Raw genomic sequence first — 142029 nt, forward strand, 5'->3', positions numbered from 1 at the left:
CCAGCAGCCCTCCTTCTCACACAGCCACAATCCCCAGTGGTTTCCACAGCCAGAAGTTATGGGGACTTCTCTTCCTGGCACTGGAATCTTTGGCTGGTGGGCCTGGTGTAGGGTTGGGACCCCTCACTCTTCAGGAAGGACCTCTGTAGTTCAGCTCTCCCTCCCAATTTTAAACTGCCACACATGGTGTGGGACCAGTTCATTCTGCATGTCCATGCTTCCTACCAATCTCATCTTGGTTTCTTCTTTATATCCTATCTATAGGACTTTTTTTCAGCTTGATTTCAGCCAGTTCTCAATGATGGTTGTTCTATAGTTTAGTTGTAATTTTGATGTAGTTGTGGGAGTATGCGAGTACCGTGTTTACCTATCCATCTTAACTGGGAGTCATCCAGATAGTATAAGCATCAGTACTCCAACACCTGATCTGACCCTGTTGGGGTCTTGGGCCAAAGTTCACCAAGTCATGAGGTCCACTAGATCATCAGTCGTCAACCTTTCGGACCTCACGGTCCACCAGTGGTCCATGGCCCACCGGTTGGTGACCGCTGCTCCAAAGGTTTCTTTAAACCAGCGGTCGCCAACCCTTCAGACTTCACAGACCACCAGTGGACCACCGGTTGGCAACCACTGCACTAGATGAACCTGCACACATCCTACAACTCTGCAGGCAGTGATGTTCTATCTATGCACTAGCAGCCTTCCCAAGGAGGAAGCTTTGGGTGTGTGGCCAGAGAGCCCTGGAGTGGAACCTCAGCAATACTTGTACTTGTTAACCTTGGATGAGCTGCTGTACTTCTCAGAGCCTCAGTTTCTTCATCTAGACAATGGGGCAAGAACAGCACATTCAAAAGTTTATTGAAGGGACAAACTAATGGGATCAGTGCAGAGCTAGATATTGAACAGATATTGCTAGATATTGAACAGATATTGCTAGATATTGAACAGATATTGCTAGATATTGGCAGTATGTAGTGATTTAGCACTTGGCCTCTAGAAAAAAGAACACCCAGGTTCCAAAAATAGCCCTGCCACTGACAAGCTGACTGAGTTCACAAATTTCCCAATATCACCCAGCCTTGGTCTCCTCAGCTGTGAAATGGGCCAATATTGTAATTCCATCCTGTGGTCACTCTGGAGATTAATAAAATGAAGCAAGAGAAGGAGTGGCAAAGTCCCTGGAGCAGAATGAGTGCTTATCAATGGCAACTCTTATTTTGCAAACCCAGGTGATGGCTTTGTTATTAAGCATTTGGGTGGATAACAGAAGGCCAAGGTTAGGGCCAAAGAATCAATCCCATGACCCTGGAGCTGAGTTATGACAGCAAGCCACACAGGGCTTAAACCCACAACCTCGGGTTTGGGAGCAGACGAACCTCCCTTCCCCCACAGGCCACCAAGCCTGTTTCCCTCTGCAGAGACCTGGCAGCCACGTGCACCAGTTCTCAATTCATTCCAGTATCATTCCCCCTACTATCTCCCTGGGGGCTGATTGATAGTGACAGGCAACAACCTATAGCTGTGTGACAGAATGTTTACTACCAGCCCTCTAGAAAATGATTACTTTGAGGTAATTTTGAACCTCCAGACTATGATGCAGTGTTTCATATATTAAACTGCAGCAAACGGTGTGTAACAGTCTTACAAGAAGACCTTGTATTTCACAGCTTACTGGGAAGGAGCACACAGGGACAATTGGTTTCAAGGGAAGACCAGCACAGAGGATTCAAGCTCTTTGCTGAATCCAGTCTTATTGAAGAAACAGAGAATTAAGCTTTGAGTCTACATGGCAATGCCCATTTTATACCCTGGGATTGCCCTGGGAGAGACCCTGCAGCCAATGCCACTGAGACCCCAGATACCATAATTCATATTACCTAGGCTGCAGGACCCAGCCATAGCTGCCTCTAAAAACTGGATGAATTTCTTTCTTTCTCTCCCATAGTCATTATCTAAACTTCTTTACAAATCTCTTTCATCTGAATGTTTCTTAAAGTTTAGACATATAAACCAATGGAACAAACTAGTCTAGACTATATATATATATATATATATATATATATATATATATATAGTCTCTCTCTCTCTCTCTCTCTATATATATATATATAGTCTCTCTCTCTCTCTCTCTCTCTCTCTCTCTCTCTCTCTATATATATATATATATATATATATATATATATATATATATATATATATATATATAATCACCTGACCTATATCAAAAGTTTACTGGAAGCAGAAGGGAAAGGATTTGTTTTCAAATACTGGTGCTTGGTCAATTTGATATCCATATGGAAAAAAGATTCCTCTTGAACCCTACCTCACACCATATACAAAAATCAATTCCAGATAGATTGTTCAGCTAAATATGAAAGGTAAACGAATAAAACATTTAGGCAGAATATGGAGGAATGTCTTCATGACCTTGGGGTAGGCAAAGATTTTTTAAGTGGGTCAAAAAAGTGCTAACTAAAGGGAAATACTTATAAATTGGACTATAACTAAAATCATTGATAGTAATAAAAAAAATACTATAAGGGAATGAAAACCAACCAGTATAAGTCACATATTTGCAAATTCAAAAAGGAATTTTATCCAAAATATAAAAAGAACTCCTACAAATTAGTAATAAGACAGATAACACAAAAGAAAAATTTGCAAAAGACATTAACAGGAAGTTCACAAAAGACATTGTCCAAATGGCCAGTAAATACATGAAAAGAAAGAATCTTTGACATCAGAGAATGCACAGTAAATCTACAGTGTAATATCTCTCACTGTTACCATAATAGGCTAAAAATTAAAAAGACAAAAAAACACCAACTGTTGGAGCAATTGGAATTCTCATATGTTATTGGTGGCAGTATAAATGAGTATAAGCACTTTATAAAATGGTTTCACAGTTTGCTAAAGCCAACTATGTCTATTATCTTTGATTCATCAATTCTACTTAAACACAAATACATATATATGTTCACCAATAAATATGTATAAGAATATTCATAGCAGTTCTACATATATTAATTAGTTAAAAACTGGAAGCAACCCAATGCTCATCAACAGTTGAATGAATCAAGTAACTATGTTATAGTCACACACTCTAATACACTAAAATGAGAATGAATGAACTACAACTACATACAGCAACATGGATGAAAGTCACAAAATGTTGAATGAAAGAAGCCAGATGCAAAAGAATACATACTTTATATATTCTTTATGTAATTCCACTTTGTTATATTTATGTTCCATTTGTATTTCTATTAATTCTAGTTATATATAAGTATATATAATACAACTTTATATAATTGTGTTTATATAAAAGTGTAAAAATTAGCAAACCTAGCTCGTGCTTTAGAAGTCAAGATATCTGGGGAATAGTGACTGAAAGGGGGCTCAGTGGGATCTTCAGAGGAGCTGGTAATGTTTTCTGTTATAGTTTAGGTACAGTTACAAGAATATGTTCAGTTTGTAAATATTTAACAAGCAGTATATTTATGCTTTCTGTGATTTTCTATATATGTGTTATTCTACATCCAATGATGTAGAACACTAGAATGATGCTGATTGGCAAAAAAACAAAACAAAACAAAAACATAAAAAAATACCTACTAGAGGCGGGTGGGGGAAGGGAGAAGAGCTTCCATTCTTAAGTGCCAAGACCTGTGCTGAGTGCCTTTGCACACGTCTCATCTTTCAAGCCTCACCTCAGCACATGAGTTGAGTTCTGTACCATCCCACGATGCAAGTATTGCTGAGGAAACTGAGGCACGGATAGGGGCCAGAACACATACCCAGCTCTCCATGGCTCTAACCCATGCTCCCAGCCTCCATGGGTAGCTCGTAGGGTGTGGAGGCTGCTTACCATGTGGGAGCAGCTGTTATTCTAGGACCCTCTATCTTGGTGACCTCCCAGCAGAAATGTGGAGGCCACAGCTGGCGAGAGAAGGCTGGGCTTCAGCCGTGCACACGTTGCCCTCCTGCTCAGCATCTGTGCCTTTAAATTGGCATGGCCCGCTTCACAGCAAGGGAAACGTTTACAGTGTTAACAAGGCAAACTGTTCATTAAGGCAGCAGTACCTTCAGGGGCACTTAATTTGGGGTAGGCACCAACGCGGATAAAGAAGACATTCAAACCATTGAAATTGTGCAGATTCAACACCCAACTGGCTGCCAGGCAGGATTTAATAAAGATGACTTGTGCTATCTAATTATGGCTTCCCCATGCTTTATAAACAAGCCTTTGCTGCCTCAGAAGGCTTCGGAGTCTGCACTTTGGGTGCTAATAACAAGAAAGGCAGGCCATGTGAGGCAATGAGGGAGTGGTGAAGAGGCAGGCTGCCCTGGTTCCAATCCTGGCTCCGCCACTTCCTAGCTATGATAAGTTACTCAGCCTTTCTGAGTCTCCGTGTCCTCATCTAAAAAATAAAGACAGTGGGTTTTTGAGATTATTAAGTTAGAATGTGTGTGTGATGCTGGGTCCCTACTTTATTTTTATGATGCATTTTGTTTTAATTATTGAATCTTTTCAGCAATTCTGTTACTGCTTTTAGGGTTGTTGTTGTTTTTAGGGGAGAAAACTGAGCCCTGGGACTTGAAGTTCATTCAAGGTCACGCTGCTTGTAAATGATAGGACAGGGTCCAAACCCAGAGTCCAGTCTAAGTCCAGAGCCTATTTGCTTAGCTGAGAAATTATGAATCATTTGATGCGTGTAAATCACAGAACCCAGTTCAGGGCACGCAGTCTGTGCTCACTCGATTCCAGAAGCCTCTCTGAGCCAGGCTTGGACATCTGGACTCTTTCCTGTAGGTAATAGGGATTTTTTTCCCAGAGGAATTGGGTCAAAGGTCTACATGGTCATGTGTATGATTTGGGGAGATAATTCTCTCACCCATTCATGTTCAGAACAAGGTTGAGGCAAGTGAGGTGCCCACCTCAGGCACACAATTTAAGTGTAAAAAAAAAACCCAGTAATCAACACAAATAAAAACAAGTCGATATTACTGATATTTCCTTTTGCCTCAGGCTCCAGTGTGGCTCAGCAAAGCACTATTAAATACAGCAAATCCTGTATTTATTTAAAAGTGTTTTTTTTTCACCGAAGGTTTTTTTGCAGTAATTAAAAAATATATATGGCATTAAAATATGATTGTTCTTGTCCAGCCAATATGGCTCAGTGGTTGAACTATGAACCAGGAGGTCACAGTTTGATTCCCTGTCAGGATTTCAGGCTCGATCCCCAGTAGGGGGCGTACAATCGATGATTCTCATCATTGATGTTTCTCTCTCTCTCTCTCCTCCCTTCCTCTCTGAAATCAATAAAAATATGTGATTATTCTTTATTGCTGAGTTTTTCGGTGCCCCCTTAACTCTGTGCCCAGGTGTTGGCCCTTCTGCCATGACATTTATTCATATTTCTTCAGGACAAAACCTTGTCCGAGTCTCTGGTTTTGCAGTTGTGAAATGGAAATTATTGCCTGTCTCTCAGAGTTGCAGTGAGTGCTAGCAGAGATCCTGCAGGTAAAAGCCTTGCTCTGTGAGTGATGAATCATGTGACTCGTGGGGGATGTTGTCTGTTCTCATGCAGCAAGATCACCCCACAATGCCCTTGACAGATACAGGTGGCATTCAGGATTTTCCTTCTAAATCTGAATCCTTGGCCACGCTGTTCTCCATCGTATTCTCTCCTCCACTACCTTCTGACCCACTGCCTGTCCAGTAAAGACAATCATAGGGTGGTTTATTCCTAAAAACATTCCAGGGCCATAAAATCCTCCAAGAATTCACTATAAAATGGTCTTTTGGCAAAATCTATTCTGAACCAGGTACTGGAACACAAACACTGCTCCTTCCTCTGCTCTTGAGAACCATGCATTGTCTTTGGAGGCCTGGAGAGGGCTAAAATATTCTTTCTCTCAGGGGAAATGAGACTCAGCCTCGCACACTGCATTTGGGACTGTTTCCAACCCCAAAGCCAGGACATTTGCTATTCTGATCGTATAAGCCCGAGTCGGGTACACATGCTGGGCTTCTGAATCTATTTACAAGGAAATCAGCATAATGTACAGTTAATATTCAGAATGTGATTAATCTAGAAGCCCCACTCCATATTCCAATTACATCCACTGCCCCCCTGTGTGGGCTGGGTTTTGCTTAAATGCATGTGGAGTCAGTTGGAGCACCAGATTTATGAAGGCTGCCAAAAGTCTGGCGCTCCAACGGTAATAAGTTGTATTCCTATTATGTAGTAAGCAATAAAAAATCTTATATTTATTCTGTTGGATTTTGAGAAACTCTTGCAAAGATTCTAGGCTGCTGGAACACAGTGACATATTTCACAAACAAATGTCCCCACTTCGGTTTGGCTGTTTAGAGGAGCTGAAGCCACCTTAAAAACCCTGTACCCAGTTCTTGAGGAGGTCAACCAGTGTCTTACCACGGCTGATAGCTTCTTATTACCCTAAGCTGCATACCCGGTTCTGTCCTGCTGGACAGGCATAGGCTGTGTGACATTGGGCAAGACCCTCAGACCTCTCTGAGTTTCTTTTTCTGCATCTGGAAAATGGGAACAGCAATAGCAACCTCAAAGGTTTGTTGCAAGAATTAGATGAGCCCTGGCTGGTGTGGCTCAGTTGGTTGGACATCATCCTGTGCACCAAAAGATCGCCGCTTCAATTCCCAGTCAGGGGACATGCCTGGGTTGTGGGCTCGATTCCTGGGGTGGGCGGTGGGGGAAGTTGAAGCAGGCAGCTGACCGATGTTACGCTCTCACATCCATGTTTTGCTCACACGTGCGCGCGCTCGCTTGCTCTCTCTCTCTCTCTAAAAATCAATTTTTAAAATATATTTAAAAGACAAAAAAGAAATGAAATAATGAGCCTGCATGTGTCTAGGCCAGTACCTGGCACATAGTAAGCATGTGACAGATAATTTTTTAAAATATTTTTTAAAGAGGAAATGGATTTTAAAATGAAAAAATGGATCAAAGTTTATTTTTTCAAGTTATGCAGGCATTATTAGAACAGCGTGTCCTCAAAATGTGGTAACAGTACCATTGAGGGAATGTAGGGGATGATTTTTGATGCTACATGGATAGTGATTTTTTAAAGTTGTGCACTTATTTTAATGTGTCTTAATGAGAAAAACAAAAATATCAACCCCTTGATTTCATGAACAGTATTGCTTGGGCCACAGCTATAGAGAGCTGACTATTAGAACAAATCTTTTTAAAAAATAATGTTCTAACTAAAAATAGGGTAGAAATTTTGAAAGTAATACTAAAATAATTGGAGTTTGGGAAGCATTGTTCTAGAAAGAGAAAAATAGTGACATAGATAAAATTCAGGAACTGTGAAGGGTAAGATTGAGTCATCCAGGGTTATTCAGAATTTTCAACTGGTTTCCACTGCCCATCCCCACCCCACCCCCACCCCCCACCTGCAGGAAAAGACATCTGTAAGCAAGGCACTGAAAACAGCACCATTAGAGAGAGAAATGCGAATGTTCTCAAATTATTTCTTAAGGAAATAATTTGCTAACTTGGGTGTTTCACCAAGAGCTCAGATTTGTTTCCAGCATCCCTGCTAACTGATGGCCACCCAGCACCAACGCACTGCAGTGGTGGAGAACTGCAGATCTCCAGAACCATGACATGGTTGGATTTAAAGCACCCTGGGTGTTGAGAATATTAACCCTGTGTGGAAAAGAGAGAGAGAGAGAGAGAGAGAGAGAGAGAGAGAGAGAGAGAGAGATGGCTCCAGCTCTTTCCATCAGCATACCAACAGCTAGAGAGCTGCTAAGGCCATTGTCATCTGCTACCTTAATTACGAGTTCCTCCTCCCTGAAAGAGAAAGCCATTTCAGGCTGGAAACTGCAGAAAGACAAGCTTCTGAGGCAGCAAGCATGGGGTTTGGTTGGTTGGGATGCATCTATTTTTCCAGAAATGTCTGAAGTTTTCTCATGCACATGGAAAGAGGAGAAGCTCTTCTCCTTCGGCAAACGCTGAGAAGCAGAAGGCTTTTCAGAGTACCAGTGGCTGGGGTTCTCACTCAGAAACTGTTGGTAAGATTCAAGGGTCTGTGGACAACCTGAAATGATAGGCAAAGCCGTGTGTGTCTGTGTGTCTGTGTGTCTGTGTGCGTGCACATGCACTTGAACATTTCTCTGGGACAAAGGCCATGGCTTTTATTAGATTGCCAGTGAACTGGTTCAGGTTTTATCAGCTGTTTGGAGCTTCAATGATGTGGAATCTTAATACAAAAAAGTCAAGAGGCAGGAAAAGGTTCACCAGTTGAAAGGGGAAAAGGTGGTTTGGGGTGAGGCTGGAATAGAGAAGGAGGTTTAAGAAATACTTGTGCGCTCTGGCCAGCGTGGCTCAGTTGGTTGGGTGTTGTCCCATGCACCGAAAGGTTGTAGGTTCATTTCCTGGTCAGGGCATATACCCGAGTTTTGGGCTCGATCCCTGGTAGGGGGTCTGTAGGAGGCGGCCGGATTCGCTTTCGCTTTGATGTTTCTCTCTCTCCTTTTCCATTCCTCTCTCTTTAAAAATCAATAGAAAATATTTTACAAAAAAGGAAATATTTGGGTGGACTATGAATCCCCTTCACAGTATTGGTAAATTATAATAAATGAACGTGAGTCATTTTGAAATTCTTCCTGGGGTGGTTAGACTGTACTTTTGATCTCCACAGCTCTCTAGACCGAGCCATATGGATCCCTGCATTATAGCATTACATCGGCACTTCTCTCCAGATCTCATCTCTTCTACCAGATGCAAATCCTCTAGGAAGGTAGGAACTCTGGCTAATTACACATCATATCCTCCTCCGCCTCCCTAGTTGGTGCTTGGTGAACACTTGCTGGGGTAATGACTGCCTGTCTTCAGGAGCCACTGGTCAAAAAAGCATGAGTTGCAGCAAGACAGATGTGGACTCAAATTGGTATCTCAGCACATAGTAATACGGTTTTCTTGGGCAAGTTACTTAGCTACTCCCATCTCAGTTTACCATCTGAAAAATGGGTGTGAACATCCTTGTTTATATGGATCTTGGATGATTAAATGAATTGGGAATTTCATGTGCTTAAAACTGTTCCTCGCATATACAGGGCATGCAGCCAATCATGGTTATTGCTCCAAAAGCCCATTTGTTTGAAAGACTGACCCTACTTAATTGTTTAAAAATCATTTAGGGTCACCATCACAAATCTCAAATGGCCACTATCTTTAATATTATTTCATCAAATAAAGATTTGATGAGAGCCTTCTACATGCATTCTGAGCGGCCGCAATGATGCATTGCTTGCTTTCATAGGTCTCATGGAGGTGAAGGGAGTCGTTGGTGCACTTTACAGGCTCAGTGGATGTTATTTCCAAGAGGAAGAGGTAGATGCCATGAGCACTCACCTAGGCAGAGAAGGCTTTCCAGATGAAAAGACATGAGAGAAGAGGATCTACAAAGAGTTGGAGAGTTAGCTAGAGAAAGAGGACTGTAGGTGAGAGGTACCACGTGAGAAACCCTGGGGCGAGGAAGAGCTTGGTGAATTCAAGGAACCGGCAAGACAGGAGTGGGATGAAACAAGGAATTCTTCGGGATGTCCCGGGCTAGGGTCTCACACGGCAGCATCTCCTATCTGTTCTGCACATTACCCTTCTCTTTTCCATTCTCCCCACAGCAATCAGAGAGATTATTGAAAAATATAACTTGGATCCTGCTGCTCCTCTTTATGGCTCCCTGCGGCCACCAGGATAAAATCCAAGTTCCTTTTCTTACCCCAAAATGCTCTGCTGACCTCATCTATGACCTCATGCCACGCCAGGCTTCCCTGTGTTTCACCATGCATCTTTTTTCTTCCTCATCTGGGCCCTGCTCATTCCTACCCCAGGGCCTTTGCACCTGCTCTTCCATGTGCCTGGTATGCTTTTCCTCCAGGTCCTGGCCTGGCTGCCCCCCTCTCTCTATTCATATCTCAGCTCTGCTGTCTCCTCAGACAGGTCTTCTCTGGTTTGTCTATGAACCAGATACCCCTGTTGTTGTGCGCCACATCACCTATGCTTCATCCAGGTACTTACTTCCTTGGTTTTCCTGCTTATTTCTTTTATATTTATATTATAATTCAAGCTCCGTGGGAGCAGAGACTGTGTTGGATTCATCACTGAGGTTCTTGAACCTCACCGTGAATGCGTCACCTGTGGCAGAGTCTCAGGTAACTGTCACCTCCCATGCCTTTTCCCTGCATTGCTTCTCCCAACAAACTCACTTCTCCTTTCATACTAGCCATACTGGGGACTCACCCTGGATATAATCACACTTCAACAGCTGTGCACCTACACAGTGCTGGGTCCTACTGTTGAGCACCCAACATAATGAGTAAAAGCACGGGCTCCAGGGGCAGCCTGTATTGGATTTAAATCTAGGCTCTGTCTGAACTTGGGCAGAGCTGTTCACCTCTCTAAGCCTCAGCCTTTTCCTCAAGAAAATGGGGCCCATAACAGTACCTGTTCTACAAAGGGATAGGGAGGAAAAGATGAGATGACTCCAAGTGCTCTGCACAGATGGACAAAGTTAAGGGGCAAGCAAGGCAGGCAGTGGGTGCCAAAGCACCCTTGAACTAGGGAACCCACAGGTAGACTGCCAGGCTCCCTAAAGGCCTGAATGACTGAGCTGCTCTGGTGGTGATAGCTAGTTAATTGGTAGACCACACTCCCACAGAGTCAATCTCTTTCTTTAAAAGGAAGAGATCATATATCCAGAGATGTAATTTTTTCAATCCAGGGGTTCAATGGTAAGAAACAGAGCAGAGGCATCAAGTCAGGTGGATATTGCTCAGTAAGCAATCGCCATCACATTTTCACGATGGAAACACTTGGCTGTCTGAATCAGACCTTATCGTAACACGTGGAGTAGTATTTCTTCTCCCAACTCTGCAGTCACTGCGTTTCTCCAGCAGCATCAGGGCATCGTGGTGTTTGCCCCAGTTGCCATGGAAAACTTGATTTCAAATCCAGAAAATCCCCGACTAATTGTAAGGTCCAGGAATTAGAGATTCTGATTAATTGAATTTTCCAGGCAATTGAGTGCTAATCAGAAAATCACTTGCATTTTAACTGCTCTGGCTGGCTATATTTCAGTAAGCTTGCTCTTACTCTGAACTCTGGCTCTGTCACTGAGGAGCTTTGTAGCCTTGGGCAAGTTACTTAATGTCTTAGTTCTCTATTAGCACATCACAAATTACCTCAAATTTAGAGGCTTAAAATAACACACAGTATCTCCCAGTTTCTATGGGTTCAGTAGTCCAGGCAGAGCTTAGCTGGTCTTCTCAATGCTACATCAAGGTGACTGTGGACTCTTTTCTGGAGCTCTGGGCCCTTTCCCCGCTCACATGGCTGTTGGCAGAATTCAGTTCCTCGAAGTTCTGACTGGGGCTCCCATTGTCTTGGTGGTTGTCAACTGAGGCTGCTCCCAGGGGTCCTCTGCGACTCTTTGCTATGTGACCCTCTCACAACCTGTTTAACTTCCCTGACATTAACTTGGTTAGTGTTCACCATGACCCTCTGAAGTAGATGCAATTATTATTCCTGCTGAACAGATGAGGAAACTGAGGCTAAATGAGGTGTTGTGGTTGGTACAAGGATATCTAGCAAGTGGCAGAGGCCAGATCAAAGTCAAGTTGGTCTGGCTTCAAAGCCTATGTGTGGCCTTCTGTTGTCCATGTCTTATTAAAAGTTGGTTGAGTTTTATTTTGGAGTATATTTCTTACAGACTGGATAGAGAGGTTCTTAGGAAAAGGAGCCACATCTTCATTATATGTGTCCCAGGTCCATAATCTAAGTTCTGGCACATTATGGGTAGCTAGAAATGTTTGTTAAATGGATGGATAAGAGTTGGTGAGTGGCAGGTTTGTGGATGGCTGGATGAATGGATGAATGGATGGAAGGATGGGTGACTGGGTAGAAGATGATGGATGGATGTTAGGAGGGATGGTGTAGGTGGTTAATAGTTAAGTGAATGGATGGATAGATGGATGGATAGGTTGGATGGAATAGATGGATGACTGGGATGGTGGATTGGATGGGTGGTGAGTGAATGGATGATGGATAGACAGATGGACAACTGTGGTTAGTGAATGAATGTGGTGGATGGGTATGTTTGAACGGGTATGGGTGTGTGGAAAATAAATGGATGGAGAATAGGTTGGGTATTAGCTGTCATATAGAGTGGGTGGTGGGTGGAGGGATGAGTGTGTAGCTGGGTTGGTGGTGAATGGGGGTGGGCGTGCCATAGGTGGGCAGAAACAGACAATAACTTCTCTCCCATCTAATAGTCATATCTTCCTATACATTTTCTACTTTTCCTCTGCAATTGTCTTATATTGTATATATCATTTATCTACAAGATTCAGGCTGGTCTAAATTCATCATTGAATTGATCCCCATAAAAGTATATTCAGATTTACGAATTCATAAATTGCAGGATATCACAGGGTTTGGCAGAAACGTGTATCTCTAGAATGGAGTGAGCTGAATGGCTACTTAATGGGTGGACAGCACCACACCCCCTAGGATAAATCCCTGCCCAGTGCAGCCCAGAGCCCTGGGTGCTGAGGGCTGCTTCACTCCTACCTGCCTGCAAATGAAAGGAACTTTGCTTTTTCAAGAGCTGATGCAATCTCGCTGACAGAAGAACTGTGTGGAGCCCTCCCAGTACCAGGGGTGGGTAACCAGATCCTGTGGCATCAACTAGAGCATTCTGTGCCACCCCACTCCATTCCAGAGTCATGTTCTGTTCCCTGATATCATTTAGGAAGCATGCAGTAACAATAATAGTGTAATGAGGATAGAGGTGAGCCATCTATTCCCTTTACTGGGGTCACAGCTCCTATCAGGTAGCCCAACCCAGTAACCGCACCTCCCCGGGCCCTCCTAATCAAGAGGTGGGCATTAGTCACTTTACCACGTTACAAACAACCTCGAAATCTCAGTGACGATAGGAGCAAATACTTGGTTCTGCTCACAGGTCTCTGGGTCACTTTGGGCACTGTTGGGCTCAGATGATCTTGATCCAGGCTGCCAGCTGGGTTCAGATCTGCTCCATGAGTTTCCTCCTTCTGAGGTGAACAGATTCCTGTAGCACATTCTTCTCATGGCAAATGACAGAAACAAGCACATTTCTAGCCTCAGCTCACATCACTTTCTGCTTCACATTCTGTTGACCTAAGCAAGTCACATGGTCAAGCCCTAACCCATGCCTGGGGGTGTTCATTCTTTCTATTGTACTAGGAGGCACTACAGGATCACATGGCTCAGGAAGAGAAATGCTGAAACAATCATCTGGGCTATTCCAGGATGGTGATGGCTCCTCTTGGCGTAGCCCTGGCATCCTGTGTTGGCTTTCCAATGCCCCCGTCACACATTTGTAAATAGTGCATGTATGTCCAATTTTAACAGCTATTTTATTATTTAAGTATGTTTTAGTGTCATTATTTTTTCTTATTAAACTCTCCTCAAATTACCCAGTTTGAGGGTATCATCTGTTTCTTGAAGAACACATTTAATTCATTGTGCATTTGAGTCCATGCTCCCTGAGAGCCTCCTTCGTGCCCAGCTTGGGAGGGATAAAAATCAGATGAACTAAAATAATGCCCTTCTTGCTGAGCTTACACTCTCCGTGCATGGGGGTAATTTGTCTTTATGTGCATTATCTAATATAATGATCAGCTATCTTTGGTAGGGGCTTCTATTATTAGTTCAATATAAAGAAATTAAGGCTCAAAGTAGTCAAGCGACTTAATCCAAAGTAACTTTGAGTGTTTGGAGGTGAAAGAAGCAGGATTCGACCTCAGGTCCACCTGACTGCACAGCCTCTTAATGACTTGACTTGATAGCTTCATGTTGTAGTAAAACAAGTGTTTTGCAAATATAGGCTCATTTCATCATCATCTGAGCAATAGGTTCAGTTTATTGCCCATGTTATAGATGAGACAACTAAGTATGAGGGAATGGAGTCCAATTTCCCATAGTACCGTACGTAGGAAATTGCACAGTGGAAATACAAATCCAGTTCTACCCATCTCCAAAACTTGTTTCTTTCTAACATACCTCACTGCCAATCCAATCTACTCTCTAAACAAGACTGTCCTGAGCTGTTCCCAGTGGAAATTCTGGCCAGCTCTGACCACAGCCCACTAAACAGAGGTCAGCCCCCTCTACTTTCTACTTCGTCTCTCCCCTAATAACCTGGCCCCTCTCCAGGCCCCTGCAATTTTTCCACTCCCATGTCAGCTGCTTTTCAGAGCCATCTGTCAACCATGCTTTACAGCCCATTCGATGAAGAGCAAATCTGTATTGATTTCAGAATAACTCAAGCTGTAAATTATAGGTCATGATTGGCTTGGTCACCCTGAGATGATAATCTATCGACTGTACCAGGGGTCTAAATCTAATTATTACCCCCAGGAAACCCAAAGGCAGGGTGGCCCCAATGCCTTTGTAAAAAGGAACTATTAGTTCGTCCAAGAACTACCTGCAAAAATTCATACCGCATCATTTAGAGCTGGCTCTGGTCTTTGACAGGTCAAAGTCTAGTGGCTTACTTTGACCACCAAATTAAGTATGAGAACTGACCTTGAACCATTTGTGTTAATAGTAGTAATACTAACAATGACACAACAATAACTAATAGCCACTGACCACTTTGCATGCACTATTTCATTCTAAAGCCTCACAGTAGGCCTGCTCTACTAAATAGCTGTATGATTCCGGGCAAGTTACTTAGCTCCTCTGACCTGTTTTCTCATCTAAAAAAATGAGGGATAATAGCAACACCATCCTTATCATGTTGAGGGAAAGGTTAAATAAACTCATTTATATAAATTGTTAAGCTCGGGAGTTAAGTGTATGCTTACCCTTGTTATTCATGAAGAAATAGAAGCCCAGAGATATTAAGAGACTTGCCCAAGGTCACATAGCTAGCACAGGGTTTTGTCTGGATCATGAGCCACTGTTTTTAAAATACTTTGTTCCCAGCATTAGAAAATGGAACTAATAGCTTGTTTCTCTTGAAAAAACTGGCAGCACTGGGCCTGCATTTCTTTCTGCCACACTTCCCTGCTAACCAAAGCTATTCTCTCAGGTCAGTGCCAAAGCCACAGTTTCTTGAGCAAACCCCCCCCCCCCCCCGCCCATTCTGGGTTTTTGAGGTTGTCTGTCATGTGCTGGCTCAAATGCCTGCATCAGATTATGCTGACCAGCAGCTGTTCCGGTTACTTGGGGATCTGTTCCTGGTTAACCCCAGTCCCCACCATTCCCTGTTGCCCTGCACTTGACCCACTTCTCTCACTCACCATGCCTGTGTGTCCCCTGTGGGCACCTGAGATTGTGGGGTAGATGAACACACTCAAGTCTCATATCAAATCCCTGAGGGGTATACTGTTATCATTCCCAGTTTATCGACGCAGAAACAAGTTCCAGGAGACAGTGACTTGCCCAAGGTCACAGAGCCAGCAAGTGTCAGAACAAGGTTTCAGACACAAGCCTACCTACTCCCAGAGCCAACCTTCTTTATCTTTTGCGGAGGTTCCTTCCCAGGCTCGCCAGCTAAATGAACATCTGCAAGCAGAGACAAGAAAGGAAAATCCGCGTCAATCTCTCACGCTGAGAAGAAATGTAAAAAGAGAGAGCGCTCAAGTCCGCTTTCAGATCTCACAGACTCTCCTGCAATGACTTTTCGGAGAACAAAGGGCTGTTTCCAAAGGCTGATGGCTCAGACAGTGCAAGACCCTTATCAGCGAGAGCACAGAGCTTAACATCTGTCCCTGTTCTGTGGCCATCGTCAAAAGGCTTCCACATTCAGTTTGCTGTTTCTTTTTCATTCTTCAGACCTCACAGGAAAGCAAGAGGCAGGGAGGGCTATGGCTGACATGTGCCCCACACCCAGTGGGTGGCAGTGCCAAGGCCCCACTGTCTGTCAGCCCCAGAGAAGAGAGAGCTCCCCCCACCCCAGATAAAGCATCCAGGGAGAAAGATTTCATTTTCTCTCCTCTAGGAGCTGACAGCTTGGACAGTAGCTTGCAAGGAACAAACTTTATTCTCAGGAAGACAGGCCCAAGCTTTAAATGATCTCATGAATATTTATCGTTTTTCTCCCTGCTTCCGCCTCGGCCTCACTGCCTGCGGATGCCTCATAGCTCTGCAGAAGCAGCTTGTCCGCACTCTGGGATGCCACCAGGGGGCGATGTTGTCTACTGAATGATGACGATGATATATCTGCATTAGCTCTGTAGTGTATGGAGTGTGCTAAGGGCTTTAGATAGTTTAACTCTTTTCATCCTCACAATGACCCCAAGAAGGAGGGAGTGAGGAGCAGAGAGGTGAAGTTGCTTACCCAAGGTCACACAGCTAGAAAGTATTGGTGACAAGAGTCAAATCCATACACCAGTGGCAGTTTTCTGTATCATAATTTAGCCAGTGTAAAGACCAACTGTCCCTGCCTGGGAAGGCTATGATTAATTACTTCCTGAAGTGTGTCTTTTATTATTATTTATGTGTTAAGATGGTCTTCTTTTATGAAATTATAGGACAATGGATTTGTATATGTTATTGTTTGCCCTTAATCAAAATTTAAGATTTTTGCTATCTTGTTTCTGTCCCTGCCCTGCCTCCCCCCACCCCACCCCCATACACATCAATATTGCTCCAGGCCCCCAAAATCCAAGATCTAGGACCACATCTCCTGATGACAAAGCTCCTGATCCAACAAGAATTGCTTTGGTAATTTTATAGCCCTAGTAATGATTTTCCCCTTTCCAAAAAAATCTCAAATGTATACTGAACAATTATTATTCATCATTTATTCTAATAACAAGTATTTATTGGACATCTACTAGGGCTAGTGGTAGTGCTGGAAATACAGTGTCATTTGAAAGAGGCATCGTCATTCTCTTAAGGAGCCTGTGGTGGAGATGAGAATGAATCAGATACATGCACACACGCACATGTGAGTTTACGAGCTATGAAGGAGAGGTACTTAGGTGCTGCGAGAGAGTGGCTGTAATGTGAACTGCGATGTCGGGGCACTCATGAGCTGTGTTAGGCTGCCAGGGACTTTAGCACTGAAAGTCTCAAGTCAGGGGCCTCCTCCGTCGCAGGCAAACTGGGACTGTTGGTCATCCTAATTTCCAGACCAGGTCTCATCACTTGGGGTACCCCCATGCCTTGATCTGTTTATCATTTTATTAGGATGTGCCAGGCCGACCTAATGAGCTGAACTTGAGATTTCGCCTTTATTAAACTTCCCGCGTGTGCCCCTGCATCCCAGGTATGCACTCTTGACTGGGAATCGAACCTGCGACCCCTCGGTGCACAGTCCAACGCCCTAACCACTGAGCACACGCCAGGGCTGGATATTTGTTTTCATTTCCAACAATGAGAATTTAGCTGCAGTTATCTCCAGTGCTGGGCATATAACCTGCAGTGGTTTGTTCACTAATTCAGCAGCATTAACTGAGGTCGTGCTCTGTGCCAAGCCCTGCGCTAGGTGCGGGGGACACATGAGCGCTGCCCTCAAGGTTCCCAGGGGATGGACACAGGACAGACGCCCACAGAATGGGTCTGTCCTATACATTGTGTATTCTCCAAGCTTCACATGGTGCGCAGCACACAGTAGGAGCTCATTAATTAGCCACTGCTCTGGGCAACAAGACCATATCATGTCTCTGGCATTTGGACTTTGTCGAATAACAGCCTGTTCCGTCTGTGCTGTGTGACTCTGGGCATGTCACATCACCTCTCTGAGACTCAATTTCCTCTTGTGTAGAATGGGAACTCATATCACAGGCTCCTGTGGGAGCTAATCTATGAAAAGAGCCTGGCACATGCTGAGTACTCGACAAAGTACAGTTATTGGGGTTAATATTGTCACCACAATGTCAGTGGACCCTGGTAAGCACTCGGGTCTGCATCAGCTGGAAAACGAGCACTGACCACATCCCGGTGTGTCTGGTCCACAGTGAGGCCTCGGAAGCAGGAACGGTGGTTGTCTTAGGCGGGTGGAGAGCAGCATCTAGTGGAGGAGAAACAAAAGTGACAGTGTCACAGGGACATTTGGACGAGAACGTTTTAAAGGCTGGGACAAAAGTTGGCAGAGAAGCCAGGAAGATGACTCACATGTGCTGGTGTCCCTAGCGGGCAGGGGGGCGGACAATGTCCCCGTTCTCTGACTTCTACCAAATATTTGAGATAGAAGTAATGTCAGTCTTAAACATGTACCCGAGAACAAAGAGAGGGGACGCACCCAGCTGCTTTCTCTGGATCAGGAGAGTCTCGATACCACCCCAGCAGCAGGCAGGGAATTGCAGGTCAGCTCTTCTGAACATTAGTGGCAAAACCTGATACCAATTTTTAGCAATCTAGGCTCAGATTTTAGAGAGAAAGGACACTGGGGTTTCCTGGAGGGGTTTGCATGGGTTGATGTGGACAGGATCACGGTGAGAAGGGACAGTGCCATAGGGCAGGTAGAATGAACATTTGGTGACAGAGGCTAGGAGGGTCTGGTGTTCCTCAGGGAGCGTCCTGGGGTGGGGTCTACAGGCTGTGGGTCACATTTGTGAGTCACAGTCTTAGGTAGTGGGTATGGAGGGGTCCCTCTAAGGCAGCAGTTCTCAACCTGTGGGTTGCGACCCCTTTGGGTATCGAACGACCCTTTCACAGGGGTCGCCTAAATACATCCTGCATATCAGATATTTACATTACGATTCATAACAGTAGCAAAATTACAGTTATGAAGTAGCAACGAAAATAATTTTATGGTTGGGGGTCACCACAACATGAGGAACTATTAAAGGGTCGCGGCATTAGGAAGGTTGAGAACCACTGCCGTAGACGTACATTGTGCTTGACTGATTACCATGGAGGGTGTGTCCTGCTCGGAAGAAAAGCCAGTCCCTCTACTTGAGCTATGGATTCTGACCTCAACTTCAGGGATTTTGTTCTTCTTTCTTGTACATTCTGTGTTATATTTCTTCCTCTGTATTGGGTGATTTCCACCAGGATAAATACATATTTTCTCTAATTTTTTAAAATCCTCCTCCATCTACTATACCATCTCCTTTCTCCTTTTTTGTAGCAAATATTGCTACATTTTTTTCAGCGCCTTCCACCTGGACTTCAATTCCCACCATTCCACAATTTGCTCTTGGGGATAAAGTCCATGCTGTGAGACCCAATAGACTCTTTACCTTGTATCTTTCCCACCCACCCAGCTTTATTGTGGTACAACTGGTGTACAAAAATGTGTACATAATTAATGTATACAATTTGGTGAGCTTGGACACACGTATACACTCTTATCTATCCCCTCCTGTGTCAAGCATCCCCTGCCCCTCACCATATCCGTCTTCTTCCCTCCTTTTACCGGGAGACTGAGATGTTCCCTCTGCTCCTCTCGGTTGTTCAGACTCAGCCACTTGGCTTTGCTCTTGCAGCGGCTGGAGTTTAGGCTGGATTTGACCAGGTGGCTGGGTCTGCATTTGGAAGCAGAAATAAAGAGTAGCTTATCTCTCTGTTTAGTCATCATCTACAAGTTGTTGTATACCTGCCACGTGCCAGACACTGTCGGGGCCTAAAGCAAAGGAACTTCCCTTAAAAATCTCACATTCCAGTGACATCAAATAAAAACAACAAATAATGTCTATAGCCATAGTGTGGCCATTGCTGGGGAAATGCAGAAAAAAATAGCAAAATAACGATAATTGAGAGTTACTAGGAAGGTGGGGTGTGATGGGGGCTGGTTGCATTAATTAATGGCAGACAGGTGAGAATCAAAAGGAGTCTTGGTAAGAATCAAAGATTTGAAGGAAGTCAGTGAGTTAACAAGGTTACATGAGCTATAGATTGAGGAAAGACAGCAAATTCTTCAGGTAGAAATGTCCAAGGAAGAATAAGGTGGCCAGGGCGGCTGGAGCAAAGCAGACCGAGGGGGAGAGAAGCAGGAGAAATCAGAGAGGTAGTGGGTGGGGGAGGGCATCTGAGGGAATTTTCTCTGACTGCGAAAACGGAAACCCTCATGGGGTGGTGGGAACAGGAGCCACATGAACCAATTTACCTGGTTCTGTGTTGAGAACCCATTGAGGGAAAGACCCGGGCAAAAGCCAGACCAGTAAGGCGACCACTTTCCAGCAGGGGGAGCTGGTGGCTTGGACCAGAGGTAGTAAAGAGGTAATGAGAACTTGTCAGATACTGGCTAGTCTTGAAAGGCAGAGGCAACAGTATCTCCTGGTTGTTTCTGTGAAGGGTTTGAGGTAAAAAGAGGGGTCTGGGGTGAATCGAAAGATTTTTGCCTGGGAAACTGGAAGGATGGGACTTCTTCAAATGAAGTGCGACATGAGTAGGAGGGCAAGTCAGGAGTGTGAGACGTCCGTGGGGTATTAGGCCGAGCAGGAAAGGATCTGGCCGGAGATATCTGGGTGTAAGGGGAGATATTTTCTTTAGGTAGAAGCAGAGCTAGTACCTTAGGGTCTCAGGAGGGAGATGTGGGAGGGGAAGATGTTGCATTTTGTTCTGATGTTCTATTTGTCTCATTGAGAATTCGGATGGAGGAGGAGGAAGGAAGGTTGAGGCTTGAGTGAAGACAAGAAGGAGAGGTGCATGAGGTTCAGAGGAAATGAATGGACCTGGATGGTGCCATGTGAGTGCTGGTCAGCAGGGGACCCACTGGAGGTCATAAAAGCAAGACCCTCAGCACAGCTGTGGGTTCTGCTGCACGAATACCAAGTGGATACAGGATAAGAGAATCCAGAAATGCACACACAGCAGGGATAACAAATTTAAACCATATTGAAACTTCTGTCCAGCTCAGGCTGTTCAGGTACTCTAACGAAGGGTAGGTGCTGTGCCCACTCCAATTCCAACCCTGCAGGCCCAGCCTCTTCGGGCACCATGTCCATTCTGGATCAAATTAGGCCGATGTTGAGCTGCACCTGGCAGGGTCTCAGACTTGGTGGGTCTGGGGATGGGAGTGGGGCCCCTCTGCCCGATCTCCTTTTTGAGAGAAGAAGAAAGAGAGAGAGGGTGAGAGCAAAACATCAGTCAGCTGCCTCCCACATGTGCCCCTACTGGAGATCGAACCACAGCCTGGGCATGTGCCTGGACAAGAATCAAACCTGCTACCTCCTGGTGTACAGGAGGATGCCACAACCAGCTGAGCCACACCAGCCAGGGTGTCTGCCCGATCTCTTGCCACCCCCACCCCTTGTCTCGACCATCAACCATCCTCAGATGAACCTGCCAGGTGACCTTACTGACATGCACTTGGAAATTCAGAAATGTATGCCCTTACCACTTAATACTTCAACCAAATCCCTGCTATTGCCAGTATAGCTAAATTTTAGCTGCTGTAACTGTCCTTAAATTCAAGCCAAGGCTCATCTGTAATCCTCTCGGCAGATTCCTGCAAGTGGATTCACAGTGATTTGTAAGCTTTCAAATATTTGGGGCCATATTTTTTTTAATGGTATTTGTCAGATCAGTTTTTTGTTGACTGCTTACAGAGAAGAAGACAGATATGGTGAGATGCAGGGAAGCTTGGTATAGGAGGGGATAGATAAAAGTGTATACGTGTGTCCAAGCTCACTGGGTTTCTTTGGCCTTGCACTTAAATTTTTTTTAAATCACAAGTTCTTTCTTTTAACATTTTTATAATTGCCTTGTTTGACATTTAAATCTTTGCTGCACACAGTGAATACCCACTTTAATTAAGAGAGAGATCGTTATCTGACACTTTTTCTTGAGCAATCCTGACCTTAGCCACTGCTTTGAAATGGCAGTATTAGCTCATAGAAACCAGCATGCACCTTCAGCTCTAATGCTAAATGCCATTCTGCACTGTCCATGGTGCTCCGGGAACAGCAATGTTCAATTTGCTACATCTTGAAAAAAATTCTAAGGACTAGAAAAAACTAAACCTGCTAAGCACTGGAAAATTCCTGGCTGTTTTTTTTGTTTGTTTGTTTTTTTTTTAATGAACTTTAGAATCATTGCATTGAGTTCCAGGATATTACAAATTCTGTTGTCCGTTAATTTGGGGTTGTATTGAATTTAGACATTAATTTAGTTCCTCCAACTTGCAGAGCTGCACTAGGGATTTCCTGGAAAACCCTTGTGCTCATAAGTGTTTCCAAAGAAGATGCCTGTAAGCGTCCGGGTTACTGCTGAGGGTTAGCTGTAGCAACCGGCCCTGGCTGCCTTCTGGGTAGTGGCCATGCCTATCGTGTGTTCTGGTTTGTTTGGTGGAGGGTAACCCAGGAGGGAGGGTGTGAGAAGAGAAGAGGATCAGAGGAGAAAACCTGGGAGTGTTGGGTTGGATAAGTCCTATTGCTCTTTGCTCAAATGTCACCTTCTCACTGGGGCCTCTCTCAGCCACCCTACCTCAAAATACAAACCCCACCCATCTGGGCCGGTCCTGTCCCCCTCATCTAGTCTGTTTTTTCCCAGAATCTTCCAACATACTATGTCATTTACTTACTGAGTTTGTTGTCTACCTCCTAAGCTCCACAGGGAGGAGGTGCTTTTTGTCTGTCTTGTTCACTTCAGCACCCCAGCACGGTATCCTGGCACAAGAAGTATTGGTTGACCTGAGTTGTACTCTGGGTGGATGTAGTCAGAAACCTGGTGGAACAAGCCCATAGCCTGCACAGTGGAGACCCTGGCTAACAGCTGCGCCCCCCAGGGGACAGGCTCCTGGGAGGACCCCCCCCCCCCAGTGACCTGCATGTGGTGGGGGGAGTGGGCCACTTAAGGCCCGGCCTCTCCTGGACGGAGTCAGTGTATCCTGTGACACTGTCAGCAATAACAGTGTAACCATATTAATAACATTAATAATAATGGTAAAAATGGCAGCTGCAGGAACATTTTCTAAGCGCTGGCCTGTTCCCCTGCGTCTGTATTAAGTGTTTTACGTTCCTCATTTCAGTCCCATATGTTCCCATGAAGTAGTCACATTCTCCCCGTTTTAAAGATGAGAAGACTGAGATGCAGAGAGAGTGCCCGCCATCTCCGGCCGCTTTCTAGAGCCCGGCACCCAGCAGACATTGAATAAAGGTGCGGTCCTTCCCTGCCCCACCGAAGGGGGACGCTGGCGTTGGGCAGGAAGGTGGGGGTTCGTGGGGAGGGGCAGGAGTGAGCATGTGCATCTGGCAGGGAGGATCTGCGCGCTGGGAGCCAGGGGGCCAGGCGGTGTGTTTCCGGGGGGCGGGGCCGCGCGCTTGACGGGTCCTGACGTCTTGGGGCGCCTGGTCCCGCCCCAACGCAGCCGCAGCCTGGGAGCTCAGCGCCCGGGAGCCGCCGCCGCCGCCGCCGCCGCCGCCACTGCAGGCGCCCGGGACTCGGAACGTCGCGCGCCCAGCCATGGCTTCGGGCCCTGCGGGTGAGGGGGCGCGGGGTGTGGGGCACAGGATGGCGGGAGGGCAGCCCCAGGCCCCGGTCCCAGCTTTCTGCTGACCGGCTGTCTTGTCCCACAGGGGCGGAGACCCGGCAAAGGCTGCTGCGCACGGTCAAGAAGGAGGTAGGTGGTGAGGTGGGGGAGGGTGGGGGCGCCACCTAGAGGGAGGGGACCTTCGTAGCCCCCCTCCCAGGTAAGAGTCTCAAAAGTGGGGTTGCCACTGGCAGAAGGGGGCGGCTGCCTTAGTTGTGGGCTCACCTGGGTGGGTACTTAACCTCCCTGAGGACTGGAGGCTGCTGAATTTGGGGGTGGGGCTTCAGGTATGGGGGGTGCCCTGGATGTTTTTCTGCTACGTGCAGGGGTGGATGCCGCGGGAGGGCACTCCCACGGTGGGGCACTCCTGCATTTGTCTGGGTAGACCCCCCTCATGGAAGAGCCAGTGGGTGGGTCTCACTACAATGAGACAAGCACCTGCGGGGATAGGGCGGGGGGGGGGGCGGGGGGTGTCTGGATGGGGCTACAGGAGGACCACGCTTTAGGAAAGGGGGAAGATAACCCTGTGGGAAAATAAAGTTTCCCCCCACATCCCCATGCCCCCCTCCGAATTCTCAGTCGCTCTGCCCCCCTCCCTCTCTCCCTGGTCTGCAGGGAGCCCAATCTAGCCTTTGGAGTTAGTAGCCCATGTTCCCCTGCAGAGGGGAGAATCTATAGTGAGGGGTGTCTGGGGAAGCATTAAGATACCTGGACTGTGTGTGTGTGTGTGTGTGTGTGTGTACATGCCTGTGTGGATAAGGATATGTAGCTGTGTGTGTATCTATGAGAATATCTGTGTATTGTGTGTACATGTATATGTGTTTGTGTGTTTGTATTTTTAGTATGATGTGTATCTGTGTGATGCAAGCATCTGTGTGAATGAGTGAGGCTGTGACTATGTATGCATATCTGTGTGTGTATCCACGTGTGTGTGATGTATGATGCATGAGTCTGTGTGTGAGTGAGTGAGGCTGTGACTGTGTGTATGCCCTCCTCATGTCACTCACATCCCTCCGCCTGGGACCCCATTGCTGCTGAGCCGGCATCACTGGTGTATCTTGAGTCCTTAGCCTGTAGACCGTGGGGGCTGCCCTGATCCCTCTGTCTCTGTGTTTGGGGTGTCAGCATCTCGTGTCCTCATTGAGCACCGAGAAGCCCCTCCCTGCTTGATGGCAGCCAGCCAGCACGGCAGCCTCCAGGTTTCGACCTGTTGCTCCCTCCCTCCTCTAGGAGCATCGGGGTCTGTGTGTGATGTGTGGTGTGTGGTGTGGTGTGTGTGTGTGTGTGTGTGTGTGTGTGTGTGTGTGGTGCCCATGTTGTCTCAAGAAGCAGCCCCAGGGCTGGTTGCACATCCTGGCCTCTCTGAATAAGGAGACACACGGGAGACATGGAACCCTCAGAAAGGCCCAGAACTTTTCAGCGCAGCCCTCGTAGAGACCCTGTGGGGACCCGAAGAAAGCTCTGTCCAGAACCTCTTTCCAGCAAAACCTACAACCCACACATGATGATGACTATTTCAGGGGAGGGTGTGTATCCCCCCCTCCCCCAAAGCCTTCAGGTTAAAAACCTCCAATATTTTTGTTCATTGTTTAACCAAACCAGATGTTTTCACTGGAATGGCTGTGTTTTTAAGGAAATGGTTGGCTGATTCCATTGGGAGGGGGCTGCAGGCAGAGGAGTATGTCAGCCAGGCACCTGGGGCCCTGGTCTCAGCTCTGCCCCTGGCTCCCTTGGTGCTCTTGACAAGTCCCCTTCCCTCGCAAGGACTCCGTTTCCACACCTGGAGAAGGGAGCATTGGTCCGTTGACCTTGGAGATGCCATCATATCAGGCTAGTTTGGGTTATTGGCCAAGCTGAAGGGAACACTTTGTCCCTGGTGGGCAGTGGTCTGAGCCCGCATCCTCTCTCCCGGGAGGGGCTGGGTTTGGGGCACGGAATGAGCTTTCTGCCTGGCTCCCGGCCAAGATCATCTCCTGATCAGAGACTGGCATCCCACTTGGACCTGAGAGGGGCAGGGGCAGAACCGAGCAAGTTTGGACAAAGGGCCTAAGTACCTATTGACCCAGGATCTGCAATCAGGAGGCAGGACCTAAGTCCCAAGTTGGTGGCTGTTTCTAAATTCTGCATTTCTTGGGGCGCATCATTTTAGTAACCAGAGCTCCCATTCACCCTGTGTGCACAGTAACTTTGTGAAATGAGTGAGGTTGTCCCGTCTTTCAGACAAGGAAACAGGCTTGGAGAAGGAGGGTGAGTTGCTCAGAGCACACAGCTAAGAAGGGACAGAGTTGAGGACGCACCCCAGGTCTGTCTGAGCCAGGCTCTCGGCCCTTATGTTGCAAACGTGCCCTTCCACAGCTGCACAGCGCCATCATTTCAGCTTGTGTGTGAGGCACAGTTTCCATTGTACAGATGAGGAAACTGGCCCAGAAGGAGTAAGTGATGCTTCAAGGGTACAGCCGAGTAAAGAGAAACAAGTTCAAGTCTTCTGTTCTGTGAGCCCCTCTGTTTGGCATGGGTGCCCCTAAGGGCATGGTGACAGGTTTGTTCCCCCAAAAGCAGACCTCTCTCCTTTCCTTGCATGTCCCCCTAATGCCAGAGAGCCAGTCTCCAGTGGGATGCCTCAAAATCCGGGGGTCGGGTCAGCTGTTGCTTCTCCTCTGGGTTCAGAGGAGCCACATCCCTGCTGTCAGGGTCTGCCTGGAGGCTCCCCACATCCTTCCTGTGGAAGAGGCGGCTTCACAATCAGTTTCTGTAGGTAGGCCTGGCTGGTCTGCAAGCTCTGCCTGAGCTGCTGAAGCCACAAAGGCCAGCAGGGGTTGTGGGGCTGGAAGCTCTGTCCAGTGCTAACTCAGGGAGCCACTGCGGAAGCAGGCCGAGGAGGAGCCTTGGGATCCGCCAGAGCTGGGTTCGGATGCCGGTGCCGAGGGGCACCTGTGTGCCAGAGGCAGGGCTGGACTCTGTGGATGGGGCAGTGAACAAGATAGGCCCTGCCCTCTTGGGGCTGACTTTCTAGTACAGGAGACAGCCCCCAACAGACGTTCTGAGTGTAATTAAAAAGGTAATTATAGGCTGTGCACCAGTCTGCAGGAGAGGTACTTTGCAGCACAAGAACATAACAGAGAAGTAACTGCATGCATTGCATATCTTAAATCGCCTTATGCGTAAGATATGTGAAGGATATGTGCATTTATTGTTATTGATTTTTTTTTTTGAAAGAGAGAGGGAAAGGGGGAGAAAGAGAGAAAGAAAGAAACGTTGATTGGTTGTTCCGCTTATTTACGCATTCATTGGTTGCTGCTTGCCTGTGTCCCGACTGAAGATCGAACCTGCACCTTGGCGTAGGGGGCTGACACTCAAACCAACTGAGCTCCCCCGCAGGGTGATGAGCAAGCCTTTCAGGTGAAGGTAGGAAGTGAGAGGAGACCGAAGAAAACCATTCCTGGCAGAGGGAACTGCATCTGCGTTTGGAGGGAGCACTGTGGACATGGGTAATGGGAGGACTCAGAGTAGGGGGAGTTCCAAGAGAAAGGGGAACAGTGTGGCCAGAGCACTTGGTCCTGTCCTAAAAGCAAGAGGGAGGGAGTGGGGAGGACTTGGGGAACATGGAAAGAAGAGGGAGAAGCTGACACTGATGGCTTGGAAATTGCAGCCTTGGATGAGCATCCCTCTTTACATTCACAAGTGTCTGGGCTTCAGCTTATTCATACTGGAGATGAAAATTACTCAACCATCAGGATAAACAATGTGAAAACACCCACCACATTAGCCTGCGCTTTACCAGGGCAGGCATCCATCTCCCCGATGCCACCAAGGGAAAGCTGGAGACAGGGTTGACCCAGCATGATTTCCTCCAGTTACTAGTAAACCCAACCGGCTCTATCCTAGCTCCTTTCTCTCCCCACCTCCACCACTTAATTTTGTTTTGGTTTCCAGAGAGAGCAGGCACTGGCTTCCCGTTGCCATGACGACTGCCATTAAAGGAGCTAGCCACGTGACTCAGAGTTGATAAAGGAAGCAAAGTGACTAACTGCCTTGTTTTCCTGCCTCCAGGCTGGGACTAGGAGGCCACTTAATTGGAGGAGAGAAGGCAGGGGCTTGCTGGCCGGAGGGCAGACCCCAGGAAGGAGACAGGAGGAGCCTTCAACACAAGGGCTGAGCTGGGCTTGTTTGGGGAGCTGATCCTCCGATGCCCTGGAAGGCCATAGGATGGGGGAGGTGGGCTGGACTTTCTAAGAACGTAGGAGGAAAGTGAGAGAAACCACTGATGTTACTACTGGGGTGCCATGGTGATTCCACTTCAACCCAGTGGTTCATAATGAAGGTTCTTAATTTTTACCCCCCCAGGTAGGGTTACCAGATGACATATAGGTAGGTCACACAATTAAATTGAATTTCAGATAATGAATAATTTTTAGTATAAGTATGTATTGCTGGATCTGGCAGCCTTACCCAGAGGACATCTGGCAATGTGTAGAAACATGGTTGTCACACCTGGGGTTGCTACTAGCAGGTGATAGGAGAGGTCAGGGATGCTGCTCCACTTCCTGTAATAGCAGGATGGCCCCACCCCAAAGGATCCAGCCCACAGTGGCACTGCTGTTGAAATTGAGAAGCCTCTGTGCTGGGCACTGTCCCGAAGGCTCCCCAAGTGTCTCCTTCTTCACTTTTGGGACAGGCAGTCCACAGAGAGGCCAGGATTCAAATCCCACTGTGTCAGGACCTGGAGGATGGCTTCATGACTCGGATTCACCGAGAGCAGTGCTAAGGAGCCATGAGCTTAAGCAGAGTCCCTGGAAACGGCTTGGGTTTAGGTGTGTGCAGGGGAAGGAGATGAGGCCGGAAGATTCCATTAGTTCTAGCTTGTGCAGGGCTGTGAATGCCAGGCTGCATTGTCTGCTCCATTAGACAGTGGAGAGCTATAGAGGACTGATGAGCAAGGAGGGTCTTGTGTAGAATTATACTTAAGGAATTTTCAGCTGATGGCAGGGACCAGGATGGACCCTTTCTGTTAGTTCTTAGATGAAAATTTCTTCTCTTCTTTTCTCCTTTACTTTCCCTCCTCTCTTCCTCCCCTCCTCCTTTCTCTCCCACTTTCCTTTTCTTCCACAAATATTTAGTGACTATCTACTGTGTGCCAGACACTGTTCTAGGATCTACAGATTGGGAAGTGAGCAAAGCAACATCCCTGTGCACATGCTCTCATGAAGCACACAGTCCAGTTGGGGGTCAGAGAGAGAAGCAATCTATATATATATATATATATATATATATATATATATATATATATATATATATATATATGCCTAAGTGACTTATGACCGAATGACCAGAACGACCGGTCGCTATGACATGCACTGACCACCAGGGGACAGACGCTCAATGCAGGAGCTACCCCCTGGTGGTCAGTGCACCCCCACAGTGGGAGCGCTGCTCAGCCAGAAGCCAGGCTTACGGCTGGCTGGCGAGTGCAGCTGCAGTGGCCAGAGCCTCTCCCGCCTCCATGGTAGTGCTACCGAGCAAGTGGCAGCGGCAGGTGCAGTGGGGCAAGCAGCAGTGGAGCTGTGCCCAGCCCGGCTGAGGCTCCTCCCCGGCCTCCTGCTGCTTCGGCAGTCTGACGTCCCCCGAGGGGTTCCGGATTGCGAGAGGGCACAGGCCAGGCTGAGGGACCCCACCCGTGCACGAATCCATGCACCAGGCCTCTAGTAAATATATGTTAGGAGTGACAAGCACTATGAGGAAATAAAGCTGGGAAGGGCTGGAGAGTGGTGAGAAGGGCTCACCAGAGGAGGGTCAGGGATGGCCTCTCTGATGGGGTGACATGAGCAGAAGGAAAGGAGGGAGCCACGCTGACGACTGCAGGAAGAGTGTTCCTAACAGAGGGAACAGCATGTGCAAAGGCCTTGAGTCAGAAATAGCAAGGGGGCCAATGCGGCTGGAGGGAAGTAAAAATGGAGGAGGAGGAGGAAGAGCTGAGGCCAGAGAAGGAGCAGGAGGCTAATCATCCCTCAGAAGCTTTGGCTTTTATTCTGAGCGAATGGGAGCCATGAGAGGGTTTGAGCAAGAGGGGAACATGAACTCACCTATGCTGTAGGCTGCTCAGGCTGCTGGGCAAGCAATCATTGTGGGTAACAAATGGGGGTGACACAAAGTCATTAGGCTAGAGAGGAAACTTCTGTCTTGTTCTCTGAGCTTCCAGTCTTGGGCAGGAAATCACAGCTCTCCCTTGACTCCCCTGCTGGACCAAGTAGGGGTTCCAGAAATGCTTGCAGAAGGAATCTAGACATCTGGATGGGATATTTTGGGGCTCTCTGCTGCTGGCAGGGTTGACTCAAACCATTTCTGTGTGTCACGCTTTCAGGCTTAAGACGGCAGAACTTCTCTTTATGAATAATGCAACCATATCTGTCGGTGCATTTTGGTATTTTTTTTCCAGGTCTCGGACAATGCAGCTTCCAGGAGCTTCTGATAGTGATGGCTTGGGCTTTAGCCCCCTGGCTCAGTGTGAAAGCAGGTTCTGTCTCCCGTGCACTCTGGCTGGGTCTCCACTGCAGTAACCTCGCGAGGGGCTCCGGGAGAGGGTGGTAGCATTTGTTGCTGGTTGGCAGGTAGGAAGGACACTTTTGCCATCACCATGGGGAGTGAGGGCACCCGAGTCTTTGTCCCAACTCTGCTCCTACTACCTGTGGCCTCCTAGCAGATCCCCTCTCCCTGTCTCATTCTCCTGCTTTCTAAGTGGACAGGGTTGGACAAGATCCAGGACTCTAAGAACCTCGAGTCATCTAATTTGGCTGACATCACTCTCTGAGAGCCAAGTCTTTCTGATATTTTCTGTCTTCTGAATTTGCCAAGTCCGTATTTAAGACTTATTAAAACTCAATAGCTGATAAGACTTTTTGGGAGCCTTTACTTCACTTAAGGAAACCAAGGACTCCAGCCATTCTAATGGGATAAGGTTTTTTAAAAAACATCATTTACTGAGCATTTTATACGAGTGACCTCATTTAATTATTTCAACACCCCTTGAGGTGGGTAAACACTCTCCCTTGTAGATAAGGAAATTGAGACACAGAGATGGCAAATACTTGGCCTAAGGGAACGGAGATCAACAATGGCACAGCTTGGGGGTCTGGTTCCAGAACCCTGCTTTTCATCACTCTGGAGCCAAAAATCAGTGACCCACATGTGGTTATGAGCTGTCTGAGAGTGGAGCCAGGGAAAGGGCCACCCTTTGAGTTCAGGTCTTGGCCATGCATCAGTAGCTGCGTGAATCTCTGGCTTCAGTTTCCTGGTGCATCTGGAGTGGGGGCATCACCTACCACACAGTAGTGCGGTGTCCATCCCTGCCTGCCAGGCATTCAACAGAATTTGTGCTTGGCTCACCCAGTTAGGAGCCAGATAGGCTCAGTTCCATAAGGACATTTTGCCACCCTTTCTGGTCCCACCTGAAGTTGCAGGTGCTCTCAGCATGGGATCTTGTTCTCCCTGGGTAAACCCTGGGCTGGGGGTGCCGTGGCCACAGGAGCAGTGCTGTAGACTGGGAAGGTGTATTTATGGGACCCAAAGGTTCGAGCCCTTGAGTAGGAATCAGGAGGACTGAGTCTTCACTGGCTGTATGGCCATCCGGGGTGGACAGCTGGATCCTCCCTCTGGGTCCAGTTGCTCATTGGCCCCTTGAGGTCAGAAACCCCCATGAGCCTGCTGGCCCTGCCACTTAGCCACTAGGAGCCCCTGGGTGAGGCGGCTGAGAGGGCTGAACTCCAGTGGGGATCAGCATATTTTTCTTTCTTTTGATAATACAAGAAGATAGGAGATGGGCTATGGCCGGGTAGCTCAGTTGGTTAGAGCATCGTCCCCATAGGCAAGATTGCGGGTTTGATCCCTGGTCAGGGGACGTACAAGAATTAGCCAATGACTGCATAAATAGGGGAACAGCAAATCTACTAGTATGTTTCTCTCCTCTCGAGCACGCATTGTGTTGTGTGTATACATATATTTGATGAATATATTTTGTGCCTTTTCTTTGCAAAATCTTGAAGCAATTCAGATTGTGGGTGTTTACAAAGGACAGGAACAGGTCCTTTTGCAGTAAGGTTCCGTTTAAAAATCAGAGACTTGAAGTCCTAAGAGTTCAAGAGACTTGGTGATGCTTGAGCACTGCGTGAATTCTTCTTTAATTACTTAGTAAATTATGTTTAATTAGTGATTTAGAATTATAGCAACTACCATTTCTTAAACAATGCTTTACTTTATCTCATTCAGCCCACAAAGCAGTCTTCCTATAGAGTAGGTACAAATAGAAACCCCTCTTTACTGACGAGGTTAAGAAGCCAGACCAAGGTTACATAGCTGAGAAGCAGCAGAACAGGGTAGTTTAGTGAGCTCCATTCATTTCAAGTTGGATAATAACTTGCTCACAAAACTAGCTGGAACAATAAGTAAACATATCGACACAAAGTGAAAAGGAAAAAGAGACACTAAAAATAGGAGTTTGGGGAGGTTTGGATGAGTCCAGCTTCAGGTACAGCTTTATCCAGGTTTTCCAGTGGTGCCATGAGGACCCCCATCTCTCCATCTCTCCGTGCTTCCTTTCTCTGTGTTGGCTTTAGGTTCTGCCCCTCTCTGTGGGGAGGTAGAATGTTTCCCAGCAGCTCTCAGGGCACAATCTGCCCACTTGGCATCACAACAGAAAGAGAGCTGCCCCTTCCCCATGGTTCAGGCAAAAGTCTTAGTTCTCGTTGGACCAGTTTGGCTCAAGTGCTTCTTTGGTGCCAATCACTGTGGGATGGAGTGCTCTGATTGGTCCAGTCTGAGAGGTGAAGTGTGGAGTCAGATCTCTGAGAGCAAAGGGGTCCCAGAGGACAGTCAAGGTGAAAGGACCAGACGGAGATGGAAACCAGGCAGAGAAGTCACAAATGTCCATCTCAAAGGAGCGAGGATCCCTGCCTTTGGAGCACAGCCTCTAACAGTGGACGTATCCACTCTTGTGCTCTGTGCCTGGCTGTGATCCCAGGTGCTGCCTGGGTACCTGTGTGCCAGGTGTCTGCCGGATGAGGGTGAGAGATTTCTACTCGGGGGGTATACAGAGACCTGAAATTGTATCAACACTTTGTACTTGGTGTGTGGAGCGGGTATCCTCAGCTATCATCAGTGCCTCTAAGTGGTCCACGGCCCAAATATCCAAATACGGTTCAGAACCACCCTCTAATATGCCAGGATACATAGGTCTGCACAATACAGTGCCATGCTCAGAATGAAATGGTGCCTCCTAATGTCTAACCCAGTGAGCCTCCAATGTAACAACCCCTAGTGATAATCATCATTAGCATTTACTGGGTCCCTACTATGTTCCAGACCTGCACTGTCCAATGTGAGCCACAAGTCACATGTGCCTACTTATATTTAAATTATGTATAATTAAACTAATAATACTTACTGTCCTGGGTGGGGGCTCAGTTGGTTAGAATCTCATCCCGTATATCACAAAGGTTGCGGGTTCGATTCCTGTCAAGGCACATACCTAGGTTTCAGGTTCAGTCCACGGTTGGGGTGCCTGTGGGAGGCAACCGATCTATGTTTCTCACATCATTGTTTCTCTCTCCCTTCCTTTCCCTCTAAAAATCAATAAAAACATGTCCTCAGGTGAGTATTAAAAAACAAAAACAAAAAACTTTGCCAGTCCATTAGCTATGTTTCAAGTACTCAGAAGCCACGTGTGGCTAGTGATACTTACTGTTGGACAAGGCAAGGTTAGAGCATTTCCAGAGGTTCAGTCGTGTCCTAGACTTTGTGCTAAATGCTTTACGTCCATTAACATATTTAATACTAAAGCCTCAGAGGGGTAGATCCTATTTATTATCCCATATTCCAGGGAGTAAAGCAAAGCTCAGGGAAAGTGAAGTCAGGTCACATAGCTGGTAGGCGGAGCCAGGATGCTAATCCAGTCTTTAGAGAAGATTCAACTGCTTTTCCTCCTAAGCCTGCGTAGAGGTGGCTGGTCTGTTTTCTGGTTCACGCTGTGTGTGTTTTAAGCAACCATCTGTGAATCTCATTTCTTACTTTCCTATAGCTGCCCGGCCCCCGAAGTCTGGGCAGCCTTCCAGAGACTCTGGGTGCGCTTGAGAGTCTGTGTGTGTATTTCTCGTGCATGAGGCCTGTGGGTCTGGAAGTGGGGCGCGTTGCCAGGGGAGCTGCCACACGCAGTGGGCAGCGTACCCAGGAGAAAGCTGTCTGGTCTCCAGGATGTGGGCTGGGAACGTGACACACGGCGCTGTTTTCTCTGGGAGTGGGGGGTGGCCTGGCATTGTCTTCAAGCCCCATCATCTTCAGCAGTGACTGCGCGCGTAGGAGTGTTGGCCAGAAGGTCCTTCGCCAAGGTGCCCCCAGGCGAATGCTCCAGGATCAGGCACTGGGGGAACCCCTTTGTCAGGGGCTGTCTGAGGCTCCTGTGCAGGGCGGGGATGGGAGGCCCGTTTATGGGAACCCCATTCTCAGCCCCAGAATACCCCTCTATCCAGGTTGTGACAGGCTGGCCAGTCTGTGTACTGTTAGGGCACAGTGCTGGCGCCTGTTTATAGCGCACCAGTAAATGATTAACTGGGGCCAGGGTGGCAGCAGCTGAGTGGGTGGCATTCTTGTCTCGGCCAGCCCTCCAGCCACAGTTAGGCCAGGTTAGAGGGAGGAGCTGGAGGGAGGAGCTTCCTAACACTCCGGAGATCCACATGCCACTGCTTTATCCTTGCTGGCCCCTCCCCTCTTGCTCACTCCCATCACAGGGGTGCAACTGCAGAGGACAGTCCTGTGGCTTTGCTTTCGGTATCTGAGGATGTCAGGGCAGGATGGAGGGTTGGGCAGGAGGGTGAGGCAAGGCTGTCCAGGGCCTGAGTGAGAGAGTCCAGAGAAGGAAGCTCTGAGCCATTGGCCAGTGGTTGCCGAGCTCCTGCCAGATGCCCTCGGGCTCCTCTCTGTGAAGGCCCCAAAGGCCCTGGCAGGCCATGAGCGGGAGTGTGGAGGTGCCCATCTGGAAGGAGGCGCTTAGCCTGTCTGCTGAAAGGTCGCGATCCCTGCTGACACCCTCCATTAGTGGCAGAGCGAGGAAAGGACATTTTTTTTCTTTCATTTTTTTAGAGTAGTTTTAGGTTCACATTAAAAATAGAGTGGTAAGGCCCTAACCGGTTTCGCTCAGGGGATAGAGCGTCAGCCTGCGGACTGAAGGGTCCCAGGTTCGATTCCGGTCAAGGGCATGTACCTTGGTTGCAGGCATGTACCCAGTAGGGAATGTGCAGGAGGCAGCTGATCGATGTTTCTCTCTCATCGATGTTTCTAACTCGCTATCCCTCTCCCTTCCTCTCTTTGAAAAATCAATAAAATATATTAAAAAAAAATAGAGCGGTAAGTACAGAGATTTCTCATATACCCCCTATGCCTACACGCACAGCCTCCCCTACTACCAACATCCTGCACCAGAGTGGGTCATTGTAAACCACAGTCCACGGGTACATTTGGGTTCACTCTCAGTGGTGCCCATTCAGTGGGTTTTGGCAAATTCAGAATGGCATGCGTCCACCACTGTAATACCATACAGAATAGTTTCCCTGCACTTAAATCCTGTGTTCTGCCTGTTCATCCCTCCTTCCCTGCCAACCCCTGGCAACGCTGGTCTTCCAGCTGTCTCCACAGTTGTGCCTTTTCCAGAATGTCATCTACTTGGAACCACACAGTGTGTAGCCTATTTAGATTGGCTTCTTTCACTCTGTAATAAGCATTTCAGGTCGGACAGGTTTTTGTTTGTTTGTTTGTTTGTTTGTTTGTTTGTTTGTTTTTACCACGATTCTCCTTTTGGGAACAGACATGTGACAGAGAAGGAGCTAGGAGGCGCCGTGTGTCCTGGGAGAGATGAGAAATGATGCCTGGGGCAGAGGTGGAGGCTGGCAGGTGCTGCTGGACCCTGGTTGTGAGAGCAGGGAGTTGACTGTGAATGTGACACTTGGCTGACGTGGGCTAAGGGAGCAGGTGCATTGGACATCTGGCTGCTTGGGTCCCCACTTTGACCTGGGACAGTGGAGGAGGCGACCTTGATTCAAATCCCAGCTTCAACACAGCCAGATGATCTCTGCCCCTCCCAGATCAGCTGCCTCAGTGGGAAAATGGGACACCTGTATTGCATGGTTGTTTTGATTCTTTAGGCTAGTGTAAAGCTCCTACTCAGCATGTGGAAAGCACTTGTAGGTGAACCTACTATCTGCCAGGTTCTGTGCAGGGCAGACCGTCATGGGTTTGAATCTCCATCCTGCCTTTTGCAGGCCACGGGCTCTTGGGCAAGTCATTTAACCTCACCAAGACTCTGTTTCCTTGCCTGTAAGACGGGAAGGGTAACTGTACCCATCTCACCTAATTACCCTGAGGATTGGGTGAAATAATGCCCCTAAGCTCGGTGCCAGCACACAGTGAAAAAACTTTATAAATAAATGCTGGTTGTCATTACATAAAACTTACTGTGTGGCTGCTATTGTAGTTAATGCTTTTGATGCATTATCTTACACCTATGAGGCAAGTACTAATGTCACCCATTTTACTGATGGGAATGCTGAGGCTCAGAGAAGGGATCTGATTTGTGCAAGATCACGAGTGCAAGAGCTGGGATTTAAATTCTGGAAGTTTGACTCCAGAACCCAATACTCATAGCCATAAAGGGGGGTGGGGGTGGCGATAATGTCAACTTCAGAGGTTTAAGGACGGAATAAAATGAAGGGCACCAGGTCCTAGAGGATTGGGTGGTTTTTCCAGAGCTGGAGATAGAGGTGGGAATGGATGGGAATATCAGGTGGATGGGACTGTGCCAGCAAAGGCCGGGGGGCGGGGGGGTGGAATCTCTGGGTCACACAGGCGGAATGGCACGTGCAGCCAGAGATCAGCATGTGGGAAGGGGAAGGGAGAGGATTTGGCAGGATAGGGAGATTGGGCCACACCATGAAAACAGTCACAGCTTGCAGGGTGGCACCATCCTCCCCCAGCCCCTGCATCGTGTCTGTTGGTGTCTAGGCTTGGGAGCTTCCTAAAATATTCCTATTTCCCCCACCCACCATCAGCCCTGCTCCTGCCCCTCCTGCCTCTCACCTCCTGCATGCCTCGCCCATAACAAATCAAAAAATAAACAGCCGCCAGCTCTTTCCACGCCACATTGTCCGTACACCTGTTCCTTCCTCTGAGCTCCAAGGCGGCTCTGTGGGGGCAGCTGCAGAGGGAGAGCTTTTCCCTCTGCTTTGAAGTTGGAGAAACCGAGGCCCCAGAGAGTTCCTTTCTGCTTGTACTTCAGATCTGGACTGTCACCTCCTTCAGGAAGCCCTCCTGACCTCCCTACCCACCCAATTTCCCATTGATACTTGTTTAATAGAACCAAGAACACTTTTTAATATATTTATTGATTTTATGTGAGAGGAAAAGAGGGAGGGAGGGGGAGAGGGAGGGAGGGAGGGAGAGAGAGAGAGAGAGAGAGAGAGAGAGAGAGAGAGAGAGAGAGAGAGAAGGGAGGGAGGGAAGGAAGGAAGGAAGGAAGGAAGGAAGGAAGGAAGGAAGGAAGGAAACATCCATTTGTTGTTCTACTTATTTATGCATTCATTGGTTGATTCTTGTATGTGCCATGACCGGAGATGGAACCTGCAACCTTGGTGTATGGGGACGATGCCCTTACCAGGGCCAGGCCTGTGCATTTGTTCTCAGGAGCTGGGGAGCCTGCAGAGGGGCACAGCCACCCTCAACTCACCCCTCTAGCCCTAGTGGTTGTCAAGGGGCCTTTGAGTCACCCCCCTCTGTTCCCCACAGGCTGAGACTTATTTTTAAAGCCACCCCAAGGCCCCCCAGGCATCCTAATTTAACCATTCTCTCCACCCCTGAGTTTCTTACAAATGTAAGAGTCAGGTTGCCTGGGGGCCTCCCTCTCATAGGCCAATGCTGGTTCAGCATTACCCACCCACCTGCACTGCCAGGCACCCACCACCTGAGTCAGGGCTGAGGCAGCGGGCCTCTGAGGAGCAGGTGGCAGCTCGATGATGTTTATTTAAGTCTGCTGTGTGCCGCAGGCCCTGTGCCGGGTGCTTTAAACCAGGGGGCCCTGTGGGCCAAATCCAGCCTGTTTATGTACTGCTCCTGAGCCAAGAACAGTTCTGACTTTCTCAAAGGGTTGTAAAATCAAAAGAGACGATGCGACTTAGACGGTTATGATTGGAAACAGTTTTGCAGATTGAGCAAATAAAATTTCAGAATGCCTGGTTAAATTTGAATTTCTGAAAAACAACACATCTTTTCGTGTGTGTTCCATATTTGGTACATATACTAAAAAAAAAAAAGAAAATTCTTTTTTTTATCTGAAATTTGGATTTCGCTGGGCACCCTGCATTTTATCCGGCAGCCCTAGCTCAAAGCCTGAAATAGTTGCTGTCTGCCTCTTTACAGAAAAAGTTTGCCGACCTCAGGCTTACACATAGCAAACAAGATCAGGGGTCAGAAGGCCTTAGGACACTGCCTGGAGCCGAGGTCCATAAGCACTGGCTGCTGGAACTAGTGTTATTAATCAGAGCGATCACCAAACAGATAGCGAGCACTCTCTGCATGCCAGGCACTGTCCTAGGGGCTCAAGATCTACGTGGGACAGACAGACACTAGATGGATAAACCCCCAGATGTGTGGGAAAGTCAGGCCGAGCGTAAAGCCAGACACTCTATTTTAGGCAGGGTGGTCTGAGCCCTCATCCTTTTTTGAGCTCTGTGCATGTTTTGTTTTACGTTTTTAAAGCAGGAATTTATATTTAGAAACTCTCAAGAGACTTTAAAACAGCCCAAAGGCGTCCAAGTTTAATAGAAGATCATCCGGAGGCAATGTCTGTTGGTTTCTCCATTACTAAGGCATCTATTTGATCCTTGTTAATGAAACACCCCGATGATTCTTCTAGTTGGGTCCTGGTGATTTCCTCTGACGGCTGCTGTCTTTCATAAGTGGCCATCAGCTCACAAACAGTGAAAAACGTAATCACGAAACATCTGCAGATCCAACTCCAATATCCTGTCTGCATTCTTCTTTGAAACCAGGTCCAGTGATTATCAGTTTGAGTAGTGGAGACCTTGGTGAGTGTCATCTGCAAAGACTGGTATCATCTGCAGCTCTTTCTGACAGAAACCAGAAAACACCCTTCGAGACTAAACACCCAGAGCTCTGCACACGTTTTTTATGAAATTCTCACATAGCAGCCCTGAGAGGTGGTGTGGGTTTCATCCCCATTTCACAGATGAGGAAACTTGAGGCCTGAAGTCACCCAGCCAATGGCTTAACTGGAGTTTGAACTGGGCCTGGAGGCTCTCAAGCTCATGTTCTTACTCAGTGCACTAGTGCCTCCCTAGATGGTGCCAACCTGTGCTGGGTCCTTTGAGGCCCTCGGCCTGCATTTTCCACAATCCTTTTGATAGCCCTGAACACAGGGCCATGTTATTTCCTTCCGGAGCTTAGAGAGCATGAACACAGCAGGGTGGAGAGGAGTAGCAAGTTAGTTTGGGACCTGGCAGGGTTCAAGGTGGGCAGCATGAGGGTACCTGGGTGTGGGCAGGTGGCAGATATGAGGAGGGGAGTAGACAGGGCCAGCCTGGGAGCCCCAGGAGCCTTCCTTCCTGCTTTGCATATTGGCCAGGATTTCCCTGCCTGGCTCCCTCCTGAGATTAATCCTCCTTTTATGTTGTTTAAATATTTGCAGGAAGAGGGAGGGATGGGGGGGAGGGCGGGGCTGGTTTCCAAAGGTTTGCAGGGTGGGACTGGAGATGGGGTGGGCAAGTGCTCTGAGGTCTGACGTGGAGGGGCGGGGCCAGGCCAGGCCCGCAGGCCAGTGAGGCCTTGATTTGGAACATCCATTGTGGGCCAGGGTGTGGACTGAGTAGTTACTGTAGACTCTGGAGTCCCTGCAGTTTGTAGAATTCCTACCCGGTGCCTGGTGCAGGTACTGTCTCCATGATCTCCTTCAAGCCTCTCGTTACCCCTGTGAGGTAGGAGTGCTGTTGTCTCCATTTTGCAGATGGGGAACCTGGTCCAGCATCATGTGGATAGTGAATGGCCCAGGGTTTGAGCTCAGGTCAGTGACTCCACATTCCGGGCTCTTGCCCCTTTCAGCTGCCTCCTGACATCTTGTCCTTAACATGGCTCGGTGTTCAGGGCTAATCTAGATCCAAACGGATCTGTTCATTGAGAGCCCCATAGTGAAGCAGCTGTTGGCCGACTCCTGAGAATGGGTGCCAGAGAAGGATAAAAGCTCCTTGACCATTTTGACCTTTGGTGTCCCCTCAGCCCCCACAGGAAGTGGTTGGCAGAGTCAGATCCTGACTCCCGGGTCCGTGCTTCTTTTGGTCCCTAAGTTCGGAGAGACTGGAATCCCTTCTCACAGGTTTCTCACCACCTTGGGATTTCAGAGGGCCTGACCCAGTACAGGGCGGGGGCCGGTGGCAGAGCTCGAGGTCGGGCCCTCAGACAGATCTGGGTTCAGATCCCAAGTGGGCCCCTTCCTGGCTGTTTGTCCTTCGGGCAAACTGCATAAACTCTCTGAGCCTCAGTTTATCTATCTTTTAAATGGGGGAAAATAATGCTTTTGTGAGGATTAAATAAAATGTTCTATACAAAGCACCTGGTGCATAGGAGGCACTCAGTAAACGTTCTCTCTGAGTAACAAAAGCATTGGTTCTGAATGGCCTCCAGACGAACAAAGACCCAGGATCTGAATCCTGCCTCCTCTGCGTGACCTTTTGTTGGGTGATCTAATCTTTCTGTGTCTCCGTTTCCCCATCTGTAAAATGGGAATAATTTGGGAAACTACCTCATAAAGGTTGTGCCTACAGTCAGTCCCTGGAGCATAGTGAATGCTCAGAAAACAAACAAAATGAAACCTGAACTTCAGTGTCATAAAACTCCCAACTGTTTGCTAGCCCAGCCTGCCTTTTCACATGTAACAGCACATTTGATCCTCATCACAGCCCCACAGGATGGTAGGTCCGCTTGACAGAAGAGGAAACAGGCACCAGCAGGGTGCAGAACTGGGCTGGGCTCACCTAGAACTGAGGGCCCTAGCTGGGATGTCAATGGAGGTCTGTGTCACTCCCACAGCATTGCCTCTGTGCTTCCTGCATGGGGCGTGGTTTCTGGGCCAAAGCTTAGAAAACCACACAGGTTGCCAGGAGCCAGGATGCCACATTGCTTTCGCCCCCATCTCCAAAGACCACCTCCAGGTCCTTCAAAAATGCTGACCAAGCTCAAGCCCATGGCTGGGAGGCTGAGGGGGAAAGGTGGTTGAGCTGAATTTCGGAGGTTCTGTGGCTGCCTGGCCCGCTCCCCTTGCTCACAGGCCTGTGTGGTGTGTCCCCTGGGATGGGAAGCAGCATCTTTGGTCCTGCAGTGAGGCAGCGCAGTCTTCTGTGAGACTCAGTGACCTGGGGAAGGCTCCCATCCGCATTGTCTTTGTAATCTCCTCTCCTGGCCTCAGGCTCAGCTTGTTATTAACTAGGACGAGGTTGTAACCCGCGGCTGGCAGCCAGCGGGGCGGTGGGGGGAGTCCTCACTTGCTGGAACCCTAGGTGCTGCAGTCCCACCTGCACCACCCACTGCCTGAGATCCATCCCCAGGACGGGAGGCCTGGGGCCAGACAGCCACGGGCTCCTCCCTGGAGCACTTACCGGCTGTGTGGCTGAGAGAGGGGTTGCCCTTCCTGAGATTCAGGATCCACAACTGTAAACAGACAGCCCGCTCTGCTCGGCAGTGTGGACTGGACACAGCGTGTGTAGTCAAGGTGCCAATACGAAGCAGATGGTTCCCCCAAACGGAGTAGATTAAGGTGACTTTAATGAAGGGGCTGTTGACTGAGGCGAGGGGTGCCGGGAGACAAGGAAGGGGGCAGCACCCTGCAACTGTTAATGGGGGCAAAGAGGACCCGAAACCAGCCCTTCCCCTTGCCTAATGGGTGGGGTGCGAGGGAGAAGCCAGGAGAGGGGGGCTGGCTGTGTGGGAGGGTCCCTGGACTGCTCCGGCTCTTCCTTAAGGATTGTGGGATATCATTTAGATCCTCCCGCTCCTCTTCCTTCCCCACTTTCCCCCTCCTCCTCCTTCCCCTCCAGTCTTCTACTGCAGTCCGAGTGCTTGAGAATCACCTGGAAGGTTTGATAAACACGCTGGAGTCTGATTCAGTGGGTCTGGGTGAGCTAGAGCAATTGTATTTGAACCCGTTCCCAGCTGGTGCTGGGCTGCTGGATCCTGCATCTCTCTAAGCTTGTCCTGCCTTGGGCCTCATGGAGGGGCTTCCCGTCCAGTGAAAGCTGCCCTATCAGGACCGGATCCCTGTCTGGCACATCAGAGGTGCTTGAGAAGGATTTGTTGAGTGACTGAATCTGGTAGGGAAAGCATGTAGCCTGGGAGTCAGACGCAGGCTGGAATTCTGTCTCCACTCTGGGCCGGCTCCCCTTCTGTGGGTGAGTTGCTTCCCTTCCCCAAGCCTCTGTTTCCCCAAATCAGATCACAGATCCAGCTGGCATGTGACGACTAGGGATTTGAAACCAGGTCTGCCAGCTTCCAGGGCTGAACTTTTACACAACACCCTCCTGATTCTTTTATATACCTGTTTCATTCATTCGTTCGTTCATTTACCCACTCATTTAGAAAACATTTATTGAGCACTTACTGTGTGCACCAGGCCCCATGGGCACAGCAGCGAACAGGGCAGACGAGTCCCTGCCCTCAGGCATGTATATTCTAGAAGAGGGAGGCAGACAGTAACAACACTTGGGATGGCAATAGTGTGAGCATTCTTTCTAGAATGAGATGGATGGAGGCAGGAGGGCTGCCTCAGATGATGTGGTCAGGGAAGGAGATGACATCTTGTGTGACACCTGAGAAGAAGCCTGCCATGCAGGGAGCCTGAAAGAATGATGCAGTAAAATATGAAGGGTGCAGCTATCACAGGCCACAGGCCTTGGACCTACAGAAGACACGGTGCATAGGGTGTAGAAGGAAAGCCGTTATCAAAATTCTCCAGACAGCCTGGGAAGGCCCCGGGGGTGTCTGCACCCCAGGTCGCATTGGGGTCTCCCCTCCAGCTGCCTCTGCCTTCCAGGTGAAGCAGATCATGGAGGAAGCCGTCACACGGAAGTTTGTCCACGAAGACAGCAGCCACATCATCTCCTTCTGTGGTGAGTCTGGGGCCCGTGGCCTTGAACAGTGGCTTCTTCCTCTGTGGGCTGCCTTGGGGATGGCATGTTTGAGCAAGGATTCTCACATCACTTTTTTTTTTTTTTTGCTTTGTAACTTTGAAGGTATTTTTGGATTCCTTCATTAGGGAATTGGGAAATACAGAAAAGTTTAGAGAGCAAATTAAGCGTGACCTCTGGACCCCATGAAGAGGGAATCATGGTTACCATTGGAGGCCTGGCTTCCCCTGCTGTGGGCTCAGTTCACCCTGACCCTGTCCCATGCGACAGGGGTCTTGCATCTGAGGAATGGACTCATGTCCTTTCCTCACTCTGCCTATGGCTGGTGCCAAGTAAAAGGAGAGGACGGATGGGGACTTTTAAAAAACGGAATGAAGAGCTGTGGACTCATCCTGAGGTCCTGAGGGATCCTGTCTAGCTGGCTCAGCAAAGGAGCCAGGACCAGCGCTCAGAGCGTGACTCACTGCTCTCCTTGAACCAGCTCCGCTCACAAGGTTCCCGAAATAACCTCACTGCCAGGTTCTTACTGTGCATTCCAAATGGCTAGAGGGACACGTGTTGTGCGTGTCCCTGAAGTCAGGATTCAGCTCATAATCAGTGTGTACATACAAGCAGACATGTTTCTTTTTTTTCTCCCCAAAAAGCTATTTCATGATTGGAGTGTCTCGTAATGAAGGACATACTGTAATTTCCCTCTCCTGGTCTTAGCTCCATGAAGCGTCTGTTCAAATGACTGGGGACGCCACCAGGGCCCTGTGATAATGTTATCATGTCAGCTGTTCCTGGAGTCTCAATAGTGATGATGATGATGATGTGGTTCCTTAACACAGATGACACTCGACAGTTCTGTGGTCCAGCCTCCCCTCCCCCATTAACAGGAGGAATAGGTAACAGTCGGAAAGCACTCATAGGTCCCCGGCTCTGTACTAAGTGCTTTCATGCATTTTTCCCACCTCATCCGAACAGCAACCTTATGAGGTTAATGCTCATACTGTCCCCATTTTACAGCTGAGGAAATAGACTCAGGAAGGGGAAGTCATTGCCTAAGTCACGCAGCTGGGGAGGGGCTGGGAAAGGATGTGAGAGAAGTGGTCTGACCTTGAGCTGTGAGTGTGGGTTAACCTCTAAGCTCTCCTCTCTTTTGAGGGGGTTGAAGGTGGAGAGGCATACATGCTGTTCCCTGGGATGTTGTCACAAACCTGCGATTCTGGGGGGGCCCTGCTTTCCCAGGTGCCTGTGTGACTGAGCTGGGTGCTGGGGAGCATGGGCAGGGCAGAGCCTGCTGACCGTTGTCTCTGCAGCGGCTGTGGAGGCCTGCGTCTTGCATGGGCTGCGGCGGCGGGCGGCTGGCTTCCTGCGCAGCAACAAGATCGCGGCTCTCTTCATGAAGGTGGGCAAGAGCTTCCCGCCAGCTGACGAGCTGAGCCGCAAGGTCCAGGACCTGGAGCAGCTGATAGAGAACGCGTGAGTGCAGAGCATGGTGTACAGGCTGGGGGAGTCCCCCAGACAGTCCGCGCTCCTCCCCGGGCTCTGTGAGAGCTCCGGCCTCCCAGCACTCCCTCCGCTCTCCTTTCTGCTCCTCTGACCCGTCAGACTCTTTTCCACCCCAGGGCCTTTGCTTATGCTGTGTCCTCCACCTGGTTCTCATCCCTCCCTCATCTTCCATGGCTGGTTCCTTGTCAGAGTCAGGCCATCCCGTAGCTAAGGGTAAATTCCAACCCTCATCCCATTTCTCTTTCATATCATCTTGTTTATTTGCTTCCCAATTGTCATCACCATCTGTAATTATTCATTCATTTGTTTGTTTACTATTTACTTGATTATTGTCTGTCTCCCCTTTTTGCCTGAACTCCATGAAGACAGGAGACTACATCTGTGTTATTCCCCATTATGTCCCCATCGTCTGGGAGAGCCTAGCACCTGGTAAATGCCCAAGAAACAGGTGTTGAACGAGTAAGTGCCTCCTGTGAGCTAAGCCCTCTTCTAAATGCAGCAAGGCCAACGTTTAATAGAACCAGTGTGGCCTTGTTCACATGGGCCTCTGGATAAAACTCACGTTGAGGCAACCACTAAAGGGGAGAGGTGGCTTCACGCGCTCTCATTGGTGGCTGGTTGTATGTGTTGGGGTGGGGAGAGGGAGGCTCATGGTCTGAGTGATTGTACGTAAGTGCCTCCTGCCAGTGTCACTCCCAAAGTTCCAACCTGGAGCCTGGTCAGGGATGGCAAATAAGTTGCAACTCCAGTGGCTCCTGGTGGCTGCCCGAGGACCGTGTTATGAAAGATTCTGCAGCTGTGACCGGGCTTTCTGGGAAAGAGTGCATGGATTGATTAGCCATGTCTGTTACGGGCAAGGGAAGGGAGAGAGATATATGCATGCCATGTGTTTGCCATCTCTGCCACGGTGGTCACTCCACTTCACTGGATGAGAAGTGGCCCTTTTCTTGACCTTCAGGTCCTGCCTGCCTAGGGCTACTGGCCAGAACTGCATGATGGGCAGGGCTCTAGATCTGGCATTGCCAGCTCCCATTTGGTATCTGAATCCCCAGCTATTTGGTCTTCAGGAGCCTCCAGTCCACCTGCTAAATCCCCAGATGCTGTTGATAAATTTCTTAAAGGGATGGATTTCCATGGGCCTTCCATAATACTGGGAGTGACTTGTTAATGGAGGAATTCAAGATGCCCGTAGCAGGTGGTAAAGGAGCGCCATCATTCATTCATGCAGTCATGAATAGCTATACTGAGCCCCTCCTACCTGCCAGGCACTGTGCTAGGCCCTGACATGCAGAGGAGCCGTTCTTACCCCGGGGTAGACTCTCAGGAAGTATTGTATTTAAAAAATAATTGCAGCCGAAACCGGTTTGGCTCAGTGGATGGAGCGTCGGCCTGCGGACTGAAGGGTCCCGGGTTCGATTCCGGTCAAGGGCATGTACCTGGGTTGCGGGCACATCCCCAGTGGGAGATGTGCAGGAGGCAGCTGATCGATGTTTCTCTCTCATCGATGTTTCTAACTCTCTATCTCTCTCCCTTCCTCTCTGTAAAAAATCAATAAAATATATTTAAAAAAAATAATAATTGCATCACTTAGTTCATGCCCTCATGGTCACAGTGTGGAGGGGAAGACAGAAGAGTGAGCAGGAAGTTATGCTTCAGAGTCATAAGGGCACAGAGGAGAGCCCTTCCCCAAGTTCTGGCTGGTCTGAGAGGGCTTCTGCAAGCGGGGACGTCCTCACTGAGACCTAAAGAGTGAGAAGGGGTGAGCCTGGAATGGGATAGGGAGGGAAAGCAGGAACAAACAGCTCATGGAAAGTCCTCAGATGAGAGCCTGGCAGCCTCAGAGATCTGCAGATTTCTCTGTCTAGCTAGATCATGGGGTCAGAAAGGAGAGTAGTCAGGGGATGGATGGAGAGGTGATCAGGAGAAAGGTCACCAAGCGCCCTGTCATGTTAAGCTTGCGTTTCAAGGGCAGTCAGGAGCCACTGAAGGATCTATAATCCAAGACTCTCCTTGACCAGCGCTCCTTTCTAGGAGAGAGAGAGAGAGAGAGAGAGAGAGAGAGAGAGAGAGAGAGAGAGAGAGAGAGAGAGAGGAGAGAGAGAGAGATTGAGAGAGAGAAATATCAGTATGATACTCTAGCTTACTCATCAACAGTGTATGAACTTGTCTCTTTACCACCTCTTCACTCTCACTGGGTATTATTTTTTTTCAACTCTTTACCCATTTGCCAAGAGCAATATGGTTTTAGTTGCCATTTCTTTATTTCCTAGATAGGTTGACCATTTTCCCATTTGCATATGGATCCTCTTGGATTTTCCTTTTTGGTGAATATCTTTTCTCCTTCCTTACTGGTCTCAAAGGCGAAACCAGATCCAGGGCCTCCAGGAGAATGTGCGGAAGCTGCCGAAGCTACCCAACCTGTCCCCACTTGCCATCAAGCACCTGTGGATCCGCACGGCCTTGTTTGAGAAGGTCCTGGACAAAATTGTGCATTACCTTGTGGAAAACAGCAGGTGAGCTGGAAAGACCAGACCCCTGGGTGCACTCTGCCTCCATCTGCTGGCAGTCTTGGAAATTGCATCCCTTGCACAAAGCCACTTTTTTTTTGCCCCCTTGATGTGCACTTGATTTAAAGGTACTAAATACAGGTCATCTGGACATTTGAATCTGAACCGGCCTAGATTAGAATCTTGGGAATATTCAGGTGTTTAGTAGCAATGCGGGGTCTTCGCATTTGGAATGGGTTATAGGATCTTGAGATTTTGGTGATCTGTCTTCTCCAGCGAGTTAAGCCCACAGTCTACTCGCCGCCAACCATATGGCTGTAGGGAAATCACTTAGCTGCTCTGTGCCTGTTTTCTCTTTTGGTAAGTGGGATAGAGATTGCTGCCACTTCGAAGAAGAGATGAGAAAGGGAGTTAGTCATTTTGGAAGTGAATAATGACTCTTTCTACATCTTCTCTCCTGGCTCAGAATTACCTGATGTAAAGGTTTTATAGTATGAGTCCTCTTGGCAAGCATTTATCCCTGTATTCATGTATTCATCCAAATAAGTATTTAGTGATCATCTACTATGTGCCAGGCACTAACCTAGATGTTGGGGATACATTGCTTTTACCTGTCCTATTATGCCAAGAGCAGTGGGGGAGCCCTGAAGAATCTATAGTTTGAGATTCCTCGTGGCCAGTACTCCTTTCCAGCCAGAGGGAGAGAGAGAACTATCTAATAATCTCCCCATCTTTTGGGATATGAAAGTGCCTGTTTAACTTAACTACATCTTCACACACAGTGGATATTGGGTAATAAAAGAATATATTTTATTCTTTGCCTGTTTGCTGGGAAAATATGTATGAAAGTACAGAGCAAGGTCCTTTCCCTCATGAAGCTGACATTGTAACAAGGGAAACAGTCAAGTAGTAATTTAATAATATGTGGTGAGTGTTCCAAGACAAGAGGATGGTGTTTCACCTCCTCCCGGTGCTTATGGAAAGTGTCCTGGAAGGTATGATAGTTAAGCTTCCATTTGAAGGGTGTGTGGGCATTAACCAGGTGAAAGGGGTGGGGAAGAGTGTTCCCAGAAGAGGGAACAGCAGGCACAGAGGCCTTGAGGCAGGAGAGGAACTGAAAGAAATCCAGGCTCTGGGGCTGCAGTTAATCTCTTCACCTTCTTGTAAATTGTAACACGTCTCTGTCCCCTGCCCTGTCCCCAGGGCCTCTGAGGTTACTGCCTGTGGTGTGTGACCTTGTGTTTTCCTACTGAATATGTCAGTCAAAAAGAATGAGTAATTATTTGAGCATCAATGCTAACCTGCTGTTGCTTCATTAAACTTTGTATTTTGAATTTTAGATTCACCCAGAAGTTGCAACATTAGTACAGGGAGTTCTTGCCTCCCCCCAATGATAGCATTCTACACAACCAGACTACAAGACCCAAAACAAGAAGTTGCCATTGGTACAACATTGTTAACTAAACTACAAGCTTTATTTGGATTTCACCAGTTTTTACATATACTCATGTTTTTGCTATGTAGTTCTCTGAAATGTTAAAACATGTGTTGTTTCCTATAAACATCACCACACTCAGGAAGAAGAACTATCCGACAGAAACCCGTCACCTTAAAGAAACTTTTTCCGGTACCTTTACTGTCACACCTTGCTCCCGGGCCTCCCTGATGTCTTTTCAGGCACCATTTCCAAGGTCGCATAACTGCCAGTTTTTGGAAGGGACACGGAATGGTAGAATGGAAAATGTCTCGAAGCATTATCTTTATATCTGACACTAAACTGTATAAACTTGATGTTGAGCATGCCTGGGACATGTCAGGTATGCCTCAACCAATATTCTGGTTGGTAGAAGATTTCTTTGGGGTAAAATGACAATGATGCTGCAGCAATTTAGTGAGAAATTCCTGGTGTCAGCGTTGGTGCTGTTGCTGTATATGCAGGTCAACATTTCATCCTCGCAACAGCCTGGATAGATGCGTCTGTCATTCTTTCCATTTTGCATCGAAGCTCAGAGAGGGTAATCCGCTGCCCAGGGGCACACAGCGCGGGAGAGAGTAGCCAAGTGGGGCTCCCCCTTGGTCTATCTGACTCCAGATCCTTAGCCCTTCATCCCCGACTATAGGATGGAAAGAGCCAATCCACCTGGGTGTGGCCTCCAGCAAGTCACTTACCCAACCTGGGACTGAGATCCGTCAGGAGGTCAGAACAAGGTCCTTTCCAACTCTGAAATTCTGTTATCTTTAGACTGACTAAGGTTTGCACAGACTTACACACCACTACACAACTCAAACCAAGGCTGAAAACATTCAGCACAAACCCTGCATGTGATGGCTTCTCGTGCCGTTTTGAAGAGCCAGAATCCAGGGGTGTGTGTCTGGCCAGCATTGTCCACATTAGTTATCCGGACAGGAAGGCCTGTTCATACAGCCTTTTGGGACAAGGACAGCTGAAAAGCATTTTATCGCCTCAATAATATTAGAGGGGTAGCTCTCATCTGTGCCTCCTAATGACTTCCTGTCTGAAATGGAAGATGCGGTAGAAGCAGACAAAACCAGCCAGGCCTCAGCAGCCTTCTAATTATTCCCATTACCTCATTAAGGCTTTTATTACAGTCGTGTATTAAGCAGTGACATGCTCAGCCCCAGAGAGGGTAAGCGACTTGCTGGAGTGACTGTGCTAAAATCAGTGCCTTACATCTGTCGTCTCTCTTGAAAGTCCTTCCAAAAACCCTATGCGATACATTATCATCTTCCTGTTACGGATGGGGCAGCTGAGGCTTACAGAGGTAACCTCATGACAAGAGGGAGAGTGAACCCATCCTGTCTGCTTTTAACCACCAGGCCATGGTGCACCCTCTGCCGGTCACTTCCCAAACCTGCATGTTCTTTCCTCTCTTATTAGTAAATACTATGAAAAAGAAGCACTCCTGATGGACCCTGTGGATGGCCCCATCCTTGCGTCTTTGTTGGGTGAGTGTGCAGCGCTCTGAGCTTCCTGTGTCTCTCCAGTCCCCGCTCACAGGGCCCCTCCTAAGGGCCTCACTCACCTCCCTCCAGCCTCCCCCATCAAACTCACTTGTTCCCTGTCTGTTGCTCCCAGGGTCTTGTTTCTCGCCTTAGCAGGACTCTGGGGCATCCTAGCTGACCAGAGGAGAGGGATAGTGCAATGGGTGGCCCACATGGTGGTAGATGGGAAGGCAGACTTGCAGGGGCCAAGGATTACCAGCCCCTCTGCTCTGCAGTGGGGCCCTGTGCCTTGGAATACACCAAGATGAAGACGGCGGATCACTTTTGGACCGACCCCTCTGCTGACGAGCTCGTCCAGAGGCACCGCATCCACAGCTCGCACCTGCGACAGGACTCGCCCACCAAGCGCCCCGCCCTCTGCGTGAGTGGCGTGGGCAGTGAGACCCTGTGGGGGAATCAGGCTGAGTTCCTGACTGGGCGTGGGGGCAGGGGATGGAGTGGGGCCTTGAAGGTCCCTCCAGCCTCATCCTCTACCTCTGCGCACACTGCCAGATCCAGAAGAGGCTTTCGAGTGGCAGCATGGATGACCGCCCATCCCTCTCTGCCCGCGACTATGTGGAGTCCCTGCACCAGAACTCCAGGGCCACCCTGCTCTATGGCAAGAACAACGTTCTCGTTCAGCCGGTGAGAGCTCATCGTGGGCCCAGATCTTCCACTGGGGGGTCTGGCTCCATGTTACAGAGAAGTTCCCTTTGGCTCTAGGTTCTCATTCATTCATCCACCCGCCTACTCACCCATCTATTCATTCATCTGCCAGTATTTTCTCTATCCCTTCATTCATCCATATGCTGCTATTTCCTTCATTCATGCATCCACATGCCAGTATTTCCTTCTATCAAATCCATCCATACATCCACCCATATGTCAACATCGTCAGCCAGCCTATCACTTCTCTTGCAGTGTCTATAGCCACCATCCTTCTGTTCCTGCACTTCCCACCATTCCTTCATCCATCTTCCTGTATTTATGTCCACTCACCCATCCATCCATCCATCCATCCATCCATCCATTTGTCCATTTATTCTCTAGTCCGTCTGTCCATCTACCTGTTCATCCAGCCATCTCTTCCTTCATTCTCTCGTTACCACTCATTCAGCACACCTTTATACGGAACCTGCTAAGTGTTAGATGCTTAGGATAGCAAGATAAACATCTTCATAGTTAATATTGATTAAGCACTTCCTATGTGTCAGGCACTGTGCTAAGTGCTTTTAATTATATCTACTCATTTAAACTTCACAACAATCATTTGAGGCAGGTGCTGTTATCCTAGCTGATTACACTGCGGCCCATGAGGGCAGAGTAAGGCACAGAGTTATTATTTGAATTCAGGATGGCTGGTGCCAGAAGTTGCCACTCACCAGTCACCCTCTGTGCCCTGCACTGGGCCAGGCCCCAGGAATAGCGATGAGCAGACAGATGGTGCCCCTCCCCTCATGGGAATTCTCCTTTGCTGTCCCCTCCCCGGGAACACTAGTGTCAGTGTAGTGTTTGGGCTCAGCTGAGAGGAAGCAGAGGGACAGCTGTTGGCCACCCAGCTCTGTGGTCACCGTTACAATCACTGGGTGACCCTGAGCAAGTCACTCCTCAGTATCCACATCGTAGTGGGTACAGCACCCTATTTCCTGAGACCTAAGAAGCATCCATTTAAGAGGCACCATTTTTTATATAACTATCAGGAAATGGAAAGTGCTATTAAATTATCTACAGTGTTTTCTCTCTACTTGAAACTCTTATGTGTTTTGAAAGCTCTTTGAGATTTATTGGGATATAGTTTTTATAAATGCCAGGCCTCCTTCCAAGAACTTCTCTCCACATGTGCAGTAACCGCCATGCACAAAACTTAATTGCAATAACAATATGAACAGCTGTGACTGAGTGTACATGCGTCAGGCAATGATAACGGCATCCCAGTGGTGAGATGCTGCTGATTATAAGATGCATCCTCGCATTCAGGCACATTGAAATGTGAGAGACAGATGCGCACCTTAGAATGGATGAAAGACTGCGTCTGTGTCCCCTTGGTGGGGCCGCAGGCTTGGGTGGCTCAGTTGAGACATGTGACCCTGAGCCATGCTGGATACACACCAGATGCTCAGTAAATGTTAGTTGTTCGCCTACAAATGTTGTTGAGGTGAATTTGGTGGAGCAGCTGCCTCCTCTATGGGTGAGGCTCAGAGACACCCCTCTCCAGTCCCTTGCCCACTGGGGATACAGTATAGCAGGTGAGAAGCTCTGCAGGCAGATTGGGAAGCCAGAGGCTCAGGCTGCTGGGCGGGGAGGATGCTGCGGGTATGTGGGGAGGGGCTTCTGGGTAATGTCTCAGGGAGCAGACAGAGGTTAGCTGCAATTTGATGGTGGGTAAGTGTCTTCTGCTTTGAAAAAGGTGATGTTGAGAGGGACAGAGCTCCTCCTTGCTTCTAAAGCATTCCCAGGTCCACCCTTGCAGCAGGGCCCTGGACCTCAGAAGGGAGGTGTGGGTATGAAAGTGCGAGGGGCAGGCAGCTCTCGCAGCTGGGTCTACTAGTATAGCACCCATCCTGGGTGGTTGGCTGCAATAGCCTTGCTTAGTATGGCCACCTAGAAGGAAGTTCAGGGTCTTCCAAATAGCGATGACCTTGGAGGGAATGACCCAACCTCTTGGTTCTGGTTATGTGCCCTTGAGTCCAATGGACCATGTTAACTGTTCACTCTGGCACTACAACCAAGCCTGAGTCCTTCTCTCTCTACAGAGGGATGACATGGAGGCTGTCCCAGGGTACCTGTCCCTGCACCAGACTGCTGACCTCATGACCCTGAAGTGGACACCCAACCAGCTGATGAACGGGTCTGTGGGAGATCTGGACTATGAGAAGAGGTAGGGTGCCAGGTCCCTCCCCTCCCCTTGGCACAAAGAAGTTTGTGCCCTGTCCCTTGTGCCCTGCCCCTACCTGCTGCTCCATCCGATTGTTACAGCTGCTTGGCCCAGCCTCCCTACGGCAGTGGCCTCATGGGGAACTCAGGAACTTGGGAGGATCCAGTAACCGACTGGAAGAATCTTAGGGTGTGGGAACGAGGCAGAGCCCTGGCCAAAACACCACCCAGAAATAACATTTTTTTAAAATATATTTCTTTATTGATTCAGAGAGGGAGGGAGAAGGAGAGAGAGATAGAACCATCAATGATGAGAGAGAATCATTGATTGGCTGCCTCCTGCACACCCCCTACTGGGGATCGAGCCCGCAACCCAGGCATGTGCCCTTGGCCAGAATCGAACCTGGGACCCCTCAGTCTGCCGGCTGACGCTCTATCCACTGAGCCAAGCTGGCTCAGAAATATCTTAACAAAGATTTCATAAGTTTGGCCAAATCAATGGGGAGTTCCCAGGCTAAAGTCTACCATTAGAGGAGTCCCCTGTCCCACAGGAACAGGCCCACACTGGCCCCACTTGTGCTCAGTCCTGGCAGAGAGGGGGTGTGGCCTTGGCATAGCACAGCGGTGCATCCAGGGGGGTGGCCTCTCATGCCATTGGTCAGCTGCTCCCCACAGCAATACTGTGCAGTGGGCATTAGCATCCTCATTTGCAGAGGAGGAAACTGTGGCTCACAGAAGCCTCTAAGTCACCCTGCTGGGACCTGTGAAGTCAAGGCTGTTGAATGGCTGTTCTGACTCCTGCCCGTGGACATAGGGTGGCCTGCAGTTAGGATCAGCATGAGTCAAGACTCGGATACCAGTGACAGAAAACCGAACTCAAGCTGACTTAAGCATTTGCACACCTGAGCTGGAAAACCCCGGGGCAGTGGCTTCAGGCATGGCTAGATCCAGGGACTCAAGTGAGGAAGACCTGAGCACTTTCCATCTCTTGGCTCTGCTTCCTGACTGTTGACTCCATTTTTTCTTGCCATAGCCTCACATCTCCAGACTTCTAGCACCCTTACCACTGCTTTCCTAGCATGAAGGAGCATCTGTTCCCCAGTAATTCTAATATAAATTTGATAATTGAATCTCATTGGTTCTGCTTATGTCACGGGGTCATCCCTGAACCAATCAATCACTGTGGCCAAAACAGTAGAATATGTTGATTGGCCAGGCCTCAGTCAGGTGGCCATTCTGGAGTTCTGGAGTGGAGGGTGGGTGAGGTCAGCCTCAGCCACATGGAGTGGAGGCAAGGGAGGAGGGGACCAGGGAAGAGGAGATAGTCTGGGAAGACCGTGATACAGATGTTAGGGTCAGGTGGGCCCTGGTGAGAAGAGTGGAGGAACCCATGGGTGTGGTCTTCTGGCCTCCTGGGCCCTCCCCCATGGTGATGTGGACAGACATCCTGCAGCTCTGACTTCCCTCACCTTCCAGCGTCTATTGGGACTATGCCATGACCATCCGCCTGGAGGAGATCGTCTACCTGCACTGCCACCAGCAAGGTAGGGACTGCCCGCCCGCCCCCTGTTGCCTACGCAACCTCAGGCAACTGACTTCACCTCTCTGAGCCTCAGTTTCCCCTCAGTGGGGATCCTACCAGGACCTACTCATGGGGTTATTGTGAGGATCAAGTGACATATGTTAAGATCTCAGCATCAAACCCATGGTGTTAGTTGCTAATACTGAGCAATTACGGTGTGCCAAGCATGGCTCTGAGTATTTACATGCCTGTTACTTAATCATCACAACAGCCTAGTGACAGGGGCTCCGTCACGGCCAGTTCACAGGTGAGGAAGCAGCATGGCACAAAGACATGCAGCTTATAAGCTCCAGAGCCTGGACTTGAACCCAGGTCTTTGTCACTCCAAAGTCAGTGCTCAGCCGACCTGGGATTAATAACTAGCATTCCCCTTTAAAGCCCAAGGAAGGCATATTCATAATAAGCAGAGAGCCATCTGCTTTGGAAAGCAAGGGAGCTGTGGCCAACCAAGGTGTAAAACATATAAGCTTATTTAATGAGGCAGAACTGGGTTCCAATCCACACCCTGCCATTTACTAGCCGTGTGACCCTTGGCAAGTTATATAACCTCTACGAGCCTCGGTTTTATCATTTGTAAACTAGGCAATAATAGATATTTTGAGTACTACAATAAGATGGTACCTTTAACGTGATGTGCTTATATACAGTAAGTGCTCAATCCGTGCTGCTGACAGTTACTACTGCTCTGAGAAAGCCTCCATACAAAAATAGATCAAGTAGATTTGTAAAGGGTGCCTGAGGGGCATGGGTGTTGGGAGGCAGCCTTTCCCTTTGCTGGGGGCTTTAGGACATGTTCTTCTTGACCGTGTCCTACAGCTCCTGTCAACAATGATCATAGGTGGGATGAGAGGGACTTGGGGGAGGTGAAACTGCCCCTGACCTTCTGTCCAGACCTGTCCCAGAGCCTCAAAGCGGGTCCAGGTATCTGGGCCGGGGGGTATGTGTTGGCCGGGAGGGCCCATCACCATGCCTCTCAGTGACTTCCTGCTGGGTCTTCTGTGGTCGGTCACATGGCAGTGGACAGCGGCGGGACGGTGGTGCTGGTCAGCCAGGACGGGATCCAGAGGCCACCCTTCCACTTCCCCAAGGGAGGGCACCTCCTGCAGTTCCTCTCATGCCTGGAGAACGGGCTGCTCCCGCACGGGCAGCTGGACCCACCGCTCTGGTCTCAGCGGGGGAAGGTGAGTGATCGTGGCTGGGGGTGGGGTCAGCCAGGGTGAATGGTCATTCTTGCCCAGAAGCCCTTAGGTGGCTTTTCGGGCTCATGCGCACCCCGTCACGACCCTCATGACGTGCAGTTGGGGGACAGGTGTGTCCCAGGGACTGTGCATTGGGACATGTTCTTTCAGGGCAAAGTATTTCCCAAACTGCGCAAGCGAAGCCCTCAGGGTTCTGCGGAGTCCACAGCTTCAGACAAGGAAGATGACGAGGCCACGGATTACGTGTTCAGGATCATCTACCCCAGCCTGCAGTCCGAGTTCGGTAAGTTGCCCTGTTCCTGGGCCCAGGGAGCCAGCCATTAGCTGATCCTAAAAATGAACTAGGCGTTTGGAAATAGAGAACAAGGGGTCTGGATTCTGGGTAACGGGGGAACCTGGAATCAGGAAGTTCGTACCTTGGTGGCCTTGATTTGCCCCCATAGGAGAACAAATAGCCACTCTCCTTAGCGAATGAAGATGCCACTGACTGGGAGGCGGCATGGGATGGTGGCAGTGACCTGGACTCTGGAAATCACGTTGAACTTGGGCAAGTCACTTTAGCCTCCTATGCCTCAGTTTCATCATCTGTAAAATGGGGTGTCTACAGCACATATTTCATAGGGCTTTTGGAGGATTAAATTAGATAAGTCACTTGACACAGAGAGAACACTCAGATGTTAGCTGCTATTGTGTTATTATACTTCAACATATTGTAAGGATTTAATGAGATAATGAGGCGATCAATGTAAAGCCCTTAAAATAAGGTCTTGCACATAGTAGGCACTCAATAAATGATAGTCAAAGCAGCAAAGGGAAGCAAAGTGCTTGGCACTAGCACAGGAGATGATCTGCCTGCTGATTGCCGTGAGACAGATGCTTAGTGAATGGAGATTGTTGCTATTAAGATGATCATTCTTACGGACTGTTGTTAGGATTAAGTGAATTACTATTTGAAAAGTTCTTGAAAGGCCGAAACCGGTTTGGCTCAGTGGATAGAGCGTCGGCCTGCGGACTAAAGGGTCCCAGGTTCGATTCCGGTCAAGGGCACGTACCTGGGTTGCGGGCACATCCCTGGTGGGGGATGTGCAGGAGGCGGCTGGTCGATGTTTCTCTCTCATCGATGTTTCTGACTCTCTATCTCTCTCCCTTCCTCTCTGTAAAAAAGTCAATAAAAATATATTTAAAAAAAAAAAAAAAGAAAAGTTCTTGAAAGGAGGCCTAGCATTTATTAAGCACTGTGTGGACGGACGTCTGTGAAACAAATCAGTATTAAGTTATACATCCTTTCTGTTATTTAACCCTCGGTGACCCTATTGATCCGATCAGATGGGTAATGGCTTCAAGCCTCCCTTTGCTTAAGTGACCTTGGCTGCGCAGTGAGAGGCTCTTTTGAAAGCAGATGTCCTTCCAGCAAGGTTGAACTAACCATGCCCGACCACTTAGTGCTCCATCTCTCATCCATCGCCGAGTTGGATTGGCAGTAAGATCCTACAGGGCTTGGGTTAGTGTGTTTTCATCCATATATTCCTTCCTGAAGAGCCACAGAGTGTCCTGAAGTGTTCCTTAGCATGTGCACTCCTGCCCAGGCTGTCTGTGCGCACAGCCCCACCGGAGAGCTGGTTCATTAGCCCAGACCAGATGCCCTGTGGCCACCTTCCCAGAAAACTCTCTCCACAGGGGCTCATCCTCCAACAGGCTCTTGCCGGAGCCAGGCTGGATTCCCTTATTTGGGGAATATCAATGCTAGCTTCTTGTGGCTGCGTGTGCCACCAGGACAGACGCTAGGATTCAAGACGCTAGGATGCAACAATCCGTTGTGATAGGGGCTGTCCTGTACACTGAAAGATGCTGAGCAGCAACCCTGGTCTCTACCTACTAGATGCCAAGTGGCCAATCCATCCCCTGCCCACCAAGTGTGGCAACCAGAAATGTCTCCAGTCATTGGAGGAAACTGGAAGAAAATTGTCTCAGGCTGAGAACTGCTGGTTCAGAGAAAAGCTCACATCAGTGCATTCAACTCGGCCACTGTGTGTGGGGCGGTCGGGGTTGGGGTGCAAGGTGAAGGTTCAAGTGCCGAAGACTTGGTTCTTCTGGTCGGTTCCGTGTTCTGCCCGCCTCAGACTTTCCATTTCACTGGTGCTTTTTGTTTTGTGTCTCAAGTTGTTCCCGACCCCGTGGGCAGCACATCCTCGGTCTCCGTGGGCCCTGCCTGGACGGTGGTTCCTGTGGGCCGGTCCATGCTGGTGGTGGCCAGGGGCAGTCGGTGGGCCCAAACCAGATGGGACGCCACCCTTCCCATACCAGGCTTGAAGCAGCAGCCCCCCAGTAATGTCTGGGTCCCCCCACCCCTGGGACTGGGTGCTGGCCACCTCTGCCATGTTGTCATTTGAGTCTTGGTCCTAGTGGAGATGGAGGTGAAAGACAAATAAGTACCCTTATGCTGTCCAGTTGGTACCCTGCGTGATGCACCTTGGAGTGCTGTGGGTTCAGTAGTGAAGGGATCCATTGGTGATATCTACAGGGTGGGAGGGACTGGGGGCAGAGGCATGCCTGCCACACCTGGGCACAACTGATCAATGCTTCCCTGAGATTGGCTAAGAACCGGGGCTGTTTTTCTAGAACATTTTACAGGGGCTTGCTGGTCATTTTTGGCCAGCTCATTGGTGAGTCTGCTTGGGAAGGTTTAGTGTAACAAGCCAGTTTTGGTGGCCCCCAAAGCCTCATTCTGGAGGCAGCTTTGTCCTACGTCATTGGGTAGGAGCTGACCCTGTCAGCCACTGCACTCTGATGACAAGTGGGGCTGAGCCCATAACTACCCTCCCCTTGGAGCCCGAGAGAAGATGCCATATTACCACTCATCCTTGAGGACGCATGGCACCAGGGTAAATATGCATCTCTCTTAATTTCCTGGAGCAGGGCTTGGCAAACATGGCCTGCAGGCCAAACCCAGCTTCATTCTCTACAGCCCGTGAGCTGAGAATGGTCTTTACATTTTTTGAATAACTGAAAAAAAAATCAAAAGCAGAATAATATTTTGTGACAGGTGATAATGATATGAAAGGCACATTTCAGTGCCCATAAAGTTTTATTAGAACATACCCATGCTTGTTTGTTTACATTTTATGTATGGCTACTTTTGCACTACAACAGCAGAGTTGAGTGGCTACAATAGCAACCAAGTGGCTCACAAATCCAAAACTATTTTCTACCTGGATCTTTACAGAAAATATTTTTTGAGCCCTGTCCTAGAGAAAATAATTTTTGCACCTGTCTCGAACTGCCAGGGGGCCAAGAAGTTAACTGTAGAAATTGTGATGTATATGTCACCAGTATGTTTGTCCTGCAGTGGCACAGATCCTGTGGTGTTCTTGGAGCTGGGAAAGAAAACAGAGAGGGAAACTTAAGGGCCATATTCCTGGGAGCAGTTGATCAGAAATCATCAATGTCCAAGAGTTAGGAGATCAGTCGTGCTTTCTTGGTTTTCAAATGTGGTTGCTATATCAGAATTATTTTTGAAATATAGACTCAAGGGATGTATGACCAGGAGGTTTTAATTGGCTACGTCAGGGGTGGGATACAGGCTTATGGCTTTTTAATAAGCCCCTGGCCCCTTGTGATTCTGGGGGTGGCCAGCCTACTTGAGACCCATTGAAGTAGCTGGATCAGGACCACGGACAGCGCAGGTACCCTCTTCTAGTCAGTGGGAGGCTCCACTAGGTTCTCACCCATGTGTGCCCTGCCTCATCAGATGAGTCAGGCTCCCTCTGTCTCACTACCAGAGACTCTCTCACCAGAGAGTCTCTCTCTGAGGACTGGAGACCATCTGCCTTCCCCAGAAGCCCCCAGCAGGTCCCCGTCCTTTCATGTCAGCCTCCTGTGAGGACAGCTGAATGACAACATGGTGTGAGGCATGGCCTCCTACTCTGGGATTGGGCCTGTTTTCTTGGCTCTGGTCTCTCTCTGGGTTCTCTTCCACTCTCTACCGTCATCAGCTCTGCCCATTTGCTGGGGGCCCCAAATTTTGGTGGTGGCTTTCACTGGATCAGGATGGCTCAGGAACTTGGGTCAGACAACGATTGTGGTCGCTGTTTCCTACTGTGACATTAAGGGGCTTTTCCTATCCCTGTGCTGGCCTACGAGTGAGCGGCTTGTTTTGGGGTGAGGCTTCTGTAACCCACATATGCTCAATCAGGGCTCTTCTGCCTTTCTACTCCCCACAGTGCCCCAGGACCTGATGGATGTCTCCATGAGCAACCTGCCATCCCTATGGCAACCCAGTACCCACAAATCCTCTTGCTCATCCTGTTCACAGAGTGGCTCAGGTGATGGTGGCTCAACCAATGGCTGCAAACATGAGAGGTATGAGGGGCTGGAGCTGTGGATGGAGGGAATTGGAAGGATTTACCAAAGATTTGGAGATACCTGTTACTTGCCTTGCACTGACTTCAGAGGCTCCGGAATCATCCAAATCCAGGTTAAATCCTAGCCATGTGAAGTCCTAGCTGTTGGAGCTTCCTTACATGGAAAAAGAACATATGTCGCAGTAACAAACAGCCCTAAAATCTCAGTGGCTATTACAACAAAGGTTTACTTGTCATGCATGCTATGTGTCTATTATGGATCAGTTGGAGACTCTGCTTTTTGCATATCAAAGGCCTCACTGATGGAGCCACCACCATCTTGAATATTGCCAATCACAGTGACTGAGGGAAATGGCATGGAGGGACTCGAAGCTGCATTTATTTATTTTTTTAAATATATTTTATCGATTTTTTACAGAGAGAAAGGGAGAGGGATACAGAGTTAGAAACATTGATGAGAGAGAAACATTGATTCAGCTGCCTCTTGCATGCCTCCTACTGGGAATGTGCTGCAACCCAGGTACATGCCCTTGACCAGAATCGAACCTGGTATCCTTCAGTCCGCAGGCCGATGCTCTATCCACTGAGCCAAACCAGTTAGGGCATCGAAGCTACATTTATTTGTTTATTTATTTATTTTCATTTATTTTATTTTATTTTATTTTTATCTTTAAATTCTTTATTAGTTAAGGAATTTAAATGCCCCAGGTCAAATGAGGCACCTGTCATTTCCACTCACACCTCATTGGCCCTGTCTACAAGGAGCCAGGAAGTGAAGTTCCCCCTTGCACTTCCAGGGAGAAACCAGAAATACTACTTAATGACAACCACACATGCCTAAATGGGACACTAATGCTTACTTTATATAGCTATTGTAAGGACGTATCAAATAATGGTTTGAAGTGGCCAACATGTGCTACATGGTAATGCTCAATAAATTACACGCTATTTTATTGTATAAAGTTACATCCCAAGATCAACTCTTTCTTTGCACATAGAGCTTTGGTCTCTTTGGAAGAAGGACGCGGCCCACTCATGAGAATGGTCTTGTTTCCTGCTGACCTGGCCTGGCCTACAGGAGTGGAATGCGCTTTTCCCTTCTGGGCCTCTGTCCCAATGGGTGGTCAGTCATCAGCTGTAGGAACATCAAGGGCAGGGGGCTGGATTCAGATTTTTTAAGCCTTCGAAGCCCTGGGGACCAGAAACCTTATCATCCGAGCAGATTCTCAGTCTCTCATCCCAGACCTCCTGAAGCAGAATCTGCATTTAACAAGATCCCGAGACCATGTGCACCTTTAAGTTTGAGAAGCACTGATATAACCGAGAGCCTAACATGTTAATGTGCGTCAGAATCACCTGGGGGTCGTAGCAAAACCTACTGGTGCCTGGACTACTTCTTGGCGGTCCTGACTGAGTGGGTCTGTGTGGGGCCCAGGAATCCACGTGGTGGAGAAATTCCAAGTAATTAGGGGCTTGTGGTCCATGGACCACTGAAAAGTGCTGTTCTAACTTAGAACCCCCTTTCACTGTATCTGTTTACACACTTCTAGTGACAGGGAGCTCACCACCTTGCAGGTAGCTAAGCACACTATGGGACAGCTGTCAGTGAGATGCTCTTCTCATGTAATCTGAGCAAGCCCAAGTCTTGCCAACCTGAGGGCACAAAGAGGGTGCCTTTAAAGTTTAATGCCTCCAGGTGTACCTGGGGGACTTCGGCCATGCTTTCTACTCAGTGTTACTGGGTTTTCCTGGGTGTCCCCTGGGATCATTTTCCTCTACTCTGTTTTTTGCAAGAAGGTACAACACTCTCTTCAGCAGCCCTTATTTTCTACAACAATGCTGGGGCCTTATTCCTCTCTCCTCTTTCAGCCAAAAAAGCCCCCCAGAATTCCCATGCAAGGAGAATTTATGCGGCATCACCTACTTTGCAATCAGCTAGACTCAGAGTCCCAGTTTGGCTCAGTTTGGTTCAGGGGAGTCACTTCAGAAGTCAGAATTCTTTCTGAAGGTGTCAGAAACCCACTTCAAACTGGTTCAAGTGAAAAGGAAAATCTGACAGAGTTGAAAAGTCCACAGGTGCAGTGGTTTCAGGTATGGCTGGATCCAGATGCTCAAAACAGGAATCTGTTTTTTTCTTTGGCTCTTGCTTCTATTTGCCACTATGATGGTTTCATGGCTTAGGCAGGCCCTTCTATGCAGTAGCAGAAATGGATCCCAGATGCCACTGCCCATATCCCATTGGCTTTGGAACTTAATCAGGGAAAAGAGTGTCTGTTTCCCAGTTATCCCAACAAAAGTCCTGGGGCTGATTCTCATTGGCCCAGGTTGGGTCACATCACCACCTCTGGCCCAATCACTGTGATTCTAACGTGAGTCGTGCACTGGGAAGAATCAGCTCTACCCAAACCATAGGGACAGAGTTATGGAGTGACTCCCAAGCAGATAGCAGAAGGGGCAGTGATGCTGTATGAACAGAAATAATACCCCCACAGTCCCCTTGACCGGCTGGCTTTAATCTCCTAGAGATAACGAGTTGTCTCCTCTCCAGGAAACCTGGGCTGTGGCTGGGTCTGTCCTAAGTGTCTCTCTTTTCCTCCACCGGCAGGGCTCCCCTGAAGCTTCTCTGTGACAACATGAAGTACCAGATCCTTTCCAGAGCCTTCTATGGATGTGCGTATTGACCTTATTTGCCGCCGTGATCTCCAGGGAACATTCATTGAGTGCCTGTGACGTGCCATCAATATCGAGGGGAGGAGCCTGGCTCTGGAGTTTGAACCCATGCTCCTCTATTTCCTAGATTCCTGGTTTTAGTGACATGATATTAACTTCTCTGAGCCTCAGTTTCCTCATCTATAAATTGGAGATAAATATACTTTGATCCTAAGAGAGGGCAGTGAACAATGGGGTCCCTTGGTGGCAGGGGTTTGGTTTAATCGCCATTGCATCCCCAGTGCCCACCGTAGAGTGTTTGTCATCAGGACTGAATGAGAAGCATGCATAAAGCCCCCGCAGCTAGTGCTGCACATCACAGGTGCTCATAACGGCCTGTTCCCTTTCCCTGTGGGCAGAAGCAGAAGAGCTTTAAAGGTGGCCTGATCCCTTCCCAAGAACTTAAAAATGAAACTCATAATATAAGTACTCTGATTATTTCATTTTAACCGATGAGGAAACTAAGGTACAGGAAGGGGGAAATGACTTGCCCAAGGTCACACAGCTAATAAGCAACAGACTCAAACCCAGGTCTGCCTGACGCAAAGGCTATGTTTTTCCCCCACTCTGCTATATCAGTTCTTAGCAGGGTTGAGTTCCCTAGCCTCTCAGCCTAGGTGTGTATATTTCAGGATTCTAGAAAAGTGTTAACACATGCTGCATGGGCCTGTGAAACAGCAATGCAGGTCCTATCCCTGAGTGCCTGAAGAGGCAGGGAGAGTGTGAGCTCTCCAAGATCAAAGCTTTTGCCTGTTCTGGGCTGACCCATCCCCTGTGCCTAATGCAGGGCCTGGCATGGAGCAGGCATTGGGTGAGTATTTATGGAACCCAAATGGAAGAGCTTCCTGGAGGAAGGGGAGAGGGTTTAAAGGGATCTTGAATGATGTCCTCAGATGATGTGGCTCATCCCTGATGGCAGCTGAGAGCCCAGGTTCTGGAACTAGGCAGTTTGGGTTCAAATCCCAACTCCACGCTTCCTAGCTATGTAACCTGAGCAGGTGATGAAACCAGTCTGTGCTTCAGTTTCTCCATCTATAAGATGGGGATAAGAGTACCCGCTGTGGCGAGAATTAAATGAGTGAAGTTAGGTAAGCTCAGGTGGCAGCTCCCTGGCACGTACGTAGTATGTGCTGTGTAAGTGTTAGCCATCATCATCATCATCATCACTGTTGGTAGGGGCGAGTCCTCAGGCTCAGGAAGGTCCAGGGTCCTCTCTGGGAGTTAAGGATGAGATGGTGGGGAGATCCAGAAGAAAGGTATGCAGTCAAAACCAGCACAAGCCAGTATTTGCCGGGTGCCTCGTGTTCCAGGCACCGTGCCCTCCAGGTGCCCAGGATGGGTTGGGTGAAGGTTGGCAGGCATTCTGTTTAGAGTGCAGGGCCATCTTTGAAAGCAAACCAGTGCCCTCAGCGTCCTCTTGGTTATGACTCGCTGGGATCTTGTTTATCCAGCTCCACATTTTCTCCCGCTCTCTTTCTCTCTGTGTGTGGATTGGAGGCACCCAGAGGCACAGGAAGCCCACCCCTACTCTGCTTCCAGCCTGTGAGTTAAATACCTTGGATTCTAGCAGAGGTGGTATCACCCTGACCAAGGTTGAGAAAGGTGATAGGACCTCTCCACGGTCACAGAGCAATTAAGCAGTCAAGCCCACAAGTGACTTCCCCCTCTGAGCCTAAGCTCCTTACCTGGAAAAGGGGGTGATGAAAACTCATTGGGTCATGAGGGTTCGGGAAGGTTATGGGCAGCATCTTGGAGACTCTGAGACAAGGCAAGGAGGGTTGGATGGTGGATGATGACCCTTTCTCTATCTCCCCGCACAGGGCTTGCCTACTGCAGACACCTGTCCACCGTGCGGACCCACCTGTCAGCCCTGGTCAATCACATGATTGTGTCTCCAGACTTGCCCTGCGATGCTGGACACGGGCTGACGGCCGGGATCTGGGAGCAGTACCTTCAGGACAGCACAGTAAGGCTTGGCCTGGCTCGGCCTGCGGTGAGACTGCAGCGGGTGGGGGGCATCTTGCAATCTAAGGACTAGACCTCTCTGCTTGTGGGGACTCAAGGACGTTGTGATATCTTTGGGTTCTGCATACCAAACTCAAGAGTTCCAAGACCCATAGCCCACTTCTGCCCACTGGGGTGAGGATCAAGGAGGATGGAAAATACACATGCTCTCCTGGAAGGAGTAAGAATCCATCAGTGGCCAAGCATTTATTAAGCACCAGCTGTATGCTCAGTCCTGCATGAGGTGCTATGAGTCCCCAGTGAGCAGGAATTCATAATGCCGTCGAATCTACTTAGAATGATGAGAGGAGCTAAGTTAGAGGGAGACAGCTGTTAAAGTCATCCTAGTGTGCCCCTAAATCATTAGTGTATACAGAACCAGCTACTAATGTTCACTGTGGATTAATTTGCTTTAAAACAATTTTCTTAGAGCTTAGTTGAGATGAAAAACTCCTAGATAATATTCCCAAATAAGCAAGTATACAAATTTGATTGAAAATTAGGTAGAAATATAAGTTCCTTATACCCTGGCTTTCCCTTTTTTCTTTTTTTTTCTTTTAAATATATTTTATTGATTCTTCACAGAGAGGAAGGGAGAGGGATAGAGAGTTAGAAACATCAATGAGAGAGAAACATCAATCAGCTGCCTCCTGCACACCTCCTATTGGGGATGTGCCTACAACCAAGGTACATGCCCCTGGCCAGAATCGAACCTGGGACCTTTCAGTCTGCAGGCCGATGCTCTATCCACTGAGCCAAACCGGTTAGGGCTTTTCCTTTTTTTCTTTAACAAAAATGAGTTCATACTAGACACGATCTGCATCTTGTTTTTTTCCACTAAAAGTACACATTGAGCATCATTTTGTGTAGGTTCTCATAGATGCACCTGTCTACTCTCTGTATGGTATTCTTATGTCGGGGTGTACTGTTCTCCCATTGGTGGGCAGTTAAGGGGTTCCCAGGGCTTTGCTCTTTCGTGTCACATTATAGTGGATATTGGGTGCATACGGCTTTGCTCATTCATGCCAGGGGTCCTAAGGGCTAGGTCTGAAAAGAAGAACTGCTGGATCACAGAGTCTGTCCCTGGCTTTCTGTTGACGAAACAAACCCTTTGCTCTCCCCTGTCCCCCCACCACAGAGTTACGAGGAGCAGGAGCTGTTGCGCCTTATCTACTATGGGGGCATCCAGCCCGAGATCCGCAAGGCTGTGTGGCCCTTCCTGCTGGGCCACTACCAGTTCGGGATGACAGAAACGGAAAGGAAGGAGGTTGGTTACCCTGAAGGGCACTGGGTCTTTGGCAATCAAAGGAGCCAGGTACTGTGAGGCTGGGGGAGCTCTGGTCCCATTTTGGACCAAGCTGGGCAGGGAGCTGGGGGGAGCCAGGAAGCTCAAGGGCAGCGCTTCCCAATAGAAATATAGCATAAGCCATGGATATCATTTTTTAAAAATAAACTTTTATTTTGAGATAATTGTGGATTCACACCCTTCTTTATTACCTCCCACCTCGCCTTCCTGGCACATAGTAGGTGGTCAGTTAATGTGGGTTGAATGTTATGCCATGAATGTTAGATGGGTGCTGCCAGGGCTCAGGGTCCCAGCACTTCCGGTGACCTTGCATCTGCCCTGCAGGTGGACGAGCAGATTCATGCCTGCTATGCACAGACCATGTCCGAATGGCTGGGCTGTGAGGCAATTGTGCGGCAGAGGGAGCGGGAGTCCCACGCAGCTGCCCTGGCCAAATGCTCATCAGGGGCCAGCCTGGAGGGTCCCCTGCACCGGATGATGCACAGGGACTCCACCATCAGCAACGAGGTGACGGGCGACTCACCAGAGGGAGTGGAGGGTGGGGTGTGGAAGCCAGGATCCTCTCCATCAGGCTGTGGTAGGAATGGTGAGGGCTGGGGGCCTGGGGCCTGGGGACAGAACCTCGCCCCTAGTTTTTGGGTGGAAGGAGACTTGGTAGTTTGACAGACCTAAGTTTGAACTCTAGCCCATTCTCTAGCCCTGGTGCTTCAGGCAAGCACCCATATTTCTCGGCCTCAGTTTCCTCATTTGTCAAAGGGAAATACTCATTTAGAGGGGAGGACTGTGCGCAGCTTAAATGAGTAGTGTACATAAAGCACCTACCACAGTGCTGGACTTCATTTATTCAACAAATGCTTATTGAGTGCCTACCATGTGCCAGGTACTGTCAGGAATGTTCTGAGATATCAGGAATACTTCAGTGACCAAGTTGGACATATCTGTTCTCACAGAGTCTCCAGTTTAGTGACCCAAAGCAGGAACTGAAAAAAAAGTTAATTCTCTTCAGTAGTGATGTATCAGCTATCATTTTGCTACACTAATACTGCATAACAAGCAATCCTCAAAAGTCAATGGTTTCCAACAACACACATTTCCTTTTTCTCGTGAGTCTGTGGGTCAGCAAGGCAGTTCTGAACTCTGAAGGTCAAATAAAAGTTTTGTTGACCTTCACAGAGCGCTCTCACCTGCCCGGACTGACTCAGTTGCACTCCACGTCTTACCCTTCAGCTGGTTACCCGGTATTTTCTCACAGTGAACGCAGATTATAAAGAGAGACATACACAAGCTCTTTTTCAGGCTCTGCCCTGGTGACTTTGCTAACATCCCATTGGCCAAAGCAGGTCACACGGCCAAGCCTGGCATCAGAGTAGGCAGGAAGTAGAAGTTATAGGGACAAAAGCACAAATACAGAGAGGGAGTAAAAAAATCAGGCCATTCACACAAGTTACTCTGTGTCTAACTAAAATGTTAGCCAGAAGTCTCAAGTAGAGAGCAGTGACAGACGGGGTTTCCTGCTTGCAGGGGTGGGAGGTGGAGGCCCAGGGGCTGGTGGAGTGGCCTCTGAAGAGGCTCCAGGGCGCAGACAGTGAGACCCCCACCCCTTTCATTTCATAGATAGGAACCTGAGGCCTTGAGAGGGGGCCTCCTGAAGTCAGGAATAGAAATGAAACTAGACTTCTGACTCTCGCCCCAGCAACCCCTCCTGAGCTCAGTGCAGGGGCTCTGAGCCGGGAGGCTGCAGCCTCACCCAGGCTCCCTCCTGCCTCTTTCTCTCAGTCCTCCCAGAGCTGCAGTTCTGGCCACCAGAACATCCGCCTGCAGAGCGACTCCAGCAGCAGCACACAGGTGACCTTCCCAAGGCCACGCCCCCTACCCGCCCATCACCCTCCCTCCAACCTGGAGCAATAATGGGCTTGGATGCCCATCATCTCCGAGTCACTTACGGTTTATTTGTTTTAGCCGTTATACCAGCATTAAAGATTGAGTTTTTAATTACGTACGTAACCATGATCCATTTTCCCTGTAAAGAAGTTAAAATATTGCAGAGAAAGCTAAATTTGGCTTTGACGTCCATCATACAAACTTATGTGCCCATAATTTAAGTAAAATATTAGTTAACAACATAAGGAACAGGTTAAACAAAGCATATTATATCCATGTAAATTCCTTAGTCATCCCTCCACAGAGTCAACTGCAATGCTTCCTTGCCTCTTTCTGGATTATTCTATGCATTTTCATACAGATCGATTACTCTTTTATTCTTCACAAGTGGGAGCATGTATCGCTCCTTGTCCTGCCTCTCTCCTTTTACTGACTGGGCAGTGTTCCGTCACATGCATGTTCCATATTTGAACCAGTCCCTGTTGATGAGTATTTAGGTTACTGCTGGAAGCAGTGTCCCCCCTAGTCCACCTGTCTTTGTGCACCTTGTCTTCAGGTGTTCGAGTCCGTGGACGAAGTGGAGCAGGTGGAGACAGAAGGCAGGTTGGAGGAGAAACAGCCCAAGATCCCCAATGGGCACCTGGTGAACGGCACCTGTTCCCCGGACTCCGGCCATCCTTCCTCCCACAACTTCTCCTCTGGCCTCTCGGAGCACTCGGAGCCCAGCCTGAGTACGGAGGACAGTGTCATGGACGCCCAGCGCAGTGCCTCCCTGGTGCGACCCGGGGACAGCAGCGTGGACGAAGGGCAGAGTAGCGAGGCCACCCCTTCCCGGGACGAGGCTCCCCGTGAGCAGCTGGCCGTGCAGGACAGCCTGGAGAGTGACCTCCTCGCCAACGAGAGCATGGACGAGTTCATGTCCACCGCAGGCAGCATGGACGTGGCTCTGCCTGAAAAGGAGGGCCCCCCGCTGGAGGGCTGGGGGGGCAGCGAGGTGAAGTGCGGCCGGGTGGACAGTGAGGACAACCTCTCAGAGGAGCCCGAGATGGAGAGTCTCTTCCCGGCCTTGGCTTCTCTGGCCGTGAGCTCAGCTGCCAACAACGAGGCGTCCCCTGTGTCATCCAGCGGCGTCACCTACTCCGTAAGTGTCTACAATTCTCCGCTCCGTTTCCTACAGCTGCAGTAGGGAGGGAGTGCACCCCAAACCTCAGTTTCCAGACAGCCCTGGTTCATTGCATTTCCCCATCACAGAGAGATCACGGTGGAAACCCATTTGGGGGGAATGATGATAAAATACTTAACGAACCCAGCCTTAGCAGTCAAACAGTCCTGGGTTTAGAGCAGGGGTGGGCAAACTTTTTGACTCGAGGTTCACAATTGGTTCTTAAACTGGACCGGAGGGCTGGAACAAAAGCATGGATGGAGTGTTTGTGTGAACTAATATAAATTCAAAGTAAACATCATTACATAAAAGGGTACAGTCTTTTTTTTTTTTTAGTTTTATTCATTTCAAACGGGCTGGATCTGGCCCGCAGGCCGTAGTTTGCCCACGGCTGGTTTAGAGTGACCAGTTAGACAGGTCCCTTCATCTTTCTGAGCCTCAGTTTCCCTATCTGTCTTCCTGGCTTGTTTTCAAAATTACTGAGTCAGGCCCTCTGTGCCTACCACGTCGTGAGCACTCGATCAATCGATAGCAGCCTTGATGATGAGCATCTTGACTTACACCCAGGTGCAATATCTTCTAAATCTTTGAGTTTGGCTCTTTGGAGTCCTGCCTCAATGTGAAAAGTCTCACTAGACTCCTTACCTTGAGGGTGGGGGAACCACAACACCATTAAATCCAAGCTTAAATGTTCCCGTGTTGGCAGCTTCCCTCAAGCAAAAGCCAGCTTTGGTATTTTCTTGCCTTTTTGGATTGATTTTGGCCTTTAGATGTTCTTTTGTTTTCTTGCCATATCATTGAGCCATGTCATCAGGATTTTGGGGTCAAGGCGTCAGGTCCAGCTTATTTCCAGAATCAGACTTCAGTTCCTTCCACTTATCCAGTCTTCGGCAGAGAGGGACATACTTCCAGCTACAATTACAACTCTCTTTTAGTTTCTTCATCTATAAAATGGGAGTAATACATCCATGCACCTCAGGATTGCTTTGTGTTATCAAAGAAAAAAATTAAAAGAATATTCCTTATACAAAGTGAAGGGGATTTCTTAGAAAACTAACAACAAAAACCAAAACAAATCCTCAACTGGGTGAGGTAGAGGATGTCCTTACAGTGATGACAGGAGAGGGGAAGGGGAAGGGTGAGAATCTCTAAAATTAGCCTCTGAGAGGAGTTGGGGTGTAATTGTTTTCTTCCCCTCCTGTGGGCCGGCAGCCGGAGCTGCTCGACCTGTACACAGTGAACCTGCACCGCATCGAGAAGGACGTGCAGAGGTGCGACCGCAACTACTGGTACTTCACGCCCGCCAACCTGGAGAAGCTGCGCAACGTCATGTGCAGGTGGCTGGGGCCGGGGCAGGGCTGCATCTGTAGGGGATCAGATCGGATGGGGAGGGTAGAAGGTGGACTGCGGAGAGCCCAGCTAGAACTGCAGCCTCTGCAGCTGGCACCATGCCCACCAGATCTTATTCCAGCCCACGCTGACACTATAACAATCAGTAGTGTTAATAATAGAGGACATTTATTAAGCACGTACTGTATACCAGGCTCTGTCCTGAGCCCTTCACCGACATCATCTCTCTTAATCCTCACAACAAGCCTCTGAGGTAAGTATTGTCCCCCTTTATAAGTGAGGAAAGGGAGGCTCAGGGGGTACGACATTGCTCAAAGGCCTCCAGCTGGGCAGTGGCCGAGCGGGAACTCATCCCCACATCTCTGGGGCTCTGGAGTCTGTGCTGTATTTTATTAAGCCAAGACCTGGGGCTACTTCCTACTTTTCATTGAAAGTTATTTTTATTTCTAAAAGTATGGAAGTAACCCAGGCTGATTAAAACCTAAATCAACCAAGGAAATCAGTTCATAGATATAAAGGGAAACTTCTCCCATATCCAGTCATCAATACCACTCACCAGAAGAAGTAAGTACTGCTAATATGTTAGGAATATTCCTCTAAAGCTATATATATAGCATAGATAGTATATTATATGACATATAATAACATCGTGTTTTATAGTGTAAACATTTTTTTACCTACATGGAATTATACTACAAACTTTCTCTACAACTTGATTTTTGCGCTCAGGAATACATCCTGGAACTTCTTTCCATGCTACTCTAACTTGGTTTGGCAAACTACTATGCCCACAGGCCAGCTCCAGCCCATCACCTGTTTCTGTCAATAAAGCTTTATTAGAACCCAGCCATGCCTATTTGTTTGCATAGAGTTGAGCAGTTGAGAAGAGAAGATGTGGCCTTCAAAGCTGAAAATAATGGTTGTCTAGACCTCTCAGAAAAAGTTTACTAATCCCCACTCTAGCACATTCTTATTAATAAGCACCACTGCTTAACTATTCTCTATTACTGTCCCCCAAGAGACCAAAATTTAGCCTAGGAGGTACAAATATAATGTAACATACTGATGTTACATTAAAACGAAAAACTCCTGGGGGAGAAGGAAGGATAGACTGATTTGTGCCAGGTTATGGCATTGGGAACAGTCATGGAAGACACCACATAGGTGGTGACAATCGAGATGGACTTGGACAAAATCAGGAAAAACTGAAGAAACCATTTGGCCTACAGGTTAGGAGCACATACCCTGGGCTGAGATTGCCTGGGTTCAAATCCTGCCTCTGTCCTTTGCTAGCAGGCGTATGACTCTGTGTGTGTCACTTATCTCTGCCTATCTCCATTTGTGAAATGGGATAATAATAGTTCCTTTTTGTATTAGTCTGAAAATTAAATGCTGCAATATATGTATAGTAGGCTAAGTAAACAGTAAATGCCCAGTAAATATTCACTACTTTTAAGTGGCAGATGGGAATTTAAGACGGAGGGAACTGTGCAAGCACAGGGGCATGCGCGTGTGCTTTATGTGTACAAGTTAGATAGTTCCATGTGGCCAGAGAGGAAGAAGGACTGGGGCCTGATGGGTGAGACTGTGAATATGGAAGGGAAGGGACTGAAAGTGCCTTGTGCCCCCATTTAAGGGCTTGGATAGTGTCCTGTTACACAGTGAAGACTGTGACGGTTTTGAGCGCTCAGGGACCTCCTTGAGCTGGGCTTTGGGAAGGTCATCCTGGTGCTGAGCATGTGATGTTTGAAGAGCGTGAGATTGGGGATGGGGATGCAGGTAGGAGGTTGAGGGCGTGGTCCAGGTGAGGGGTGGGGAGCTGGACCACAGAGGAGGCAAGGGAGGAATGGGTTGGAGAGGCAGGTTGTGGGTGTCCACACTGAGCCCCTGTGTACTCTGTCGTAGCTACATCTGGCAGCACATTGAGATTGGCTATGTCCAGGGCATGTGTGACCTCCTGGCTCCACTGCTGGTCATTCTCGATGACGGTGAGTGTGTTCTCCTGCCAAGGGCTGGGGGTGCAGTTTCATTCCTACTGCTGGGGGCGGGGGGAGATGGGCGGTGAACTTCGCTTTGTGTCAGGACAGGTGCTGAGAAGGTCTATCTGGTGAACACATGAGGGTCCTCATGAAATAAAAAGTCCTGTGTTCCATGGTGGCCAGTGCTGAATGCCCAGTGCCCGCCACCCAGCCAGGGCGTTGCTAGCCACTGATGGTACAAACAGGAATGGGAATTAAAGGAAAAACCCAGGCCCAGATTAGATTGACACGTGACCTATGCGATCTTTCTCCCAATAACCCCTAATCCCAGTCTTAACATGATAAACACATCAGACAGACTCCAGTAGAGAGGCCTTCTAGAAAATACCTGACAAGTACTCTTCAAAACTCTCAAGGTCATAAGAAACAAGGAATGCCTGAGAAACTTTCATAGCCAAGCGGAACCTAAGGAGACATGACAAATATGTCTACCCTAGATGGGTTCTTGGAACAGAAGAGGGGCATTAGGTTAAAAACTATAATCTTTAGTAAATAATATACTATCAGTGGGCCATCAGTGACAACAAAGGTACCATATTACGTATAAGATATTCGTAAAAGGGGAAACTGGGTGTGGAGGTATATGGAAATTCTCTCTACTCTGTTCTCAGTTGTTCTGTACATCTAAACTGTTTTAAAAAAAATAGTCTAAAAAAAAATGAATGGGATCCTACTATGCCTTGGGAAACCTCATAACTCTCCCCAAAATTACTAGGTGTTAAGAGAAAAAAGGTATCCCTTTTAAATAAATGTTTTAAACACTGGGTTAAACAATATGAAAACAGATTTCTTTATTGTAGGACTTCTCAGAGCTTTTTCTTTTCTTTCTTTTTTTTTTTTTAACGGTACAAATGGCATTTGGTTGCAACAGGAAGTGGAAAAAGAGGGGATACGACAGCTCCAGACCCTGTGGCGGCTTCAGACTCCGTGGCCGTCCTCAGAAAGCGAGCTTTTTCCTAATATTTGTAGTGACTCTCAAAGCAGCTTTTCTCAACACTATTTTAGCATTTTTTTGCATAACATCCTTCCAATATTGATGTTTCCTATTGTAATACAGAAGTTCCCAGACATGAGAATTTCATGAACCCTGCCTTGAAATGGATGCACCAGCATTCCATTGTCCATGTGCTTCTCATGTGTGGCCAGCTCAGGGCCTGAGACCATGACTTTGGGACCTCCAGTCCCTTGGGCAGTGGTGGAGCTGATGGTTTCTCCTGTGCTCTTTCCCCAGAGGCCCTCACCTTCAGCTGCTTCACGGAGCTTATGAAGAGAATGAACCAGAACTTCCCCCATGGAGGCGCTATGGACACACACTTTGCCAACATGAGGTCACTAATCCAGGTGTGACTCAGTAATATAACTTATTCCAACTCAACCCAATGGGCCTCAGATCAACTTAATAGCCACTCCTAGTTTAACTCAACTTAGTAACTCAGCCCAGCTGAGTTGAACTCAAAAACTCAAGTCTGCCCAGCCAGCGTGGCTCAGTGGTTGAGCACTGACTTGTGAACCAGGAGGTCAGGGTTTGATTCCTGGTCAGGGCACATGCTCGGGTTGCAGGCTCGATCCCCAGTGTGGGGCGTACAAGGGACAGCCGATCAATGATTCTCTCTCATCATTGATGTTTCTATCTCTCCCTTCCTCTCCCTTCTTCTCTGAAACAATAAAAAAATATATATTTTTAAAAAACTCAAGTCCACTTAACCTCTGAATTGAACTAAAAAATTTAGTTCAGCTCAACCTTAAGTCAACAACTCAAATCAATTCTACCAGATTCATTTTCATGGAGCATTTACTCAGTCCAGGCACTATGACCACATAATGACCAAGATACAGCCCCAGCCCTAAGAGGATGCTTGATTGTATTTGTCTTTTTCCTCAAAGTAATGTTTGGGTATATTACACACACACACACACACCTTTATTGAGATGTAATTCACATATCATAAAATGTACCCTTTTAAAATGTACAATTCAGTGGGTTTTCGAATATTCACAGTTGTGAAGCCCACATCACAGTCTAATTTCTGAACATTTTCATCCCCCCGAAAAGAAACTCCATACCCAGTAACATCAGTTCCTCTCCCCAGCCCCTGGCAACCGCAAGCCTACTTTCTGTCTTACACATTTATCTTTTCTGGATGTTTCATATAAATGGCATTATACAATATGTTGCTTTTGGGTCAGGCTTCTTTCACTTAGCACGATGTTTTCATGGTTCATCCACGTTGTAGCATGTAGTATTTGTTTTTATTGCCAGATAATCTTCCATTGAGTGAATATACCTTTTTTTTTTATCCATTCATCTGTTGATGGACATTTGGGTGGTTTCCACTTTATGGCTATTATGCATAATGTTGTACATTCATGTACGAGTTTTTATGTGGACATATGTTTTCATTTCTCTTGGGGATATAAATCTATATGCAGCCACACCATTTTACATTCCTACCAGCAGCACATGAGGCTTCCAGTTTCTCTCTATCCTTGTCAACACTTTGCTGCCTGTCATTTTTATTATAGTCTTCCTAGAGGTGTCAAATAGTATCTCATTATGGTTTTATTTGTATTTACCTAATAACTCATGACATGGAGAATTATTCATGTGCTTGTTGGCCATTTGCATATCTATTTTGGAGAAATGACTGGGTTAGGTTGAGCGAGGCTGATTTCTACTTCAAATCCTTTGCCCATTTTTTACTGCACCTGGTTATTAAGGGCTATATGGTGTCCAGTATGGGGATGGACCATCATTTATCCAGCTGTCCCCTCTGGTCTGGCCTTTTCTCAGGAGGCTGATGCCCACCTTTCCTTCCTCTGACAGATCCTGGACTCAGAGCTCTTTGAGCTGATGCATCAAAATGGAGACTACACTCACTTCTACTTCTGCTACCGCTGGTTCCTGCTGGATTTCAAACGAGGTACAAACATCAAACTGGGGCCTTGTTCCCAGACTCTTTGTAGCAGAACCTCAGGGAAAAGATACTACAGAGCAAAAGCTAGTGTAAGAGAGCAGTACCTACTTATTGAATTCTCATTAGCAGTTCACCTACCTTATCTTGCAGTGACACCATGCAGTAGTAGTATTGCAGTCCCCATTGTACAGATGAGGAAACTGAAGCTGAGAAAATTTGAACTCCGAGCTGGGAGGAATAGAGCCATTTCCCTTCCATTCTATTGTGCTGCTTATCAGAGACCAAGAACTCTGAAGCCTCTGGTGCATGTTTCACATGGGACTTAGATATTATGGAGAACACAGTACACTGCTATGGAGCTAATTTGGGATGATACTAAGAATAACATCTAACACATACGGAGGTGTTCATTAAGTGCCAGGCACTGTGCTGAGCCATTTCTATGTATTATCTTGTTAGTCTTTTACTACCGTCACCATCACCCCACTTAGAGATGAGGAAAGAGATTATCTAGCCCAAGGTCACCTTGATGGAGCTAGAATTCAGACTGAGTTTATTGGGCATAGAAAGTCTTGCTCTCTTCTTTTTCTTTTTAAATGACATTTATTGGGATTACATAGTAACATTATGTAAATTTTAGGTATACAAAGCCTTGCTCTTAACCATTGCTCTATTCTAGCTCTTCACTAGACCCAGATGCAGCAGCCAATTCTGTGTACAGGGAAGAGGGGAGATACACCCCCCATGGGTGCTAAAAGAGATGGGAGGGTACAGGAAGAAAGGAGGAGACTGGTCAAGGGGTAGAACCAGGATAGGTTAGTGTCAGTCAAACTGCATAATTCCTCCACTTGCAGAATGTCAGAGTTGAAAACTTGCAACCCACCTTATTTGTTAGCCCATTCTAAAGATGGGGAAAATTGAGGCTTTGGATGGTCACATGGCAGAGTCCAGGTCTCCTAGCTCCTGGCTTGAGCTCTGCTGCGCCAGGACAGAAGCTCAGAGCACAGCTGGCCTGGGGTTTTTCCAGAGGGCGGGCAGCACCATGAGCCCTGTGGCTGACTCTCTCCCCGTGTGTGTGCCTCGGTGTCTGTCTCGGCAGAACTTGTCTATGATGATGTCTTCTCTGTCTGGGAGACCATTTGGGCAGCCAAACACGTCTCATCCACTCACTACGTCCTGTTCATCGCGTTGGCTCTGGTGGAGGTCTACCGTGACATCATCTTAGAGAACAACATGGATTTCACAGACATCATCAAGTTCTTTAATGGTACCCACACGACCGGGATCTCATCTGAGGGGTGCAGGCTTCTAGAGGGCCCCTTCCTGGGGCCTTGGGAGGGATGGAAATTTACTGAGATTGACACACAGGAGGGGCTGGAGGGGCTTCTGCCCACTTCTTGTGTCTCTTCCCAATGGATGAGTCGACCTCCTGTATTGCTGAGGATATGTTTTCCCCTGGGATCTGGCAGAAGGAGCATGGGTGTTGAAATCGAGCTCGGGGCAAACCCTGGCTCTGCCACTAGCCAGCTGCGCCCATGGACAAGTCACTTTCCTCTCTAAACATCTGCTTTCTCATCTGTGAAATGGGGTAGCAGTGTCTGCTTCAGAGGGTTGGTGTGTGTAGGAAAAGCAAGCAAAGGAAGGCAGTTGACGTGCATAAAAAGGGCATAGCCTTGGAAATCAGAACAGATGTGGATTCTGATCCCAGCTCTGCCACTCGGGAGTTGGGGGACCTTAGGCAAATGGCTTCTTGTCTCTGGGCTTCAGATCCTGGAGGACGAAAATGGTGCTAGATCTCAGTCACAGAGATGTCAGGAGAGCATGATGGCTATTCCATATGAGGGGCCCATAGCAGGAAGCTGCTGGTACTGTTTTTACTACTTATAACATTGGTTGTTTTTAACCAAAGAAGGTTTTGGAAAAAGCAAAAGGAGAAAAAAAGCCACCTGTGACCTTCCCCTGGAAACATCATTAATTTATTTTAGAATAATTGTAGATTTACAGAAAAGTTGCAAAGAGAGTACCAAGTGTTCCTGATGCCCCTTACCCAGCTCCCCCTAGTGCTAATAAGTACAGTTACGGATGGGAGGTGTGCACCCGCTGGACTTGGCCCGCCTTCTCAAGCCTTGGAATTCGGTTGACACCACCACCTTCATTCCCCGTGCCACGTGATGTTCATCCGCTTTCTGAAAACCTAGCTGTGCAAAGCTATAAAGTCATCGACAGGAATGCAGTGTAGTTAGTGAACTCACTCACTCTAGTGTGCAATAGGTGTGGCCTATTGCGGCATTCCCCTCTACATTTTTCTGGGTTCACAGCGGTGCTCTCAGGTACCTCGGCACCCAGTTCGGGAACCAGGGTCTTACTGCCTTTTTCCTCTGCTAAATGACTTCCTTATGATATATGTCTAAGTTTATGACTATTCTGCCTTAAAGATTTGACCATTTTGTGTGGCTCTTGATAACTTTATTTATTTATTTTTCTTTCCATCTTTCCCTCCCCCTTCTTTTGCTTCCTTCCCCTGACACTTCTAAGCATCTACTGTGTGCCCAGCATTGCTTTCTTAAAAAAAGTTCCCAGGCACTGTATTTGTAGGAAGGGGGTGGGAAGACCTAACATTTTTTTTAAAAAATATATTTTATTGATCTTTTACAGAGAGGAAGGGAGAGAGATAGAGAGTTAGAAACATCGATGAGAGAGAAACATCGATCAGCTGCCTCATGCACATCTCCTACTGGGGATATGCCCACAACCCAAGTACATGCCCTTGACCGGAATCGAACCTGGGACCTTTCAGTCCGCAGGCCGACGCTCTATCCACTGAGCCAAACCGGTTTCGGCAAGACCTAACATTTTTAAGCATGCACTGAACCAGCGTCATCTCATTTGATCTCACAGTAACCCAGTGTGAAGCAGGCACTGTTACAATCCCCATTTTACAGATGAGGTCCAGAGGTGCCTCAGGACTTCCCCACGGTCTCTGCTTCCAGATCCCTCTGGGGCTGAAGTCAGAGGACAATGATGGGAACACCCCAGAGACCCTTCCAGGTGCTGGAAGTGTGTCCCGAGGATGGACACAGAGGGAGGCTCACGAGCTGTCCCCCCTTCTGCTCTTTCAGAAATGGCGGAGCGACACAACACCAAGCAGATCCTGAAGCTGGCCCGGGACCTCGTGTACAAGGTGCAGACTCTGATTGAGAACAAGTGAGGACCGCCTCACCCAGGCAGCCTCAGCCAAGCTGCCACCTGCCTGTCGTGCCCACTTTTCCTCCCAGCCACCTGGGGAGCGAGGTCCTGGTGTCTGTCTGTGAGCATGGACTTCTGTGCAAAGAGAAACTGGCCCGACTTTGGCTGTCGGGCAGGTGGGGTCGAGGGCTCGCCCCTTGAGTTCAGCCTTACGTTTTCCTGTTTGACCAAAGATCGCCCGTGTCTGGGATTTCTCCTTGCGGGAACTGTCGGTGGATAGAGGGAACGTCTTTGTTCAAGGCCTCCAGACGTCTTCTCTATTCTCTCCCCATCCCTCCAGACTGTCTTGTCAGATGAGACGTGGGATGGGATTGTTTCGGAAGTTGGTGTGGGAGTCTGTGGGGTGCCCTCTGTACTCTGGCAGGGGCCTTTGCAGATGTTCCAGAACAGCTGGAAGACCGGCTGGCCGCAGGGTTTTTGCACTTAGCACTGTTGACATTTGGACTGGGTCATCCTTTTTGGGGGGGCGGGGGCCGGGAGGGTGTTCTGCACATTGTAGGATGTTGAGCAGCATCCCTGGCCTCTCCCCACCAGATGCTAGTACTACCCTCCTCCCCACCCCATTGTGACAACCCAGAATGTCCCCGGATATTGCCAAACATCCCCACTGGATTAGAGGAGGGGCTACCAGTGTATCTCCCAACCGGTTCTCTTTCTGCCTAAGCTGCCCGTGTCCTGAGGCCCCCCTCCCGTTTAGGAAAGGCACGCGGGAGGCCTCGCACGTCTCCCCTTGAGGGGTGAGATTCCGTCTGCTGTATTCTCTCGTTTTTCTCCTCCACCTGACTCTGGGAGAGACTTCTTTTCAAGAAGGGAGTCTTCCTGCGGGGCAGTGGGATCCCAGAAGTGTCTGCAGGTGGGAGACAGTCCGGGGCTCTTCTGGGTTTCACCCAGAGCCCCCTGTGATCCCCCCAGGAAAGACTGCCTCTCCTTCCACACATGGGTCTGGTGCTCCAGGAGCTTGGAATGTGTGTGTTGGTGCAGCTGTTCCCCAAGTGCCCTTGCTCACTCAGGACGAAGGAAGAGGGAGACAGAGGGCAGCCAGGGTGATGGGCGTGTTTTCCACGGTGGCTCAGTCCGGAAATGGTCCCCGCCACGTCTTCTCTCCAAGGGTCGCCAGTCCACAAACAGATCCTGAGTTCGGTGACTCAGCTGCCCACCTGTCCTCCAGGAAGGTGGTCTTGCCCATTCTGATAATGCACCAGAATCGGGGGAAACAGAGTCGGGGAACTGCTCTTCCCAAGAATGGCAGGTCGGGTTTTGGAGATGGCAGGAGACACGTAACACACTGAAGCGTTGTCACGGGATGCTTAGTCCTCCCACCCTGAGCAAACCAGGACCAGAGAAGGCCCTGCCCTGCGTGCTGGGGAAGCTCTTCCCTCGGTCACAGCGCCTCCAACTGCATCTGAGTCCCCACCTTCCCCTAGTGGGGCTTCCTGGGAGGGACAGACAAGCCCCAGAGGGCTCTTGCTTCCGAAGAGCGATCATCCTCTCACCCTGGTTCCCCAGTTTCCTTGGATGGGAAAAATGTGCGAAAGGCCCCCCCGAGAAAAGTGCATTCTGCCACATAGCTGCTCCTAGCAGGGGATGTTTCGTTAGCACAACCCAGACCCTCTGGTTCTTATTTTTTGATGGAGTAGTCACACAGCACAGCACAAGATTTCCTCTCTGCCTTCTCTCGTGGTGTCCTGGGACACGTCGTGGTTGTGGCTTGGACTAACTGCTCTCTGTTCAGCTCTCTGCTTCTTCAGGTGTCCGTGAGCTGCGTCGTCGTCGTGTCCTAGAGTTGAGTGTGTGGGAGTCGTTCTGTCTGCAGCGTGCCCTCCTTTCTCAGTGTTACCAGCACATCTTGTAACTGTTTACTGAAGAGTTGTGTCTATATAGAGAGAAAACATATATAAACCAAGAGGTGTGTGAATCTGAGTTGTTTTTGTTTCTGTGTTTGGGGGAATTTTTTTTTAACTTGAAAGAAATGTTTGTTTCTGAAGACTCCGTCCTCCCGCCGCAGTGGCTCACATCCCCGATGGACACAAAAGTTCAAGGCAGGTGAATCACTTCGCATCCTTGTATCTGCTGCAGAACAGACCACCCCAAGTCTAGTGGCTTAAAGTGGACATTTATTTATCTTGTGACTCTGTGTCAGCAATGTGGGCTGTGTTCAGCTGGGAGGTTCTTCTGGTCTCAGATGGACTTCATGTGTCTGTGATCAGCTGGGCAGCCGGGCTGGCTGTTGGCCCTGTGTCTCATATCCTCCAGCTGGCTCAGGCTTGTTTACGTGGCCATGGCAGCATTTCCAAGACAGTGAGCAGAAGTGTGCAAGGCTCGAGATTGGCATCAGGTCATTTCCACCGTATTCCCTTGGTCAGAGTAAGTCACATGGCTGAGCTCAGACTCAGAGAATGGGGAGGTAGACTCCACCACTCCATGGGAGACTTTGGAAAATGACATTGAAAAAGGGTTTGGGCCTGACTGGCATGGCTCAGTGGTTGAGCATCGACCTATGAACCAGGAGGTCATGGTTCAATTCCAGGTCAGGGCACATGCCCAGGTAGCGGGCTCAATCCCCAGTTTGGGGCATGCAGGAGGCAGCTGATAAGTGATGCTCTCATCATCGATGCTTCTAGCTCTCCCTCTCCCTTCCTCTCTGAAATATATATATATATATATATATATATATATATATATATATATATATATATATGGCTGTGGATACAGGTGGGGAAATCATTGAGGCCATTTTGCAAACAGTGTACCATGTACCCCAAGGTCCATGCACAAGAGCCGTCCCCAGGTGGGGATGATATCTGGGTTATGACCCCAGTTTCCCTGAGTTCCCATCATAACAACCGGATAAGGTCGGCCATATTTCACACACCGCCATTTTACAGAAAAATACAGGGAGGTCCAGAGAGATGAAGTGGCTTGCCTCAGGTCACAAGGAAGCCGTAGAGGTGGCATTTGAACCTAGGTACGTGGTGATTTCTTATAGCTGTAAAATGGGCTCTTTTCACTCCTGAGAAAATTTTATTTCCTCACTTCTGGCATAAGGATGATTTTCTCAGTGTCACTGGAGAAGCGGATGGTCCTCCCCTGTACTTTGGTCGTGCGGGGCCACCTGATGACGGCCAGGATGCTGGCCAGGACTGCATTGAGGATGGCAGTCACATAGCCCCAGCCCAGCTGGCACTGTCCACTGCGGTACACAGAGGAGGCTCCACAGGCCTCCTTGGCAAATGGGGAGGCCAGGCCGATAGGGAAAGCCAGCAGGCCCACAACGGTGGTGGTGGCTGGAGACAGCAAAGAAGAAAGCCAGTGTGTCAGGGGCTCTGGGCTAACCTTCCCTGACTCCCTCACTCATCCACCCTCCTGTCCACCTGTCCGTCCATCCATCCATCCACCCATTTGTCCATTCATTCACTAATTTACCAGCCTGTCTATCCCTAAAATTTTTTTATTAAAGTATAGTTGGCATTCAATATAATATTAGTTTCAGTTGTACAACTGAAACAGAGTGATTTGACATTTATATGCCTTATGATGTGTTCACCACAATAAGTCTAGTAACGGTCTGTCACCATGCAAAGTTAATATCATAATAGCACATCTTTCCTTTTATCCACCCATCACTGAACTATCCTTGTGCCCATTTGTCCATCTACTCATCCATCCATTCAACCATATTCTCATTCATTCATTCTCTCCATTCCTCTATCTGCCTATCCATTCACTCATCCAAACATCTATCCACCTGCCCACTTAGCCACCTGCCCCCTGCATCCATCCATCCATCTATCCATCCATCTATCCATCTATCTCCACCTTCCATTCATATTCCAATCTACCCATTCATCCTTATCCATTCATCTGCTAAGACATCCATTGTCCACTTATCAATTCATCCATCCACTTACCCACCCATTCATTCATTCATTCAGTCCACCCATTCATTCACCAGAATTGTTAGAGGTGCTGTTGTGGGCACTGATGATGCTAAGGAAATGGGCCGGACACCTCCTCACGTTGGGCATTCCCAGTGCGGGAGAATCAGGTGAACCCTCAGCCTCGCTTGCTGCTCCTCAGCCACACCAGTCTCCTTGCAGTTTTCTGCACACCCCTGCTCTCTTGTCTCCGTGCCTTTGCCCCTGATGTTCCATTACATGAAATGCCTTTCTACATTTGACCATAACTCCCACTTGTCCTTCCAGACTCAGCTCAGGTGATGCTTCCTCCGGGACACCTTCTTTAACATCCTTCACCCTCCTGGAATTTTTCCTTGCACCCTGTGCTTATCCCCGTTGTGCCAAGTATCTATTAGTTGTACATGCCTGATGTACCCATCCTCACTAGCCACTGTGCAAGCCTGGTACAAGGACTGTATCTCCAACTATTGAGCATCTGTTATGTGCAAAGCACCATGGTAGATGCTGGTGATACTAAGACAGACATATCCTCACCCTCATGGAACTGACGTTCCAGTGGAGAGAACTGGACAGTAATCAGGAAAGCAGATAAGAGATTTCAGGTAGTAAGTGCTGTGCAAAATACAAAGCAAGACAAGAAGGAGAATCTAAGGAGAGGGGCGCTCCTACCTGGAGGCCATGGAGGACCTCGCTGAGACAGAGCCCTTAATGAAGTAGGGAAGCAAGATAAGTGAAGACGTGAGAACAGGAGTCCACGCAGAGGGAACAGGCCAGGTGTATATGAGCAACAGAAGGCAGGCTGGGGTGGCTGGAGCACGTGGAGCCTGGCAGAGGGGGCCAGAGGTGAGGTTGCTAAGAGAACGGGGGGTTGATCAGGTGGAGCCTCATAGGCCACCATAAGGAGTTTGGATTTTACTCGGTGAGACAGGAAGTCAGTGAAGGGTGGATGAGCCTGTCTGGTGGCAGGATCTGATGTCAGTTTTAACAGGACCCATTTGGCCAGTGTGTGGCAAACATTCTAAGGTGGCCGGCAGCAGAGGGGCAGATGAGAGATGAGAGATGGTGGCGAATTAATTGGGTATGATTACCATCAAGGCCTGGGTTAGCTCATTACAGAGACTAAGTGTGAGTCAGGGAAAAGCAACCGTTCAGGGCAGATGCCACCCTGCAGTCTCGCAGCTTAGCAAGTGGAGCGTAGGCTAGATTTCAGCGTCTGTCAGCCCTCTGCTGGCACCCTATGCGGTACCCGCGCTGCCCAGCTGTGTGTGGTGGTCCAGGTAGAGAAGATGCAAAGTGGATGGATAAGAGAGAAATAAAGGGGGACCGACTATTAGGACTGAGATTAGCTCAGGGCAGGAGAGGGTGCTGTTAAGGATAGCATCCCCTCCGCCCCCGCCCCTGACCATTTCTGGCTTGCTAAAGGGCCAGGAAGAATCGACACTCACTCCTAGGGCTTATCTCTGAGATTTGACCCAGGAGCGCAGACCTGCTGACAGGTTTTTCCCTTTCATTCATCATTCATTCCACAACATGTCTGGACTGCTTACTATGTGACAGTGGGTTTACCTGCAGCTGCCTGCACCCCCCGCATTTTGCCACTGCCCCTCCTTGGGCACAGCTCTTTGGGGGCCAGGACCCAGGACAGGAGGAGGATTGCATGGAAGGCCAACAGGAGCCAGCCTCCAAGGAGAAGCGCAGCTGAGACCTGCCAGGAGGAGAGAGGAGCGGAGGTGTTGCCTGGGTGGGGACAGGAGGATGTTCCCCTGCATATTGACCAGCTACTGAGTCCTTATCCCCATTTTACACGTCAGCAAACTGAGGGCCCAGAAGGTAGGGTCATTTGCCTCAGGGCACACGGCTAATTGAGTAGTAGAGCCAGGGTTAAGATCTGGGTGTACAACCACCACACCCGACCTATGTTGACTGCCTGCTATACGGCGGATCACCTTTGTCGTTACCGGTTATGAAGGCTGTATAATTTTCCTTACAGGTCCTGGGCTGGGAGTCCTGGCCCACTGCCCCCATTGTTGAATTTGGTAATGTGCCTCATAACAGGGACTTCCAACACCTTGGCTGTGGTTTTCCAACCTAGCAGTGCGTAGAGGGTGGCCAGGTAGGCGTGTGCAGGTTGTACACGGCACAACTCAGACGCACTGGGATCATAGATTTGCATATTGATTACAGTAATTCTCCAGCAGATGGCAGTTTAGTGTCCTAAAGAAGGGGCCCCTTGTCTTAATTTGTACAAAGGTGCTATATGGGCTGACAGCTGCTTTTAGAATCATCCTGGGTGTTTGCTAAAATGCAAATAGCCAGACCCAGCCACCCCCCCACCCCCCGGCTGCTCCCACCCCCACCCCGAGTCAGAGGCTCAGGTCAGGGCTAGCAGTGGTGGTGCAGAACTTGGCTTTGTTTCGCGCCCGTGGGTTTGACAGTCCCCCTTCCCTCACACCACAGGTCCCAGTGAATTGATGAGCAGAGGACTCACCTTCCAGGCAAAGTCCGGAATGTCTTCCAGGGACCTGAAGATCCCACAGCTCTGGTTCCAGCTGTCACCCTGAGGCCAGGAGCAGTAGGAGAGGACGCCAAAGGAGAAGGTGGGCGTCTGGAACCAGGCAGGGGAGAGGAGGCTGAGGGCCGAGATGCAGGTCAGGGAGAGTCCCAGAGCAACCCACACGCTGCCCACCATCGTGGCGTGTCAGTGACCTGGGGGTCAATGAGCAAGATTAGTGTGGAGGCTGTGGGGCAAGGAGAGGAACAGGGCCTTTAAAGGTGCGCCCCCCCCCCCCCCCGCCCCCCGAGCCAGGGATGTGGTTCTGTGTTCATACCCCAGGTCATCCAACTCCATTCGATCTCACGATGCAATGGGAGATGCTAACAACTGGTGTGAAGTGGTTTGTCCCAATAAATCATGGAAGTAGGGACCCCAAATCTCTGAATAAATGTTAGTGCTTAGACCTTTGAATAATCCCCCCCTGCATTGCACATCATCATCACTGCTCCATGCAAGGCCCCCTCAGTTCCATTCATTCATGCATTCGTTCATTCATTCATTCTCTCTGCCCATCAAGCCTGGCACTGTCCAAAAGGACTGTTTCTATCTACCCAGAGGGGTCACCTTTTCTACGTCACACAAACATGCTGTGTTTCTAGCAACCACCCTGCCCATTAACCCCTGCCAATCAGTGACCACTTTAATTATCTAATGTATATCTTTTTGTTCGGAAGTATTTTTGCAGGTATCTTTCATTTAAGTAAATGGCATTATTTTAGAAAACCACATGGAGACCCAGAGAGGTTATGTGACTTGCCCAAGATCCCCTGGCAAATCAGGGGAGAACTGGAAATAGAAGCCAGTACTCCTGCCCCTGGTTTATAGAAAGAAACCCCCCTTCTTCCCCCAGCCATATCCCTACCACTCCTCTTCCCCAAGTTTGTGTCCCCGTGGCTAGATCCAAGAGAGGGAGGAGGAACAGAAGGTGGGGAAGGAAGGGAAGGACTCCAGCGATGGATGGAGAACTGAGGGTGAACCATGAGGACAGGGAGAGTGTGATTGTGGAGTGCAAACTGCTCCAAAGGGAAGATGAGACCCCACTTCAACCACTAACCAGCAAGCACTCCTTAGAGTCCCCTCCACCCCTCCCTGGGTGGGTGAGCATGACACCCTTCCCTCCCCACCCTCTTCCCAGCCCCCTCCAACACACATCAACAAATACAAAGAGTTTATGACATAACCTCACGCTGCAAGGGCCTCTATAGAGTACCTGCTGTAGAGTTTTCCATATGAGGAATGTGGATGCCACGGTGCCTCCGGTGGTCCTTGGGGGACATATTCAGATGGCATCTGGACCCAGCCTTCAGTGTCACTCAATCATAAAATGCCGGAATTGTTTAGTTCTCTCCTTCCGTCCCTCTCTACAACTAAGACTATCTCTGTGGAAGCTGATGGGTCTTAAACTCCTCTCAGGCATTGATTTGTCACCCTCTCTCTTTCACAACAATAGGGAGCCCCGAGCAGGCAGCAGAGTCAAGTGGGGATCTGGAGATACAGCTCGATTTTCCTTGTATTTGTAGTGATGGCTTTGTTTTTGTTTTTGGCACAAAAGTGATTGCCCATTTACAATTGAAATTTATTTAAATGAAAAAGTGAGTCAACATAAAATCTGACCTACACAATAATAGAGGAAGTAGGAAGGTGGTATGCCCACGCTGTCATTGATGGCCAGAGCTGAGCCCAGAGGGTTGAGCCTACCCAAGGGCATTCAAGGTCAAAAGCAGCTGAGCTGTCAGCCAAGCCAAGGGCATCCACACAGACTTCCCAGGGCCCGTCCTTTTCAACCTTAGTTTCACTTTAGGCCACTAAGCCTGGCCAGCACTTTACACATGGCAGGAACCCTGGGCTTGGATGCCAGCCAGTCACTCTGCCATTTCCCAGCTCTGTGACTGGGGCAAGTGGCCCCATTTCTCTGGGCCTCAGTTTCTCCATCTGTGAGAGCGGATTAGAAATCCCAAGGGGCAGGTGGGGTTCCATCACTGAGCAGGTGATGTAGACAGACCACATCCTCCCCTTCCCAGTGCTGTGACCTTGGGGATGTCCCCTCACCTCTCTGGAAAATGGGGGTGGGGTTGTTGTGAAGGTTAAAAGGGATAAAATCATGTGTGTGTTGCAGGGGGAAGGAGAGAGAAGCCTGGTCAGGTAGGTAGGTAGAGGTTATGTTGCCTAGACTTTTTATTCCCAGGATTAGAATAACCTCATGGCTGCTATCCAGCAAGTGAGAGGTGGCCCTTTGAATGAGGGAAGATGGATTTTTTTCCCTCCTCCGCCAAAACCGGACTCTCCTTGGGATTTGGCAGGATCCCAAGGGGTGTAATTCCAGCCAGGAAGCCGGGGAGCCCAGGCGGACCGAGGCCCGTGATTTTGCCTCTGTCCGTCCCGGTGGCTCTCCGGGCGTTTCTGACCTTGAAAGGAGTTTTGTTCTCCAGATAATGTGCTCAATGTCACCTGGGAAAATCACGCTGACTGTCCAGGTGCCCAGAAAGCTAAATGAGGCATTATAACCCAAAACCACATCCGGCCAGGCTCCCCTGAGCTGGACTCCAGCTGAGGGACGCTTGCAAGGGACTGGGCAATTTCTCCTCCTGCTCAGCATTAACTGTCGGTGGCGGTGAGCGCTTCTTGAGCACCCCCACCAGCCCCGTGCTAAACACGTGGAACATCTTGTTTCATTTAAGCCTCACGGCTGCTGGATGCTAAGTCCTGTTGTCTTGGTTCCCATTTTACAGATGACAAAACGAAGGCTCATTTTATACCTGCCAGAGTGGCGGACCAGGGACTTTCACCCAGGGAATCGGGCACCTGACTCTGGGCCCTAAGCCCAAAGCGATATTAAAGGGTTAGATTAAAAGTCAAATACCCCAGTGGTTTCTTGGGGCTGCCCGGGCGGTCGCCCCTCCCACTGCTGCAGCCAGGGAGCATGGACAGTCCCCGGGGAGCCCTAGTCGGCCAGCGTGGGAGAGCTGGGATTTGGGAGTTCAGAGGTGGCTGCTAGTGCCTTGTTATGTCCCCAAGCCAAGTCCCTCTCTTATCCTGGCTTCCACATCCCCATCGGTCAGCTGAAGGGGTTCATCATTTATTCAGCTGACACGTGCCCAGCTCTGTGTGACCCTCACAGATACAGTGTGAATAGAACATGAGTCCCTGCCCTCAAGGAGCTTAGGGATTTGTGGGCTAGACAAATAAACAGGGTAGAACAAATACGGCGCATCTGTCCCTCCATCCACCCATCCACCCAGGAACTATTCTAGGTGCTGGGGATTTAAGCAAAATTACTGTCCTCACGGAGCTCGCACTTTTGGGAGGAAGACAGAAAAAAACAAGTCAACAAATAAGGTGCCAGATGTCAATAAGCGCCAGAGAAAAATGAAGTAGAGAGAGGGATGTTGAGTGATGGGGGATGGTCATGGAAGCCTCAAAGAAGGTGACCTTCTAGCAAGAGCTGAGGGAGGCAGCCATGTGGGCGTGTGGGGGAGGAATATTCCAGGCAGAGGGAGGAGCAGTGCAAAGGCCCTGGGGTGAGCGAGTGCTTGGCATGTTTGAGGAAGCAAAGGCCTGGGTGACTGGAAGGAACGAGGAAGGGGGTGAGTGGTGGCCTCGTTGGCAATGGAGGTCGTTGGCTTTGACTTCTGAGTGAGTTGGGGAGTCTGCCGATGGTCTTGAGCTGAGTAGTGACATGACCTGTCTTGTGTTTTAAGATCGCTCCTGCTGCTGGATGAAGAGTAGGTGGAAGGGAGGACAAGGGAGAAGCAGTCAGGAGGCAGCTTCAGACAGTCAGGTGAGGGACACCGCTGGGTGGGATGGAGGGGCAGAGAGGGAGGGCGGGGCAAGGAGTGGATGGAGTCTAGATCTTTGTTGAAGGTCAAGGGTCAAGCCAGCCGGAATTGCTGATGGAGTGGACTTGGAGTGTGAGAGACCACGATGCCCCCAGGGCTTTTGACCTTGGCACCAGGGACAGGGGCGCTGCCATTACAGGGTTGCTGGGAGAGGGACGGGTCTCTGAGTGTGATGTAGCCTAAGTGAAGTATGAGGTGTGCATTTCACCAGCCCTTGGATTAACAGACGCGAAAGGCATGCCCCACACCGAGAGAAAGCGCAGGGCCATGTTGGGGGCGGCATGGGGCAGGGGCACCTGATCCAGCCGGGGGCACGTGATGTCCAGGCTGAGATCTGAAGATGGGCAGGTCGGACCGGGGAGGACTTTAGCCTGCACCCTTTGTCTCCTCCCAGTGGCACAGCCGGGTAAGCTGGATTTCTGGTTCTGTTCCAGGCTCTGGTACCAGTTGGCTGTGTGAGCTGGGTCTCATTATGCAGTGTAATGGCTCAGAGCCTCGGTTTCCCCATTGCAATGCAGTGCGTCTTTGTGTGCCCCCCCCCCCCCCCAGTTCATATGTTAAAATTCTAACCCCCAAGGTGATAGCCATAGGAGGTGGGCCTTTTGGAGGTGATGAGGCCATGAGGGTGGTGCACTCATGTGGGATTAGTATCTTATAAAAAAGACCTCAGAGAGCTCCCTTGCCCCTTCCTCCTTGTGAGGCCATTAGGAACCAGGAAGTAGGCTCTTACCAGACACCAAGTCTGCCTGTGTCTCATTTGGACTTGCTTCCCAGCCTCCAGAACTATGACAAATAGATTTCTGTTGTTTACAAGCTGCCCTGTCTGTGGTACTTTGTTAACAGCAGCCTGAACAGACTAAGACACCCACCTCCAGAAGGATGGCCAAGTCCTACACCAGCAACTTAACCCTTCAGATCTGATGGATTTCTTTGAAAATATGATTTAAAACGATGGATGCATTCCCCCATGCAGGCTTGTGTACACACACACACACACACACACACACACACCACATCACATAACACACACACCACTTCACACACACAATAGTGTATGTAATTTCCAGGGCTCACGGACCCAAGGCGCATTATGGCCCCTGGGAAATACTCCCTCTCTCCTCCCTCCTGACCTCAGAACACTCTTGCTTCCAGACTCACCGCGCTTCAGGTCAAGCCCCTCCACGGTGGCCCCTTCTGCTTGGACTCCAGTGTTAGACTAAGTCTGTGACCTCCTAAGATGTCTCCTTGCCTTTGAGGGAAACACTCAGGTTGGTGAACAAAGCCCAGGTGTGTGATAAGCTGGGGGGCGTGTACGTTTCTTCCCACTTCCTTCAGTCACCAGCCTTTCACTCCAGGCTGTCTGGTGGGCTGGGCAACGAGGGAAACGCCAGCCCCAAATCAAAGCGGGTGAGGGTGTGGTGCTTCTGGGTGGAGAAGGCGTGAACAGGGATTACCGATCCATAGCTAAACCTCAGGCGTGGCCCTTCTTTGCCACTGTGCCCTCTACCTTTCTGCCTTGGTCATTCTAGTCCTGCCAACAGATTTACATATTTCTCCGGGTCCTGGGGATCTCCCCTGCAGGCTGTGAAAGTTATGGGCACTGCATCTGAAAAGCCTTTATCCCAGCATCTGGCATAAGACTTGCAGAGCGGGTGCTGGGCTTGTGTTCTGCTGTACGCAATGCAAATACAACTCCAGTCGGCTCCAGTAGAAATGTATTGGGCTCCCTACTGAAAATGCTACGGTGCAGCTTTAGGCATGGGGAGCCAGCAGCTCAGAACCTCGCTCTCTCTCCATCTCTCAGCTGTTTTCTGCTGGGGTGGCTTCACTCTTGGGCACATTCCCCCTTACAGTGTTGGCTTCTGGTGGCTCCAGGCTGACCTTCTGAGGCTCAGCAACCCCAGAGGGAAAATTAAAAAAAAGCTCCTCTGCACATAGTTGCAGCAAATATTGTGATGAGCTCTCATTGGACAAACTTAGGTCACATGCCCACTCGGGAGCCAATCACTGTGGCCAGGGAAATGAGATGTTCTGATGGCCAGACTTAGATCCTATCTACCCTAGGATTGGTGTTGAGGGCTGGAGATTGGGGACAGGGTAGGGTGTCAGGAGGTTCATTCACCCCCCTGGAACTATAAGGAGTAAAGGTGGGGGTGGGGTGGTTCCTAGGAGGAAACCGGAGGTGCTGGTGGCAGAGGTTGGAGGATGGATGCTGGGCAGGCAAGAACCAGACGTGTCACTGTGATGCTGGAAGTGCTGGCCTGACAAATGAGCACGTAGCCGCTGGAGGGTTCAGAGAACCATGAGATGGAGGTTCAAGTCCCAGCTCTGCCACTACACTGGGGTGACCGTGGCGAGGGCATCTCTGCCTCGGTTTATTTACCTATAAAATGAGGACACTTGGAATAGATGACTGCCAGGGATTTTTCCCACTCGTTCAGTCATTTATTTATACATTTTTCCGCCTCCCAGTTAATATTTGTTCAAGGGCTTTGGAGTGAGTCTGAGCTGTTCGGATGTTTACTCGCTGTAGCAGGCTTGACTGATGCACCTTGTCAGGGGTGCTCAGCTGTACCCTTCCCGGACACCCCGCAGCACTGGACGCCATGCGGTCTCTGCTTGCCTCCCACCGTGGGTGGCCTGGGTCAGTTGCTGCAGCCACGTGGCCAGCTCAGCCTGAAGTGGCATGGTCTGAGTTATGGCCCAGTCTCCCAGCATCCCCAGCTGTCGCCCAAGCCGCCCTGACCGGAATTCTTGGCAGGGGAGGGGAGGACCTCTTGGCCTCTTCTCCCAGACTCAGGTGAAGAAACTGCCTTCCCTTTTGGCTGCCCTAAGGCTCAGGTGACACAACCCAGGAGTGAGGAGCAGTTGGGTTCACTGTGACTAATAGTGGACAGGAGATGGGACACGCTGCAGGTGAAGTGCTTGCCCTCCCTACCTGCAATGCTTCCCATGGCTTCTGCAGACACACCCTGAGTGACAGAACTCCCGGATGTGTGTTTTTGAGACTCTGTGGCTAGCTCTGTAAGGCATGATTTGCATTTGTTTTTCCTCCTTCCCTGCCTCACAGTCCCCTTTCCTTCATTTCTGTTGGGTCCAGATTACATCCTTAGTAAAGCATTAGCTGAGAAGTTTTGCCTCAGGCTCTGTTTTCTGGGGGAACTCAAACAGAGATACTGGCTGTGTGACCCTGAGCAATTTACTTAACCTCTCTGAGCCTCAAATCCCTCATCTGCAAAAGGGAGATAATAATAGAACACCTATCATAGGATTGCTCAATAAATGATAGCTTTCATTAGTATCATTACTGTGAGCCAGGTGCTGGTTGTATCACATGAAAACATTTATTCAACATTGAATTGAATATTTATTGAGTGTCAACTGTTTCAGGTTCTCTGCTACTCTCTGTTCCCAAGATGCTCACAGTCTAGAAAGTGAGGCAGATAAGTAATTGGGCAAATATACTGTGGTGTTATCAGTGCTTGAGAAGATTCGGGGCTAGTCATGGTGGTCAAAGATGGTAGGGATGGCTTCTCAGAGGAGTTGATGTTAAAGCTAAGATCTGAAGGATTTGAGGGGAAATGTTTCAAAGATTATATTGGCTGTCATTATCAAGAAGCAGGTAAATTATAGGAGAAACAAAGTGTATAAATATACACTGAGCAAAACGCATGAATATGGTCTTTGCCAAGGAGTGTGTGGGTTACTGTTCAATATGGGAACCATAGCCACATACGCCTATTTAGATTTAAATTAATTAAAAAGAAATTTAAAATTCAGTTCCTCCGTCGCACTGGCCGCATATCAAATGTTCAGTAGTCATCTGTGGCTACGCTGTGTCATACAGCGCAGACAAAAAACATCTCTGTCGTTGCACAAGTGCTATTGGACAGAACTGCCATAGAGTCTGAGAACAGTCAGCCAGATCAGGACAGACTTCCTGGAGGAGGGGGTAGAAGATGGCAGAGAAGGGGTTCTGGGAAAGTCTCTGGTGGCACTGTCCTCTATCATTAGGAAGAGAAAAGTCAGGACTGGGAATGGGGGTGGGGTGTTGGCTCTGGAAACAGTGTACAACCTGACGCCTCCTCGGTCAGAGTATAATGTCTGGGTGTGTGCTGGCTGGCAGCCTCATGCCTGGGGGAGAGGACACAGGGATGAGGGGGAAATCAGCTAAGGGGGGACTGCCAGGACACCCCGCCTCTTCTGGGGCCAGGAGGACTCTGGGAGTTGTAGTTTTATCCCCCTCAAAGCTTTATAGGAGTAGAAGAGTTGATACTGGGCCTGGGCTTTTTTGGGGGATTAGAGTTGTGGTGGTGAAGCTGGTCAGGGCCGGGGGGACACATCTGGGTTTGGGGTTTCCACAGGTAACGTCAGTAGGGAGGCTATGTTCTCTCTCCCATTCTTAAATTCTAGGATAGATGCCAAGGTAAAGGACTAAGTTGGATGTGGTGTTGAGGGGCGTGGAACATTCAGTTAAACAGAACCCTCAGCCCACACATTCTGGTTGATTGAGGTTTTCCCAGGAAAGAAAGAGGAGAGGCTACAGGTATTCTACCAGACCATCCTCTGACTCCTGCCACACACACTTCTCCCTGGGAGTGGGAGTCGTATTTAAAAGCCATTGAATCGGGTCCCATTGATCACTGTGCTCAAGACATCCAGATGTTCAAGGAGAATATTCTGACATGGAGCCTCAAGCTCACCAAGGCTGTAAAAGTGGGGTGGTGATTGTAACTTCAAAAGGATTGCTGTGCAGATTCAGTGAAACAACGGATATGGTGTATCTCCTGTAACAGGACTTCCGTTTCTACACACACACACACACACACACCTTACACACAGGAGGTAAGAGAGCTCCCTGCCAATTCTCCCGAGGCCATGCAGTGATGTTCTCCCCGCCCCCCCCCCCCCAACGTTATTGTCTGATTTACAAAATGTACAGATGATTTTAGGACCTTCGGTTACTCATGCTCCGTATGTTTCCCTAGGAACACGTGTCGCAAATGCCATTAAATTTATCTGTGCAGTTATTGTTTACAATGTCTGTAAACTCCACCAGTGCCTGGAAGTTGCAGGCTGCTTCACCACTTTGTCCCCAAGCACTCAGCATACAGTAGGTGCTTAATACAGATCTATGGAATGAAATGAGTAAAGGATAGCAAAACAGGCATTTTCCATTCAAGAGCGACCCCCACCGATTCTCTCAACTTGTCTACACGCCACACTCCTCAGCCCCCCACTTCAACACGATGGCAGAGACTGGATAGGGCAGGCGCCCCAACTTGGGAAACTCAGTCAGGCCAGGCTCCCGGCTCTGGGTGCAGTTCCCAGCTCGCCACCAGGGGGCGCCAGTGATTCGCGCAGACCCCGCCGGCTCTCTGGCGGGCGAGCGCTTCAATGGGCGAGCCTTTGGGACGTAATGCTGAGGTCCCCGGCTGCATTAGGCTCCCGGGGGCGCAGACTGGGCGGCGCGTCAGTGTCCATTGTGGGGGATCCCGGGAATCGCCCAGGGAACGGTGGCGGGACCATGAACAATATTCCAAGTCGAGCACGGCTCGTTCTGTCCTCTGGGGCCTGGGGCGTTTCCCGGAGGCGTGTCCGCGACCTCTGACCCGCCGGCCAGTGCTTAGGACCCTGAGCCCGCGGGCCAGCGCGGGTCCCGCAAGTCACGCTCCGCCCCGGGGCCCTCCGCGCAGGCGCCGCCCGCCGCGGTTCCCATGACGACGGGGGGCGCTTCCCCGCCCGAAGCCCCGCCCCCAGCAGGCTAGGCTGCGCGGGGCCGCGGGCGGCGAAGGCAGGTGCTGTGGGCTGCGGGCAGGTGGCGGCGCGCCGCGGGCCGGCGGTGACGGCGGCTCCAGGGTAGGTTGCGCGGCGGCCGCGGGGGGGTGGGGTCCGGCCAAATGCCCCCTGTCCCGGGCCTTCGAGGGGGCTGGGGAGGCTGCGGCCGGCGATGGCCACTAAGTTCTGCTCGGCTGAGGCCCCGGGAGAAAAGTTGGCAAAGTTGGCCGGGGAAGAGGCGGGGAGACCCAATGTGTCTCCCCGGGCTCCGGGTCTGCGGGGAGGGGGCAATTCCGATTTGGGACCGAGGAGATCTGTTTCCCGAGACTAGGGAGTGGATCCCGCTGGTAGGTCCCGCGCCACCCGGCTGAAGATCCCAGAAGGGGTCGGGGGCCGGCGGCCTGAGGTTCCACTCGGTCCCACCCTGGGGGTGACGGTGAACGGTGATTGGAGACTAGAAGCTAGTACCCCCCCCCCCCCACTCCCCCCACGCTGGTCCAAGAGGAAATCTGGTGGTCGGGAGCTGGGTGATCGCTGCAGATCCGGGGTACCCAGCCTGGAGCTGCTAAGATCTGGACGTCGGTGCTGGTTGGAGACCCCGGAGGTGGACACTGGGGAACGGGGTGCCGAGCGAAGAGGAGCCCGGGGGCAAAGGGATTCTGCGGGCAGCCGGGGCCGTGGAGAGACTGCGCGCCGGGCCCGCGGGCGCCTGGGCTCTGGACGCGCCCTCCCCGCTCGGCCTGCGCTCCGCTCCTAACGCCTTCCCAGGGCTGAGGCACCCTGATCGGTTTAGGGCTCAGGCTCCCGAGCTCCCAGGCGGGTTCCGTCGGTCCCCACCCCTCTGGCGGCGCCGCCAGGGTCTGCAGGCGGGGCCCTGGGGAAGGGAAGTGGCGCATTGACCCCCACCCAAGCCTGACCTTTCCACACCCTCCTGGCACACACTCTCCTCCACCGGGGCGCCGCGCCCTGAAACCCTGCTCTGAGCCCCGGAGCGGAGTGTGCGACCTCCGCGATTCGCCTAGGTGTCCAAATGCTTCTTGCCGCTGGACAAGTTCCTCTAGCCGGGAGCAGCCATTACCTTTTGGAAAGGAAAGGGCTTGTACCTGTTGCACAAAGAAAGAGCTTTTTCTTTGCAGCTCCTTTGTGACCTTGGGCAAAACTCTTAACCTCTCTGAGTTCAGGCCTCTCCTCTGAGCAAAATCAGGTGAGGGTGGGGATCACAGCCCCCCTCTTCTTCGGCTGGAAAGATGAGCGGGTATGATAGGTATGGAACAGATACTAGTGGGCCCTCATTTTGGCACCTTCTCTCCCACATCCCATCCCCTGTGCTTCCTCTACAATATCCGAGGGAGGGCTCCGGGAACCCAACTTGTTGCCTTTGTAAACTGCAGGGTTAGAGAGATGTTTAACTTGGTCTTTTTTTCAAAGGGGTTGAAAGACTAACTCCCCACCACCCCACCCACCCCACCCCGCCCTTCTCCAGTCCTTGCAGTGAGAAGCTCTGGGGTTTGGCTAATCAGTAACCAGGGCCTTTGGACAAGGCTTCTCCCTTGGCCCAGCTTTCCCTTTGCTGATCCATCGAGGCTCCAGGACAAACATGCATTCACCCCCAGACATAGGCATCTCAGCCCGGGCACAGTTCCCGAGGGAGCTGTGCAGACACCAGCTCCCATCCTGGTGGTTTTAGGGGGAATCCTTTTTAAAGGATTTATGAGTACATGCTTGACAAGGGTGCAATTACTGGAGAGAAGAGCCGGGTTTCAGTACAGTGTCTGGGCACATGTTTCGTGTGTGTGTGTGTGTGTGTGTGTGTGTGTGTGTGTGTGTGTAGACCTACTGTGTGGCCGTCACATAGACGTGCTATGGCCCAGGGCAATATAGAACCTGTCCTCCTGGCATTACATTCTAGCTGTGAAGTAAGCAGCTTGCCCTCCAGTCCAGTGAGGCAGCTGTGCTGACTCTTGATGGGGGTGCAGCCCTCACCCCAGATTCTGAGGCTGGAAGGGCCTCGTTCCCCTTGGAGGTCCTGGGGGCTGGCTTTTGTTCAGGGCTGACCTTGGTAAGAGAATGGAGGATCCCACTGTCTGGCCCTGAGCATTTCTCCCATGTCAGCATCACCTGTTTCATCTCTGATCTGCTGAGAAAAAGAGCCCCTGAAAAATATTTTAAATATTCATTCATTCATCCATCCATTCAACAAGTACTTCAAGACACTGACAGTCACATCCTTAAGGGAGGGGTAAAGGCTTTGTGAAAGGAAGCAATTGTTTAGAAGGTGCCAGTTGTGATAATGGGAGGAGGGGCTGATGCCTTCAGAATTGGGGGCAGGGCGGGGAGAAAGAGGTTCAGGGTTTAGTTATTGGAGAGCTTGCTATGGGAAGAAGAGGTTGGCGTTAGGGCCTGGGAGGAGAAACAGGGATAAACCGGGGAGTTTCCGGAGAAACCGGGATGGAAAGGAGGGAGCCATCCTGGGAGGTTTGGAGCCAAATGCTGGCCCTGCCCCTTCCTGGCTGTGGTCTTGGGCATGGTACTTGTTTTGAGACTCGGCTTCTTCATCTGTAAAATGGGCTCATGATGGGCTTTTATGTGAGTTCAGTGAACCAGTGCATGGAAATGCCGGGCAGTGTCTGCACTGGTCTGTGCTCACTAAGCAATGAGCATGACTATTACTCCAGTCTGGCATCAGGATGTGTTTCAGGCAGGATGTGTGTGGGGGTGTGGGGGGTGAGGGGGTGACCACAGGTGACACTTGAGCTGAGTTTTCAAGGAGGAGGCAAGGAGGGGAGAATGAACAGTCCAGGCAGAAAGAACAGCGCAGGCAGAGGCATAGCTCATTTGGAGAATTATGTATTGATTGGTATACCCAGAATGAAGGGTGTGTTGAATGAATATAAGTTAGACCATCTGCCACTAAAATTCTCTTTACACGCCCCTGCCCCTCCCTACATACCCAAACAGGAAACCTTTAGCAGGTTTGGGATAGAGAGGCAGACAAGAGGATGGTTGTCCCGGAGGTCACGTTCCTTCCCACACTCACCCATCCAGATTATAGAAGTGTGACCGCAGACACGCCACTTCCTTCTTGGAACCTCAGTTTTTTCTTCTGTAAAATGGGAGGGTTGGAGAGACTATGGGTAAAGCACATAACAGAACAGCCGCGTTTCATTGATTGATTTTTAGAGAGAGAGAGAGAGAGAGAGAAAGACAAAAAACATTGATTTGTTGTTCCACTTACTTATGCATTCATTGGTTGATTCTTGTATGTGCCCTGACCGGGGATCGAACCTGCAACCTTGGCTTATCGGGATGACGTTCTAACCAACTGGGCTACCTGGCCAGGGCCTGGCCTAAGCTCTTTTAAAAATATTATTTATTGCCCGGTCAGTGTGGCTCAGTGGTGGAGCATTGACCTAGGAACCAGAAGGTCATGGTTTGATTCCTAGACGTAGCACATGCCCAAGTTTCAGACTTGATCCCCAGTGTGGGGTGTCTAGGAGGCAGCCAATCAGTGATTCTCATCATTGATGTTTCTCTCTTTCTCTCTCCCTCTCCCTTCCTCTCTGAAACCAATAAAAAAATATATTTATTATATTTTGTTCTTTTTAAAATTCTTCCCATCAAACCCAGGTGATGCCTGCTTTCAGGACCCTTGATTTTGCGGCTTATGAAACAGGCTCGGTGTGGCCCCCCTGCCCACTCCCCCTACTCAAACTCCTGTCCTTTCAAAGGAAGCGAGCAGCCTTTGAGTTGAGGGATACACACATACAACATACACTGTTTCCTTCAGTGTGATGAATATTTGATTGAGCATCTAACCTGGGCAATTCCAAAGAGCCCCTGTCCTCCGGAACCTGCCCCTCAGGAATCTGGTCTATTGGATGGGAGGGATGGAGAGACAAGGCGAAGTGAGACAGTATACACATGGTGTCACATGACCCCTGGAGGCAGCTATCTCCGCTACCTTTGTTAACTGCTCAGGTAATGGCCTTTGAAATGTTCTATGGCCTTGTCTCCATTAAGAATATGAAATACATCCCCAAAGTGTTGATCTACGGGTGTTTACATGACTGAGTCAGATGTGATACACACGGTATCTGTCTATCGCTCTCTTTCCTATCTATCTATTTAGTATTACGAAAATAACATGTAATATGTCCCCAAAGCATGAACTCTGGATGTTTACATCACTGAGTCAGAAGTGATGTACTCACACGCTGTGAAAATAACACACGGCATACCAATCACTTCGCAAAATGATACTGTCTTAAGTGAAGCGTGAGTTTCCCACCCCAGCCCTTATCACACTCTGCTAATTGTCTAAATGATTTTGCATCCACGCTGGAGCCAGGCAGAGGGAATTGAGTCTTGGTTCCACCCCTTATTGGCTGTGTGACTTTGTGCAGGTGGCTTACCCTCTCTGAGCCCCAGTCTCCTTGTCAGTAAATGGGGATAATGAGGGATCCTGCCTCGGAGGGGCACTTGGCACACGGCCAGTGCTCAGGCGTGTGTGTGTGTGTGTGTGTGTGTTGCTGTTACTACCCTTGTTGTTTGTGGTGGTCTTAGTGGACTTGCTATTGTTGCCTCTCTCTCCTCCAGACTTTACACTCCCAGAGGGCAGAAACCCTGTCTGTCTACATTCACTGCTGTTTCCTCCAGTTAATCGTGGTGGAATAAACAAATGAATCAGCAGATGCAGACATAGCCTTTTAACAGCAACCATAAAACAATACATTTCGCACTTAAGTTAAAAACAGATCTGGACACGTTCCCATTTCAGAATGCGTTCACTTAGCCCGCTCTTTCAGAAAGCTGAGCAACGCTCCAAAGCATGCGGTGCTGTTCGTCATTGAGCGGGTCCCCATTGGCTGACATTGAGTTGTTTTTTGCTGTGACACGCAGCACTGCAATAAACTTCCCTGCCCGCGTCTTTGCACACTCACTGCGGTCGATTGCAGGACAGATTTCAGGACGGGGAACTTTATCCCAGGCTGGGATAAAGCCTGTTTAGAATGGTGATCTAGCCTGCCCAGTTTCCCTCCAGAGTGGCTGTACCTTTCACACTCCCACCAAGGCAGAGAGAGAGAGAGAGAGAGAGAGAGAGAGAGAGAGAGACCCAGTTTGTACATTTCAGTGAGAGGGAACAGTGGATGGCTGTGTCTTATCAGTGGCCATGGGATACAGCCTCTGGCGTGGTGGTAGGGAAGGCTATAGTTCCTCCAGGCAGCAGGTTTTGTGGCTGTTTGTTTTGAATCCAACTGGCTGGGGCTGTGTCTTGGGAGATATCTGCCCATGTATACACAAGTCCACATGCTTCCTTCTGGAGATATGTGGTCCGTGTATTAGTCAGGTTTTTCTATGATAACGGTGTGTAACAAACATCTCCCAAATCGCAGCGGCCTTTAATAGTGAGCATTGGTTTCATGGTTGTGGGTCTGCGGGTTGTGGCTGGGGTTGGCCAGCAGGCTGGACTCCAGCCTTTGGGTTCATGTCTGCCCTGTGTATCTTGCATCTTGATACCCAGGCTGACAGGCAGCAGCCGGCCAGCGAGCCCAACAGGAACCCGGAGTGCTTCTGAATGCCTCCACTTGGAACTAGGAAGGTGTCACTTCTGACCTCATTCTGTCGGCCAGAGCAAGTCACGTAGCCATGCCCAGCATCAAGGAGGCAGAGAGGGAGTCAGGATGTATTTTCTGAGCAGTTAATCCAGCCTGCCACGGTCATGTTTCTGACGGGGCAGCATGGGTCCATGCAGGGGAGGAGGATCTGCCCGGAGTGGTGGTGGGAGTCGTGGCTCGTGACTTGTGTGGGACACATCGGAACAGGGCTCGGGGTAAGAAGACCTGGTCTGAGTTCATGACCTGGAATAGGCGGTTCGCCTCTCTGAGCCTCAGTTTCCTCATCTGGAAAATGGGAATAATGCATTCTAGCTGCTGTTAGTGGGTGAAGAGGTGCTTCATGCCTGTGACATGAGATGTGAAGGGGAGGGATGGTCGTCTCCATGATGATTTTTGCTCTGGGTGTGGCTTACAGTTCCTCAGGCTGTAGCACCTGGAGCCCGTGGAGTGGGAGCACACGGCGGGCGAGGCCAAGGGAGGCTGCACAGGAGACAGACCTGGGTCCAGATCCCAGCTCCGCCCCTACAGGTCATATGACCACCTCTCTCAGCCTCCGTGAGTTTGCCTGTTTGTAAGGTGGATACAGGGTGCTTGTGCCATTAGCGGGAAGGATTTGGCATGAACTAGATGATAAATAAATGGTGCCTATGATTGTGGAGCTAAGTGAGTCCAGGTTGGGTAGAATGAGGAATTCTGCAAAATTGGGTATTGGTTCTGCAGAACTGGTTGCAGAATCAGACATTACCAAGAATCCTTGGGGATTTGCAGGGGATCCAGACCCAGACTGCCTGGGTTCAAATCCCAGCTCCACTACTTTCCAGCTGTGTGGCCTTGGCCTGGCAGGCAACCTCTCGGTGCCCTAGTGTCCTCATCTGTACAGTGAGAGTAACAGTAGTGCCTGCCTCATGAAGTCGATGCCCGTTAAATGAGTTACCATGTAGTACCCGCTAATGAGTGGATGTGCACTAGCTATTTGTGTCATCATTACTAATACTATTATTAGTCTGTGAAGGCCCAGGGAAGTTGCGTCTCGTTCTGGGAGCCACCAGGGCCTTGGGGAAAGGAGTGGGGGGGAGTGAGGAGGCAGATGCTTTTTATTTATTTAATTTTGACTTTTTATTTATTGAATTTAGAGAAAGAACGAGAGAGAGAGAGAGAGAGAGAGAGAGAGAGAGAGAGAGAGAGAGTTATGTATGCATTCTTTGGTTGATTCGTATACGTGCCCTGACCGGGGATCAAACCAGCAGCAACTTTGGCATATCGGGACGATGCTCTATGCTCTAACCAACTGAGCTACCTGGCTGGGGGGAAGTGGGGGTGGTGGGGCAGATGCTTTTAGAGCAGGTGCTGTCCTCTTCTGCTGTAGCTGGAGGGTCTGCTAATGGGTCCGTCATTACATGGTTCTCTCCCCAGAGCAAGCCTTGCTCCCAGGGAGGGACCAAGGGCCTCAACCAGCCACTCAGCACCCTTGAACCTGAAGCCGCTGCAGTCCAGCCGGGAAGAGTCCGGGGAGCTCTGTGTGTAAGGGACAGTCACACTGCTCCCGGGTGGAAGCACCCAGCAGGCTTCAGGGAGCCCCATGATTATGAGACTCTGCAGGAGGCCATTGACCCAGGGGCGAGGTGAGAAGTCACCACTCCTTCATTCGTTCATTGGGCAACAGTTTATCCCGTGTCAATTACGTGGCAAATCCTGTGCTGTTTTGGGGAAAATGGGATTCTGCTGGATGTCGGGGGTGGCTTCTGAAGGAAGCTGGCTCAGGAGGTTGAGAGTTCGGAGTGGCACAGGTGTGGCATCCCTGGGTAACCCTGGGCACGCCCCTTCACCTCGCTGAGCATTTCCTTGTCTGTGAAGCGAGTCTCAGATGGCCCAAGGTGTCCTAGGGGGTGAGAGGGGACAGCCTTTGACTTCTGTGTCGCTGGTGGCTCCTGTCCTGGCCCCTGTGCCTTCAGAAGCTTGAAGGAGATGACTGAGGCAGCCTTGCCTTCATCTGCTGAGACCTGGCTTTTCAGAGCAGTAAAATGTTCTTCACTGTAGAAAAAAAAAAATAAGTAGAAAGTATTCATTCTGTCCTAGGTACTGTGCACATCATTGTTTTACTTGATTCTCATGTCCCCATTTTACAGATGGGAAACCTGAGGCTCAGAGAGGGAGCGGCATGCCCAAGGCCGCTACTGGGAGGGGGGGAATGTGGATCTGTGCAGCCCAACCGCGGCTCCTGTGCCCTGAGTCTCTCTCCCCCGGGGTGCAGCAGGGCAGAGCTGGACTGTGCCAGTGTCCCGTCCCATCTCCACCACGTCATTGCTGTGTGACTTTGAGTGAGTGACTTTGCCTCGCTGAGTCTCCGTCCCCATCTACAGAAAGAAGATGCTAAGATTTTCCCCCGTGGGATCATTGTGGGATTAGGTGAGTTAGCTGCACGGGAAACTCCTGGAGCCCTTCCCTGTAAAAAGATCAGCTGGTGTTTAAAAAAAAAAAGTGTAAGTTATACCAAAGAATTGCTTTATCAATCACAGCATAAATCTTTATTGTTAGCAGTACTAGCAGAAATAATGACAGTAATAATAATAATTTGAATTGGCAGACTGCTTCTTATGTTCCAGTTCCGATGATACATGGCTTTATTCATTTCATCAGATCCTTCATCATAGCCTTTCTTCATCCTATAAAGGCAGGTGTTAGTGTTGTTCCCACTTTACAGATGAGGAAACCGAGGCCCCGAGAGGGGAAAGGCATTGTCCAGCTGACCAGCCCGTGGCAGGCAGGGAGCCCCGGAGCCTTTGGGCATGAGTCCTGCCTGCTGGGGACACAGCTGTCTTTTCAAAGGCTCCAGGTCAGGGCTGCGGCTCCCAGCCGACTGTGGTATTTCTTCTCTTTTTTGTTTTGCTTCCTCAGTGACAAGCCCTTTCTGGGGACCATCCTGTTTATCCCCTGGCGTGGGGAGGCCCTGCCCGGGGAAGGAAGCTCAGAGCGTGCGGGACCTCCCAGCAGAGGGAGGCCAGCGGGCGCATGGGATACACTAAGGTCGCCCTCTGAGCTCATGCAGCCCCGCCTGCCTGGACACGAAGCCTGGGCCTTGGTGGGCGCTGTGCCCGCCGAGCCCTGCCCAGTGCCCTGGGCTGGGCCGGGGAGTGACTTTAGTTGAGGAACTCCCAGGGCCCTTTGGCCTAGGAAGCTGGCCAAGTGTGTCTCTCCCTTTCATTTTAGGCCCCAGCACTGGAAATCTCTTGTCTTTGATCCTGGAACTGACACCTGCATGCCAGGCGCTGTGCCTGGCCTGTGTAGGGCTCCTAGGTCACGGGGAGAGCCCAGGGGCCATTAGAACTGATATTGATACTGAGTGCTAGTACCGGCTTCTCTGCTGTGTGTCCGTGGGTAAGTCCCTTCCCCTCTCTGGGCCCGAAGAACTGGATGAGTAGATCCCAGGGCCTCTTATGCCTGCTACCCCTTCTGGGAAGAATCAAAATTAGCCGTTTAAAAGGTAGGGCCTAGAAAACCACCTTTCTCCAGGGGCCTACTGTGTGCCAGGTCCTTTGCTAGGGAGGTATTGTGTATACATCTCGTCAGTGCTCAGAGTCACTCAGACAGTTGGTATTACTAACCCCCTTTACAGATAAGCAAACTGAGGCTCAGAGACAGAAAGCCCTCCTCGTGTCACTCAGCTTGAGGTAAGAAGTGGCGGAGGCTGGATTTGAACTCAGGTCTGCCCCCTACAAACCTAGACCTCCCTGTAATAACTCAGCTCGGTCAGTTCCCTTCTCCCAACTCTCCCTGGAATACTCTCCTCAAAACTCCCAGTGCAGTGTGACCTTTCCTCTCTCGGGTTCGTTGATCATTTTCATTGTTGTTATTTATTAAGCACCTCCTGTGTACCAGAGCAGGACCTGGTGTCCGAGCTGCCTGGGCCACAGCTCCTGCCCTCATGGAGAGTTAGATGGGGGGTTACAGAGCAGCGTTCCCCAGGGATGTGATGGGGAGTGGGCACTGGGATGGGGACCATGTTCTCCTGGAAGCAAACCCCCTTCCCTTGCCACAGTCAGGATTTAGATGAGACTGGGAAGCTCAGCAGCCAGCAGACCACCTTCCTGGGAGCAGGACATGGACTCCAGAGTGGAAGTGATAATGCTTCAAGTGTGGTCTTTATCCAGATGCCTCATCCCAGCCCCTCTTGCCTTTCTTTCTCTTAGATCATTAAAAGGAAGGGGCAGGGACGGGGCAGGGGGTGGGGTGGGGGGGGGGCGGGGCGGTGGAGGGTGGAGGCAACAAAAAGCTTTGGAGGAATTTCTGGAATGCCCAGCATACTGGCTGACCCAGCAGAGCAAGTGTGAACCATCTGCCCTGGCTTTAGTCGGGGTCAGCTGGCTGTCCCCAGGGGCTCTCTGGGTGTCACCCAGTTCCTGTTCTGAGGCTTGAGTCACCCCCAGGAAGGTGGCTCTTCTGTGGACTGCAGCCTCTGTCTGCCACCAAAGTCACTGCCTTTGAAGACCCTCACTGTGCTCCAGAGGGATGCGTGCGCATAGTGGGGGCTTTACCCAAAGCTGCACAGCCGCAGGGTCACATCCTGCCTGTTTTCTCCCTTCTGCCTTGGTGTCCTCGTTCGTGGAATGGGGGTGCTGGTGCCTGCCTTTCAGCCTGGCCAGGAGCTCTCAGCAAGGTCACATGGGTGAATATTGGGGTGAATGGTGTGGCGATGTTGGGTAAAGCCCCCACTGTGCGCACGCATCCCTCTGGAGCACAGTGAGGGAGTACCTTGGTGGGCCCTTCTGCTTTACTCGGCTGTCACCTGCATGCCTGGCACGTGGTGGCTCATTTCATTTTCCTAATTAGTAATTTTATTCTCTTTTTATCCCTTATTACAGTACATTCACATGATAATACATTTTCATTGCCCAGCACTTAGAAATCCAGGTAAATATAAAGGGGGAGATAAAACTCTTTTGAACCCGTATTTAAAGATAACCAGGGCTGATATTTTGGAATATGATTTTTAGACCTGTCAGCAATGCATCTTGGGATTTAGAATGCGGGCTTTATTCTCAGGTGGCTTGGAACCAGATCCTGGCTCTGTAACCTCCTGGCCGCGTGACCTTGGGCAGGTCCCTTCCCCGCTCGGAGCCTCAGTTTCTCCTTTGTAAAATGAGGTTGCTGTGAGGGTTGCATGCGTTCATGTCCCTGAAGTGCTCAGAGAGGTGCCCCGCACACAGCGCATGCTTCATTCTCACTAGCGTTTTTAACAGATGGGTGCTTTTTCTTGCTTTGCACGAGGAGCCCCTTTCTGGGATTCTGTAATTTACAACGGGGCGGGGGGGGGGGATTGGAAATTAGGTTGGGAGGACCCCAGGTTACCTTCTCCAGGCAGGCATTTCAGAGGCGGGGCTGGCTCAGTTTGGGAATGCTGGTCAGGCAGTTCGGCCCACACCAAGCACTGTGGGCGCTCACCAGCCAGGCCTGATCTTTATCCCTCAGCGATGCTTCCTGTCTCCGCCGAGGCCTGGGCATTGTCCAAGTTAAAGCCGCTGGCACCCAGCGGGCTGGAGGTGGCCCCTGTAAGATGAGCTCATGGGGAGCCTTCCTCCACCCCTTCTGGCTGCAGCAGTGGCTTCAGGAGGCTCAGCCACACCTGGGAAGAGTGTCTGTAAACTAGGAAGTCATCCAGGCACCAGTGGGGACCCGGACTTGCCAGAGAGAGGAAGGGGCTCATGGAGCCCGGTTTTCAGAAGTGAGGGTGGGGTTGGTGACATCGATGGGGGCGGGGGGAAGTGATGCTGCCCTTTACTAGCTCTGTGACCACGGGTAAGAGATACGACCTCATCCATCCTCAGTTGCCTTGTCTGTAAAATGGGACGAATCGTAGTAGGTTTCACCTTATAAGGTGGTTGTGCCACAACATATAAAGGCTCAACACAACCAGGTACATAGTCAGGGCCCCTCCCCATTCTAGTCCCCCTCCCCCTCTTCCTCCACCACTTATTCATAACAGTAACACTGAGCAGTCCCTATGCTAACTCCTTGCTAGGCACCGTCTTGCTGAATCCTCATAGTACATTAGAGTGGCCGTTATTGATACTCCTGTCTTGCAGTCTGACTACGCGTTGCTTGTATGTTTAATTAACCGTGAGTTCACACTTGAGTGGGACGAAGCGCTCAGCACACAGTAGGTGATCAAGAAAAGGCAGCTGCGGTGCTGACTCGTCTTATTTTTGCTGGTGCTGCACAGAGCCTTCTGCACCAGAAGCAGCCCCCTCTGTGTGTCTCCTTCGGGGGTCGACCCTGAGGACCACGGTCATGTCACAATGTTTACAAACACAGAATCATGACGTTGGACACCCGAGACTAACATAATGTCATGTGTCCATTACACTTCCATAAAAAAATTGCACACTTTCAGAAGTGTACAATAAAAAATGCGTTCAGTAAGAAAAATGGTACACTTTTAGGAAAGTGTACAATTCAGTGGTTTTTCGTATATTCACAGAGTTCCACAACCTTCGCTTTAGAATATTTCTGTGACCACAAAAGGGAATTCTGTACCCGTTAGCCATCATTTCCTCATTTCCTCTAATTATGCCCGTCCTCGGTAACCACTCATCTACTTTCTGTCTCTGGGTTTTTCTGGGCATTTTATATAAATGGGATCATACAGTAATATGTGGCCTTTTGTGGCTGACTGCGTCCACTTTTCATAATGTCCCAAGGCTCATCCGTGCTGTGATGTGTATCAGGATTCCATTCCATTCCTGATCCTGGCCGAATAATGTTCCGTTGTGTGGAGAGAACCACGTTTGACTCATTTTACAAAACTTAGCAAACATCTCCCAAGATGTTCGGCGTGCTGCTTACATTTGCTCTAATGCACATGGATATGCATCACATAAATTACAGCGTCTGTATCGGGATCACAACCTTGTAAACCTAACCTTGTAAAGCAATAGGCCGCCCGCAGGCGAACTGTTTGCTGTGTGGGTGTTATAGTTGGGTGTGTGTGCAAGACGTTTCCCTGTAAATGAGACATCATTCTGCTCACACAGAGGAGAGATTTTAATCCCTCCTCCATTCTGCTCCCGCTGCCCCCTCCTTCTCCGAGCAGTCATCCCACTGTCGCGCTCCGTTTTGACCAGCATTTACTGCCCTCACGCTGGATGCCTCGCCCATCCACCTCTGGGGCTGAAAATGGGAACGTGCCCTCTTCGTAGGTCAGCCGTGGTGGAATATTGTACTTTCACCTGGGACGTCCTCCGGATGGCCCCACCCAGTAGGCAGCATTGATCCCTTTTTGCAGATGAGAAAACGGAGCCTCAGAGAGGGCCGGTGAGTCAGGAAGTGCAGGCAGGACGGGCAGAGCTGGGATCCAAAGTCCTCGCTCCTTTCATCTGGCCTCGGTGCCCCTGGGCACTTGGCGATGACAGTGCTGACTCACTGGCAGAGGTTGGGAGCTCTGGCTTCTTCGCTGAGTCGTGGGGATGGTTGTGCTGCTACATCCACACTCCCCCGGAGTCAGAGTGGGCTCGCTGCTTGGCCTGCCCTGGGGGACGTGGCCAGGGTGGATGAGCAGCTTGACTGGGGCCTGAGCACGTTCACGGATCCCTGTCTCCAGGGCCCCTGACAGCCTGCTGCTCCCTCTCCCTCTCCTGAGCCAGGGACTGGAGGCCCTTGGCGCTGCTGCCGCTGGGGATGCTGAGCCGGGCGGCCGCCCCTGGGGAGGATTGCTTCACATTCGCGTTCCCTGTCTGTGCAGCAGGCAGCAGAGTCCCCAGGGGCGGGCATTGGATCCCGGCCCTGACAAGGCCGTCTGGATTTGTGTGCCTTTCCTTTGGAAGCTTTGCTTTCCAGGGGAGGGAACAAAAGGCTTGGAGAGGATGAATGTTCCGTTGGAGGTCACACAGCCAGCCGGGAGCTGAGCCTGAGCTGGGACAAGATGTCAGGATTCCTGCTCCTAATTCACGCTTCTCTCCACCCCCCTTGGCCTAACCCTCTCTCCTCCCCGCCCCCTTGCTGGAGGGACCTGTCCTTGCTGCATATCTCCCCCCGATCCCCACCCCTAGCAGATGTGAGCTGGCTCAGGCTGCAGAAGCTCTGGAGCTGTTTGGGTGGAGCTCAAGACCCTCTGGCCACCTGCCAGGCTCAGGCACTCCCCTGGGTGACACAGGGCCCACAGGGCAGGTTGTGACATGTAGACGCTTCAGCACCCAGCACTGGGTGGGTGGAGGAACAGGTCTGGGCCCTTTTGCCGCTTGTCCCCGCATGCTGGAGCCCACCGCCGCCGGCGGGGCCCGGGGGCCACCTGCCTCTGGACAAAGCCTTAGGGGGGGCCCTGCCAGGCAGAGGTGGGGATGGGCGAAGTCCAGCCCAGCGAGGATGACCAGGGCCCCACAAAGAGACAGCCCCGAGTGCCAGTCCTGCCCCTGGACAAGCCCCGTCCCCACCTGCTTCAGTTTCCTCGTCTGCAAAATGGGTGTGATTGTGAGGCCTGCTTCAAAGGACTGTTTAGGGCTGGGTGTGTAGTAGGTGCTCAATAAATGGCCCTATCACGGGGGAGAGGATAGAGCCGAACAGGTTCTTGTGTCTGGTAAACCTGGGTTCAGGTTGTTAAAATGGAACTCCGGGCAAGTTCACTCCTCAGCCTCAGTTTCCCTTTCTGTACCGTGGGGACGATAGTAGAACCAGCCTGTGAGGACTGAGATGCTGACGTTCTTATAAGCATGGTGCTGAGCTTGTCTTTGGCAGCTGTTATTTTTTAAAAGTTGGCTTCAGAGAGAGAGGAAGGGAGAGAGAGAAACTTGGATTTGTTTTTCCACTTGTTTATGCATTATTGGTTGATTCTTGTATGTGCCCTGACCGGGGGTCGAACCCACAAACTTGGAGTATATCGGGACGACGCTCTAACCAACTGTGCTGCTACCCTGCCAGGACTGGGATGTGTTTCTTTAAAAAAAAAAAAAAAAGGAAACCAGCAGGGCGATGAAGGTAGGGGGATGGACAGTGTGACTCCTTGGGAGCCCTTCCTGTCCTGGGATTCTGGATGAGACGCTTGGTCCAAGGCCAGGGACTCTGTGTGCTGCCTGCTCTGGGCACTTAATCAATGGGGCTGGTGGCCTGGGAGAGGCCGGTCGGTCAGTGGTAGGCAGGTTCCACCCCCAGCTTCCCTGGGAACATTTCCCAGGTCTGGCCTCCTGGAGCCTGTGGGTCGGGAACAGAAAGGCCTGAGTGTGTCTGGACCCTCTGACCCTGGGGGCACCTGCCTCCCTTCACCCTGCCCACCCCTGGGGTTCGGGTGAGGCCCAGGGGCCTGATGTGCTGATAGTTGGGGCCATGGACTGGCTTCTCACCCTCAGATTCATAGGTGCCTGGGGAGGGGGAGCAGGGAGAGCAGGGGGAGCTGAAGCCCAGCTAGCTGAGGGCAGAGGGCGCTTGTGCCTGGCTCTGAGCAGGGACATGTAACTATTGCTGAATTGGCCTCTGCCCTCAATGGGTTTAATTTCTCCACTTCCCTACATGTGGGAAGTCTTCATTCCTTACTCATCAGTGGCACCTGGCATTAAACAAACCACAAGGCCAAAACCCATCCCTGTGGGCCCACATATTTGTGTGCGTGTCCTCCACACTCAGAGCTCCAGCCGGCTGTGGGGGATGGTAGTGACCAGCCCCGTGGCATAGCTGTTAACATACTGAACGCCTGTGTGAGCCGGGCACTCTGCTAAACAAGCACGTGGTTTCATCCTTGTAACTCATTTCATCCTCTGAATGAGGCATGCAGTATTATTTTCATACCCATTTTGCAGGTGAGAAAATTGAGGCACAGAGGAACCAGGCAGCTGGGTCCAAGCCATACCTTTTTTTTAAAAAAAAAAGTATTTATTTTTAAATTGTAGTGAAATCTACATAATATACATTTATCATCTTAACTACTTTTAAATGTAAAAGTGGCATTAAGTACCTTCACATTGTTGGGCTATGGTCACCACCACCCCGTCTCCAGAAATTTTTTTATCTTGCAAAACTGAAACTCCGACCCCATTAAACACTAACTCTCCATTCCCCTTCCCCCAGCCCCTGGCAGCCACCATTCCAAGTTCTTTCTCTGTGAAGTTGACTACTCTACATACCTCGCATAAGGAGAATCATACAGTATTTGTCTTCTTGTGATTGGCTTATTTCACTTAGCATGATATTATCGATATTGTAGCACCTGTCAGAATTGTCTTGCTTTTTAAGGCTGAGTAATATTCCATTGAATGGAGATAGTACTTTTTTTTTTTTTTCTGCAAAGAGTTTTATTGTGTCATTTGGTCCAATGCATGGGAGAGGGCTTCAGGGTGGTTAAAAGAATGGCTAGTAGTTTCGGGAAGAGGTTCAGGTAAAAGCCAGACACCAGGGGATGCAGAGGGGCCCCTCAGAGGCCTCTGGGCTCCACAGGCTCCTAGTCCTGCTTGAGGTTGAGCCTTTCGGAGAGATACTAACCCAGGCCAGCCCAGCCTGGGGACCAGCCAGCCTGCCGATGTTAGTCAGGTGTCGCCCAGCTTCTTGATGAGTTTCACCCACTCACCCCAGAAGTGGTTCTCCAGGAAGTCGCAGAGATGGGGGTCTGCTCGGGTAGAACCCAGGACCCGCAGCTCCACAAGGGCCTGGTTCAGGGTCCTCTCCGAGGCCAGGGCGGCTTCCATGGCCCTGAGTCTTGCCCACTCACCTTGGGGAGGCCTCAGCACGTCCTGGAGGAGAATGCAGCCACCGCGCTGCTTTTGCATCTTTAAGAGACGCTCGGCGCCCTCGCGCTTCTGTGCAAACTTGCAGGAGAAGCGGCCCAGGCCCTGGAGAGCCCCATCTTCACGGTCAAAAGCGAAGCCCAGAGAGAGGTAGGTGTGGGGGGGCCCCGCAGAGGCAGCTTGGCCAGGCGGTTGACCGCAGCCTCCACCTCGGTGGAGTAATTCTGACGAATTTGGGAGCTCATGGTTGTTGGGCAATAAGGAGTTAAGGTTGAAAAAACAAAACAAAAACCCACGGTGTGTTGGCTGGTCCCAGAGGTGGTTATGAATCTGGTGACTGGATAAGACGCAGGAGATAGAGCGGTCGGAGGCTGGACGGATGGACGTCCCTGGGTCTGTTCCGTGCAAACACTGTTGAAGCAAGAGACAGACCCGGGACCGCCCAGGGCACTGCCAGCGCCTTTTGTCGATCCATTTCTCTGTCAATGGACACGGGTTGCTTCCACGTTTTAGCTCTTGTGAACAATGCCCCTGTGGACACGGGTGTGCCGATATCTCTGATTTCAGTTCTTTGGGGTCTATTCCCTAGAACTGCTGGATGATATGATTCTATTTCTAGTGATTGGGGGGGCCTACGGACTGTTTCCCACAGCGGCTGCACCATCTGGCATCCCCCCGGCAATGCACCAGGGCTCCGCACCTCCACGCGGCCGACACCACTTGTTATGTTCTGGTTTCTGATACCAGCCGTCCTACTAGGAGTGGCTGGCGCCTCATTTTAATGGGAGAGTCTTAGGATCTGTATCTGTGGGGCCACGGTTACCGTTAGGACGTCTGTTGCATCACGATGTGTTTTCTGGAATGACCTCGGCCTGCCCCACCCGACCGTGAACTTTCTCAGAGAGCTGGCCTGGGTTAGACGCCGAGGAAATGCTAAGGAGCCACTTCTCACTGGCCCAGGGCTCGCCCTGGCATGTGTGTGTGTTGGGAAAACGCGGAAGGCCTGCGTCTAGTTCTCCCCGGATGCTCTCTGCACACCGGGACCCAGCTCCCCACTCACTGGGGGAAGCGGCAGCAGCTGAGCACCTGGGGCTTGGCTGCTCAGAAGAACCCCCCCCCCCCCGCCCCCCGGGAGCTTTAAGAAAATGCAGGTGCTGGGACCACCCCCTGGAGGCTCAGACTCACTGGGTGTGGGGCGAGGTCTGAGCATCGGTATTAAAAAAAGAAATCTCTTGCCCTGGCTAATGTGGCTCTGTTGGTTGAACGTCATCCCATGCACCAAAAAGTCGCCGGTTCAGTTCCCCGTCAGGGCACATGCCCAGGTTGCAGGTTCCATTCCCGGTTGGGGTGCATACAGGAGGCAACCAGTTGATGTTTCTCTCTCACATCGATGTTTCCCTCTCTCCCTCTCCCTTCCTCTCTCTCTAAAAAATCCATAAAAACATATAAAATAGGTAAACTGAAGGTTAAAAAATCCTTTAAAAAAAAGGGGAAAAAAATCTCTCCAGGTGATTCTGAGGGGCACCTGCACCAAGAGGCCTGCCCATATCACATATTAGGCCATGTAACATATTACTGAATTCTGGGGAAAGCTGAGGAATTTATCATAGAACTACCCGGTATATGAACCTGGTGTATGACTGCCCCTTAGCTAGAGGCAGTGAGTGAATGAATGAATGAATGCAGAGTTCCCCAAGCTCTGTCATTCACGCATCTTTCTGATTTTGCCAGGTCTATATATACCTCCTGTGCTATTACTCACCTAATATTTTTTATTATTTTTTTCACCTAATATTTTAATACAAATCTATGTACTGTTACTCTAAGCTGAAAGAAACCAGCATCTCTGGCCATAAGTAGAAATTTCCTTAAAAAATACAAACCGCCGAAACCGGTTTGGCTCAGTGGATAGAGCGTCGGCCTGCGGACTGAAAGGTCCCAGGTTCGATTCCGGTCGGGGGCATGTACCTGGGTTGCGGGCACATCTCCAGTGGGGGATGTGCAGGAGGCAGCTGGTCGATGTTTCTCTCTCATCGATGTTTCTAGCTCTCTATCTCTCTCCCTTCCTCTCTGTAAAAAAATCAATAAAATATATTTTTTTAAAAAAAAATACAAACCAAGGGAACCAAACCCTGTCATCATTTTCCAGCCAAATAAATGCTGCCGTCCCTACAGCCTGAGGCCTTGCTCTCACTTTGTTAAAAAGGGGAGATTAGCAGGCCTTGCAGAGGTGTTAAGGAGAGGCCAGCAGCCAGGGGAGATGCCCCTGGAACAGCTTGTCTCCCATGAGTCAGTGCTATTTAACGCCCAGCCCGTGGACTGTGTGCCTTCGGAAATGCAGAGTTAGGCAAGAGGGTGTGTGAGGGAGGAGCCAGGGGTGTGGGGTGAGAGGGAGAGTGGTCCCCTGGGCAGGGCCATGGCTGGAACGGCCCCACGGGTGTCCGGTAACCCAAGTCCAGGGCATCCCTTGCCCCACAGCGGCCCCAGAACCTCAGAGGAGTAAAGAGACTTTATCTAATAGGTTCATTGAGCCCAGACTGATCTCTGCCAAGGTCAGGCTCTTGGTCGGGCGCAGAGCCCAGAGGCCACGGGCCTGGCAGCTGGGAGCCAGGAGGGAAAGGAGGCTCACCTGCAGGGGCCACATGCTTGCAGGGTGGGCATCGATCGGCATCCGGCTCCCCAGATCGCCCACGTGGAAGCCAGAGGTCTGGGGGCTGCTACCTGCCTCTTCCTGCTGGTGCATCTGTCAAATGAATTCATTTGCAAACGTGTAGTGGATGCCTGCTGTGAGCCAGGCTCTGAGCTGGCTGCTGCAGGGAGCCCATGGCGGGGACCCCTTCTCTCTGGGAGTTTGTGTCTAGAGGGGATGCGGGCATTTCAGTGGGAGAGCAGGAGGCTTTGAAGCAAGCCTGGAGGTTGCACTTTAGCTGGTGGGTGGGCCCGGCTTTTCTGAGGCAACAGAATCGGGGTGGCGCAGGCCAGCACGCATTTATCCTCTCAGGGGCGGCTAGAAGTCCTCGAAGGGCGCCAGCAGGCCACACGCCCCTGAAGGCTGCCGGGGAGAGCCCTTCCTTTCTCTCTCCCAGCTCCTGGGAGCTCCTGGCAGCCCTGCTGTTGCTCGGCTTGACTGTGCATCTCTGCATCTTCTCCTCTTCTCCTGGGGACACCAGTCCTTGGATTGAGGCCACCTAACCCCGTGAGACCTCACCGAGACCTAATTAATGACATCTGCACAGACCGAAGGACGTCACATTCCCAGAGTCCAGGTGGTCGTGACGTTTAGGGGGACATCATTCAACCCACTACGCTGCGGAAGGGCCATTAAAGCTGAGACCTAAAGGATGTTTGTGTGTGTGTGGGGGGGGGGGAGCGGGGAGGGACGGGGGCCGTAAGAGTCCTTCCAGGCAGAGGGAACAGCATGGCGGGAGAGGCTAGTGAGCAAGAAAAGCAGGGGGGGCTGAGGGCGGAGAGAAGTGGGGCTGGGGCACAGAGCCAGGGAGAGGGGATGGATTTCATTCTAAGCGCTTCTGGGGGATTTAAGCTCCCTTTTGGGAAAAGGTCATGCTAACTATAAACCGGGAGGGAACATGGCAAAGACTAACAGTGCACATGCCCTAAGGTGTACCCCCAAGCGCATGTACTCCCCTGGGGCTCTTTACTCTCCAGGGCTCTGGCAGGTAGGTAGGCAGTACTACTGTCCCCTGAGGAAATGGAGGCCCAGAGAGGTTGAGCAGGTTTCCCCGGAGCACACAGCGAGGAGGAAGAGCACTCGGGGCCCTTGCCGGTGCCCCTGGAGGTGAGGGTCCTTGGACCTGTAAGGTCCACCTTCAGGGAGCATTGATTTTGCACCTGCCTGCGCCAGGTTATGTGCCCAGCCCAGGGAAGGTTAGCTATGGGACCAGCTGAAGGCAGCCACGTAGTGAGTGTGGAGTTAACACTTACCGTTTGTGAGCTGCTGCGACCCTGCCCGTTCATAACGGAGCCCAGAGGAGAAAGAGCGGGCACAGAGCGGACACACACGGCCCTCTTCACCCAGAGCATTCGGGGGGCTGGGATGAAACCGGGGCCTGAGACCCAGAGGAAAGCAGGCTCATGACAGCTGTTCTGGAGCTGAGGTTCTCTGACTTTGGGGATGTATATGCCATCTCCATGGAAAAGAACTGTCATCCCGGGAAATAAAAATACCTACCTGCACAGCCGAAAACATCCCGGAGTGTGAGCATGTCAACCCCCTTCCCCCGACGGGGAATTAAAACCTAAATGAGGTGCCGTCCCCCAGGTATTGAGGACGCTAATGTCCTCCTGAGAGACCAGCTGATGAGCTGGATGTGAAGTTCCCAGTGTCGTGCAAGGTCCTTATTTCCTGCTGTCTCTTGTTTAGTTCCTTCTGTGTCTCGGTCGGTGCTGGAAAATATATATATATATATCTTTATTGATTTCAGAGAGGAAAGGAGAGGGAGAGAGATAGAAACACCAATGATGAGAGAGAATCATCAAGCCCCCCACCGGAGACAGAGCCCACAACCCAGGCCTGTGCCCTGACCAGGAATCGAACCTTGACCTCCTGGTTCATAGGTCAGTGCTCAACCACTGAGCCGGCAGGTTGGGCGCGCCTGTTCCTTTAGTTGCCTCTTTGTCTCAGGGCTGAGGGAGGGAGGGAGGGAGGGACAGGGAAAGACTGAGGGGGAAGGGGAGAGGGAGGAGTTTTTCTGAATTACTGCCTTTCTGTTGAGGATTTTCTGTGTTTTGAGAGTCCTGGGTGCTCCTTCCAGGAGAGAGCTGAGCAGTGGCTGCTGATGCCTCCATCCCCCACCCCGACTGCTGTGCTGGGCTCCCCACCCAGCCAGGTGGAGAGACGGTGTGTGCCTCTGTGTGTGTGTGTGTGTGTGTGTGTGTGTGTGTTTGGGGGGAAGTGCGTGGAGGAGAGGAGTTAAATCTGGTGCCAGATCTGAGGGCTGACTTCCTTCCTCTCCCGGTGGAATGAATCATGTCCTCCCTGGAGAGTGCTGGGCTCCCAGAATGAACATCAGGGCCAGGCTGGTGCTCTCGGGGAGACCCCCGCCCAGGGGATGCCAGATCCTGACTCGGTGGGGGCCGGGGAGGTGCCCTAAGGGATGATGCCTGTGGCTTCCCTTTGAGGTTTAGATATTCATTCATTCATTCATTCATTCATTCATTCACCCATTGCAAGCCTGGGATGCTCAGCCCCCTGTTGGGACTCAGCCCCCTGGTGGAAGCGGGGCCTTGTGTTAATCATCTACCTCCTTTGTGGTTTGAGCACCTGCCTGGCGGGACTCACCCAAGGAGGTGAGGACAAGGCCCTGCGCCCTAGGGCAGGGTCAGCCATCAAGGTCTAGGTCAGTGGTTCTCAACCTTCCTAATGCCGCGACCCTTTAATACAGTTCCTCATGTTGTGGTGACCCCCAATTTCATGGTTACAAATTGAACATCATTAAAGCGTAGTGATTCATCACAAAAACAATATGTAATTATAGATGTGTTTTCCAATGGTCTTAAGCGACCCCTGTGAAAGGGTCGTTCGACCCCCAAAGGGGTCGCGACCCACAGGTTGAGAACTGCTGGTCTAGATAGTGAATATTTTTTGGATTTTTTTGACCATATTACCCCCTCACTGCTGACCATTTACTGCACAAGCTGCGGGAGACAGTGGGTAACCGAGGGGGCGTGGCTGTGCGCCCATCAGATTTTATTTATGGACCCTGAGATTTGATTTTCATGTATCATGACATATTATTCTTTTGATCTCCCCCCCCCTCTCCCCCTAAATGATTTTTAAAAATGCAAAAACCATCCTTAGATCACAGGCCATATAAAAATAGGCGGTGGGCCAGACGTGGCCCATGGCCCAAAGTTTGTCACCCTCCGTTCCAGACAGATCCTAAAGGAAGTAACCCATAAAGAGGATCATTTCAGAGAACATAAATATGGCAGGGCCGTGGGGCAGGGGCACTGCTGTTGGCTGTTCAGAAAAAGCCCCTTTGAAGAAATGATCTGTAAGCAGAGAACTGAAGGTGGAAGAGGCGGCAGCCAGCCCCTCTTTCCGACAGAACAGCACGGGCAAAGGTCCTGGGTGGTGCAAAGTCGCTGTGGCGGGTGGGGAGGGAGCAGCAAGGACAAGGGACAGAATCATTTGTGGCTGAAGCATAAGTGAAGCGGAGAGAGATGGGGGGAGAGGTCCTAGAGATGAGAACACAAATCATTTTTGATTTTTTAAATAAAGGTTTTTATTGATTTCAGAGAGCAAGGGAGAGGGAGAGAGAGAAACATCAGAAACATCGATGATGAGAGAGAATCACTGATCGGCTGCCTCCTGCACTGCCCACGCTGGGGATCGAGCTCGCAACCTGGGCAACCGGGCACGTGCCCTGACTGAGAATCGAACCTGGGACCTCTTGGTTCATAGGTCGATGTTCAACCACTGAGCTACATGGGCCAGGTGCCTTTTTTCTTCTGTAGTCAGATCTCACCTTGCCACCCTCTTACAAGGACACACGTGATGGCATTCAGGGCCCACCTGGGTCACCCCAGATGACCCCCCTTCTCAGGATCCTTAGGGTCAGCACTTCGGCAAAGACCCCTTTCCCGTGGGAGGTAGCAGGGCTCTCACCCCAGGAAAGAGGATGGGGTACCTTTTGGAAGCCCTGTGCAGTGTCGCGCTCTCGGTCCTGACTCCGGGCCTCACTCTTGCCCTCCACAGTTTAATGCCCACTGGGTGCCCGGCGGGAGCTGCCTCGCGGTCACAGCCCGGAGAAGGCCCTCCAGGGACTTCCACTCTGGAACACCCTTTCCTGGCTGTTTGCATGGCCGGCTCCTTCTCTTCATGTAGGTCTCAGCTCAGGTGTCACCCGCTCAGAGCATCCTCCCCGTCCTCCCAGTCCTGACTCTTACTTGCCTGCAACCTGCTCTGTTGCCTTCGTAGACCTGGTTGGCTCAGCAATGACTTTGTTCTTTCATTTACCGAAAGCGCCACCTTGCAGAGCAGAGACCCTGTCAGAGACCCCGTCAGTGTGCTTTGTGGCTCAGAGTAGTGCCCTAGCACATAGTAGATGCTTAAATAATGCCTGTTTGCCGCCCGGCCGGCGTGGCTCAGTGGTTGAGCCCTGACCTACGAACCAGGCGGTCACAGTTCGATTCCCGATCAAGGGCACATCCCCAGGTTGTGGGCTTGATCCCCAGGAGGGGTCGTGCAGGAGGCAGCCGATCAATGAGTCTCTCTCATCATTGATGTTTCTATCTGTCTCTCCCTCTCCCTTCTGCTGTGAAATCAATAAAAGTATATATTTTTTAAAAAAGTAATGCCTATTTGTTGAGGGAATGGCCCTGGTGAGGCGGTCCAGGCTCCAGTGTGGACCTGGCCCCCACTTCCTGGATGTCCCTGGGCAGCTCACGTCCCCTCTCGGGGTTCAGTCTCCTCTGGGGTCTAACCGGGGAGTTTGGGCTGCGTGGTCTTTAAGATGGAAGATTCTGGGCTTCCAGGGCCCAGGAATTCAGGGCCAGTCAGGGCTCTGGGGGGACACGCTGGCTCAAAATAAGAGTGTGGGAGGAAGGCTGACCCTGAGCCACGGCAAAGGGAGGGTCCTTGGGTGGGGAAGAAACTATTTGGGACAAGTTCCCGAGACTTAGCAAGAGCTCCCCAGCCCCCTCCCCGAGCCCCCCCCACCCCCCCTCCCCCGAGAAAACACTCGCTGTTGTCTTAGCTGCAGTGCCGGTACCGGGAGGGTGCGTGGGGGAACATCCCCCTACTCGGGACCTCCGCCAAATGGACTTTTGTTTATTTGAGATTTGAACAAAAAAAAAAGCTTGTCTTCTTAAAAACAGAGCTCCAGAAACTCATGAGGGTGTGGGGATCTGGACAGAAGATGGCAGGGAGCTTTCCTCTTTGTTAAACATAAAAAAAAAAGTCTGGATTGGACATTGTAAATGCCCGGCAGTAGGAAGAAGAAACGCCATCCCGAAGCCCAGCACTGCACCGTCCGACAAGCGCTGAAATGGTGGGGGGATTTTGCGTTGGGGGGAGGCGGTTGTTTTTCATGTAGATGGATTATGCTGATTACATGTTGGAGGGGGAGCCAAACCCCAGATGTAAGCAGCTTTGCAGTTTCCTGTTTGCACTCAACATCATGCCACGAACGGTTTCTCTCATCGCCGGTGTTTGTAAACTTCATTTGGGACAAGTGCATAAATTGCCAAAGAGTAGAGTACCGCGGTCTGTGTAACCAATCCCCACTCGTTGGAAATTTACTAGTAGATTGTTTCATGTTTCTGGGCCCATCTCTCCAGCCTTGTGGCCCTGGTGTCCTCGGCCCCTGGGAGGCTGTGCACTTTCAGCTCCCCCACGGCACTCCTGCCCCAGGACCTTTGCACACGCTGCTCTACTGCCTCTCTCTCTTGTACCTTCTTGGTGTGCCCCCTTGACTCTCACCACAGTTTGTTTGGAAACCTTTCTCTTTGAGTCCTCACCCATCTGCCCTTAGTCTAGCCTGTGAGCGCCCGGAGGACAGGGGTGTCATAACTGCCGTTCATTGCTGTAACCAAGGGTCCATTTTGAGGTGTCTGGAGGGTGCCAGGGGACTGTTAAGGTTCATGCCCCATCGATGTTCATTCTTGTGTTGTGGATAGGGAGCCTCAGTTTCCTCAGCGTTGAGTGGGGAGTGGATACATTTAATGGTGGGGTGGGAAATAAATTTATATTTTAGCCTCCAAAGCACAAGGAAGCGACGATCCCCACAGATACACGACATCCCCTCCAGTTCCTCCACTGACTGCTGCACACATGGACCCTCATAGTGATGGCAGGAAGCGCTGCACAGCGAACGCCTCCACCATCCACTGTTGTACCTGTGCGTGTCCCCAGGCATCCCACACCCACAACCAGCACCCCCACATATACACACACACCTCGTACCCACCCAACCCCCTGGAAATCTGATCCCTGAACCCGAGCATGTGTGTTTCTACACACATGCCCAGCCCTGGAGTGTGGTATCGGCTCTGGGCTGTAGAATATTCCGCCTCTAACCTGGCCTCAGCATGAACAGGCCACCTCTGGGTATCCACAGGCATGGCACAGCAGGTGCAGCCTGCGCCCTGGCCTTGCCCTTCCTCCAGTGGACAGATTCATACGTGCTGGCCTCGGACCCCGGCCGTAAGCCTGGATGCCTGTCTTTCCTCCGCAGCAGGAAGGGCTGGGGTTGGTGGGCGTGCCAGGCACTGTACTAGGCTCTTTTTGTCCAGCTGGGGAAACTGAGGCTCAGGACACACAGCTAAAGTCGCAAGCCGGAGCCACGGGCAACGCCCTGTTCACTTACCGGCCAGGCAGCACCTGGCACTCAGGCCTGCTTTGGGGACCCGCCTCTTTGTGTTTTTAAGATTGTCCCTTGTCTGCGTTCCTGCCAGTCCAGCTGTGGTTCGGCCTTTTGGCCTCTGGAATTTGACAAGATGAGTGGCTTGGGACGAGGCAGTTAATCTCCTTAAACCTCAGTTTCCTCCTTTCTCACGTGGGAAAAGGAACAATTCCTGTCGTGCCAGGGTAATTGCGAAGAATCCAGGAGGTCATCTCTGCCCCGAGTTTATTTTCGAGCTTGCGTTTGGGGCCATTTCCGCCGCCGTGGGAGGTCAGGACCTGGGCTGGGCCTGTCCACTCTCGCCCGCCCCGCTCTCTGCCTGTCCGCTTCTTGGCATGGCCGCATCACATCAGCGTTTATGGATGTGGGTCTGGTGGACCCCTCCCCGCCCTCTACAGAGCGGGCAGGACATGACTCATGCCTGGGCTGACGGACACCGCCCTGGGCATAAGTGACCGCGCCCACAGCTGATCTCTCGAGAGGCTGGCCCTCAGGTTTAGAGATGTTGCAAAGTGGGGGTGACGGTAGGGGGCTGGGCTTGGACCCTGCCGGAGCTGAGTTGCCCCTAAAGAGTTGAATTCTTTAAAATATATACATATGTATATGTATATGTGTATGTGTATGTGTATGTGTATGTATATGTGTATGTAATGTATATGTATATGTCTATGTATATGTATATGTATATGTATATGTATATGTATATATGTTTCTATTGATTTCAGAGAGAGGAAGGGAGAGGGAGAGAGGGATGAAAACATCAATGATGAGAAGAATCATTCATCGGTTGCCTCCTGTACGCCCCCTACTGGGGATCAAACCCACAACCCTGACCAGGAATTGAACCATGACCTCCTGGTTCATGGGCCAATGCTCAACCACTGAGGCACACCGACTGGGCAAGAGCTGAATTCTTTAAGGATGCCATGCGTGGGTCTCTGCCAGGAGACAAAAGTCTTAATCTGCAGGCTTCAGGTTGTAGCTGTAGGTTGTGGGCTTTGGTGGGGGACAGGGTCTCAGATCGAGGGAATACACCTACTGTACATTCATAAAATCTCGTGCTTGCGATGACTGACTTGTGTGAGCACCGCGTGTCTCCCCTGCCCCACCCAGCTGGCCCCGCTCCCAGTACAGTGCCTGGTGCATAGCAGGAGACCAGTAAAAGTGAAATCAATTAATAAACAGTGCCAAGGGCTTTTACATGTACCACAGGTTCTTAGCAAGTCTCTCAGCCGATTTTGGAATAGAAGGGATTATTAACCCACTTGACAGGTGAGCAAACAGAGGTTGAGTAAGAGAAGACACTTGCCAAACCTCATAAAGGCAGGAGAGGAGTGTGAGTCTGAGCTCTCTTGCGACTCAGACGCCCACTTACCGGGTGCTGATCTCAAAGCACCTCCCTCTGTCTCTCTACCTGCCTTGAAGCCAGCAATTCTCACCTGGACGCACAGGATGGAGGATGCTGACATGTGAGACGCCCTCCCCTGGGACTTGGGGGCTCAGTGAGGCTCCTGGCAGGCGGGTGGTAACTCCACCCTCTCCCACTCAGAGAAGCAGATCAGAATGCAAGGGAGACAGGGAGAGGAAGGTGATTCTGGGAGAGCCTCAGATGCACTGTCACAGGTGGCCTCGGAGCCCTGTCGGATCTGCTCAGCACCGGCACCCCCTCTCCGGACTCAGCCCATGCCCCCTTCCTGCACTCCACTCAGCCAGGCTGGCAGAAACTTCTATCCCATCCATCCCCTGAGCTCTCTTTTTAACTAGTCCTCATGGTCTTCCCTTGGCCGGCTCCCTCTGGTCCTTTAGGTCATGCAGCTGAAATGCCACCTCCCCCAGGAAGCCTTCCTTGATTACCCAGTCTGTGGGGCCCACCTGTGATTCTCATCACTGACCAGTTTCCTTCACCTGCCTTGCCATATGCTGCTGTCTTGTCCTGGCATGTTGCCTTATCCATTCCCTGTCTTTTTCACTCCCCGATTCTAAACTCTATGTAAACAGGGACCCCGACTTTTGGGGTTATCAATATCTTCCCATCATAAAACACATGGGAGAACACATAGTAGGTCAATAAACCTTTTGAATACATCAGTAAAGAGCAACCAAAAAAATTCAGCCAGCGCAGACGTGGGAACCTCACTTTGCCGTGGTAGTCAGCGTGTTGTGGACCCGTTTCACAATGGGCTATGCCTCATCATCTTGTCAGGACACCCTAGGGGAGAACGGGTGTTCTGAACAGGTCCATCTCTTATGAGTCAGTGGTTCTAGGAAAGCGGGGCGTCTCAGGTTGGGCTCTCCCAGAGGCAGAGCCAAGGATGCCCAGGCAAGTGGTTTACTTGGGTGGTGGTACATGAGGGTGTGCTGGTGAGCAGGTTACCTCTGGGGGCGGGACCTCTGAATTGTCCCACCAGCAGGAGGAAGCTGTCCACCTGTGCCAGGAGGGTTTGGGTGAGGCTCAGCCAGCATCAGCTGTGCCCAGGCAGGCTCTGCCCCTGGTGGCTGACAGGTGGTGAGCTCTGCTGCCTCCTGCAGGCAGAGGGTGACTGTGGCTCAGGTGAACCGTGCTCAGAGGCTGTGACCAGGGAGAGGCGACCTGTTCCTGCGTTTGCCCCAGATCTGGGACTGTTTGCACGAAGTTGCCGCACTGGACCTAGAAGGATCTCTGACCCCAGAGAGGTCCTTCTCTTGGGTCCCCTTTCTGAGGAGGGATTTTATAATCAGAGCTCCTGTATACTGTATGCTGAGTGCCTGCTGTATACACTTGTCAGGCCTCTTTAGTTTCATGTGATCTTTGGGGTGCCAGATGCAGCCTGTCCCTCCTGTTTCATTCCTTTTTCCTTTTTCATTCCTTTTTCCTGCACATGTGCAGGCTCTGACCAGCAGTCTAATTCCACAGGCCCGCTCCCCCCCCCCCCCCCACCCATCCCGGTCTTCTAAATGATTAATAATAATAATACTGTCGATGACAGTAATCGATGCATGTGGCGACCACAGGTATTGTGGCAAGCACTTCACACATGTCTTTTCCTTTTTTCTTTAATCCTCACCCGAGGATATTTTTCCCATTGATTTCTAGAGAGAAAGTGGGAGGGAGGGAGGAGGGGGAGAGAGAGAGAGAAACATTGATGTGAGAGAGACACATCGATTTGTTGCTTCCCACATGTGGGCCTACCAGGGCTGGGGAACCTGCAACCAAGGTACCAGGTACATGCCCTTGACTGGGAATCAAACCTGCGACCCTTCGGTCCTCGGGCCGACACTCTATCCACTGAGCCAAAATGGCCAGGGCACACATACGTAATCTTTAATCCTCAGAAAAGCATGTGACTATATACTCTTAAAGATGAGGAAGCCATGGCTCAGAGAGGTGGAGGGACTTGCCTAAGGTCACACAGCTGGTAGAGTTCTAGATGGGATTGGACTCCCAGCTGGTTGACTCGGCATATCCATGCTCTGCACAGTCATACAGAGTGACACAGGCAGGGCCAGGGACCGGGGGCTCCTGGCTGCCAGTCCTGCATGTTATTCCCAGACACGGTGTCCTCTGAGCTCTGAATAACTGGTGGTTACGCTGGGCAAAATTAGGGTCTGGGAGAACGGAGAGCAGACGGTGTTTATCTGAACTTGGGAGATTGTATAGTGTTTTCTGTGACCTGGCCCGGTAAGCTGCCTTCAGGGGAGGGGCTCACAGTGACTCATGGGGAACGGCCCCTGTCTGCCCAGGTGGCATTTCTGCCAGGACGTCTCTCGGAGGCCTCTCTGCACTCAGAGCGACCTTTTAGACCAGTGGTTCTCAACCTTCCTAATGCCGCGACCCTTTCATACAGTTCCTCATGTTGTGGTGACCCCCAACCATAAAATTATTTCCGTTGCTACTTCATCACTGTCATTTTGCTACTGTTGTGAATCGTCATGTCAATATCTGATATGCAGGATGTATTTTCATTGTTACAAATTGAACATGATTAAAGCATAGTGATTAATCACAAAAACAATATGTAATTATGTATGTGTTTTCCGATGGTCTTAGGCGACCCCTGTGAAAGGGTCGTTCGACCCCCAAAGGGGTCGCGACCCACAGGTTGAGAACCGCTGCTTTAGAGCGTCAGTGCCGGTAGCTGAAAAGCAGGGATGTTTCGATGGGGTCCTTCTGCGTGCCTTTTAGAGATAAAAGAAAAAGGATTTGAAACAGAGGGTAGACTTGCCCCCAACATGCACACGCCCTAATGGACATCAGCCTCCCCTGCAGGCTGGGCTCCTGGTATGTCCTGCGTTCATCCCTGTCATTGTCACTCATTTTATTTTTGTTTTTTAATAGGAATGATCTTTTCTTGTATGTCACCAAGTTACTTGGTGAACATATATATATATGTTTTTATTGATTTCAGAGAGGAAGGGAGAAAGAGAGGGAGAGAGAGATAGAAACATCAGTGATGAGAGAGAATTACTGATTGTCAGCCGCCTGCATGCCCCACATGTGCTCTGACTGGGAATCGAACCATGACCTCCTGGTTCATAGGTCAACACTCAACTACTGAGCCACGCCAGCCGGGCTATTTTTTAAAGTTTATTTTTCAATTACAGTTTGCATTCGTGATTGTTTTGTGTTAGTTTCAGGAGTATGTTGTCATTTATTTTAGACTTCTGTTCCGGGGCCGGCGCATCCACCTGGTGTCCAGGCAGGTGGTCTTGGTTTACTGTCTTAGGTCGGGTCCCCCAGCCGCAGGGCTTGGGATGGGCCTTCTGTGGGAGCCATTGACGGGGGCGTGCTCGCCTTTTCACCCTCTGAGTGGTGCCTGCCGATGAAGGAAGGTTTGCTTCCTTGATTTAATTTATCCTGTGTTTCCTTCTAGAAGGTTCATTGTTTGACTCACGGACAGGTTTGGGAAGGTCGCGTGGCTTCCTGGAGGAAACCAGGCAGGAGGCTGCTGGGGTCCTCCAGGCTGGCCCCAGGGAGTGGGTGCAGAGAAGTGGGGGCCTGGGGAGAGATGTGAGCGGGCAGATTGAACAGGAGTGGATGCTGGCCATGATCCCTTAGCATCCTCCAGGGCACATTCTGTTTGGAAGAGTGCTAGCCGTGAGTCCCGGACTGGAGCGACTGGCCAGGCGGGTTTGGCCTTTCTCGAAGCTGGGGCGCGGAGTGGCTGGTAGCTTTCCGATGATGCGGTGTTGGCAGCCCGCTCAGGATTCCTGTAGCTGGGAGAACCTGTATTTATAGAACCCTTAAGCAAAAACAATCTTCATTTCATATAAACAAGTATATACTATGTTTCTATCAGGTAAATAAATATATATAAGTAAGAGATAATAGCAAGCATTGTGTTATATGGATTATATAAATTATACAACACATATAAAGTATTTAATGATACCTATAAATACATATAAATGTATATAATCATATGTATACATGTTACATATAAAAAATTGCTTGATGATCAGGGATCCCAAGTTCTAGTTGTAATTCTGACGGGCTGTGCCTGCCTCTGCCTTAGGACACATCCTCTCCCAACCCAGTTCCCCCTGGGGTCGTCTCCTTCCCAGCGTCCTGCCCTGAAGACACTAAGATCATTTCTGGAGTCAGCATTTGTCACGGAGGTGCCATAGTTTAAAGATCCAGGACGAAAACCAGGTGGAGTCTTTTCCCAACCCCTGGGGAATGCTTGGCAGTCAGCTGTCACCGTGACCGAAGGGAGGGGGCTCCTGGTTACCATCGGTAACCACGGACACAGGCAGAGATGCTGGGCACCCAGAGTTGCTGTACTCGGGCTCCCCCAGCACCGAGGCCTGAGGCCCGGATGGGAGCGTGCGTGGTTCTTTGAGGAGGTGACCCCAAGAAGCACTAGTGGCGAGAGTGGAGGTGGGACACGGAAGGCAAGGAGCTGATGGTGTGTTATGAAGACAGTGCAGCCCACCGGCGTGGCTCAGCGGTTGAGCATCAACCTATGAACCAGGAGGTCGCGGTTCAATTCCCCGTCAGGGCACATTCCGGGGTTGTAGACTCGATCCCCAATGTGCAGGGTGCAGGAGGCAGCCAATCAATGATTCTCTCTCATCATTGATGTTTCTGTCTCTCTCTCCCTCTCCCTTCCTCTCTGAAATCAATAAATATAAAGAAAGAAAAAAAAGACAGTGCAGGTCACTCACCTCAGAGATGTCCCCAGAGAGGGAGAAAGCTGGGATTGATCCACCAGTTCCCCCCAGTCTGTTTGGTACAGAGCTGCCCTTGGGCATTGATCCCCAGGCACTTCTGGCCAGTGCTCCCAGGATAGAAACCACGCCCCCAGACAGTGAACCGCAGGCCCCTCAGGAAGCAGCCTTCTGCATTAGGGCTGAGTGCTGAGGGCGCAGGGCACCGAAGGCGTCTGCGGCACCCTCCTTGAGAAACGCTTGCACACTCTGAGGTTCGTATTCTGTTCAGAAATTCAGTCTGTTTCCCTTCGTGCTTTCACTTAGCATTTAAAAAACGTTTCTTTATTACAAACACACTCATTTTTATCAGAAGGCAGCACAGCAGAGGAATTGAGGGGGTGGGCTTCGTGATCTTAGTGTCTCTGAGCCTCAGCTTCCTCATCTGTAGAATGGGAGTAAAATACTCGCTGCCTCAGAGGTTGCCGGGAGAAATGAGTTTTTGCCTGTGAAGTGTTTCACATGAAACCGGCTGCACACTCGATAAATACAAACTACTTTGTTGTTGTTGTTATTGTAAAAATTAAAAAATTATAACAAAGCAAAAAGATTAAAATCAACTCTAGTCTCATCTTCCCCTCTTAGGAGTTTACCTCTCGGAACATTTCCTATATATTCTTCCATTACTTTCTCTAAAGATCCATACATTCGTATTTACATAGCCATCCATGTGCATCTATATAAAATGAGAAGTGGGATCTTTGTTTGAAATATATTTTTTATTGATTTCAGAGAGGGTAGGAGAGAGAGAGACACACACATCAATGATGAGAGAAAATCATCGATCTGCTGCCTCCTGCACTCCTCCCACTGGGGATCAAGCCCACAACCCAGGCATATGCTCTGACCGGGACTCAAACCTTGACCTCCTGGTTCATAGGTCGACGTTCAACCAATGAGCCACTCGGGCCGGGCGAGGAATGAGATCTTAACGCACCTCTATTGCACCTCAGTGTTTTACATTTTAACTCTTACTTATTTCTTTGGCTAGGCAATACACTCGCAAGATTCAGAGCGGGGAGTGACCAAAGTGTAGGCGGTGAGAAATCTCCCTCCCATCTCTGTCCCCCACCCACCCATTTCCCTGCCTCCCAGGGAGCGAATTTAAAACTTACTTTTAATTGTAGCTTCTCCCCTGAAACTCTTTGTAACTGCCTTTAGCCGAAAGGGTAAAAGATTGATTGTACTCGTTGTAACTCATTATATGTCCCCCAGCAAATCCCAGGAGAATGCCTTATAACCTTGGGAATTAGGTAGAGTTTTGTCAGCACCCTGTGTTCCAGTTGGTAATGATGATGGACCTGGGGCCCAGGGGCAAGGGTGATGACCGTGGGGACAGGTGGCAGTCCTCAGTCTAAACCACAGCTCCTCTGTGCCCCGAGTGGATGCATGGCTTCATTCCTGGAGCCACCATGAAGCGGAACCTTTCATTAACCAAAGCCGCTCCTCTGCCCACCTGTGTTTAAGGCAGAGGGACAGAGAGGTCAAAATAAACTGTTCTCATGACGTTATAGGTCACTCCTTACAGCGGGTGAATAATTCATGGTTCAGTCCAATCTTTACCTTCTGAAACCTCAGTTTACCAACCTCTGAAATGGGGATAATAATATTCTCAACCCCAGAAAGTCATTTGTTGAACAGATTGAAAGAGAGTAATCCCTTCAGTGAATTAAATTTAATTTATTAAATTTATTTAATTAAAGGTAGAGCACTTGGCACAGTGCCCAGTCCATGGTAGCAACGAATAACACAGCAACTGTTGATGCTGCCAGGATTAATAGGGTGGGATGGGGAGTGTGGCTCCACCCCTTGGGCAAATTGCTAAACCTCCTCAGGCCTTACCTGCACCCATCAAGTGGGTCTAATCCTACGACCCACCTCAGAGGGTGGATACAATGGGGGAGACCCATTTAATGTGCCATATGACACAAAAATCAGAGCTCAGCTAGTGGTTTGATGATGGTAATTATTCATACCAGGCTTTCCGAGGGCCCAGCACTTAGTAGGTGGGAAGACAAAAGCAATCGAATAGACTTGGAACAGCTCAGTGGGGTCTCCGTCTGGTAGTGGCCGAGTACATATCTCCAGCAGAGGCCTGCCCGCCCGCCTGGGTTCTGTGCCAGGAGCAGGGCCTGCCTGTCATGCCCTGAGGCTGCCATGCCAGGCCCTGACAGGTTTACGAGGTGCTAGAAGCCAGATCCAGGAGGAACTGGTTGCCTGAAGGGCGTGGGAGGCACAGTTATCCTCCTGGGAAAGCCAGGAGAGGCCATGTCACCTGTCCCTGCAGGTTGATTGCCATAACAGCGTGCAAATGGGGATGGCTGGTGGGGGCGAGGTGGGGGCTGGGCAGCGGCCTGAGCCTGTCACATCTCTGGGACATGGGTTCAGTCTCTGCCATCCTGTAGGTTTTGCTTGCACCCTGGTTTGGGGGATACTGTTTGGGGTTTATATTCTTTGGCACTTACCTCCGCCCCCCACCCCCACCCCCGATTTTCCTGAAGGCTTGTGTAGATGACAGGCGGATATTGGATCTTAGGCAGCCTTGCAGATAGTATCCACTAGCCAGTTGCCCTTCCTTTCTCTCTCCCCAGCTGTGAAATGGGTACAATGTGAGCATAGGTAAGGGTGGCCTCCCCTGAATCTCTGTCTCTCCCAGATTTCTTCACCAGAGAGCTGTTTCTTTAAGTCTTAAAGAATTTCAATTCTGCCCCCCCCCCCCCCAAAAAAAAGAAATTATATTCCACCAACCCACAAATCCCTTGCGTAGGCTTCATGGTCTCTTTATTTCTTCACTCATTCATTTATGCATTTGCAGAAACCGGAATGCAGGGGTCTATGCCCTGGGTGGACTGGGGAGGAGAGACTGTAAATCTTGCAAGGGGGAGAGCCTCAGGCTTTATTTCTGATATGAGGCATTATAATCAGGTAACATGATCAAGGAAGGTTGGAAGGCAATCGGGATAGGCTTCCTGGAGGAGGTGTCCCTCAACAGGGTCCTAAAAGGATGGGTGGTATTTGGGCAAATGGAAATTGTGCTATAGATAAAGGGCTCTCATGGAGAGGGAATAAGGGAAAAAGACACTCGAGTCACAGAACCCTTGGGAATTTGGGAGTGTAGGCAGGGCCCGCAGTGTAGAGTAGGTTGACTAGTTTTGGGGTGGTCTTGACCTTGTCCAAGGCAACGGACAGTGGAAGCCATTTATCATAGAGCGGGGAGAATCATGACCAGACCTTCCCAGCGTTTGAGCTTTTCGCATAAGCCAGCTCTTGGGCCAAAAGAAGCAAATTCCTTCAGAAATCTATTTGTACTTAGAGGGAATGAATTTTTTTTTTTCCTTCTGAAATGCAATATGCACTCCTCAGCCTCCCCAAAGAGGGAGTGTGTTGTCTCCCGTTTTTCTGAATCCAGCATTGTGCTGTGTGCTGTGTTGAATTGAGCTTTGAGATTGAATTTCCTCTGCTATTCAGGGCTGGGTCTTCCTTCCTAGCCCCTCGTCCACGGCCAGGCCGGACATGGCCTCCGGGCTCGACCCAGACTCTCTGTGAGCAGTTCTCATTGCCCTAACAATCAAGTTTGTGATGACTCTGCCATAAACAAGAGCCAGTCAAGCTCCCAGTGAGGGCCTGGCCAGCCGGGGGGCCCTGGTTTAGGGCTCATTAGACATCTTTATTGGGTCTGCCCCAGGGAGAGGTTGAGAACCCTGACCTCCAAGCTTTGAATGAAAGCAGCAGGGGATGTGTTTCCGTTAGGTGTGCAGGTCCATTCTGCATCTATCAAAAGCTCTGAAAAAGGTGTGCACCCCTTGAACCAGCCTGCCCGCTTCTAGGCACAAATCTAGTGCCTGTGGGTGTCCATGGCAGGTTTTAATGGTCAGGGATCGGAGACAGCCGAGCGATCCGGCGGTGGGGGTGGATGATCCAATGAGGAGCGCATGCACAGAGCACACAGAAGCGCTAGAAGCGGCTGTGTAGGTTGTGCAGCTCAGGATGTGAAAGATGTCCAGCACCAATTTTGACATTAAACAACCAAAAACAAGCAAGAACACGCACGGTCTGATTTCATTTTTCTTTTGACCAAAAGTTCCCATTTACATTGGAAACGCGCACGTCGATGGGCATCGGAATGCCAGGGCTTGGGCTGTGCCAAACATGCTTGCTCCTGTGCATTTTTGAATTTCCTGCGGTTAGCATGTGGGACACCCGAGGAGATCCGGCGGAGGGCTGGGCCACAGCCAGAGCCGTGGGAGAGCTTTGGGTGGTTTAAAGAGGGGGATGCCACCCTGGCCGCTGTCTTACGTGGTTAGAGCATCGGCCTGCAGACCTAAGGGTCAAGGGTTCGATTACTGGTCAAGGGCAAGTACCTAGGTTGCAGATTTGAAACCCCCGGGGTGGGTGTGGGTGGGTGTGGGTGGCAACCAGTTGATGTCTGGCTGTCTCTCTCCCTCTCCCTTCCCCCGCCCCCTCCCTCTCCATCTCTAAAGATCAATGGACAAGATAGCCTTGGTGAGGATTTTAAAAATAAATAAATAGGGAAATGTCACATCCTTGTCCAGTTTCTCTGGGGACTGAGTTTTCCACAGTCTAGAGCAGGTGTCCCCAAACCCTTTCTGCAACAGGCCGACTAGTGAATACTGCAGGCTTTCTGGGGTTCAACAGCTTCTGAGGCAACTACTCAACTCTGTCTTCAGACCTTGGAAGAAGCTGGTAGATCACGTATGTAAATAGATGGGCTGTGTTCCAATAAAACTTTATTTACAGAAACAGGCCGTGGGCCGGATGTGGCCGGCAGACTGCAGTTTGCCCCTCCCTGATCTAGGCGAAAACAAACAAACCAAGTACAGCTTGATGAATGGTTTCAGGGAGTGCTTCAGCCAGTTCAGAAATAGCACAAATGGCAGGAAGGAACGGGCCCGGGAACATTGAAAAGGCGGATGTTTAGGTAGGGGCGTAAAGATAAGCCGTAACGTTCTTCCTGCTGCGGACCAGCAGCTGCACCTGGACCCGGGGAGAGAAAGTGGGGGAAGCAGTTTGGGGGTGGGGGATATCGGGGGGAAACAATTGATGTGAGTCAGAAGTGTTGAACACTGGCTCTACTTTTCACGAGCGTGGGATCTGGCTCTTTCTGAACAGCGTTTTCCCTCATCTGTAGAACGGTGATAATTTGAAAGGCACAAGGTTGTTGAGAGTGTTAAATGGGAGAAGGCAGAAAGTGCACAGAGTCCCTTGGTATGGTGCCTGACTCAAAAAAATACTAGTTGGAAGTGAATATTGCCAGATTGCTTTTATGACTTACATTGGCCCTGGGAGCAGATGAGCATATCCATTTCTCCACACCCACGCCTGCATTGGATGTTATTATTTTCCTCTCTCAAGGATAGGATGCTCTCCCTTCACGTATTTTTTGCACACTGATTTTATGTCCAGTGTGGTGGTCAGACCCTGGGAATACAGCTGTGAACTGGACCCAGGTCCCCCCTGGCCAGGAGCTCCCAGTCCAGTGGAGGAAACAGAGGCAGTTACCAGGTGTGCCATCAGTGCTGAACCTGCCCTGGGGCATCAGGGAGGGCTTCCTGGAGGAGGTTGCAGCTTGGAGCTGAAAATTGAGGGATGGCTAGAGATCAGCCAGGTCGTAGGAAATGGCAGTGTGGAGGCTTGGAAGTGAAGGAAAGCACAGCGTGTCTTGTGACCTGTCTGTGCTGAAGTATGTGAGTGCATGTGAGAGACAGACGGACGGATGGATAGGAGGTGTCAATCATTAGACCGAAGCTGGTAAGATGAAGAGGAGCCAGATCCTACCGGGCCTCAGGGAAGGAGTTTGACCTTTATCCAGAGGTCGGTGGGGAGATTGCATGGGCTTTGTGGAGGGGGGTGACATGGTGGTGCTCGCCAGTCAGAATCACTCTGGCTGCTGCTAGGAGAGCAGATTGGGGGCATGTCAGCGGGGAAGGCGGATTTTAAATATCTCTTCTCAGTGAAGTTTTCCCCTGGCCACTCTCTCCTTTATTGTCATTTATGTAACATTCTGTACATCTTGCTTACTTATGTTCATTTATGTTCCCTTCTTCTTTCAAACAAATTTTGTTTAATTTTTGATTTGAGAGAGAGGGAGAGAGAGAGAGAGAGAGAGAGATGTTGATTTGTTGTTCCACTCAGCTGTGCATTCATTGGTTGCTTCTTTAAAAAAAAAAAAAAATATATATATATATATATATATATATATATATATATATTTTATTGATTTTTTTACAGAGAGGAAGTGAGAGGGACAGAGAGTCAGAAACATCCGTGAGAGAGAAACATCAATCAGCTGCCTCCTGCACACTCCCTACTGGGTATGTGCCCGCAACCAAGGTACATGCCCCTTGCCAAAATTGAACCTGGGACCCTTGAGTCCGCAGGCCGACGCTCTATCCACTGAGCCAAACCGGTTAGGGCCATTGGTTGCTTCTTAATGTGTGTCCTGATTGGGGATCAAACCTGCAACATAGGTGTGTCCTTGGCCAGGGCCTGTTCCCCTTTCCCTGACTATCAGCTCCACAGGAACAAGGCTTTCTGGATATGTGTCCCCAGAACTCAGGACATAGTGGGTGCTCAGTGACTGAATGAGCTAAGGAAGCAGCCATGGGGATGGAGAAGAGAGGATGCCTGCATTCCAGTGACGTGAGGCATTGGGCTGTTTCCGTCTGGGGCCTGTGGATGGACGAACCACACACATTTCCTGCGTCCTGGCCCCTCTGGGAGGCCCCGGCGTGCACGTGGCCCTTTGCACAGCCCCCCACACACTCGCAGACTGGGGAGGCCAGGCCACATTCCGGAAGATACTGCAGGGTGTCAGGACTGGCTCGCACCCCTCACCAGATGGTGGCATTCCCAGGGAACAGCACCCAGAGATGGCTGAGTGAATGACTGGTGAGCTCCCAGATCGGATTTGAGGGTATAATTATGAAGAATTGGCAACAGCTGTTAGAATGAATCAACGCCTCTGAATCCGAGCGGAAACGCTGCCAAACTGTTGGCTTTTGAATGGAAGCAGCTCTCTGGCCTCCTCCCGGTGCGCTTCTCTCGGATTTCCCCGGAGACTTTGAGCTCCGTGGCTGCACCCCCAGCACCGAGCCCAGGGCCTGGTTTGTGGGAGGAGGGTCAGAAGGATGGACGAATGAAGGAATGCCCTTGAGAGACACCTGTCACATTTCAGCAGCTATTGGTCTCGGTGACTCAATTCCCAGGGAAAATGGTTTTCTCTGCATGAAATCATAGGAAATGGAATTTTAAATTTTGCAAATCAGTTCAGTGAAATCAAGCCTGAGGACTTGGCAGGTTTAGCAAAAGCAGAGACGTACCCATCGCCACCCTCTGCTCCAGGTGCTTGGGGTCTGACTGACATCCTGTATCTCCTGGTCTAGTGCAGCCTCCTGACCTCCCAGGCCAGCCTTGCACCCGGTCTGTCCCCCAGGGCGACCTCCATGATGATTTAAAAAAGAGATGGCTCGCCCTGGCCTGTGTGGCTCAGTTGATTGGGTGTTGTTTTCTCCACCGAAAGATTGCAGGCTGGATCCCTGGTAGGGGGTGTGCAGGAGGCAGCCAGTCGATGTTTCACTCTCACATCGATGTTTCTCTCTCTCTCACACTCAGTAATTATGTAATTGGTGTTACGATGTGCCAGGCCACTGTGTTGACTACTGGGCATTTAGGGTGCCCTCTGGGGGCTTACCAGGGAACTAAAGCACTATTATTAAATGTAACCGTGTAGCTATGGATGAAGCCTGCCGAGTATCTGTGGGGCTCCGTGGACATATAAGAGGGAGATTGTACTAGGTTGGAGAGGGCCAGGGATGTCTGAGCTGTGATCTTAGGGGTGGGCCTGTGCCTGCGCAAGAGGGGTCTCTCAAGAGAGCAGGCACAGCATGTGCAAAGGCCCTGAGGCAGCATTTGAGAACCACTAAGAGACGCAAAGTACAAACACTACTGAGCAGGAGAACCAGGAGAAACAGCTCCCAGATCAGCCAGCACCTGAGTGTTCAGGAGTCACCGCCACTAAGCCAAGGGAGCCTTCCAGAACCACCACTACCAACTCTAGGTGGCTAATCCTCCTCGCCCTGCGCTCCCATGTACCCCTTTATAGACCATGATGGATGCTTATTGCCCATTGCGTGTGTGTGTTCCCCACACAAGACTGTGAGTTCCCCCGAAAGCAGGGGATGTTTCTTGTTCACCTCTGTGCACATAGTAGTTGCTCAGTAAACATGTATCAGAGGAACGGGGGAGATTATTACTGAGCACCTGCTGTGGACTCAGCACCGTTTATGTGCATGTATATGTAAGGCTGCACTATTGAAAAGCCGCAAGGAGCGTGAGTTTGACAGGCTGGGGGAGATGCCAGCGGACGCAGTTGGAGCTCCAGAGCTTTTGTACCGTCTGTGCACAAATCACTGGAACCGAGGCTGCCGTCCCTGTCTCCCCAGTCCTGTGGAAACTCAGCCTGCAGGGACGAGTCTCCCCCCGCCCCGCTTCCCCCCCTCCCCCCCACAGGCTCCTGCCATGGGAGCGTGGGGACAGCCCTGCTGGCGATGAGATATGACACCATTGGCTTGCTCTGGCGGTCATACATCCCCAGCCAGGGCCTGCCGGCTCGGGTAAGTGGGGCTGGAGTGTCCAGGGGGTGGAGGGCGCCTGCGAGTTCTGCCGGGAATTTTCTCTCTGCCCTTGGAGTCCTGTCATTGCCGTGTCTCATGTTCGGGTTGTGTCTGTGACCCTGAGCAGGGCGGCCAGAGGTCATGGGGGCTGGCTCTGAAGGTGGACAGATTGCGGGCAGGACCCCCGGTGTCACTGCAGGTAGAATTCTCCCTCTGTCAGATCCCCTGGTTCTCCATCTCTGTCCCTCTCTTCTGCTTCTGACGTGTCTAGACAGCGTTCTCTGGTTTGGGGAGAAGGAATCTGTTAGCACCATCGAGCGTGTAAGGAAGAGAAAATATCAAAATCTGTCTGCCTTTCTCTCCCGCAGGCTGCCAAGTGAGTCAGAGCCGGGGGCAGCCGTGCGGGGCCTCGGGAGGGACGCGGGAGGCTTGCATCGAACTGAAACCCCCTCCAATGTTAGTCCATCTAGGTGGGGGCAGGCTGGGGGCAGTTTTTCGGGGAAAGGGGACTCTGGTTTGAAGGTGGGGACAGGGTGGGGGAGGAATCAAGAGCAGTGACTCGTCTGGCAGTTTTTAAGACCCAGAAAGGAATAAAACATAATTTTTCAAAAAGGCAGAGTTTGAATGGATTGAGGACCTGAGGTCAAGTTTTAGCTGTGTGATGTAGGCAGGTCAGAGGACCTCTCTGGGCCCTTTCCCTTTATCTCTGTAATGGAGATACCGCTCCTACCTACCCCTGGGGGTTGTCGGGGGATTAATGAGAGAAGAGGGCTCCGCTGCTTTGAGAGAGCAGGTCCTACATAGCTGGATGGACAAGGGGCTGTGTCCGAGCCGCATAATGAGGTCTGGTAAGCATCATACCCACCTCGGAGGGCTGTGAGGACGATATGATTTCTAAAACACGGGGAGCCCTCGGCTTACTTCAAGCCCCCATCCGTGGTATGTGTGCCCTCGCCATGAGCTGTGACTCTTACGGAGACTATGAAGGCAGCCAGCGAGAAATAGGCATCCATTAGGAAAGAGCCCAAAGGCAAATAGGAACCATGAGTGAGTGAAAGGTCAAGGTGGCTCTTCTGAAGGGATCTGGAAGGGTGGGGGAGGGGAAGATAAAGGGATGGCCGTGGGGTCGGGGGCTGAGGCTTGGGCTCTGTGGGCCATCCGCCACCCCTCTGACCGCAGGGGCTCTGGCTTTGGGCAGCTGTGTGAGCTGGGGCTGGCCACTTACCCTCTCTGAGCGTGGCGCCCCGCACAGGCTGGTGCGGGGTTCAGCTGGGATGCCTGAGGCCAGGGGGTGGGGGTGCGGCTCTGAAGTGGGAACGTGGTGACAGGAGATGGGGAACTCGAGGGTGCTGTGGGGGGGGGGGGGGGCTGATGCCGGGAGCACGCAGTGTGAGCGTCACATCCCCGACGTTGCCTCTTGCTGTCTGAGTGACTTCAGGCCAGTCGCTTGGCCTCTCTGAGCCGACTTCCTTATCTGCACAGCAGAGATAAGCCCTCCTTACCTTGAGCTGAGCTCAGGGGAAAGTCCTGGAGAATGTTGGCGCCTTCCCCCCCCCCACCCCCCCCCCCCCCCCCCCGCCCTTTGATCTGGAAGGAACTTCAGAAACAGCCCGCAGCTCAGAGGGATGGAGGGACTGGCCCTGGCTTGCCCAGCGAAGTCAGTGGGGAGCTGTTGTCCAGAATTTGGGGCTCCAGCTGCTTCGACTGGACGCTGATTGAATTTTAAATCCCCCCCCTTTTTTTTTTTCTAGCAGTGGCTTCTCCATTTCGGATGTTTTGAATCCCCATGGATCCACAACCGTAACCATGGTGACGCGGGTGGAGGTCGGCTCCATCACGCCCCTGCCAGGAGTGCCAGGCCTCGGGGAGATCGCCAAGGAGGAGACCCTGACGAGGACCTACTTCCGCCAGGTGGGCGACCCCTCCGGGGCCCCCTCGGCGCGGCTCCTGGAAGGAAAGAGCCCCCTTAGGAGCCCCGCACGCCTGCTCCCTCTGCCCAGACTCGCCCCCAAGCCCTTCTTCAAGGAGAAGGCCCCGGCCGTGAAGTCCCCGGGGCCCAGCCCGGCCAGGCCCCCTCCCTCCTGTGGGTCGCCCCAGGACGCGGCGGCAAAGGACCCCAGCGAGAAGATGCCCAGCCTGGGGGGGCAGGAGGCCGGCGACGGGGACCTGCGGAGCGGTTCGACCCTGTTCCCCAAGGCCTCCTTCCTGCGGCCCAGCACCAGCACCCTCTTCCTCTTCGAAACCACCAAAGCCGGCCCTGTCCTGGGGAAGGGGCTCAGTGAGGGGGCCCCCGAGGCCAAGGCCGGGGTGTCTCAGGAGCCCCCCTCTGGCTCGAGGCCTGAAGTGGCCGCCAAGCCCGCCCTGCCTGCCCGGAGGCCTGGGGGGACCCTGCCCCGACCGGCCTCCCTGTCACAGGACACCAGGCCGGCCGCCCCCCGAGAGGACACGGGCCCCAAGGAGCCCCTCTCCAAGGCCAGCGGCACAGGGGACATGGACAGCCCCGCGGGGGAGCCCCAGCCTCGCCCCAAGAGAAGGCCCGTGTCTGCGATTTTCACGGACTCCATTCAGCCTCAGAGGGCAGGCCCGGGCGGGGCGGCTGTCGGGGGGAGAGCACCCCCCACCCCGCCCGAGAAGACGTGGGTGAGGAGGCCTCGGCCTCTGTCCATGGACCTCACGGCCCGGTTTGAGAGCAGAGAGGCCTCGCTGAGGAAGGCCGCTGGTGAGGCCACCGCAGGTCCCTCCGGCCAGCGCCGGGGACCCGAGCGGCCCAGCCCGGAGCCCCGCGTGGACGGGGAGTGTCCAGTCAAAGCAGAGGCTCCCCTCCCCGACCCAGACGCCGACTTCCTGGAGGTGGCCAAGAAGATCCGCGAACGGAAGGAGAAGGCGCTTTCCAAGCAGGCCGAGCTGGGCGGCCTCAGAACTGCGGGGGGCTCGGCCAGAGTTACCCCTGGCGACCCAAAGCCTGGGGAAGAGAAAGCCAGGCTGGACACAGAGCCAGACAAGGCTCCCGAGTCCCCCTCGCCCAGGCCGAGCAAAGGCCGAGAAAGCGCGGAGGTCAAGAGCAGAGCGTCCGATGGGCAAATCCGGACCCGGGGAGAGTGGGTCTCCAGGGGCAGCGTCAAGAAGCGCCTCAGCCTGTTTGGGGAGGAAAGCGCCTTGGCCGTGGGGTCTGAACCCCCACTGGCCAGCCCTGAGTCCCCATCGGCTGCTCCGGAGCCCGAGAAAGCGGGACTGAGCGTCCAGGATCGGATCAAAGGCTGGGCCACCGAGAGCTCCAAGGTCAAGCCGGAGGTCAGGAGGAGGGCGTTCCAGGCTCGGCCCCTGTCGGCGGATATGACCAAACTGTGAGTGGGAATGTCCCATGGGGTTCACTCTGTCCCGGAGCTGCCTCAAACCACCCACCAGAGGCACCCCCCCCACCCCCCTGGGTGAGGCACTGCAGGCCCCAGGTCTGTGCTGGGCACCTTACAACCTCCTCTCTGGGTTCACCCGCAGCCTCAAGAGGAAGTGGCGTTAGCTGCCATTTCTCAGATGAGGCATGTGCCAGCATTGGGGCCAGGAGCTGGGTTTTCTTGTCTCTTCTCATCTTTGCACTGGGGAGATATTGTGCCCATTTCACAGATTGGGATAGGAAAGGCGAAGGACCGTGAGGAAGTCGATGTATTCCAGCTCAGCCTGTCTCCATAGCTAAGCTTTCTTCTCCTAAAGTCTGGGGTCACCTAATGTATGGCCGAAACCTCCACGAGTGGCCGGCAAAATAAAACCAGATGGGTCAAGATATCTTGAGCCTCGGTTTCTTCATCTCATGATCCTAAGACCTTTCTTAAAGGTAAAGACCCAGAGCATAATACCGGGAATCACTCTGCCCGTGGAAAGCCCTCAATGCATTGTAGCTTTAAATGATATTATTAACCCTGTTAGTTAGTGGTCATTTTCTAAGCTCTCCCGGCCTCTGATATCTCTTGTGCCTTTGTATTCCCACAAATGGCTTCTTGCTTACAACAGGGAGATGCCACTGGGCGTGTCGACTAGCTCAGTAATGACATGCATGCCACTGACATACTCTGTTGGGGATGGAGCTTCCAGGGGGCAGGACCTCTGGGCAGGCTGCCCTCCCAGCCCTGGGAACTAGGGCAGCCAGCTGGGCCAGAATTAGACCGCTGCTCTCAGCATTTAGAATCACCGAGAAAAAATAGCAGTGCCTGGGTCCCACCTCCCGCGATTCTGATTCAGTGGGTCTAGGGCAGTGATGGCGAACCTTTTGAGCTCGGCGTGTCAGCATTTGGAAAAACCCTAACTTAACTCTGGTGCCGTGTCACATGTAGACATTTTTTGATCTTTGCAACCATAGTAAAACAAAGACTTATATTTTTGATATTTATTTTATATATTTAAATGCCATTTAACGAAGAAAAATCAACCAAAAAAATGAGTTCGCGTGTCACTTCTGACACGCGTGTCATAGGTTCGCCATCACTGGTCTAGGGAGAGGGGCTTCTCGCTTGGTTGTTTTTAGAGCTTCCGGGGTGATTCTCATGTGTGGGCCTGAGAACTCCTGAGCTCAGCTAACAGAGGAAGGGGCACCAGTGTCAGGGACCTCACACGCCTCCTCTCCCTGCAGTGCCTTGGATTAATCCCACTGGACAGATGGATAAACTGAGGCTCCAAGTGTGGGTCAGGTTTCAGAGGTTTGATTTCTCTCTCCTTTCTTTCCTCTGCAGCCTCCCTCCCCCCGCCTAATCTGTAGGCATCCAATCTAAGGAACTTTTCAGAGCTCCCCTTTCTCGCTCTTCCCCTTCATAAGTGGGAAAACAGGCCCAGAGAGGGACAATAACTTGGTCAAAGTCACCCGGGGAGGCAGAGACAGGCCCGTGCCCCCACACATTCCCCCAGTCCAGTCCCGTGACCGGTGTGCAGTGGGGCTGCTGTTGTGCCTGTGGTTCCTAACAACAACCATTAATTATTCCTCCCGGGCTTCCCTGAACGCCCTCAGGTAGCTATTAGGGCTTGGGGTAGCCTCCTATCCGCCCTACAAAAGGCGATGGGGAGGTGTTAATTATCCCCATTTTATGGATGAAGAGACAGAGGCTCAGGTGAGGCCACAAGCCTGACCCAAGCTCCCTTGGTGGGAGGTTGGTAGATCTGGCATTAGCACCCAGTTCTCCTCCCCCCAGCCTGGGGCTCCTGGTACCCCGATAATGCTGTGTTTAAGGTAGGCCATCCCTCCTGGGCCCTTTTCTGTTGGTTTGGTGACCAGAAAGGAAATGTCTTTTCTCAAAGCAAATCGGGCACTGTTGCTTGGATGATCTCCGATTCCACCCTGGGTCCCTGAGCTGGCTGTGGGGTGTGGGATGGAGGGAGTCGTCGCTGCTGGCCCAGCCACGTAACCTGGATCTCTGTACCTGGATCTCTGTCCCAGGTTTTCAAGTTCAGCTTCAAGCAGTGAAGTCAAGTATGAGAGGTGCTCGGAGCCGAGTGGCGAGCTTGCTAAGGAGCCGAGAGAAAAGGTGAGGAGTCACTGTGTTTGGTAGCCACACTTACTGGAAGGGCTTTTCTGACCTACGAGACCCAGAAAGAGTCGGAAGCCTCTCACGAACAATAAGACAGTTTTCCCTCGAATGCTGGGACTGTTGACGTCCCTTCCGGCATGCTGGCCGCGAGCCCCCGTTCCCTCGCGTTAAATGCTTTTTACAAACGAGATCCTAGGTCTGTATTTTTTCTGTGCACAGAGGGAAAGGGGCATGGCGTTCCTCTGTGAGAATGCCTGCTTTGTGAAGAAATTAATAAAGCTGCCCGGCCGGCGTGGCTCAGTGGTTGAGCATCGACCTATGAACCAGGAGGTCACAGGTTCGATTTCCCGGTCAGGGCACATGCCCGGGTTACGGGCTTGATCCCCAGTAGGGGGCGTGCAGGAGGCAGCTGATCCATGATTCTCTCTCATCATGGATATTTCTCTCTCTCTCCCTCTCCCTCTCCCTTCCTCTCTGAAATCAATAAAAACATATTATTAAAAAAAAGAAATTGCCGTAACCGGTTTGGCTCAGTGGCTAGAGCGTCAGCCTGCAGACTGAAGGGTCCCAGGTTCGATTCCAGTCTAGGGCATGTACCTTGGCTGCAGGCACATCCCCAGTGGGGGGTGTGCAGGAGGCAGCTGATCGATGTTTCTCGCTCATCGATGTTTCTAATTCTCTATCCCTCTCCCTTCCTCTTTGTAAAAAATCAATAAAATATATTGTTTAAAAAAGAAATGAATAAAGCTTAAAAACTGTTCATAGAAACCCCTTCAATTTCCCTAATTATGGTCCCTGCTTCCTTCTCAACCCTGACTTTCACCTACCAGCCACAGGAGGGAAATTACCGGCAATTAAATTGCTCAAAAGTATCTTTATTTAGTTCATTTCGTAAGAAAAAACTCATAAAAGAACTCCTAGGTGTAACTGGGTTGTGGATAATCCCTTCGGCAGAGTTGTAGTTTTCTAAAACAGCTTTAGTGAGGTATCACTGACCTACAGTGAACACACGTGGAAAGCGTACAGGTGAGGAGTTCGACATGTGTCCTGCACACCTGCGAAGCTGCCATCACAATCCAGACAACCGGCATCCGGCACACCCAGGTTCCCGCCTCCTCGCAATCCCTCCCTCCGCCGCTTCCTCCTCCGAGCAACCACTGGCCTGCTTGCTGTTGCAATAGATCCGTTTGCATTTTCTACATTGTCCTATAAATGGAGCCAGTGCTACCCCCCCCCCCCCCCCCGTCTTCCTTCTTTCACTCAGAATAGTTATTTTGAGATCCGTCACATTGTAGTGTGTATTAATAATTCACTCCTTTTCTTTGCTGAGTAGTATTCCATTGTACGGGTCAACCACAGTGTATCCTTTTCATCCTTTGATGGACATTGGGGTCGTTTCCAGTTTGGGGCCCATTGCAAATAAAACTCCTTGTAGTCACATCAAAATACTCTAATGGCAACAATGGCAAGAACAAAAAGAGCCACGTGAAGCAAGTTGGGTGAAATGTTACTGTCGTTGAATTTAGGGGATAGGTTGAGGCGACCTTATTATTATCTCTGTAATTTTGTATACGCTTGAAAACTTTTTTTTTCTTTTTTAAAATTAACTTTAGGGAG

The 142029-nt window shown here is 50.4% G+C and overlaps 3 protein-coding genes and 1 pseudogene across 5 annotated transcripts in view; 2 read left to right on the top strand and 2 right to left on the bottom strand.

Moving 5' to 3' along the window:
• The first annotated feature begins 23327 nt into the window (after window positions 1-23327).
• Window positions 23328-80237, top strand: SGSM1 (small G protein signaling modulator 1). 2 transcript variants are annotated; one of them, XM_081114236.1, is made up of 26 exons: window positions 23328-23418; window positions 23513-23556; window positions 42593-42668; window positions 43988-44150; window positions 46541-46693; window positions 49587-49654; window positions 49927-50072; window positions 50204-50335; window positions 52444-52568; window positions 54041-54108; window positions 55164-55327; window positions 55496-55628; window positions 57506-57670; window positions 59566-59704; window positions 62312-62376; window positions 64236-64381; window positions 65558-65686; window positions 66050-66232; window positions 67502-67570; window positions 68163-68747; window positions 69981-70105; window positions 72024-72106; window positions 73389-73498; window positions 74982-75078; window positions 76172-76339; window positions 78192-80237. In XM_081114236.1, exons 1-26 carry the CDS (start codon window positions 23400-23402, stop codon window positions 78278-78280), a joined length of 3444 nt encoding a protein of 1147 aa, XP_080970362.1. In that variant the 5' UTR covers window positions 23328-23399; the 3' UTR covers window positions 78281-80237. The 2 variants fall into 2 exon arrangements, with proteins under 2 accessions (XP_080970362.1, XP_080970361.1); XM_081114235.1 differs by lacking the exon at window positions 57506-57670.
• A 1102-nt stretch (window positions 80238-81339) lies between these two features.
• Window positions 81340-85004, bottom strand: LHFPL7 (LHFPL tetraspan subfamily member 7; the record flags this gene model as incomplete). The annotated part of the gene is made up of 3 exons (XM_081114069.1): window positions 84724-85004; window positions 83802-83940; window positions 81340-81602 (listed from the first exon to the last, which is right to left on the bottom strand). The coding sequence occupies exons 1-3, from the start codon at window positions 84922-84924 to the stop codon at window positions 81340-81342; spliced, it is 603 nt and encodes a 200-aa protein (XP_080970195.1). The 5' UTR covers window positions 84925-85004.
• A 22588-nt stretch (window positions 85005-107592) lies between these two features.
• LOC308535032 (ferritin light chain-like) lies at window positions 107593-110963 on the bottom strand (annotated as a pseudogene). Its single transcript has 2 exons — window positions 110477-110963; window positions 107593-107745 (listed from the first exon to the last, which is right to left on the bottom strand). The product of its transcript is annotated as a ferritin light chain-like (transcript).
• A 25730-nt stretch (window positions 110964-136693) lies between these two features.
• Window positions 136694-142029, top strand: part of KIAA1671 — an 88089-nt gene continuing 82753 nt past the window's right edge. Inside the window, exons 1-2 of the mRNA XM_081114168.1 lie at window positions 136694-138246; window positions 140322-140409. Of these exons, the coding sequence (XP_080970294.1) occupies window positions 136709-138246; window positions 140322-140409 (1626 nt within the window). The 5' untranslated portion in view covers window positions 136694-136708. The remainder of the gene's footprint in view (window positions 138247-140321; window positions 140410-142029) is intronic.

The sequence above is a fragment of the Myotis nattereri genome (assembly GCF_964212035.1).
Source record: "Myotis nattereri genome assembly, chromosome: 19".
In the NCBI taxonomy this organism is placed as follows: Eukaryota; Metazoa; Chordata; class Mammalia; order Chiroptera; family Vespertilionidae; genus Myotis; species Myotis nattereri.

Excerpts from the sequence above, each read along its gene's own strand:
- SGSM1 (XM_081114236.1), top strand. Across the intron at positions 44,151-46,540 it reads GAGCAGCTGATAGAGAACGC|GCGAAACCAGATCCAGGGCC; the intron begins GTGAGTGCAGAG and ends CTGGTCTCAAAG. Across the intron at positions 46,694-49,586 it reads TACCTTGTGGAAAACAGCAG|TAAATACTATGAAAAAGAAG; the intron begins GTGAGCTGGAAA and ends CTCTCTTATTAG.